At 40.7% G+C, this 121,896-nt stretch overlaps 1 protein-coding gene and 1 long non-coding RNA gene across 20 annotated transcripts; one reads left to right on the forward strand and one right to left on the reverse strand.

Moving 5' to 3' along the window:
• Positions 1–21,621: 21,621 nt before the first annotated feature.
• On the reverse strand, positions 21,622–87,210 carry LOC106732941 (uncharacterized). Of its 12 annotated transcripts, XR_012895862.1 has the most exons (8): positions 86,929–87,210; positions 76,546–76,657; positions 75,887–76,005; positions 54,112–56,175; positions 50,129–50,220; positions 40,847–40,932; positions 35,574–35,672; positions 21,622–35,462 (listed from the first exon to the last, which is right to left on the reverse strand). It is a non-coding gene; the product is annotated as an uncharacterized LOC106732941 (long non-coding RNA). The 12 variants fall into 12 exon arrangements; XR_012895860.1 differs by lacking the exon at positions 40,847–40,932; XR_012895856.1 differs by having other exon boundaries at positions 21,622–35,672.
• Positions 87,211–87,468: 258 nt separating this feature from the next.
• BNIP2 (BCL2 interacting protein 2) lies at positions 87,469–121,082 on the forward strand. 8 transcript variants are annotated; one of them, XM_075897690.1, is made up of 12 exons: positions 87,471–87,589; positions 89,627–89,659; positions 95,076–95,209; positions 97,768–97,835; positions 100,687–100,854; positions 103,527–103,703; positions 104,718–104,820; positions 105,054–105,185; positions 106,360–106,446; positions 106,579–106,677; positions 108,128–108,163; positions 113,168–121,082. In XM_075897690.1, exons 3-12 carry the CDS (start codon positions 95,160–95,162, stop codon positions 113,214–113,216), a joined length of 969 nt encoding a protein of 322 aa, XP_075753805.1. In that variant the 5' UTR covers positions 87,471–87,589; positions 89,627–89,659; positions 95,076–95,159; the 3' UTR covers positions 113,217–121,082. The 8 variants fall into 8 exon arrangements, with proteins under 8 accessions (XP_075753807.1, XP_075753805.1, XP_075753804.1 ...); XM_075897689.1 differs by having other exon boundaries at positions 87,486–87,585; XM_075897693.1 differs by having other exon boundaries at positions 87,486–87,585; positions 97,768–97,826.
• Positions 121,083–121,896: the final 814 nt, after the last annotated feature.

Consider the following 121,896-nt stretch of genomic DNA (forward strand, 5'->3'; position numbering starts at 1 on the left):
CTGGTAGCACCTTAAAAACTAACAAAATATGTAGATGGTATCATGAGCTTTCGTGGGCACAGCCCACTTCTGGTCTTCCAACACTCCTGTCCTCTGAAGAACTGGATTGTGCCCACGAAAGCTCATGATACCATCTACATGTTTTGTTAATCTTTAAGATTCTACTAGACTGTTTGTTGTTTTTTAAGTTTTTCCATTACCGTATAGGGAGGCAAATGGCATTTCCTAGTGTAGCAGTCACATGAATAGCAGAAGAGCTGAACAGATCTCTCTGATGTGTGGAGAACAACTGACGAATACTCTTCTCGGAATACCCTAACTCCATATCAAAATGTTTGTCCCTATGAAGTGTGAAACTTTTCAATCCAAACCAGTGACTGAAAGATGTGCAGTTGATGCAAAGGAAAATAACCTGAGCATTTTGTACGCTTTTGTTTCTTTCTGATGTATAAATGAGGGTTGAGCACTCCAGGGTATTTACCTGCTGCTGGTTTTTTTCTACATTAGGAAAAATCAGGAAGCCAAATCTGTCTGAGCTGCCATAACATTTTTCAATTGGTGTAAACCATATAACTCCATCAAAGTAAATGAAGCTATGATGATTGATTTGCATCAGCGGATGATTTGACTCTGGGTATTTCCAGAGGAGATGATGAAGCAAGGAGTAAACTCCCCAGGAATATTTTTCTCCCAAGCATCTGACAGGCATTTGAGTTAAATAGATATCACTAAATGAGCTCTACTGGTGGTTAAAATACTCCCTGCTCAAACTGTCCATGTTTCTATCCCCTGCAAGGTCCTAATCCCACTAGTTTTAATCCCCCTAGATTTTCCAAGCCTCCCTCTAGCAAAAACAGGGCTATCGGTCCTTAATGCTAATGTATGAAACAACCAGCAAAAGACTCCCAAGCCCTTCAACTCTTTGTAATCCTAGGAAAGCAACCAACACAGAAGTTGGGGTGAATCTGCAATTTTTCTCCTTTGCAGCTGATCTTTGTAAGGCAGGAGCAAGGTTCAGATGTGTGTTTATAAAGCTATTTCCACTACTGAAAATGAGGACTGTCAAAATTGGAATCTCTGGCCGTCAGGTAACACTTGTGTTTCAAAACTGGTTTTCTCAGCAAATTGGGACAAAGCCAAAATATCAACAACATTTTTCAAATGAATGGAAAGTTCTGAAATATGATGATGTTGTAATGTGGAAACAGCTTTTTTCAGTCAACCCTACTGGTCCCCTTTCCCCAATCATTTTAATGTAAAATTCCCAACTGGTACTACTTAAAACCTGTTACATCAGAAACTGCTGCTGTGTCTTTTTAAAAGCTTGATTCTACTCTATAGGCTTGCCCCTTATTCATTTGACAATAGTGTTGATTGAATTCTCCCCCTGGGTTCCTTCCTATTATCTTCCCCCTCTCCTCTGTATCCCTCAAATTGTGCTCACCACACAAACCACTTGCTATTTCTCATGTAAATAGGTGGAAAAAGTTGGGGCTAAACTTCTGCTTGTGGAAGACTGCTGCAAGATGCAACTGAAACAAAGGTCTGAATTAGAGATGGCTGAAAACAACTAATACCCACATTGGAATTAATTAAAAATGAAAATTTAATTTTCAAACGCATTTTTATGTTTTTTCCAAAGAGAAATTTTTGAAATGAAACAAAAAAATCCTTTTGAACACAAATTATATTTTGATGGTCAAAAATGGTTTTTGTTTTGGCGTTATAATCATGCCAAGGTACCAATTGAACACTGACAACATACACAGCTGGAATCAGTCTGGCTCATCTGTGACATTAGGATTTTTAAAATAGGTGTTGAATGTGTGTGCAGTCTCTCACCAACATTCTCATCTCTCTAATAGAATCTCTGTCCTATGTTGTGAGATACTAGAGCAGTTATGTGACCTTCTCTCTGTAAATCACCACGAGTGGTATCAACTAATATGAAATGCTGATCTTCTGTTCTACCCAACAAGAAAGGCCCATCTGCACCAGACAGACTACTGTGGAATGTTAGAGGGTAAAAAATATTTGTTGTTTTCCCTCTCCGGAGATGAGATGCAAGCAGGTTTCTCTTATCAGCTGAGCTTGCCGCTCATAGCACAAGGGAGGAAAGGAATAAATCACCCTAACAAGAAGGAACTAGATCTCTGTGCTGCGTAGACTCTGGTGGGAAAGATTTATTAGGCATAAACGAGATCCTCAGTGCTTAGCCTGAGTTAGTCCCAAGTGAAATATAGAGCTTGCTTAAAACTTCTATTACTTCGGACCTTAACACTGTAACTCACTTGTATGTATGCACATTTACTTGCTTTAATCTTGTAAATAACTCTCATTTCCTTTTCCTGCTTAATAAATCTTAAATAGTTTATCACAGGAGAGGCTATAAGCAATTTTGCCTGGTGTAAGATCAAAGGTGCAACTAACCTCTGATTGTGTTAGTGACTGGTCCTTAGAGATTGAAAGTAATCTGAGTATTGCTGTATGATTGGCTATCTATGCAAAAATACTCACCTGGGTGACAACATTTAATGGAATACTTCTCTGATTCTGTTTAGGTTGTAATAGTAACTGAGGAGTTTACACTTGGTTGGTGAACTCTATGAACTCTCAGCCAATTTGGGGATTGTGCCCTGCTTCTTAACAGTTTTCCCTGAGGATGGTACGCATGCTCTTGATCACTACATTCAGTTTCATAGACATTTCAGATCTTTGATTTTTTTTCCCCTGTCCCTATTTTCTACTGGGGTGAATAATATATAGTTGTGTTCTTCTTCTTTGACCCTCCCCCACCCCCCTGACACACCTTTTCTGCTCCATCTTTTCCAAACTTTGTCAATATAGGAAAAGTTACAGTGACATAAGGCAAAAGGATAAAAGTGGGAAAAGAGAAGAGAATGACTGGACATTAGTTCATTTTATTACACATAAGAGGAAAAAGATGAGAACGCGAGGAAAAACAGATTAGCAAAAACAATACAAAGTTTCTGTGCTGGTTAATGAGTGAGTTTGGATTTTCTTCTGGTTGTTCCATCCCTCCATCCTACTGTCCTGTTTTTAGGTGTTTATGTTAGCCCCTTTATGCTAGGGTGCATTTCAAACACTTAAAAAGGGCAGTCATCACTCCAAGTAGCTCACCAACTAAGGACAAATGTATAGGTTTCAGGGGCGGTGGAATAAGAAAGACTGTTGACTTGTGTGTATAAATTGCCTATCAACTTGATTCATTGTGGACAGCACACACAGTAGGATTTTAAGGGGGACTTGAATGTGGACAGGCCAAGAGTCTCGTGGATGAGTTTAGGTAGGCATAGCATGCATAGGAGCTGCATGAAAGAGGTCTGCCAAGTGTGTGCATGAGAATGTGTTTGGGAGCATTGACAGAGAAGAGGGAGTAGAGGGTAATGGGGAAGATTCAGCCAAAAGGGTACATAGGAAAAACCACAGTTGTGCACGGCTTTGAAGGTGGTGTCCAAAAGCTTACCTTTAGTTATGCTCAAGTATCTTACAACATGGTATATATGGTTGTGACTACTTTCTTCCACTATTTGATCTGAGGAAGTGGGTCTGGCCCATGAAAGCTCATCATCTAATAAACCATCTTGTTAGTCTTTAAAGTGCTACATTGTCCTGCATTTTGCTTCAACTACCCCAGATTAACACGGCTACATTTCTATCACTATTTTACAACATGGGATAGAGATTCTATTAGAGAGATGAGAATGTTGGTGAGAGACTGCACACACATTCAACACCTATTTTAACAATGCTCGTGTCACGGGTGAGCCAGACTGATTCCAACTGTGTATGTTGTCAGTGTTCAATTGGTACCCTGGCATGATTACAATGCCAAAACAAAAACCATTTTTGACAATCAAAATATAATTTCCTCAGCTGAGGAATGTCAAAGCAGCACAGCAGTGTCTCCAGCCCTCCCCTTGCAGTAACAGTCTGCCTGCTGCTGTGTTCCTGTTGCAGAGCAGAACAGAAGCATTCCAATGATTTGCTCTTTGTTTATTTCCCAAACAGAGCAGCTCACTCAGCTGTCAGATACTTCCTGGAGCTTTGAAAGAGGAGGGGCACATGCTTACAGAGCAGAGAGATCACAAAACACTGAGCAGAGTCATCAGAGAAGACATTGTGGGATACTGGCAGAAGCCAGTTCTCTTAACAAAACAAACATCAGTCCACACTGGTCCTTTGCCAACAATAAAGGGGGAGGGGAAAAAATGTTTCTTGCAGTTGTTACCAAAACTGGGTGTTTTTTCCAACAAAAGTCACATAGCAGTGTAGATACCATTGCTGTTTTGTCACCAAAAGACAATTTTTTGTGACAAAATGTGCCAAGTGTAGACAAGACCCAAAAGTAAAATATATTGGCTTCCTTTAAAAAGGGTCTATTGGAAAATGGAATAGTTGGCAAAAGTATTTTTTAATAAAAAAACGGAAGTAATGGAATGTATCCACACATGGATATATTAGTGAGGTCTGATTGATTTGACGAAAGGAAGTGTGGTAGGAAACATTTGATCTATTGAACAGGAAATAGAAATATTAATATTTATACCATGGCAGTAGAGATATATATAAAACCATTTTGTATTTGGTAGGTTAGAACACAGCTTCAAACCATCAACAGAAAGAAGTGAATCCTCCTTTATCTCAAATATAATTAGCCATTTAAGTGTCGTGGGTCAATTTATTAACACTTTATTCATCGGGGTGTAACTTTTATTAGGCTTTATTGCTATCAGAAATTATATCCTACACAAATACAATAGAGATTTAAATGTTCTGTAGAATGAGCTGATGCTTCCTGACTTTATTGCGTGGTATTGTAATGAACCTTGACCAGTTGTAGATATGATAACTGTAAAATATTACTGCTTGCTGCTAATTTTGTTCCTTTTTAATGACTGATAATGCATGTCGATTTAGTGTGATAGTCACAATCCAGTACTGTTTTTCTGTTGCAAATGTGACTGTAACAGGAGCTATTAAGTGTATCTGCATAATAAAATTAGTCAGGGAAGCTAGGTATAGTGTTTCCAGGTCTCTGGATTTTCATTATAGTAGTGAAATTTGTTAAACTGTAAAGCCTGATGGTTGCTAGATCAGACAAGCTCTTTGCTACTTCACTGGCAGCAAAGGGGTAATGACGCTGCACTTAAAAGTGTGTTCTTACTGTTCTGGAAAATTAATCATACATAAATATTGCGTGTGTTTTTGTGTGATGCAACAAAACAGAGAATGATGGGTTCCGGAACCTGATATTGCTTCTAAACTGACCAATGCATGGAACTATCCCAATAAATCAGAATTGCAGCAATAGTCTCCCTCCTGTCTATATCAACCTATTCAACATGTTCAGAACTATCTCCACAAAGAATTTAAATGTACATATGTAGTGCATTAGGGAATGAAATGAGTGTGTCCTTAATGCTGCAAAGGAGCTATATACTGTACATTTTAGCTGCTCAAGAAGTTCTGTGCAGCCCCTCATGGCTTGAATGCTGCTGACATTTGACATACGGGGTCTTAAAAGTTTGAAGTGTTTTGGAGCAAATTAGGGACATGCCCAGAACTACACAAGGAAATGCAGAGGAACTTTGCAATCATCTGCAAAGAATTTTCTTGAATTCTGTGAAGTTGCTGGAAAACTTTCATGTACATTTGTTTTGTGATCTCTAATGATAGATCAGTTTGAAAACTGAAATAGAAGGCTATCACCATACCAGTGGACACACAGATCACCACACAGTCAAACAAGTACACTGATGCTTGGACTCGGTCATTTAACATCTTTATTTTATAGAAATAAGGATAATTTTAGCCACTCCTCTCTCAGATCAGACCTATCTGACAAGGGTTGGGAGAATGTGTTTTGATGAATTTATATACACATTTGGAAATCACATGTTAACTAAAATTTGGGGGATTTGAGTTCAGTTTGGGTTCTGAGAAACTGAAATCCCAGAGTTGCTGCAATGGCAGTCCTCAAAAGATCTCGGTATGGAAAGGGCCGTTGATGCCATTAAAATCCTTCAGCAAATCCATGTTGGGTTCTACTGACCTCCTAAGGGGTTGAAAGCCTGATGCCATTAAAGTCAATGGGAGTTTTCCCATGATGGTTTCAGTGAGGGAACCAATGTTCCCAGTGCCCTGTAGACTTGTTATGCTGTTCTAACTGTTCCATGCTAGTTGTTAACTGGACCAGTTTGAAAATGTTGAAACTTTCAGCTGCAATGTTGTTTAGAGTAGGACAAAAGTACTTTCACCCAAGAATCATTAGTATTTGCTGAGCACAGGCTTCCAGTTAGCTAGAAATGCCCAGCTCTTTGAAAACTAATAGTTCAAAGCATTCAATTCAAAGCAGAGATAAGGATTCCCAACCCTATCAGTTAGTTATTTCCAAAATTTTCTCCACCAATGTAGAGTTATTTTTCAAGATGGCAGAAAATAAAGTTGATAAATCTGGGCAGAGAGCACTACTTTCGCCTAAGGATTGATGCAGCACCTTTGCGTTTGGGTGGCACTATGGTAAAAATGGTTGAGCTCCTATTACTTTCAATTTATGCTGGAGGGGATGTTTCAAGGTAATAACCCAGCCTCTGAATTATTCATTACAGCTATATTTGAACTATACTCTGAGCCTATAAATGTTCTCCCTGTATCCATGCAACTCTTATTAATGCTTTTAATACTTGGTATGATGGAGCAAAACCTTGCAAGTAAAGAAATTATAGTATTGGTCTTTCTCCAGGAGGCACTGTTGATGACATCATCATGCTAGCATCATGGGATGAAATTCCCCCAAAGGTGGAGGCCCTCCGTGAGAGGTCCCAGGAGTCCAGGGAGGCCTCTGTCTGCTGGACAGCACAGTACCTTGAGCAGCCAAGCTTCCAGAGGGGCTGCTGGGCTACCTCTACAGTGTAGAGGGGAAAGCTATAGGTTAATAGAGTTCCTCAGTTTAATTTTCAGATGTACTGAGTATCCACAGCTTCCACTGATTTCAACTAGCTTGCTCAGCGACTCTGCAAATTAGCCCCCTCGTGTATAGCAACATCCGCCCTGGCCTCATTTTCTGTGGGCTTTGGAGGAGAATCCAAAAAGGTCCAGTTGGTTCCCCTCCAGTTCCATGGAGAAACTTCTTGCAGGGCTGCGTTGGGGGAAGAAGGCCAAGATATACAGATAGAACTCCCCTCTCCCCATATATGTGAAAGCGAAGATGAGACCCCACGCCCTCATTGATTATTTATATTCCAAGTTATTGGCCTAAGTTCCATCTTGATGCTTTTCCAAACCAGTATGTCCCATATCTCTTTAACTCTGCTCTTTCTCTCTCACTCAGTGAGATTGCTGATACTAAAGACACTCCTTACAAATAAACACTGTGCCGTTACAAAGAAATATTGTGCAAAACCTAAGCCATTGCAAGGGCTTCAGAAAGAGGAGATCCACAGATGTGCTGACTGAAGTTGAAGAGGCAGCTTAACAGATGTACAAAGCTTCAGATCAGAGGGGATATAAAACAGTTAAACTTGCTTAAAGGCACAATGTGTCACTATCTAACGATTACATGCATTCTAAGCCCAGCAGAAGAAGGAACATACGCTCAGCTATGTGCTCTGAGCTGCAGGCATGCCAAGAAGATTATAAAAATGCCATGCTGTGATATGTTGCCCTCCTGCCTGAAAGGCTACCATTAAGCTGCTTATTTACTGCACCTATTCAGGCAGCAGTGCAGTTCAGAGTGCTACCTGTCGTCTTCTTCTTAGATAAATTAGTTGTGTGTATCGCAGGATTATTGCTGCCTATTGTTCTGTCTGCTGAAGGTGGGATGAAATGAAAGCCACTGATCTGACCTTGCAATGTTTTGTGTAAAATGTGAGATGCTTTTTCTTTATTGTTCGTGTCAAAATGGCTCTTGGTAGGACTGATTGTGTTAGTTTGGGGCCAAATTAAAGAGGGTTATGTACTAATGAAGGCAAAAAAATCATTTCATATGAAGATGAAAGATATAAAAGAAAGTGGGGGGGGGGGGGAAGCATATGGCACTAGAGGTTTGTACTCTTTTGCTCCTGCTTTTTAAACCAGCACTGTAATTTGAACTGAAATTTTCAAGACCCCATGTAGAAAGGCTTTGCTATCTCTTCAACTCAAAATATTTTTTATATTAAATTGTTTTGCCCTCATATTTTTCTGATATATGGAACTGTGAACTTTAAATTAGTGATAACAGAAATTGACAAGAACAGCATTAAAAAATAAACCATGCAGCCCTACAGGCTTAATTATGAAGTGTGCAGGAAGATAGACACTAAAATCCTGTTTCAAAATTTTACCTCACACAATATAAATAAAAGATTATATCTACCACTGGTAGCCTATAGATCAAAAGGATAATATAAAAATGACTACACTGGTATTTATAATTATTTATTTTGCCTTTATGTTGTGTGTACTCACACACTATATATTTCAGATTTGTTATATTTTGTGGATAAACACTTCTGCCTAAGTGTGTGTGTGTGTGTGTGTAACACGTTATAGTCACACATCTACATGTAGATGTGTATATTAAATAATATTATATAATGTGTGATTTTTTTTAATTAAGAAAAATGTCTGTCATAAATCTACTTCTAAAAAATGGTCATAATAAAAGAAGACAAGGCTAAATAAAAGAACTGTGCACAAGCATCGATACTAATTGTTTACTAGCACTTTCGTAAAGAAAAACAGGTAAATGAAACTAAGTATGCAAGACCCTAGAATGCTAATCTATGCCTTTGTCTTCATAGTTGTCTCTGTTTAGAAATTGAAACTAGCGTGTTGTGTGTGTCTAAGAATGAAATGTATTAAAACAAGCAAACATTTTCCCATCAGCCTATCTTGGGATGAGTTGAACTTGTTATTTTGGTTACTTCTTTTAAAAGATCCCCTAGTTCTTAAACTGGAATAAAGTGCCACAAAGCGTTTAATTCTTCACCTTGAATCTTTACCGCCTCATGCTGCTGTATGGGGCTCAGGTGTGGTAAATCAGTTGGCACAGATTGACTCTTTTATGGAAACTACAGTACACAGTTTTGGGGGATAGTTATATAAAAACACACAGTTAACACACAGCATAAGATTAATCGGTGCTAAGATGGAACACTTGACCATTACTCAATGTATGTTTACCAGTGGCAAAGAGAGCAGGAGGAAAGAGAGGCTGTAACAGGTGCAGCTCACTCCTCCTTTCCTAGGGCCCCATGTCTGATCTTTAGACTGCCAGTATAAATATTGCCCGAGTGCTAATCAATATTCAGCCAATAAAACACTGTCACTTTAAAATAAGCCATCTTGTCACAGGGACTCAGAAGGCTAACAGGAAGGATCAAGAAATACTAGCACCTTTTAATAAGGGCTTGATAAAAATAAACGTTAGTATTTTTCCTTGTTACATCTTGGAGTGTGCGGTGCCCTCAATAACAGGATCAAAAAGTGTCAAGATGTGATATAAAAGAGTGCCCTGCCGAAGTAATTATGTGTCTATACTTCTTCAATGCTGATGTAGGGCCCCCTCCTGCAAAATCCTCACTCCCAGCAGTTGCTCCATTAACATCAATGCAAGTAATGATTAAAGTAAAGCTTGCAGCATCCAGTCCTGTTGGTGTAAAATTGTAAATATTTTCAAGGGCAATGATTGGTTTTGATTATAATCAGATGGGAACTGCTCTGATCTCTTAATGTTTGGGCACTTTATAGCAGCTTACGCTTTAGCGCATGATTTCCCTTCTCTGTTATCTTGTTTCTGGATTTACAGCAAAGTACCAGATACTGGTTTACTGGGCTGCCTACTAAGATACCATCTCTTGGAAGGGTAAAAGGAGAACTTTCAGTGAGTGAATCCACCCACATTGGATTTGATGTACATGATGTTTTACAAATCCTAATAATGAGATTAAGAATTTAAAACACTGGTTTGCATTTAATCCTCTTTCAGCAGCATCTAACTGATGCCAGCCAGCCTATCTTTGCAGCATTGTGCTAATGCATGAGAGTCAGAAATAGACTAAATTGGGCTGTGCCTCATTCTAGTACAGAACCAGATGTGGAAGAGCAGTCTGTGCTCTCTGCTCCCCTCAGTAGCTGGTGTTGATCAGAAAGAAACATCTCTCCATGGCACATTACTAAGAGATCCATATCTATATCTGACCCCAGAAGAATTTGAATCCATAGCTGAGCAACAGCTGAAACATCCAAATTCTGCAAATTGCAGATTCCTCATGTGAGCTGAAATAACCTTGCCTTGATTAGCTAGCAAGATGCTTATAAGGCTTGACTGAACAACAAGTGTAGACAAAACACATTACATATGATGTACCTCTGAACATCTGTATCTTGTCAGTAGAGATTCTTACTGAATGCTCTATGAACTGTTCTGATTAACAGAGTTGACTATCTTACACAATTGTCACTCTTTTTTTTAATAGCTGCTTTAACTGGAAGGCACGTAAGAAACATAGAATATTCATAATAAAGTGTATGGGGAGGTGGTTGCGTTGTTTTAAGTTCTTTACTCTGGAGCAAGGTGTCAGATTGTAACGCCTCAAATCAGCATGGTGTTTAACTGTATTACCAATCCCAGCTATATGTAAGCCAGGCCCCAAAAATTCACAAACATAGCTTAAAAATCATGAGAATTTAAAATGATGTTTCTTTCTAAATTGCTGTCTACATTGTGGGTATTTAAGGTTCACGTTTTCAACTATACTCTGGAACTATGTGAGCTGGAAAGGTATCTTATTTTAAGAAACAGGTCTCATGCATTCACATACTTCCAGACGCAGGACTCCAAATATTCTGAGACTTGACATGCAATAATAAGAGCAATAAATAATACAAGTAAACACTAGTTTATGTACCTAATTTTAAGTATGTGACTAGTCCCTTTGAAGTATTCCCACGTTTAAAGGTAGGTGCATATTGAGACACCTTGCTGAGGGCCTCATGGGAATGCATGACTCTTTTGTGGAGTCATCCTAGGCTCAGGAGAGTGATGCTGGCAGGTTGCTTTAATTAGTTTCAACAAGGCTATGAAGACAGTGTAGGAGTGTGCCGCTGGCCTCAGGGAACTGGCAGGTTGACTACACAACAAGCAGGGTCCTGCGGTGCAAGTCTCAGAGCGTGGGGTAACAGATTCTTGCTTGAGCTATAGTGTTAACGCTAGCTGCGTAGATGTTTGGGCTCGGAGTCGAGCTGAGGCTCGGAACCCCAAGAGGGGAGTGTGCACCAGAACCCAAGCACCAATGTCCATTTTAGCTCTGTGGCGTGAGCCCTGGGTTCCTGCTTGCCGTGTAGATGTGCCCTGAAGGGTTAGCAAAGTGCGAGTCCTCTAGGGAAATCCTATGAGCAGCTAAGCCTAGGGAGCAAGGCCAGGCTGTTGCGCTACTGTTTTCTGAGTGATCAACAAAGCCGAATTCCAGGAAGGAAGGGAATTGGGAGATTAACTCCAGTTCCATGTGCTCAGCCTAGAATGAGGAACAGTCTCTGCGCGTACATTTGTCAAACACACAGGGGCATGGAAAGGTCTTGATGTTTAAAAACACTGGTGAAGGGGTGGGAAATCACTAGGTTGCTTAAAAAGGAGAAAGGGCTGGAAAGGGTAGTCAGGCATTGGGCTTCAGTAAACTACTGTTATTTTCAGGTGCACCAAACGGTCAGTCAAGTGAACATGCCAAAAATGGGATAATCTCTCTTGTGAAATGGGGAGAATTTAGTATTTAACTATGTGACAAACTCAGGTTGACAAGCAGCTGAGAAGCATTTTTTTTTATTTTTTTTTAAAGTCTGGAAATTGGTACACAGTATTCTTATTAGTATCTCTTTGCCGACACTTTTTTTTACTGCTACTACTGCTTTTACTTAAACCTAGTGATAATTGGCAAGTGCATAGAAAGTGGCGTTGTTTACTTGCTGCAACATGAAGGAAATGTTTTTCAGGATGAAGATTATGCTGAAGACTGAGAACTAGTGGAGTGGTAGGAAATAATGTTTGTCAGGAAAATTAATCCACAATTAAAAATAGTTTAATGTAGTTTTGATATATGATAATCCTACAACATTCTGTGCCTAATTCTGCTAGCACTACATGTCTAATAACTTGAGTATTGCTTTAATGTTTATGACATTTAACCCTCAGGAATATTTCTGTAGCTAATTATAGATGTTAATAAACTTTATTTTCTATACAAATTTGGAGTAATAAAAATAATGTCAATACTTTTGTGATGTAAACCTGCATATGCATGTTGATCTTGAGTTAAATTAGTTGTCACTGCTTGATGTTTCAAAAAATTATCATTTAAGTTCACTGAATGGTTACCAGTTCTGATACAGTACAAAAAACCCCAATCCCTCAGCCAGGATAAAATAATGGGCATTCTTAAAGGTGTCCAAGAAAAGATAAGATACTGTACCAAAGAATATTTCTAGATTAGGCTATGGCAGACATTCTGGTTAAAGGTAGTATAACTTTTCTACATATTGAGATGTACCGGACCTACCATTGTTACTTTGCTTGGCAAATTACCGATGACGATGAAAAGGAGACTCATAAAAGTGTCCACAAATGACATTTAAAATGTTGAGATTCTCACTTTTCCTAGGTTCTGTCACATGAGTAGACAAGTGTGTAACAGACAAAATAGATGAGTTAGTAACAATGGCAGTTATTTAAGGCAGGCCCTGCTTTGCACTGTAAATGCATGTGAAATATATTAGAATCCAATTTTTTAAAAGTTGCTCACTCCTGTTTCCATCTTTAACTAGTAAACCAATGAGCTGGTCTAGTCTCTGTTGTTGAAAGCAGTGCAGTTTTAATACAACCCACTGTAGGGCATGACTTTACCAGTCTTTACTTGAGTTCACTGGGACTATGTCTAGACTGCAAGCCTCTTTCGAAAGAGAGCGTCCAGACTGCACGTTGAACTTTCAAAAAAGCGGCTTGCTTTTTCGAAAGAAAGCACCCAGTGAGTCTGGATGCTCTCTTTCGAAGAAGCCCTATTTACATTGAAGAACGCCTTCTTTCGAAAGAGGAACTTTCGAAAGAAGGCGTTCTTCCTCGTGAAATGAGGTTTACCGCCATCGAAAGAAAAGCCGCGTTCTTTCGATTTAATTTCGAAAGAACGCGGCTTGAGTCTGAACGCAGGGGAAGTTTTTTCGGAAAAAGGCTACTTTTCCCGAAAAAACCCCTGAGTCTGGACACAGCCTGGGAGTTTTGCCTATTTGGAGATGCAGGATCAGATTGTTAGCTCTGTCATCTAAATTATAAGCAGCTGTTCAGGCTAAATTGAGGGGCTTGCTCAAGGCTGTGATGGTGACTCAGCAGAAATAAAAATGGTAACACCAGGTCAGTTTCACACCAGGGCCCAGTGATGCTTTGTCCACATTGTATCAATCCTGTTATGGTGAGAAACAAGGACATTATTTCACTCTGAAGAGACAGCAAATAGATTGTTTATTATGCTGTCTGCCATCAGTCAGTATGCAGCATAAACTCTGGTGCTGGCTGACGAAATTCCTCACAGATGCCCCCAACATCTCTTATTTTAAGTTTGATTTACATGAAATTAGCAGTAAGTTAAAAGGCATTTTAATGTGAAATAATTTAGTGGAACATTAAGTTGTTTTAAAAGCACTCGCTGTTTTAATTGTCATCATGGCAATTAAACTGACACAACAGAAATTAAAAAGATGAATGCATAGAAAAATATTGATATAGGAAAATCACAGTAAACACACATGATCAGCAATTCTGAATTTAGTGAGAAATAGAAATTGCTGAAACAAACTGATATGACATCTTTGAGAGGTTTTGTCACTGTTAAGGTCCATTCCTAACAGGTAACCTTTTCATTGTATGTACCATTCAATTAATGTTCCTTTTTTCTGTTTACAAACTATATGCAAACCAAATGTGACTTGTTTTTTGGACAAAGTTTCCCACAAATTGCTCTTTGTTTTGAAATCCAAAATTTGGGCTGTGTTGCACAATTTGCTACCAAGCAACTCACATGATATTGTTTCAATTCTTTTATGTAAGAACTCCTTTTGAATAAGGTTTCTGACATGAATGCTCATGGCAAGTAAATTGAACATTCATGTTGATTAAAACTTAATTCTGTGAACGTTTACAAAAAGTAATACAAAGAATGTGCATGCAGCTAAAATACATTCTTTAAAAAATTACAGTACCTACTATTGCTGAATATATAGGGCAATGCATAGAGTAAATTGCTAACCAAGTACCTGGAATGAACTAGTAACATTAAGAAAATATTCTGTGTGAATACATGCTTTAAAGAGAAAGACTATAGATTAAAGCAGTTCAATCTATTTAATCTATCCAAGAGCAGGTTAAGAGGTGACTTGATCATGGTCCACAAGTACTTACAGGGTGAAGAGACTTCTGATAGTAGAGGGCTCTTTAATGTAGCAGAACAAGGCATAACAGATCCAGTAGTTGCAAGCTGAAACTAGATAAATTCAGACTTAAGATAAGGTGCACATTCTAAACAACGAGGGAAATGTACCATTCAAACAACTTTCCTAGAGATGTGGTAGATTCTTTATCAGTTGGAGTATTTAAATTAAGACCATCTAAAATAGTGATTCTGAACCTTCCCAGACTACTGTACCCTTTTCAGGAGTCTAACTGGTCTTTAATACTCCCAAGTTTCACCTCACTTAAAAACTACTTGCTTATAATATCAGACATAAAAATATCAAAGCATACTATAACTGAAAAATTGCTTACTTTTTCTCATGTTTACTATATAGTTATATACAAATAATTTGAATATAAATATTGTACTTACATTTCAGAGTGTAGTGTATCGAACAGTAGAAACAAGTTGTTGTATGAAATTGTAGTTTGTACTGACTTTGCTAGAGCTTTTTATGTAGCTTGTTGTAAAACTAAGCAAATACCTAAAAAAGGGCAAGTCTATGCAGTAAATCAGCCTCCTTCCCACAATGCCTGTTCTTGCCTGGTCATCTCTTTGAATTCTACTGCTCTGCTCTCAGGTGACCAATCCTCAGATCTGGCCATTGTTCTTTTTGAAATGTGAAGGTCCTCTTCCTGTTTGCTCAGCAACGCATCGTGTGTCTGTAGTACATCTTTCCATCTGGCCATGCCTGCGCCAGGCACCAGGAGATCCCCTGATTGGAGCCGTGCCGAGGTGCTGGACCTCATTAGCGCTGGGGAGAGGAGGCTGTCCAGTCCCAGCTGTGCTTCAGCTTTAGGAATTATGAAACCCACAGGCACAGCTCAAGAGGCAGGTGCAGAGTCAAAGTGAAGGAGCTGCAAAATGCCTACCACACCCAGAAGCAAACTGCTGCTCCGGTGCTGCACTTATGACCTGCAGGTGCAACCGAGAGCTGGGTGATATACTTGGAAGTGACTTCACCTCCATTCTGAAGACCCTTGTGGATACTTTGGGGGCTCAAGTACCATCCAAAAGTGGACTGAAACAGGAGGAGGAAGTTGTGACCACATGTGCTGAGAGGGACGAGAGCCAAAGGAAGAATCTGCATCCTCAGAGGCTTGTAGTCAGGAGCTGTTTCATACCCCTGATGAGATGAGCCACTCGCAGCCCTCGGAGGCTGTGGATGATGCACCTGGTAAGAACGTTGGGTCGATCTCAGCTAGCACTCAAGTGAGCTTCGGGGAGTGGGAGGGTTACAGAAAGATGGCTCTTTGGTTTTGTGTATTGGTTCTACCAACTCAGGGGTGGACAGATGGGCCGTGTCCAGACTCAGGGGTTTTTTCGGGAAAAGTAGCCTTTTCCCGAAAAAACTTCCCCTGCGTCCAGACTCAAGCCGCGTTCTTTCGAAATTATTTTGAAAGAACGCGGCTTTTCTTTCGATGGCGGTAAACCTCAATTTACGAGGAAGAACGCCTTCTTTCGAAAGTTCCTCTTTCGAAAGAAGGCATTCTTCAATGTAAATAGGCCGTCTTCAAAAGAGAGCATCCAGACTCGCTGGGTGCTCGCTGGGTGCTCTCTTTCGAAAAAGCGGATTTCTCTTTCGAAAGATCCGCCTGCATTCTAGACGCGATCTTTCGAAAGAGGCTCTTTCGAAAGATGCTTTCGAAAGAGCCTCTTTCGAAAGAAGCCTGCAGTCTAGACATAGCCATGGTGAACCAGGTGTCTCAGTAATCTGCCTCGCGGACCTCAGCGAAAGTGCTATGCAGCTGCTGTGCCACCCATCTAAATTTGCTGGCAAAGCTAATGTGGTCTTTGAGCCCTGAATACTGACATTCCCTCGCCACTGTGCCATCAGCGGAGGGAAGGGGAACTGTCACTGCACAAAGACAAGCTGTGTGTGGTCCTGGGCAGAACCTACAGTCAAGTAAAAGACCCTCCTTTGTTCCCCTGCTCGCCCTAAGCAGTGAAATATCTTCTAGGATGAACATAGTCTGTGGAAATTGAGTGGCCATGACTAACTTTCGGTCCCCCTTGCAGTGCTCTCCCCAGGTCATGCTTGCCCAGAGTACAGTAGGCCATGCACGAATGAAAACCCCTGCTCCCCAGCACAAATGAGAATCTCTGCCCAGATGCACCATAGTGTTTCCCCTTCTCTGGTGGCAAACTGACCATCGTGGGGCTCCTGTATGTCATCTGTGTTCACTCTGCGACAGCCAGGAAGTGTGTGTGAACAATGCAAGTGTTTCAAAGCAGTTGGGGCAGTGCTGTGTCTAGTGTTAACAAGGGACCCTCTGTAACACGTTGCAATTGCGCCTTGATAGATCCAACCTTGGATGTCAACCTGAGGTCCTAACGCTACTGAGCATCTGAAAAGGGTTAGAACGCGCCCAAGAAAGACGAGCGAAGAGCTTTGCATGTCCTGAGTCACGCTGCCACTGAACACGCAGAATTGAAGGAGTGGAGGGACGGCAACAGGAGGGAGCATATGGAGTTTAACTCTGATGAACTGCAGCCTCCCCTCCCCCCATTTACACAGAACAGCTGCATATGCAACCTGGACACAGACAAACCTGGGAAACTCTCTGGCATCTGGACCTGCCTCACCTCCTGCCTGTCTCACTGCCCCCCTCCCTGTCTCCCACCCAGGCCAGACGTTTCATGCTTCACACACGTCCTATGTTTACTGTGTTCAATAATTGATATTAAAGTGTTTCAAAGCTATCTTTATTCCATGACATGTAAGCAAGTATACCCCGGCAAAGCTATGGTCACTGTAACACTAAGTGCAGCCCACGAACCAATGGTAGTAACCCCCTAGCAACTCAGCCACTCCATTCCCATGCCTGGCAACAAGTTTTATTGACTTTCAGTATCAAATTGCTATCTCAAGGCATCCCTGATCCTTACAGCCCCGCACTGTGCTCCTCTAATAGCCCTAGTCTCAGGCTGTTCTAACTCAGCCTCCAGCTGCTGTGCATCAGCAGTCCAGCCCTGAAAGAAGCTTTCATCCACTTCCGTCACAAATATTATGGCGGATACACCACGTGGTGATATCCATGGGGATGTTATTGACCCCATCCAGCGTCCCCTACAAACAACACCAGCAGGCTTTCAAATGGCCAGTATTGGAATGTGCGTCCCACTGTACTTGGGGAAATCCATCTGAGCAAAGCCTTCCACAATGTCATGCACATTGTCCAGCGTCGCGGTCTTTTGGAGCAGGATGAGATTGATGGCCCTGCACACGTCCATCAGCCTGGGTCCAATGCTCAACTTTCCCATTCCAAAGTGATTGGCAACCAAGTGAAAGCTGTCTGGAGAAGACTGTTTCTACAGTGTGATCATGCTCTTCACCATCACCAGGGCAGCTCTCATTTGCGTCTCCTTGCGCCCAGGGTGGGGGTGAGCTCAGCACACGGTCCCATGAAAGTGGCTTTCTTCATCCAAAAGTTCTGTAGCCACTGCTCATCATCTCAGGCTTGCATGACAATGTGATCCCACCAAGTGCTTGGTTCCTAACCCGCAAAACGGCATTCCACTGCGGTCAGCACAAGTGAGCTCCTGGCCCATGAACACTGCACGGAGTCTTCATTGTCACTTAGCAGCTCTGGGGATGTTAGTGAGACCTACCAGCATTGTTGTCAACAGCTGTGCATCCATTCCCACCGACCGAGGAGGCAGAGCGCACACCACAGAAGCCATTGAAAGATGGCACCAAATGCAGATGGAAACTCAGGGATTGCTGGGATGTGAAGTGAACAACCACTGGGCATTTGGACAGGATCCAAGATGTACTGCACCTCCCCTCTGCCTTCCCACAAACCTCTTCTGCCTCAGAGGTTTGTGGGAGAGTTGCCCGGTATGTGGGGCTCCAAAAGGGACTGTATGTGCCACATGTGTGCTCATGCTACTGCATGGGTAGCCAACAGCATGGACACCTACCAGCATTTTTACTGCTGAGCTCTGTGAGCGGCACAATGAGTGCCAGCGCTTTACATCTGACAGCGTAGACATGTCCTATGTTGATGTATCCTCAAATCCTTGGTGGAGAGCCATTGGTCTAAAAGATAACTTCTATTCATGCTATAGCTTATGGGCTTCACGCAGAAATTGTTGGGGGACAATTCTTTGCCCTGGGTTATGTAAAAGGTCTGGTTCCTTAAAATTCATGCAAAGCCTCACTGACTTAAATGAGCTTTGGATCAGGCTTATAGTATGTATGTATGTTTGATCAGAACATAAGCCCCAATTAATGCATCTTTTGTCCACTAACTTGCTCCAATCTGGCCCTTACAACATACTTGTTACCTGTGTATTTCTGGCATTTTACTTACATTGGTCTGACATCACTTTCATCTGACACAGAAATTTCCTTTGTGATTACAGTTCCTAAGGTAGCTTCACAAAAATAGCTGAAAATACAGATATGTGAGAATTTGCCACTTTTTTCAAAAATTGTCATCCCCCCCACACTTTTTTAGGTTGGTTTTTAGTGCTAGAGGAGAAGCACTGAAATACTGCCCAATAATAGCAGTCTTTGGCAGGGAAACATGTTGGCTGTGTCTAGACTGGCAAGTTTTTCCAGAAAATCATCTGCTTTTCCGGAAAAACTTGCCAGCTGTCTACACTGGCCACTTGAATTTCCGGAAAAGCACTGACGATCTCATGTAAAATCATCAGTGTTTTTCCGGAAAAACTATGCAGCTCCCATTCGGGCAAAAGTCTTTTTCCGAAAGACTTTTGCACAAAAGGGCCAATATAGACAGCATAGTACTGTCTTCTGCCAAAAAGCCCCGATCGTGAAAAAGGCGATTGGGGTTTTTTTGCGGAAAGCCACGTCTAGATTGGCCATGGACGCTTTTCCGCAAAAAGTGCTTTTGCGGAAAAGCATCCTGCCAATCTAGATGCGCTTTTCCGAAAATGCTTTTAACGGAAAACTTTTCCGTTAAAAGCATTTTCGTAAATTCATGCCAGTGTAGACGTAGACGTCTAGTGTAGTAGGAGGATAGACTGGAAATCAAAAGTGGAGATGGTAAAAAAAAAAAAGGAACATTTTTAGTTTTAATGGATTTTTTTATCCCACTTTTCAGTAAAAATGAGAATTTCACAAATTCACAAACAGCTCTATTCAGAACCCCTGGAGTCTGTACTCTGTTCTTGGCTATGCACTGGTTTGCTGTATAGCCCTGGGTAAATGACTTAATCTCTGTTCCCTAGTTTCCTTATAATGATAATTTCATACCTTTTTCACAGTTTTGAAATCCTGTACAAAAGGTTCTATGTGCAATAAATACAGCGTATATTGTTCTGAATGAATTAGTGTGGTTTAGTTTCATGCCACTTACACCTTGGGATCTAAATTAAGCTATCTGAAAAATGGACATCTCTTCCTTTATTGTTATTTAATATATCTGTATATGTAAGATATCGGTGCAAAAAAAATCTGTGTTTCTCTGTGTGTGGGATGCACATTGTCACGTTATTGGATTCTGAGGGGAGCAGCCGGGTCACTGCTGCACCCAGGTGGAGGTGTTCACCCAAAAGTGGTACAAAGGGGGCCATGTGAGGGGTCAAACAAAAGCTACTTTCTTCTGATTCTGTATCTGCTCTTCATAGATCTGTATAGTGTCCGTGTGTGGAGTTAGGAATCTGTAATCTGTATGGAGACTAGAAGTCTCTCTGAATGTGCTTGAGCATTGAGCAGAGCCCGGCCTATGGACATGCTAATTAGCGAGGCTTTGTGGGATAATGGCACTCAATGGGCCAAGGACACACCTCAAGAATGAGGGCTGACACCTAAGGGCTGCCAGCGGGAACACAGGGATAGGCCGCTGGCCAGGTGACCTGCTGCAGCCAAGAAGAGACCAGGAAGGAAGTATAAATATGCCATGTGGTTGACTCCATCTTGGTACTCAGCTCAACACTTCATACCAGAGGCAGCCGTGCAGGGATTGATGAGCCGGAAAGAACTGTGGACCCATCCTGACCTAGGATGCACAACAAGGTCTTTTAAGCCAGCAGCTGTAACATCTCTGATAGAGCCTACATCGAGAACTGGGAGATTCGGTGCATGTAATGTATTATCCTTTGACAACCTCACTCTCATACTTTTCTTTCTTGTAGATTGTAGATTCTAAAAGACTGACTCAGCGTGATTTGTGGGTAAGACCCAGAGGGTAAATTGACCAGGGATCTGTGGCTGGTTTCTTGGAACCGGACAGAACTTGTTCGAAGTAGGTGAGATTGGGTTCAAAGACCCCTTACCTGTGTATGAGGCCCAGTGCCATCTGGGGCATGGATATTGATGGGGTACCAAAGGGGTTTTGCTCGTGAGGCTTCAGGCAGGCAGCTGAAGCGCTCTGTGGGACTGGTTTGTGGCCTATTTGGGAAGGCCTCCAGTCTGGGGGCTAGAGAGAGCCCCGGATTTGAGCAATTCGCCCTGAGCGGATTCCCTCAGTGGTGCCCAGACCCAGCCTGGTCTGTCACACATATCTGTGGAATCATCTGCTTCTCTGCATAATTATTTTAAAATGAAATCATCATTGATGCAATTTGACTTAAATATCACTGAAAATGCATTTCTTTCTATAGTTCTGTGCATTTTCTTTGTACTGAGCCTATATCCACCAAGTCAATATACTTGAATACGTGGTCAGTTACTGGAACACTGGTAGCATAGGATATTGAAATAAGTTTCTAGACCTGTGTAGAAATTAAACACTTAACCTTCTGTATGACTCCCTGTGGTGGCACCAACTTCTGTGCTGCCAGTATTCACAATTACCTCATGCAAGGAGAGGGGGTTGAGGTGAACCCCAAACAAACCAGCTTTGGGGGCAGAGGGAGAAGTAGAGAGAAGTGGGGAAGGGAAATAGTCGTGGATTTAGGAACCTACGATTTGCCACAGTGCAAGTGAGCAGGAGCTGTACGAATCTTCCTATGTGTTGCTATTTCAGTGCCAACTCAAAAGCGTCCTCCAAAGTATTTCACTTAACAATGGATATGAAAGGTACCTTATCTATGGAGAGACTAGTGCTTCCATGCTCTAAAGATATCCACACTTCTCTGAACACGTCCCTAATTGGTATTCAATCTTAAAGAATGTCTTTCATTAAAAAATATAATTTGAAGAACTGGGTAATTGACTCACATTTGATTAAGGCAGATTCTATTGGATTAACATGATTAATAGATAAAATTATAACCAAACAGAAAGCAGTACAAAAGGTGACTTAAGTCATGGATCATATTAAGATACTAAATTTATAAAAAGATTGATACTCTGGGAATATTCATTTTGCAGTAGGTTTCACACTGTTCTCTTGCATCAGGTGATGTAATTCCACTGAAGCTTGTAGTAAGGAGCAAGAGCCTGATCAAAACCCTTCAGTGGTCACTGCGAGTGTTTCCAGTGATTTCAATGAGTTTTGGACCAGGACTTTGTGATGCTTGGGAAGTGGCTTGGCACAGCCCTAGAAAAGTCCCAGATGCCCTGATTTAGACAGCATCAAATAATTTTAGTACAACCAGGAATATTTATTTCCCAAAACAGACAAAATGTGTCACAAAAGAAGGAGATTGTCCTCAGACTGAAAAGTCCTTCAAGGCAGTTAAATATTTACAAAGACCTGAACAGAATAGTAGTCTGCTGCAGAAACTTGATGCAATACCTGTTCTAATACAGTATCTTGTTTCCAATTCTTTCCAAAACTGTGAAAGCAAAATGAAACTCCACAAGGGATGTGACATCGTAAATTCTCCCAATGACTTGTTCAAAATAACCTTACGTGCCTCAAACCTCACATAGTGAAAAATGGGAGAAAAAATAGACCTCATTTTTTGAGGAATACAGGATCTGTCGAAAAAGAGTTTATTTTCAACAGATCTGTGTCTACACTGCTGCTTTTTTTTTTTTTGAAAAAGCTCTGTTTAGAAAAAAAGCAGCGGCCATGTTTATGCTAATGAAGCATGGGATATTTAAATCCCTGCTTCATTACCAATTTCGACGTGCCTAATCTACGTCTCTCTGTCGACAGAGCGGTGTAGTCTACACACAGCCTGGGAGCAGTAGGGAAGATGCCAGTAAACTACCAACTGTAAATGAAAGTTAAAAGCAACAACTTATGGAGCAAATTTGGAGAATGCAACAGTCAGTGTCTTTAAAAGGATGTTAAGCGGAGTGGCAGAGCTAGAGAAAGGTCCCATCCCTTGCTCATAATTTCTGCTGTTAATGGTGAATCAATGATTCCAAGTGGAATAAGGAAAGAAATACTGTTCCATTCATGAAGTGCAGCTAAGCACAGAAATGCGGGGGGGAGAGGGGAGAGCCAAACAGCTTAAAGAAAGCACTGTGTACCTTCATATGTGTCAAGCTGTCCTACAGCTCAAAACCAGAAGTACAAACCTCAGAGCAGACTATTAAGAAACTTCAGAGGGGTAGCCATGTTAGTCTGTTTCATCAGAAACAAGGAGCCTGGTGGTACCTGTTAGTCTTTAAAGTGCCATGGGACTTCTGGGCACAAACTCCAAATTGGCTGTGAGTTCTATACTCTGATTTCACCAACCAAGTATTAAGTGTGAATTCATCAGGCATTATAGCAGCCAACACAGAAACAGTTCCCTAGTGTACTCCCATCTATCTAGTCATGAAGGCAAATGATTATTTGTGCTCCCTGACACCAAAAATCACAGCAATATGAAGGTTATTCCCAGTCCCAAAGGATCAATCACTTACCCCAGGTCAGTTGTACCTTAGATCTCATACCAAAGACAGCACTTGTAGCCAATCCTATAATAAACTAAAGATTTATTAACTTGGAAAAGCAAGTGGGTGTTATGGACAAGGTTAAAGCAGGTGAACATACATGCACAAATGGCTTACAGTCTCTTACCTTTCCGAAGGTAACAGAATAATATGCATGCTCTCTATGTCCCTTAGGGTACTAAGCACCTGAGGATCTCTTGCTTATGTCTAGAAATCTTGCCTTTGAGAGTCCAAGCAGCACAGAAGGACAATTTCTTCTTATCAGGAATTTTTATGCCTTTCCCCTTTCTCTGATCTACTAGCTCGGCTGATAGGAGGAATTTACTTTCAGCTTCCTTTTCGTGAGGAGGTGGAGAAGGAGTAGAAGAGCATAATCAACAAAGTTTTTTTCCTCTTTGATGTTTCACAGTAGTTTCTCTGATATTGATGAGTCTTCTCTGTGGGGCAGGTCATAACACCTTTTGTTGTAGGCCAGCATTTCACACTAATTAATGTCTCTCCACGTCTGGTGGTTTACCCAACTACAGATATGTATATATGCAAACACTCAAATATTACCTTGCAGGCAGTGACTTACAAGCATTCAGTGCTGTCTTAATACTAACCACATTTGAATAACTCTAATACCTGTTGTAACAGAGCTAGCACACAGGTGAACCAGACTAATTCTAGCTATGCATTTGTCAGTGTTTAGTTGAGATGGGGGGGAGGTTTGTATAAGCTGGATTTGGGTTTGCTAGTGTTTGCAGTAAAAACACAAGGATTGCTGATATAGTTCTAAAATGTTCAGTGTGTCCAGGGCATTGATCAGTATTAGAAGGCCCTTGACAAAATATTTTCAGTTACCATTTTGGCTTGGAAAGCAAAGACCATTCACAATTTCAAGTTTAACATGCAAATCAACTGTTTTGAACTGAGACTTCTATGAGATAAGAATAAATTAATGAAACAGGCTTTGTACGAAGAATCTATCTGCACAAGCGATAGAAGTCCTGCTCAACAGGTTTTAAATCATGATTCACAATACACTAAAACAAAATAGAAAGTTCTTTCAAAGCATAGGGATTTAAGCCCAGTTACAGAGGACAGGTGAGCTAGGTAGAACACATTTTCAAACGGTCAAGAAGACTGAACTCAAACAAAGGAGGATGATTAGAATCTTTATTTGATTGCACTTACATACACCCTAAGAAGCCAGGTTGGAATTCCATGCTCAATTACTAATGAATCAATGTCTTAAAAACTAGCTGACTTTAACCAATCACCAGAATTTTTAAGAAAACTCCTAAACAATGCAGAAAAATTATTACCAGTGGAGAGTAAAGATGTTCCCCTCTTTGAAAACTTGCATCCATATAAGAGTGTGATTAGAAGACAAATGGGAATTTGCTGAAATACTGCCTGCAAAAAAATGTTTGCAAATTCCCATTCTCTATAATAGTACAATTAAAATAGATATAAGTTCAAAACAACATGAAGAGTCCTCTTGATGGTTCCAGTAGACCCTGAAAGACATACAACTGAAATATCTGTCTACAATACAATCACTATTACTCTGCAAGGAAAAATGGTCAACATATAAGGTGACATGTTATATCAGACACTCTGCAGGAGACCAGATATAAATTGTTAGATTGTTGTATCTATCCACAGAGATCAAATAGAAGAATCAAGATCTATGGCTAGAAGGTCAAGAAAGCACTCCTATTAAGGACAAAACTTAAGAATAGCTTTTAAGTGCTGTTCTGAATTGAGATGGCCTTAAAATATCTGCTTAATTACTTTTGAGAACTAAGACCATAATAATTAATGACATGCATGGCTGCTATTGTCAAAGGGGAAGAAGTTATTGTAAACAGCATAAAACAATGCTCTGGTATTTCATTATTAAGTGTCCTTCTGGTTGCAAGAGTGTTGTTTTAAGTACTTGGAGATCTATTGTTAAAAATTACGACAAAAAAGGTAGGAATAGTTACTCATGTAATGACGGAGGTAAATAATAAAGAACAACCCAGAGTGGCTCACTCTTGAATATAATACCATGCCACCTGCTGGAATGAAAATACCGCACCTCATCTAGGAATAAATTGTTCCCTGTGAGCCAGCTGGACTTGCAGTGATTTAGTGAACTAATTAGGAGTAAGTGCCTTGGTATATAGATGCCTGTGTTTTTGGTATGCCAAAGATAATGGATTTTCTTCTTGTTATTGTGCCCGTGTGGCTGGCTGGTGGCAAGGGTGGGGTTGAGGGCTATCTGTGCACTGCAGCCACCAAGTGTTAGAATTGAAGAAAGAAATACAGTAAAAAAATCAGGGAATATGAATATTTGGAGGGCAAACTCGTGAATCTTTTGAGGAGACTGTGCATTTCAGAGTTACCTCTGAAAACTGGTTTTCAACATATAAGGATTATGTGTGTCATACATTTTCCACAGTATAGAGCTTGTCTATGTGAAGAGACAGTATGAAAGAGCAAGAGTGCACAGGGAGAAGTGAAGAAATCTAAACATAAGCAAGACACTTTATAGAGTAGATCTGGATTTACAGTTGTTGTCTTTCTATTGCCAAATTAACTTAACTGCAGGCAATGCTCTGTATCACTGAATCCAGCAGCAGTTCTGAAAGAAATTTCTATCTGAGAGTATTTTTTTTTTATTTTGAGAATAAAGTCAAATGTAGATGGATGGGCATCTTTAGAACACTGTTGCTTCATCTTTATCTCTAATTGAGATGCTACCATGGATGGTAAGGCTCTGGAGTATAATGACTTGTCAGCACAGGACACAGAGTGGACCAATTTAATACTTGCTTGGGGGTTAGAATTTTAACAGCCTTTGATCAAATCTTTTTTAGGTCAGTAACATTTAGAGGTGTAAAAAATCAAGTAATTGGAGAGAAACCAGATGGTTTGTGGCAAAGTGGAAAAGTGCAGATTATGTTGTTGTGCAGTATCTTATTCTTTAAATAAAAGGTCTATGATTTTATGGAAGGCAGATTAATATTGATATCCTGTTATGATTCACACTGTTTAGTGTGCAAACATCAGCCATCTTTTTATTTTTTCTGCACATGCTCAATATGACCACATCATTAGAACCACAAGATCAGCAATTACTGCTGAGAGCCAGCAGATGACAGCATTATATATAAACTCCTACTTTAAAATCTCCCGTTTGCAGAAAACAGAAATAGTTTGGACTGTTTTCTGAATTAGAATATTACAAAAGTAACCAAATTTAGGTTATCAAAATATCACTTGATTAAAGCATCATAAACATGAGACCTCGACCAGATAATGCATTCCTTATTATTATTCAGAACTCTATATTTTATGTCCACGTGCTCCGATTTACACCTAATATACCTTAACACACATCGACTGATTTTCTAGGTTCTGATCTCATATTCTAAGCAGATATAGTCACTTACTATGTTGTTTGCTGATCTCTAGATAAGGTGATTGAGATGTAAGTGATCAGGGTGGAATATTCTAACTCTAACTGGATAAACATTTTTTCATTATTGCATTGACTGAAAGGTATAGTCTATCTGCACTTCCAATTCATTCTCTAAAATGCCTGAGAGAGAAAATAACCAAACTTAGCCACATTTATTGTCTAAAGACAAAACAGCACAATATGAAAAGAAGACTCTCCTTCAGGGAAGCAAATTCTTGCAACATGTTCACCTTACACAAAAAGTGTGCTTCTGAAATATTCAGTTCATGTAGTAGTATTATGGGGTGATGTTACAAGTTACAGAACCCTTTACACATCACTCAAATTCAACACACAAATTCGTCCACGATTCATTTTGTTGTTGTTGTTTTGTACCTGGCTTACCTTTGTTTTGGGTACTAGAATTCCAGGTACCTTCCTATGCTTTCCCATATCTCATTTTGGATATTATAATTCCACGGGCTGATGCACCCTGAAAGTACTCCTTAATGGTACTTGCATCTCTGCTTTGGTAAGTTTCCTATTTGCCGATGCCAAAGCTGACTTCAACTTTTCAAGATTTTATGAGGTTTGAACAGAGTTGTGGGAAGAGCATAATACATTCAGTTCATACACACACACACACATACACTTACTCACTCACCATGCACCTGTTCATGTGGTGTCTACTTATCTTACTGATATGCACTTACATCAGTACATATCAAAAGGGAAGAAGAACAATCCAGGGAACTACCGACTGGTCAGCCTCACCTCAGTCCCTGGAAAAATCATGGAGGGGATCCTCAAGGAATCCATTTGGAAGAGAGGAAAGTGATCAGGAATATTCAACATGGGTTCATCAAGGGCAAGTCATGCCTGGCCAACCTGATTGCTTTCTATGACAAGGTAACTGGTTCTGTGACTATGAGGAGGGCAGTGGACATGATATAACTTGACTTGAGCAAAACTTTTGATATTCTTGCCAGCAAGGTAAGGAAGTATGGATTGGATAAATGGACTGGAAGGTGCATAGAAAGCTGCCTAGATTGTCGGGCTCAATGAGTAGTGTTCAATGGCTAAATGTTTGGTTGGCAGTCAGTATTAAGCAGAGTGCCCCAAGGGTCCGTTCTAGGCCAGTTTTGTTCAACATATTTATTGATGACCTGGATGAGGGGATGGATTGCACCCTCAGCAAGTTTGCAGATGACACGAAGCTAGGGAGAAAGGTAGACATGTTGGAGGGTAGGGATAGGGTCCAGAGTGACCTAGACAAATAGGAGGATTAGGCCAAAAGAAATCTGATGAGGTTCAGCAAAGACAAGTGTAGAGTCCTGCACTTGAGACAGAAGAATCCCAAGCATTGTCACAGGCTGGGGACCAACTGGCTAAGTAGCAGTTCTGCAGAAAAGGACCTGGGGTTTACAGTGGATGAAAAACTGAATATGGGTCAACATTGTTCCCTTGTAGTCAAGAAGGCTAATGGTATATTAGGTTGCATTAGGAGGAGCATTGCAAGCAGATCTAGAAAAGTGATTATTCCCCTTTATTCAGCTCTGGTGAGGCCACATCTGGACTACTGTGTCCAGTTCTGAGCCCCCTACTATAGAAAGGATGTGGACGCATTGGAGAGGGTTCAGTGGAGGACAACCAAAATGATTAGGGGGCTGGAGCACATGACTTATGAGATGAGACTGAGGGACTTGGCTTTGTTTAATCTGCAGAAGAGAAGAATGGGGGGGGGGGGGGTTGATAGCAGCCTTTAACTCCTGAAGGGAGGTTCCAAAGATGGAGAAAGGCTGTTCACAGATGACAGAACGAGGAGCAATGGGCTCAAGTTGCAGTGGGGGACATCTAGGTTGGATATGAAGAAAAACTATTTCACTAGGAGGGTGGTGAAGCACTCGAATGGGCTATATAAGAGGAGGCGGTAGAATTTCTATCCCTAGAGGCTTTTAAGTCCCAGCTTGACAAAGCCCTGGCTGGGATGATTTAGTTGGGGTTGGTCCTGTTTTGGGCAGGGAGTTGGACTTGATGACCTCCTGAGGTCCCTTCCAGCCGAGTGATTCTACTTATTACATTAGTATCCAGAGGCTCCATTTGCGATTGCAGATCCATTTGGCTAAATGTTGCGTAGACAGACAGTCCTTGGCCCGAAAACAGTCTAAATAGATAAGACCGAAAATTTACAAAAGGGGAAACAGGGACACGGAGCAATGACGTGATTTTCCCAGCATCACCCAACAAGTTAGTGGCAGAGCTGGGAATGGAAACCAAGCCACAGTGACTACAGCCAAGTGTTCTGACCATTAGACTTCCCTGGCCTCCAATAGAAATATGAAACATTTCTCTCTCTCCTTCTTTTATGTCTATTTTTGACTTAGAGATCTCATTCACAAATTGCCATTTCATTAGTGCATTACAATCAGTATCGTTTTCACCAGCTAAATACTAGTGGGAATTCAAAAGTATCACATCAATCTATTTAACATAATTTCCCCAGTTTAATTAACCATCTATTATTGCAAGACTGGAGTACTGCTCTACATCTTCTCTAACAAACCCTCCCAAGGTGATGTTGCATATTAGAACTGTTCCATAGGAATATGGGGAATCACCTACTGAATGGCAGAAATGTTTGGCTATAATCTCCAGGAACTGCATGTCATGGACTGATGGCCAGCTCTGAAGGGGCTCCTTGAATGAAAAGCGACCACATACAAATCAGAAACATTTTTCAGAGGGACTCTCAGAACAACATTGTTGACTTCGTATTAAATGAATACATATCAGTAAGATAATGACCTATAAGACTCCCACTGTTTCACTCTAAGCATTTTCTCGTGCAGTATCCGCAGTAAGAGACTATTAATAAGTCAGCAAAATATGTAATTGGCCAATATTTGCCAAAGACAAATAAGCATTTCATGCATAATTACAGTTCCTTGTGATTGAGTAACTCTGCTGCAGGCAAGTCCCAACATTGGATATGGCATCTGATATGAGTTGATGTGCCTGTCAGTGCTCCCTATAATTCTTTCCATCCATGTAAACATTTTTGCATCCATATGTGGAATAATTTTTTATGCACGTCATGGCATGTGTGAATGTGCACCACCAGTAGAAACAAAAAAAAAAAAAACGTAGCTGTTGGCACTCTGCTAATCAGACAGGCAGCATTTGGATACCTCCTGAGGAGTTGTACAAGCCCGTAGCTTTTATAGGAACGCTGGCCAAACAATAACATCACACACTTTTCTTCTGCTCTATTTTTCCCCTGGCATACCCCCAAACAATTTTACAGCATAATATGTCTTTATATGATTGCATAAGCAAGTAACTGATGCCTTCTGGATATCATACTATTGCCAAGGCCATTGACAATTACTTCTTTCAATAGACAATGTACTGTCTAAACATACTTTCTTTTCCCTTAAAGTTTGTTAATCTTTGCAGACTTCATCTGCCAGTCTGAAGTTTAATAATATTACTATTATTGGCAGTGTTAATAAAATGATAATGGTTTGCATTGATACAATACTGCCCACTGTTGCAGCATGTGTAACAAAAGCCAGCAATCCTGTCGCACACAGAGCAAATGACAGGATGAGGCAGGATTACATAAATAAAATGAGCCAAATCGTCTGCCAAGTGCGGCGTTCACTATCAAAGAGCAAGTGTTTCTCTGATCCCGGGGGCTGGTTTTATATCTACCTCAGTGGAGTTCAGAGCAAGCTGAGGGCTGCTTTAGAGGTCCCCAGCTGTTAACAGCTCCCAAGAGACTGGCAACCAACTGGTGATAAGCACAATGCAGTCCTCCCATCACCATCCACCCTTAACTGGTTAAGCCTGTTCAACGCTGGCTGGTGATTCCCCAGCCCAAGAAGGTGAGAGTGGCCAGTTTTCACTTCCTTTGCACTGCCAGAGCATGTACTGGAAGCAGAACAATACCCAAGATCAAGCACGAGATATTTATCAGCAGACAACTTGAGACCCACAGCCTGAAAGAAGTAGGGGGCTTCTGCTGCTGTGGGAGATCTTGTCTACATTATGAAATGTTGCCATGTTGGAAACAGAGTTGTTGGAGCTGGCTCATACATTATGTGCTATTGTTCACAGTAACCCTGATAAATCTTGACCAGCAGTCATATCAGAATAAGGTGTTTTGAGATGGATCATCTGATTTAAAACACTTTATATCTGTTCTCCCCAAAAACTTTGCTAACTTGAAAGAAGGTTGTTATGGTAAGTAACATAACCCATATACATAATATATATCTTGTATGTCTGTGTATATATAGAACACTCAAGTGTTAAATATACACATGGAATGAAGAAATGTGAATATCTTCTTGCCTTACACATTCATTAATGGCTAGCAACGTGTTGAAATTAACATCGCCAATGTCACATTTCACATTAAAAAAGGGCCAGTGATTTTTGGATGCCTCCACTTTAGGGTGTCCAGCTTGAAATATTTTAATAAAGGGAGGGGGGTGATTTTTAGAAAATTCTCAACAGAATAACTAATGCATGTACAAAGAATTCAGGAGGCATTTTTGAGCACCAAGTCCGTTATGTCACCATCATTACCTTCCGTACAAGTTCAAACAATTTGCTTTTCTGAATCAAGTGATGAAGTTAACTAAAATATTGATCTCCTAGTAAAAGAGAGATACTCTTAAGCTACATCTCTTATTCTAATGCTAATTACCTGAGGCTTGACCCTCCATTCTTTGTTTGCATACATAATCCTTACTCATGTGAACAGCATTACTGATTTCAGTGGAGCTAGTTGTGTGAACAGAGAAGGCATGGAGGATTGGGTCCCCCCATGCAGTATCCTTTCCTAATTTATGGCATCACCCGAATGTACTAGTTGATGGAGAAGGCTAACAGGAGGAATGTCTCTTTAAATATGAGATTTTGAAAACAATTATAATTCAAAATGATTTTTTTTTTCTGATGTTCCTTAGGAAAGACATATATATAGCCTTGAGCTAGAAGTCCAACTTTGCTTTTAAATGCAAATATTTTAACAAGTATAACACACAGAAGCATGAACTATCAATTATTCCTACTAGGCATTTGTAAAATATCTTGTTTACCACACAGAGACCAAATTAGGCTAAAAATGTAAAATGAAATATTGTAATTGAAATGTTGCACTTTCTCCTTTGAATCCTATCCATTGTACCTTATCCTAAATAGTTTTCAGCATCTCTCAGTAGATCTGACTGGGTCTTTCCCCAAGAACAGATGGGGAATTTCCAGTATGTGTCCTTTACCTGGCAGTTAGTGGCACCTGTGTAAGACCTTGTACTACATATGGCGGTAGAACAGTCTGTGAATCACAAGCAGCCTGTGAAATAGGACTGTGAACACTACAGTTACTTCCTTCATTCGTATATTTAAAGGTGTGACTAACATAGATTTAGATGAGGAAAATAATGTATATCACTCAGCACAGCAGATGACTGCAGTATTTAAGAGCCCAATTAGAAGTCAATGGCAATCTTGAAGTCTTTGACTTCAACAGGCTTTTGATTGTGCCCCACATTTTTTAATTAAATCATCTTTATGAGGTGGCTACGTAAGACATTCTTCACAGCAGCATTACATATCTTGAAATTATAAACCATGACCTGGCAATGGAACACTGAAAAAAGACCTTCTGAAAACTTGTCGTATTTGTTTTTTTAATTACATGTAAAAAATTATTTTGATTTAGCTTGAGGGAGAGCAATCTGTATTGCTTGACCTCATTCCTCTCCGCCAACCTTAGCAAACTGAAGCTATTGTTTTGAGACAATAACTATTCCAAGTCTCAAATGGTTCCAAGAATTTTGAATTCTGTGAGACCAAAAATTTCCAGCTGATATCCCTAATCCTTTGGAGCGGTTGAGCACTCAACTCACTCTTCAGATGAAGTTACCAGAAACGATAGCCAGGGCAGTTCTGTCAAGCATTGTTGGTGTGCCAGGGAGGGCTATCCCTACATGAGGTGTTTGTGTCTTGGTGAGGGACACATACAGAGCAGTGCTCCTTCTGCATTCATGCACAAAGAGGGCTCAGGTGGTAAGAGACGTGCAGCTAAAGCAGCACCTGCTGGAATAGGCCCCGGGACCCATGTCAGTACCGGGGTCCTCGTTTGATTGGCAGTTCCTTTTAGTCTAGTATACAAGGAAGAGATGTCCTAAAATGAATTGAGACCCATCCAATCCCTTAGCATCCAGTAAGAGCCTATTTTGTCTCTTGTTCAGGACAGTGATTCGGGGTGACCTCTCCTTCTCAGTACCCATTTGTTTTGGAACAGGCTGGCTCATTTTTACATATTCAGGACTTGCAAGATGCTAAATTCCATTGAGCCACACAGGAGGTTCCTTAGATATGTGCTGGTAAGTTGGCATCACCTTAAGACCATGCTGCCTTTCGACCTGTCTTCCACCCCCAGGGGTTTTTACTAAGTATGTGACTGATAACATTTGTACCTCAGGAACTGTGGAACTCTTATCTGTAGGACTATTTACATGAGGAGAAGTCCAGAGAGAAACTTGTCTCCTATTCACTTTACTCTGTGCCTACTCAAGGGTCTAGATCTCATCTCCTCATAACAATGGGAAGTTAGCATTGTTTCCAACTCAAAGAATGGACTTTGTATGGGACTTGCTAGATTTTGAGTTTGAGAGAGTTTTTCCACTGACCAAATGATTCCAGGTGATTTGTCACACATGTCTCAAACCCCTACCACAGCCCAGGTACACACAAGATTGCTAGACCATATGACTGCATGCACACAGGTAGTCCGATATGGCAGGCTGTGCCCCTGTGCTCTTCAGATGTGACTGAAGTCAGTCTATCATCTGATTCATCACCCCTTAGACAGTCTGGTCTGACCTGCCACTAATCCTGGACTAAGACAGCCATAGGACAGTTTAGATCAGCCACCCAGGCTCCGTGCTTTGGGGGTGCCTTTGGGGCCCAAGGGGAGAGTGCCCAGGTGGGGGGAGGGCTGGTGCTGGCAGCAGGGGTCAGGCCTGCCCCCACACTCACCAATGGTGGTGGGAGCCGTGGGAAGCCAGCCTCAGTCTGCTCTGCTCCACACTTCACTGCAGTGGTGGGAAGCAGAACACCCTGGCCCCAGCTCGCTCCACTCTCCTGAGGGACATGGTTGGGAGCCAGAACACTCTGCTTCCTACCATAGTGGTGAGTGAGGGGGCACCAGGCCTCCTCCCCACAGTAAAACCCCCGGTCACAGCACTTGGGAGGAGGCTGCAAGGGGGGCAGAGAGGGCAGAGCAGGGGCATGGCTTGGGGATGGGGTGAAGTGGGGCAGGAAAGGGGTGGAGAAGGAGAGAAAAGAGGTGGGGCAGGTGCCTGGAGCAGATGTGGAGCAGATTAGGGGTTGTCCTGGATCCCGCACTCCCTAGGGATTGTGGTGCCCAGACTCCTTACATTGCTGGATGATTCAGGACAACGGGCCTCATGGTGTTCCTTTTGCTTAGGGTCCAGGCTCAATGCGATAGTCACTGATATCTCCATAATAAGTTGGGGAGCACATGTAGGATCACTGAAAGTCTGTGAGCCAAACAGGCAGCTTTTTTGCCTATCAATGTCCTGGAGCATTGTGCCATCCGCAATGCCTTTCAGAGCCACGTCAGGGACTTAGTGCTTCTCATGCTCACAAGCATTACCACCATGGCCAGTGCATCTGGGCAGTGGGTGAACCCCTGGCTGAACCAGCCCTGCCCCTTCCTCAGGCCCCACTCCTATTGTGCCCACTGGAGTTCAGTCCCATTGTGGATGCTGGCTCCTGCCCAGCACTCCTAGATTCCCCGCACTGTGGCCACCGATCCCTGCCCCAGGCTAGCACACCCGGTCCCTGTGCCCCTTAGCCCAGGAACCCCAAGCTAGCACACCCAGCCTCCTCCCTTGGTTCCAGAAACGTTGGCAGTGCAGCCCAGGCCATCCCACCCCGGTCTCAGGCCACACGGCCCTAGCCCCCCACTCAGCCTCGGAGGCCCAGGCAGCACAGCCCCTGAGCTCTGGGTGGCACAGCCACCTGCCTCTGAAGCATGCCCTCCCTCCCCTGGCCAGCACTGGACTTCCAGCATGGTCAGAGCAGCCCCAGCACTGGGAGCATGTGGAGTAAGGGACGTGGAAGGAAGAGTGTTCTTCCTTTGACTTCCTGCTGTGTAGACAGTGCCAAAAGCTGAGTTAAGGTACTTTGACTTCAGCTACGCATTTAACATAGCTGTGTAGACATACCCAATGATACCTACTGCCCATGTCGTAATGTATTATATTAATGCGGGAGGGCTTCGGGCAGTTTGGCCACAAAGGTAATTTTTTCCCTTGCAAATCACTTAGCTGAGTTCCAGAATAACCTGGCAGATCACATCACAAGAATTTCTTCCTGGTCTCTCAACCCCAGTGTCCTGTGGACCATTTCTGCAGTCTGAGGCATCTCAGTTGACCTGTTCACCATGAAAGATAAGAAGAAATGCTGTTTATTCTGCTCTCAGTCTGGGCTCCTTAACCAATGCTTTTCTGATCAGCACTCCTGTATGTCTTTCTTCCTAATTCTGATCATCCTGCAGGTGGGTCTCAAGCAGAAATTGGACTATGCCAGGCTCATTCTTATCATTCCAGATTGTCCCAGACACTGTTGATTCTCTGACTTGCTCACGTTATCATTTCAGCCTCCCATGTCTCTTCCTCTTCATCCATTCTCCTGAGTCGGCATGATGGTCACCTCCTTCCATCTCAGCAAGGATGCACATCTAAGTAGAATGCAAAGTGGCATCACATCTCCCATAACTCCAGTTACAGATAAGTAACTATTTTTAAGCCAAATAAATACTAATTTCTACATCATTTCACATTGTAGCTACCAGTTCACCCGTTTATCATGTCTGTATTTAGTTTAGCAGCACTGGAGTTTCAGATGTCAAAGCATGAATTTCTTCCTCCTTCTTCTTGAGCGAGCCTTCCTGGAACAAAAGGGAACAGGCTGTAAGTGGGGTTGGGTGAGTAATGATGAAATGCTGTCTCCTTTTTAATACATCTTTTCCTACCTAGCCAATTTTAGCTTTGCAGCACCATTCCACTAAACAAGGTTGCTCTTGACTCCACCCATTTTTTTCATGTCATACCAGTGACTGTACATTTCCTCAGTAAATGTTTGTTATGCCAGGAAAGCACCAGAATATCTATGTTGCTATTTTATATATTTTCCAACAAGACCTATGCATTTGCCATGGGAACACTACCTGTGTAACATCTGCTCCAGTATGCGCTCTTTGCTCATGAAAACAGGGTTGGCTAGACTAAACTCAGTGTCAAGATCCTTCTGTAGCATGTCTTTGCTGATGAACATGGTTTTAGAGGGTATACATGGCTTTTCATGAGATTGGCTTTCATTGAGAGTTTCATGTGTTAACTGTAAACAAGACCTGGCGTGGTGGGAAGCCGGACCTGAACTCTCCAGCAAGAGTCTCTGGAAATTCTGAGGTACCCTCAGATAAATTCATAATATGAATCTTTTATTGGGCTGAACGTGGAAATAGCTAGTACGTTATTCCTTGTGTTAGTTTTGTCAGATATTCAATTATTTAAATGCCATTTTCAAGACATTTCAGATTTTTGCTCTGGTAATGCATAATTTTTTTTTGAGGAGTTGTCAGCGGGGAAGCGGGAAACTTGGATATTGAGACATGGGATACTGGAGCTTTTGGCATCTGAGACAGCATGGAAGGCATGTTGGGATTCTGGCATAGAAATATTAACTGGATCTTTCTGCTAAAATAATCACCAGTGAAATAGTTAAGCGTTGACAGAAGTTGCAGAGCTAAACAGTTCTACTAAGTCACACAGGACAGCCTGCACCTGTCCGAGCTCGTACTCCCAAGTGAAGATTCAGGAAGATAAGTGCTGCATTGGTTCACGCTGTTCACACTTGGGAAAGTTTTGTCAAAACCGTAAGGGCTGGAAACTTGATTGTTGTTTCAAATGGAAGCTGAGCTATTAAAGCACAACTGTGCACTATGAGAGAATTCTGTGGCAGATTCTGTGGCTTCAGAATATATGGAAAGCTCTCTAAGAACTCCACTGATAATGTTACATTCGTGTATTTCCTTGAGAGTTGTGTGGTCTCCCTTTCCCAAGATAGAAAGAGAAATATCCAGCCCAGTAATTAAAGACTGAGATTTGTATTGAAGTCCTGGGATCTACACTTCTCCTTGTTGAAGTAGACTTGCCTCCTTCCCTCCTTAGCCTCCATGCAAACTAAAATGTCAAGGGAAGCACTATGCATTTGTAGCATGTAATGTGAATGTTCAGAGGTTACCATTTTAAAAATAGCTACTCCATAGGGGCACATTACCAATCAGTTACACCTGGTGCACTTAAAAAGGCAGCTCTTACCAACTACAAAATGGGCCAATAAAAATAACACAATGCTGTTCATTGAAAAGGGCCCCAAAACATACAAATGTCTGTGTCAAAGCAAAGGGGGAAAATGAGGAATAGGAAGGCGTAAAGCAGGCATGTCCAAAGTCCGGCCCGCGGGCCAATTGCGGCCCGTGTTCTGGTTTAATACGGCCCCCCAGGTAATTTGGCAATATCTATCTTTTATGGCCCCCAACGAATCCATATGTATTGAGATGAATACATTGTAAAATCTCAGTTATTGTCAGTTGGTCTAAATCAGTTATAAATATATTTGGGAACAACATGTATACTTGGTGTTATGTTCCTGTTCATATTTTTTGAACTTAAAAGTTGACAGACAACCTTTATTACCAATAATATGTAATGTACTTTACAATGTTCCTGACATATATTTCAGCTTCCTGGATTTTTTTTTCATCTGGCCTTCAGATATGAAAGGCAGAGTGATTTAACACCTGTTTAGATTTGTCATCCATGTGAAGAAATGAAAAGTATGCCGTTTGCAATAAACTTTGCATAAAATAGTTAATTTGCATTTAATTTTAATGGTTCAAAGAATGTCAGGCAAAATGGTCGGCCCTCACGCATGTTCACTTCATCAAATCTGGCCCTCTTTGAAAAAAGTTTGGGCACCCCTGGCGTAAAGGGACAAAAGGAAGAAGAACAAGTAGTGAGAGGGTGTGCATGGAGGAAAGGTGTGGAAGAAACCAAAATCAAAGTGGGAGTGGTAAGGAGCGAGATGAATGGGAAGGAGCAAATTTAATGTTTGAAGACCATTTTTCATGCCCTGGAGTCATAAAGTGCTTCACACAGTTAACCAGTGACATGATATAGAAGGATGAGTTCATCCACCATTTAAATGCAGCAGTAACATAGCCTTGTACAGCAACATAGCACAACCATTTAAGATAGAAGGGTGTGGGACACTCATTCCAAGGGGAATTTAGGGGGCAGAATTCGTTATATAACTGGTATTTTTTAAATATTTATTATGTATTTAAAATTGTAACGACAGAATGGTGTCGGGAGACCCTGTCTGACTCTACTCACTGGAATGCTTATGCAGCAGGGCTGAGCCTTGCATCTGACATCACTAATAGCAAGCTATTGTTCACACTCTAATTGTATGTAATTTACTGATGGAACTGGCCAAGTGTGTATTCAATATGGTACATAACAAAACTGCTGCACTTGTCATAATCACTCCTTATTTCCAGTATTCAAGTAGTCTTATCTTCAGGAAATGTGTCTTGGAAGAGGTTACATTATGTTCTCCAACATGCCTATTGGTTAGTGGTTGAGTCTTCCAAACATGAAACCAGCTTCCCTCAAGTGACAGTGTATTTCTTGCATTGTTTCCTGGCCCAATTCACTCCATAAGGTCTAACAGTCTGGCTCAAGTCAATGCTAGGGAGTCACTTTAAAAAGAAGTGAATCAGCTCATCTGTCTTTTCTTCCCTGATTGAAACCCCATTTGCACTTGAGTTTGTATTTCATTGCATTGGCACCGCACAACCGGAGCTGGGCTAGTAAACTGGTTCTTAGCATTTTATTGTCTGATTTGTAATAAGTTTGGCTACTAAATCTTGCAGTTGGCTGCTAAAATCAGATGAGTTTTGTACCAAATGTTGCAGGTGAAGGGGGAATAAAAACTATTCCTGCTGCCTTCTCCAGTGGCTGGAGTTTAAAAGCTGCTGTCACACAGTACCACAGTGGAATTATTGTTTGCAAATAAAGCAAATTAAAATAAACACCTTTTACCACAAGAAAGTAATTAGAGTTGATTCGTGGCTTCATTTAGTTTTTCTTTCCTGACCTTGACTGTATTGTGATGGTTTTGTGCTTCCTTGGACAGTTTCTACTTGCATCTGCATCGATTAAACCTTGATCTCATTTATTATCTCAGGAAATGGTCTCAAGGTCACAGGGCTGGAAATTTAATTATGGTGGCAGTATATTAAGTGGCACATTTAAAGATGCTGAATCGTAGTAATTAATTTTTTGGATGGTGGTCTCTAGGGAACAGGTTTTCTTCACACTGGGTGTTTAGACATCCATCATGGCAATTCAGCTTGGCAGCTGTCTTTTAGCTTTAAACTGCATCATTATTCATCTTTTATGACTGTCTTTAAAAACACTAGACAACCATATCCTTTTCTATTGTAATATATGTCTGCTGCTTGCATTGAGCTATACTTCACCTTTGCTATAAAACATTAACTGAGGTTGCTAGTAGCTACCTGGGCTGGCCTCTAAATTGAGACAACAATTACCCTTCGCTGACATCTAGTGTCAAGACATGAGATATAGCTGGAGTGCTGAATGCACTGGCCTGGAAATCCTGCACTTCCCCAGCGATTCAGCCTGTCTCACCCAAGAAGCTGCAGCAATGGCCATAATTAGTGAGCACGAGGGATTAGCTTTGCACTCACTGTTGACTTTGTAGCGGCACTAGGTTATTGAATGAAATGCAGCACTGCCAAGGTCTTAAAAAGCTTGTAATGTTTAATGAAGGAATGGCCATTAAACTTGCTGGTTCAAATATTAGGCAAGATGGGACTGGGAAGTATTTAATAAAGAGGTATGAAAATATGAACTAAATTACATATATTCATTTAAAAAGCTGGCAGAAGTCCAAAATAATTGGAAATTGGCCATTGCTCTTCATGTAGAGAGTCTGTATTATGTGGGGACAATAGAATTTTAAGCAGCCCTTCTGTAGAACTTCGCAGAAAGTTTTAAATGTTCATTATAAGCAAAATAACTCCACAATGGGAAAGAAGTTCATAAGCAATCACTGGGAATATTGTTTTCTAAGTAGTACAGGGCTGCTATACCTCTTGTTATATAAACAATGCAGGCCATGAACAGGAGAAATTTGCATATTCTTATATCAGTTGCTGTCGTAGTAAATATTAATATTGTCGTTTTTACAGATGGGAGAATTGAGATCAAGAGAAGTGAAGTGATTTGCACATCACATTTACACATAAACTAAGTAAGGAAAAAGCTCTAAGTTCTGGGCTAGTGCAAGCTTCTCCAGACAGGGACCTTATAAGCTTCCTTCCTCCCCCTTCCCACCCCCCCGCATCCCCCTTCTGTTCTGCAATGTGATTTGTCCTTTTCATATTTGTTCATTTTTTTTAATTGTATCCTTTGGTATATATGGTTGTGACTACTTTCTTCCACTATTTGATCTGAGGAAGTGGGTCTGGCCCACGAAAGCTCATCATCTAATAAACCATCTTGTTAGTCTTTAAAGTGCTACATTGTCCTGCATTTTGCTTCAACTACCCCAGACTAACACGGCTACATTTCTATCACTGTCTTGGTAATGGGTGAGATAACAAGAATTTGAACTATCTCACCCATTACCAAGACAGTTTCCCCAATTATCACCTCTAATACCATTAACTCACAAACATCCCACTCTCCCTACCTTTAATATCATCAATTCACAGACACTTACCTTCCTTCCTCCCCCCCCCCCCCCCCCCGCATCCTCCTTCTGTTCTGCAATGTGATTTGTCCTTTTCATATTTGTTCATTTTTTTAATTGTATCCTTTGGTATATATGGTTGTGACTACTTTCTTCCACTATTTGATCTGAGGAAGTGGGTCTGGCCCACGAAAGCTCATCATCTAATAAACCATCTTGTTAGTCTTTAAAGTGCTACATTGTCCTGCATTTTGCTTATCTAGGGGACTTTCTCACCAGAATTCCACTTTCTGCTTCAATATCTGGTCTTCTGTTCAATTGCTGCCATTGTTCTGTCAAGTTCAATCTGGTTACAGATGTTTCTAGAAGGGAAATAAACCTTCCTAGAAAGAGATCAGCTAGACCTCTCTTTAACCAAGTGCTGTGCTCTTAGAACCAGCTGAATGGGACATTTAACAACAGGGTATTGTACTAATCCTCCTTATAACACTGTGACCAACTGGAGCAGGTCAGCTCCTTTTTTGAAGCATAAGGATCTTGTGCAAAAAGGGGTGTTTGCACAAAAAGGAAATCTCCACACTGCTTGTTTTTGCGCAAAAACCCCTCGTGAAAAAATGGATTGAAAAAAAATGCAAATGAGATTGTGACTTATTCTAATGAGTTCCTCATTAGCATATTTTCTGCCGCAAAAACTCATAGTGTAGACGTAGCACTGGAGAGCTCTAATATGTCTATTTCCAATTATACCATTTTCATTTGTTTGTGAATTACATTCCTCTTGCTTTTCATCTGTTATCTTAAAATAAAGATGGGAAGAAATTTCCCCAACCATTGTGATTGGTTGTGGTAACCATCTCACCACTATATACCCATTTGAATTACATAGATTGACTACACAGCCATTCAATTCACATCAAGAATGTCAGGGTATTCGCTAAATAAGCCCCTGTCCAGAGCCCCTCGCTGTGGAACAAGCTTTCAATGACTGCATAAATAGCTACAGGAGATCGGCCAAAGTAGTCAAAATGCTTCACTCTTCCTATAAGTCTCTGAGGAACACCCATCATTTGGTGTTTCTTGAATTTTATTAACAAACAGAAATTTAAAACAAATATTATGTGAGAAAAATAACTTGGAATTTTGATTTTTTAATCAGGGATCATGATAAGAGCTGAGTAAAAAGGGTTTTTACAAACTATTCATGGATATCTGTATAATAAAATTTGATGAGTTGTTTCGTGAATACTTACAATCCATTTGAATTACTTAGTCACAAACGTTTAGATGAGTGACTTCTTTTTCTCAATGATCATGGAACCAAAAGTGCCATAAATGCTCACATGAATATGACAAGCAAATACTCCCATCCGAATGTATGTACTTAGAGTAGCAGAAAAACTGGAAGTTCTTAGTAAGTTTGGGACTCATATAATCAAAGGTCACAGAAAATATGGTGCTCAAGTGATTACAGCTCAGACAGCAAATTGCCTCTAAGTATATTTGAAGTGAGTGGTTGACAAATAATTCATAAAGTAAAAACTGTTTATGCAAATGAATTGTGGAAAAATTGTGCACAGTGAATGAGTAAAAATGGCTATCCAGTAATTTGCCAACAGAAAGAGGCTCTATTTGTCAAATGAATTACTGATTGTGAATTGTTTGCCAAGCAATAGTCATGATACACGTTTTCGTTTGTGATATCTATTACTGTCAGAATAATGAATCTGAAGCATTTTTTACAAAATAAACATGGTAAATATCTTAGCGATGAAACTTATGAATGACAAAATAATGATAGGTTTCTTTCTTCTTCTGACTTTTTGTACTATGATTTTGTCCTTCTCATAACAAACCGCAACCTAAACCACAGATTTGGAGGTTAATTTGCCAAAATTACCAGTCAGGGGTGGGTTTTGAATAAAATGTTCATGATTTGTTCCATCTCTGTAAAAGGCAGATTAGTGTGTATTTGGTCATTCAGAACTTCCTCTGTTAAATTTTGGGTTTAGAAAACCAAACAAGGGGAGGTCTAGATCCAAGTCCTACTTTCAGAGCCCTCAGATTTTGTGTTTAGGTGAGTTTCCATATTTGGTTAATCTACTATCTGAGAGATCATTTCATCTGAGGAAGTGGGTTTTGCCCATGAAAGCTCATGATAAATAAATATATATGTTATTCTCTGAGGTGCCACAAGACTGCTCGTTATATATTTGAGAGTGTGTCTGTCTGTTCAAGAACTCCTCCTAAATGGAAAGAGCTAGGACCACCAAATCCAGCTTCCTCTTATCATAACTTAAAGCAATGTAAGGGGTTGGTTGTACCAGGAAAATGAGATGTATCTGGAATGGGATTGCTTCTCATAAACCATACAGAAAAGAGAAAGAATCATTAGTCAGGTGAAAGGGGCTGGCTGGGGGCACACCATCCCCGCTATCGAGGACTGCCCCAGCTCTGAGCCTCCCACCCCCCAGACACCCTTTGGGGAGGGCAGATTTGTATGGGGACATTGCTAGCTATTCCCCTTGGTCACTGTCAGGGAGCGACGGGAAAGTGCACAGTTTGCTGCATTAGTTACTCTGTGCACTTTGCTCTCGCTTCCTGACAGGATAAGAAGGGGAAGAGCAAGCAGCCCTGACATGTATCTTGGGGTGGGGGTGAGGGTTTTGGCCCTCCTGCCCTCCGCCCCACAGTCCCCAGCCCTGAGTCACTATTCATCCCCTCAGCCCTGAGTCCTGTACCCCCACATCTCTAGCCCCTTTCCCTGAGCCCCTCCTTAAGGACCTGAGCAACACTATCTAAATGTGCTAGTCTTTTATAAGAGTAAAGTGTTTTCAAAACTTAAATCTCATATAACTGGAAATTATCTAAAACTGTTCTCTAAAAACCTTGTTATTCAGTATCCACACTTGATTTTTTTTCCAGTTTTACATTTTTAAAAGTTCTCTTTCACAGGTAGTATGCAATATTTATATTTCATGTGGATTTTTGCATACTAGAACTGGCTTTCAAAGCAGTTTCTATGCAAACTCACATGACTGATATCCTCATAACCATCCACCCTGAACTACACTCAACTTTCCTAAATGAGATTTTATTGGAACTGATTATGATTAGATAAATGGGTGACTTCACTAACGTATAATACACTTTTCAATTACAAAGCATGTATGAAATTTACATTTCTTATTTGATAGTATGATATTTATGTGACACATTGCGGATGAGACCTGCTGCTGTTTACATAATGGCCTTACTTTTCTCTTAGATGAAGTGTGGTTTCCAGTTCTTTTAATATGCTTTCTGGTGGTATACTATCTACCATAACATGAAGATTGAAATTCAGCCTAAATCTATTCTTCAATTGAACAACACTAGAGAGAATTTTTTACCCTCTAAGCCTGATTTCTCCTTCTTTTAGAGCATCCTGAATGGAAAACTCTGTTTTTAATCAGGAAGAGGAGCAGGGACTTGTATGGGGGTTCTCACTTCCCAGGCCAATTCTCTGCCACCAGGATGAAGACAGAAGGACTTTGACAGACTTGCGCGCGCACACGTTTTTATCCAAAAATGGATGTTTCAGTACAAATCAATTTTTGAGAAAAGGTTAGAAAGGCTTTCTATTCATACTAGTGTGGAACAAAAACAAATTCTGAAATCCCCCAAATTGCCATGAAACAGAATTCTGTTCCTCTGGTAAGCTCTGTCACCTGCCAATCCCTCCCATTCCAGTCAGGTTTGAGAGCAGTGAAGGTATCTAACCCCTGTACAGGGAGTGTACTAATTAGAACTAGAGTAAAGAAGATATGGATTCTAGTATCTATTCTTGCTTGTGTCACCTCACACAAGTTCTGTAACTTTTGTGGGCCTCAGTTTCTTTCTCTGAAAAGAGAGAGGAGGAGGATTGTCATAGTTCAAGACAATGACACCTGTATTTGCCTCTCTGTGGTCTACCAAGGGCATCCATTCTTGTTTCCCAACTCCTTGCTCATCGCATCTCTTGAATAGAGATCTTAGTCTCTCTCCCACCTGCCCAAGGCTTTCCCAGGCTGCATTGGTATATCCCCAGCAAGGCAGACTGCCTAAACTAGCAAGGTCTGCACTTTGCATTCTCTTCAGAGTTACATGTTCCCACACAGCTCTTTCTAAGGAAACACATTTATTCTTAAAGTGATAAAAGAGCCAACATACATGATGAAAAGTGTACCAGAGCTCACCCCAACTCCAGACTGGCTCTGGTAGGCATCAGTCCTTCAAAAACCTACAATGGTTTTTCCTGTGGATACAGGTTCATAGCTGAGTGTCTCATATTGAGAATCAGAACAACCATGAATAGTTTAGTCTTTCCTTTATACAGCATGGGGCTTTGATCTTGGCCTTATGTCACAGGCAACCAGCAGATCAGGGTTCATTCCTCAGGGTGTAGCTTTGAAAGGCTGGGTTTTTGCATAACTGGAGATAGTGCATTTGAGGTCACCTATTCCTAAATATTCCCTACGAAAACCACTTCACTTTGTTTCTCCAGAAGTCCATTCTTATCTGACACATTGTTCAATACAATTCTTTGAACCTGCCATATCTGGCCCCAGAGGGATCATATGCAGTCCTGGCCCAAAATAATGCATAAACCATTCATGTAATACAATGGATCCCAAAGATTGTTAAACTTAATTCAGTAAGATCTGAATTGGAGGAACCAGCATATCTGTCACAATGATGATAACCACATTTGAAAAGCACTCTGAAATCTTCCAGTGAATAAATGCTATATATGAGGGCAGAAGTCCTAAAGACATCTGCCAAAATGGCAATTTTCCTTGGACAACATCTCGAGTGAGTTTATGCTGCCAGTTCAAAGCTGCGCCATACTGAAAATATATGGGGCAGGGTCAAATCAATTAAATTTAAAATGAAAATAATTTACATGCATGATATTGTGCTACTTATATTCTTTCTTGCCTTTTATTCCATTAAAAAATCCTCCATTGCTAGTGTGCTTTGTAAAGGATTTAGATCCAGCTTGCTGCAGAGAAGACATGGTTGTGATTAAAAGGAATTTTCAAAGAAATCTGTGAAGTATTTTTGCGTTCTCCTCTCTTTTCCCAGCCACTCCCCTTTTTGCATCCAGGCTGGAGTTTGGCCATATTTTGCCACATATTTCAACTTGGCTACAGTTTTGAATTCATTCCTGAAATAACTCCCATTAAGTTATACCACAATGAATCTAGCTTTTGTGTTATGTATTAGTATTTAATATTAAAACATGGAACACAAGAAATTTGCTAATTAAAAACAATTATGTGGCTTTGGGGGCACTATTAAAACATTTTTTAAAAGATCATGTTAGCTAACTTAATAGTTGTGTTGTTAACAAATTGCTGCTATGCGTCCACACACTATAAAAATATATAAGTTGGTGAGCAACGTGCAAAGTCTGTGCCAAGTTGGCAGGCTAAAGTAATAGTTGATGCAGCCTGATGTTTTATTAGAACAGTATTTCTAGGCTATTGACAGTTATAGTAATGAATCTGGCACATGTATAAATTGGCAGCTATAGAATGAGAAGCATTTTTTTCTCTTTATAGGAAATTCACTTTACCATGGCATTCCACAGAAAAAGATTATTAGCCATGATTAATTTAAAAGGCAACATCTTTGTGTTGCCTTTTCTTCCTTTAGGGATAAGAGCTACTTAGGACCCTTTTTTCATTGTTAGTCCGTTCACTTGATTAGCACATCTGTGAACTATTGGTAAGCAAATACATCTACATTAGAGCAGGAAGGTCCACCCATCATCTTCTTCCACTGTGTTAGGTAGAGGGGATAAAAAGCGTAGTAATTCTGACTAAAGCCCCCAAAATGTTGAAGGCATAGCATGGCACTCAAGCTTCACTGCAGACCTGCAAAAGCGCCACTTGAAGGGATCAAAACTGTTGGGGGATCCATGGATCTGTGTCTGGAGCAGGAGGTGACCAGGAGAAGGAGGGAAGAAAACAGCTGCATGCTGAGCTAGAAGGGAGAAGAGCGGAGGGAGGACAGCTATACAGTGTAACGTAGCATGGACAAACCTGTGGAATTTCTAGCAGAAGTCCAGCGGGAGTTAATGCCTCTAGCTATAGCATGAACTCTGGTTCTGAGCCTTCTAAGGAGAGGGCACAGTGGAGAGAAGGAACAGTTGTGGCAGCAAGTTTCCTTAAATAAGAGACAGTGCCTATGGGGAAGTAGCCCAGGGACAGAACAGAGACAGGGGCTTTGTATCTGTATCTGTGCCATAGGATCTGTGTCACTGGCAGAAGTTTCCTTGCAGATCTTTAAGATCAGCAGCTAGGAAGCCACCCCTGTATCATTAAGCTACCAGTTCCTCTCCCTAAGATGATGATGATTCAAACTTCTCATTGAGGCAGGTGGCTCTGGCCTGTGGTCTAAGAAGTTGTGAGAGAAGAACTTTAGTAGCAGTCTAGACTGGAGACAAGATTTCATTTGATTTTTGTAGCAAATTGCTACAGTATGGAATGTTCTAAATGGGAGCACGGAGTAATGGAAAATGTAAATAACCTCACATATCTTAGGGGAAAATCCCATAATGCTCTCCAAAAAAGTAAGACACTGAATATTCTGCTTGTGTAGACCAACAAAGGATTGATTTAGCAGAAGTTGCTCTGTAATGACTTTCTGTATTTAATTAAACCTTATGTGGTACATCATCATCTTAACACTTAGGCCTTTAATATGTGCATAGCTCCCTGTGCATCAAGAATGTGTATTCTAGTATATTGTTAAAATATATCAAGTGAAAAAAAAAGCTGAACCACGGCAAGATATGAAATGAGGAAAAGGAGATTAAAGAAAACGTCTTGATAAGGAGAGAAATAAAATCCACTAAGTAACTCTAATTCACTCGAGTTTTGGACATCAGAGGACCAGAGTGTGAATGTGTCCTCTTATCTGATGCTTTACTAATGGAATGGCAGGGGCTTACATTTCCCCCTGAACTCTAAACCTCTTCATTTCTCTGTTATATAGTTTTGTATTTGAGAGTGACTTTCCTTTCACTTACTAGGCTTAATTCATCTATAAATACGGCTTATTATTTGCTTACCAAATGAGAGCGCAAGATGAGTAAAGGCAATGGTTATATCTTGTTACATCTTGAGATTTATGGCACAGGTCTGATTTTTCTAAGGCACTTTCTTGCTTTATTGTAGCAAACAACTGAAAATGTCGGCAACATGATGAATAATTAACTGCTGTGGAAGAGGAGGATAGGTAGGCACCTCTCTCAGGCTATGTCTAGACTACAGGTTTCTTTCGGAAGAAGGTTTTTTCGGAAGAGATCTTCCAAAAAAAACTTCTTCCAAAAGAGAGCATCCACACTGCAAAAGTGCATCGAAAAAGCAATCTGCTTTTTTGAAAGAGAGCGTCCAGACTAAATGGAAGCTCTCTTGCATGTGAGCTTTGATTGCTATGAACAGAATGGCCACCGGGGCACTTGTGCTTTTTCCTCTTTCCTCTTCTTCTGAAAGAACTCCCTCTTCCCTGTCCACACACGCCTTTTTGCAAAAGGGCTCCTTCACAAAAAGGCTTCTTCCTCATAGAATGAGGATTACCAATGAAAGAAAAACCCCTCTGTTCTTTTGATTTTTCTACCGGAAGAACGCAATTGCAGTGTGGACGTTCCTCAAGTTTTGTCGGAAAAACGGCTGTTTCTCCGACAAAACTCTGTAGTGTAAACATACCCTCAGTATATAATTCCAAAGTACCCCAAGATTTACTGAGCACAACTCTGCTCCACTTTTAATAGAGGCCATTTCCTGTTAAGACAGATTTAACTATATAGATTTTATGTAATTCAGTCATTTGCAACATGTTGGTTGCACCATGACACCCTTGGAACTCAATGTGAGAAAATGCATTCCAATGCCTGAGTTGACTCTTTCCCAGATGTATATCAGGAGTAATTCCATTGATATTGATGTGATTACAGTAGGGCATACCTGGAGCAAATGAGAGGAGACTCAAGTTCTCCGTATCAGTAATATACTGGTGTACACATTCATCTGGATGCTCAGAGAATTATGCAGATAATTCCCTGAGTTTTCAAGATGATAGCTCACAAAGTAATTACAGATCACATTTCATATAGAAGTCTCTGCTCACGTATGTCATTCTTTGGCTCTGATAATATGGCTGTTTTTTAAAGTCATGATTAATTCATTTGGACAGCAGGCATCTGAAGTTAACTTTGACAAACAATCCACAAACTAGTTGTTTGGCCAAATCCTCACCGAAGCTGTAATTTCAATAATTATTGACAACCATTTTTTGCCACTCTCACTTAAACTGGTATAAAATAAACAAAAGGAAAGGAAAGGATTGAATTTCTTTTCTATCTCTTTAGATTTCCTTTCTGAAATTTTAAAGCAGAATTGTTTCCTCCCCCACCTTACCATTCTTGTTTAAACTGCAATTTCTTTTCCCAAACTTCTTTTTATGCTATATTTGATTCTCCAAGTACTTCCTAAGGAGCAGTCATAAGGAAATGTGCTTCAAATTGGAATTCTTCCGCTCGGGTACAATCATGCAAACAACCTGGCAGAATTTATTTAACCTTCAGCTAACTGCTCAACCAGCTTGAAATTTTTGATAGCCCATCAGTAATGATCAAGATGGAGAGGCTAAATGAAGAGGTGCTGCTTTTTTTTTTTTTTAACCAAGAGAACCATTGAGCTGATAACAGGACTTGAAATGCCATGTCGGCTCAGCTAGCATGGTCAAGAAGCTCAGCTGCAGGAGGGAAATAAAACTGTTAAGTTATGGCTGCCCTCCAATCAGTCACAGGGGTAATGATGTTTGGCTTTAGTCAGGTTATATGTCAGCAAATATACATCTCACAGACAGCCTCTAAGAGAGCCTTAAGATCATGTTTATTGTATTATATAGATAGGGGTCGGATGCTGATATATGGTGGTCATAGGCCACTGAAATAAATTTTGTAATGTTCAGCAGGTAAAGTTAATCTCAATACATGGGAATGTGATGGCAATTTTGATAGAATATTCGTTCCATTGACAGTGATGGCACATTTTTTTCCCCGTTATGTTTTGTGCAAATCACTTGAAGACAGATGATTTTTTTCACCCATTGATCCTAAATTTATCACTATCTTCATGGAATGTGTATTGCACCTAGCCTTTGAAATACAGCCATCGGGAGCTGGAAGTTCAAATTATGTCTTATAAACATCACTAGGCTCGTGACCCCAGACCAATTCACCTACTGAACTCATGGTGACAGATAAGTCAAAATTCCAGACACCGAGACATCAACATTTCATATTCTTCTGAAGCAGGAAATCCAGAGTGTCATGATCACTCTCTTGTGAATGTTTTATTTAGTGTTAGGGATTGCATGAATTGTAGCTGGAGAGTTAGTTACAAGGCAAGACTGCATCAGTGCAGATGCTCAAGTATTAAACCAGGGTGAAGAATTAGAATCTCTCTCATTGGAAAGAAACAGTATTGACTGAGCCCCAAGAATTTAACATTTATATCACTATATTACCTTGAATTCTCTTGAATCTTGCATCTACGGATCTCAAATCCATTTTTAAATATTACATCAGATCGTCCACTGGCAAAATCAGAGTAGCTCCACTGAAATCAATAAAGCCCAACTGAGTCTTTCAACAGCAATTTAATGGTAAATTTCATTAACCAAAACTCATTTAAGTCCCTAAAATTAATAAATGGAAAAAACCTCAAAGATACAGCCCACAAGTCCTGATACCTAGTTCTCTGCTTTAATCAAAAGTCATTACAATAGAGCTGTGGTGTCTAACATGCTAGCCACTAGTCACATGTGGCTATTGGAATGGTTGGTGTGGCTAGCTGGCTATAGCAGTAGCCACTATATTATTTACATTTTCAGAATAATGTGGCTAATTCGTTATACCAGTAACCACTATAGTGGCTGCTGCGTCAGAAGTGGTTGGACTCCACGGCCATAGAGACTTACAAAATTTTAAAAAGAGGAAACCTTCATTGTTTCCAACTAGGGGTCACCAAATGAAATAAATAGGTAGCAGGTTTAAAACAACCAAAAGGAAGTTTTTCTTCACACAGTTCATAGTTGGCCAGTGGAACTCCTTGCCAGAGGAGGTTGTGAAGACCAGGACTTTAACAGGGTTCAAGAAAGAACTCGATAAATTCATGGAGGTTAGGTCCATCAGTGGCTATTAGCCAGGATGGGTTGGAATGGTGACGTAGCCTCTGTCAGAGGCTGGGAATGGGTGACAGGAGAGGGATTACTTGATGAGTCCCTGTTCTGTTCACTACCTCTGGGGCATCTGGTATCGACCGCTGTCGTAAGACAAGATACTGGGTTAGATGGACCTTTGGTCTGACCCAGTATGGCTGTTCTTATGTTCTTATGTTTCTCTTTTCATCTATATGAATCTGAAACCTTTCCATGACATCAGTCATTACTTAGACTTGAACAAGGCTGCCCTATTCCATTTTAGCATTCTGTTTCCTGGAATGCTGCTTTTGTGTTTTTCTATAGCTTAACCTCTTTACCAGGATTAAGTTGAACTCGAGGGCCAGTAGACCACTATTTGTCTGGTTCTATATCCTTTGGTCCAGTGTGGGTATCCCTATCAAGAGTTCCTGCAAGTATACGTCTGTAGGTCACTGGACCACATGAGACTTTTAAAGAGCAGTGGCTTAATTATGACATTCTGATTCACTTGTTGCTAGTCAAACTCCAAATGACATACAAGGGAATGTGCCTGAGAACAAGAAAGGGGAAATGAGAATCACGAGAGAAAACAAGAAGTGGTGTCCAAGGTTTTGTGGCAAGATTGTGAAAATGTGAGGTTCTAACTTCAAGCTGGTGCGTTTGTATAATTAGTGCATAATTTATTTATATCGAAAGATGTCATAAGCCTCCATCGCCCAATCGGTACATTGGGCATCCTGACAACATATCCATTTCTATCTTTACTATGCATATTCCATCAAAAGATAATATCTAACTTCACAATGCTCAAATAGGAGTTTAAAAACTCCATGCTCAACAGGACCTTGCTGGAAACATGCAACTTACTCTGGTAAGCACACAAGCACATTCAGCAGTCATTACTATTATGACATTCTAGGATCCACCAGCATTTCTGAAAGTTTCCTTGTTACCACCTGCCATGTAACCTTGGGGGCCTTTATGCTGTGCAACTTCGGATCCGTTCCCTGACACCAGAAAATCTGCTCACAAGTATACGATCTCACCAACCTAGTTACTCTTTTGCAACAACCCTTCCAGTGTGGGTCTCCCCAAATATATACTCCCAGAGTTATATTTACCAGAGACTTGGATAGTTCCTCTCTAGTTTGTCACCCCTGAAGCTGTGAAACAATCCCCCAAGTTTTCAGCAAAATGCAGGACTATGTAGCACTTTAAAGACTAACAAGATGGTTTATTAGATGATGAGCTTTCATGGGCCAGACCCACTTCCTCAGATCAAATAGTGGAAGAAAATAGTCACAACCATATATACCAAAGGATACAATTAAAAAAATGAACACATATGAAAAGGACAAATTACATTTCAGAACAGAAGGAGGATGCAGGGGAGGAGGGGGGAAGGAAGGTAAATGTCTGTGAGCTAATGATATTAGAGGTGATAATTGGGGAAGCGATCTTTGTAATGGGTAAGGAAGTTGGGGTCTTTGTTCAATCCCCCCCGGAGAGTGTCGAATTTTAGCATGAATGACAGTTCAGAGAATTCCCTTTCAAGTGCAGATGTAAAAGGTCCTTGTAGCAGAATGCAGGTAGTTAAGTCGTTGAGACTGTGTCCTTTCTGGTTGAAATGACAAGAAACTTTTTTCTTTGTGATCCTGTCTAATGTCTGTTTTGTGGGCATTAATCCTTTGGCGAAGTGTCTGAGACGTTTGTCCAATGTACATAGCAGACGGACACTTTCGGCACATGATAGCATAAATTATATTTCTGGATGCGCAGGAATATGTGTTCTTGATCTTATAACTCACTTGGTTAGGTTCAATAATGGTATCAGCAGAATGAATATGTGGACAAAGCTGGCAACGGGGTTTGTTGCAAGGGAAGGTACCAGGGTTGGTATTAGTGTGGTATGTCCTGTGGTTGTTGGTAAGAATCATCTTGAGGTTAGGTGGTTGTCTATAGGAGACTATGGGTCTGTCTCCCAGAGCCTCTTGGAGTTTGGTATCCTGTTCCAGTATAGGCTGTAGTTTATTAATAATGTGTTGGACAGGTTTAAGTTGGGGGTTGTAGGTGATGACAAGTGGTGTTCTATTGTTGGTTTTCTTGGGTCTGTCTTGAAGTAGATGGTTTCTAGGTATTCGTCTGTCTCTTTCAATTTGCTTTTTTATTTCTCCGGGTGGGTAGTTGAGGTTTATAAATGCTTGGTAGAGATCCTGAAGCTTCTGGTCTCTGTCAGTGGGATTAGAGCAGATGCGGTTGTATCGAAGGGCTTGGCTATAGACGATGGATCGTATGGTGTGTTCTGGATGGGAGCTGGAAGCATGTAGGTAACTGTATGAGTCAGTGGGTTTTCTGTAGAGAGTGGTGTCTAATTTTCCATTGTTGATCTGTACTGTGGTGTCCAGGAAGTGGACCTCTCGTGTGGAATGGTCCAGGCTGAGGTTAATGGTGGGGTGTAGGTTGTTGAAATCTCTGTGGAATATCTCCAGTGTTTCTTGGCCATGCGTCCAGATCATAAAGATGTCATCGACGTAGCGTAAGTAAAGAAGAGGTAAGAGGGGACGGGAGTTGAGGAAACATTGTTCTAGGTCAGCCATAAAGACGTTAGCGTACTGTGGGGCCATGCATGTACCCATGGCTGTGCCGCTTGGCTTGGCTGTGCCAAGTTTTCAGCTCACTTTAGCATCCACACAGTTTAGGTATCAGAGACCTGCTTACAGTAAAACTAAAGCTGATTTAATAGAAAAAGCTCCAAGTAAAAAATGACATAATAAGGGGGAAGCAAATATATACAAGTGACACAGAAAACAAATATGAAGATGTAATATGAAGCTTTATACAGGGCCAGCCCACAACATTTTGGCACCTGAGGCGGGGAGCTCAAATGACGCCACCATGCCACCTTTTCTCTTGCCTGCCTGTTATGTCTCTTGTGCCTTCCTTCCTCTAGCACAGCACTCCACCATCTCTGTGTATCTAGAGCAGAGAAATACATATGCACCAGCAGCAGACGCAATTTTCTACACTCTGGGTCCTAGTGGGCCCCCCTCCCAGTCTGGCACCTGAAACGGTCGCCTCAGTTCGCCTCATGGTACGGCCAGCCCTGGCTTTATACTTTCTTATCAGATAAATCCCTTTTCTGATAGGAGTTAGCTATTGCCTTAAAACAGTTTCCCAGTGCACCAGCTACAAGAGGGACCCTATGTTCACAAGCAGTCTCCTTTCTCAAAACTCCCCTCCCCAAATTATAGACGCTCTTCAGTTTAAACCTCTTCCATTTTAAAAGGGATTGTAGGCCTTTTCCTTACTCATGATAGATACCCTCCTTTCTCAGCTGCTGTAGACTGGGATTTCCTTTTAAATTTCAAGCAGTTCCCATTTTCTTTGGTTCATCATTGTCTGGTTTTAACCTGGGTTGGGCATTAATAATGTGCTTGCTTGATTGGGGAGGTAGCACCTGCCGCCTGATTGCTTCACTGCCCTATTGTGAGGTGATGCTGAAGTCTCACACACACACGCACACCCTTCATAACCATAACAACTTGTAATGATGATTACTCTGAAAGTGTTTCAAGCTTTCCTGCAAGATCTTTCCCCTACATGCTCTCATAGTAAAATAGACATGCAGTCAGTTGGTTTAACTGTTTATTGGAGCGGGGCTTAAACTTTCTCTTTGCTACCTGCAGGGTCTAGACCCTGAGTGTGTCAACTAAAAGTCATATGCTTATAATGTATTAAAAACCTGTCCACCATCCCCACAATTTTACCCATGCCTTTGGCATTTGATGGGGTAAAATGCACCACAGCAAGCCCATGAGGGCTGCTCAGAAGCATAATCTAAAGCAGGCTCAGGGCTGGATGTGGCCCCAGCTTGCCTGGATCTGGCCCCCTGAGGCTTAGGGCCCCCCTAGCATTGGGGAGCCTGTGCTGGCACTCTAGCCCCCTTGCTGCCCCACCATGGGGCTGGATCACAGAAAATCTACTAGGTTGGGCCCCCCCAGGCTCTGATGTGTGAGGTGAATGTAGGGAGTGTCTTTCTCCTTGGGGCCACGTCAGTGAGGATGGGTGTGTGTGTGTGTGTGTGTGTGTGTGTGTGTGTGTGTGTGTGTGTGCTGCTTCTCATTTGTGTGTGGCCCTGGACTGATTTTTCTGTGGGTCAGTGTCCCCAGCTTCCTGACCCAAAATATATTCCCCATCCCTGATCTAGAGTATGCAAAATATAGCAGATCTGGCTCCCTCAGATGGTCCACCTGAGCCTAAGTTTCTGATCTTCAAGCATGGTTCAAGCACTGTAGATATACTTAGGATTGATGTAAGTGTATGTAGGGGGTGCTGCTTGTTCCATCCACTGTGGATTTGATTTAATGTGATGCTGTGTTTAATCTGCGTAATGCATCCGACAGGCGCACTCCCATCAATCACAACATTAATTAAGTAAACAAGTGCCAAAATGTCTTCCATTTTCTCTGACTGTTAAATTATTAGATTATTTCCCTAAAATCCCAGTCCTGTAGTCCTTGCTCCTGCTGACTTCTTTGTGAGAGACTTGTCTACAGAAAGGATGCAGAATCTAGTCTAATCTGTAATATGGAAACATACCAAGTCCATAAGGACAACATTCTCCTCTGACCTGTCTAGGGCATCTCTGGTTCCCAGTGTCAGTTTCTGTTGCATGTTCTGTACTCCTTCACTGCACAGACTGAAAGTTGTCTGCTTAGAATGAGCATCAAATATGCATCAGATCCACTGTAAAGGAGTAAGAGGTTAGAGGCAGATCAGAGAGGAGAATTTTGCCCTCAGCCTTTATACTATTTACCACAGGCTCCAATGGGAATTTGCCTGAAAAAAAAATGAGTAAGGACTTCAGGATTGTGCTCAACATGCACAAAAAACCTCTTGGGTGCCTTGTTTCTTTCCAATCACAAGGAAGAGTTTCTGTTGATGTTGTCTTGTCAAACAATCCCACCTGCATTGCCTAGCACCAAGGCTTTCAATCTTTCCGTTAGCTTTCTGCAATCACATAAGAATGAATACAACAGTGACAATAGATCTTACCTGTAAAACACCCTTGGGGCCAAGGGAATGGTCCTGACTTGATAGAAAGATTCATCAATTACATGGACTTGACTAAATGCTTCTTCAAGCATAACTAGAGCCCCACTGAAATGTCTATGTAAAATGAAACAAGCTACAAGATTTCATGAAGAGTAATTACCTTTCCTTCTGTGTGTTGTCTTCCCTTTATGGCATATGAATTGAATGAAAAGTTTTTACTCAGTTAGCCCTGGACTGATTTAAAGTGGACTAGGAAATTCAGCTACGCAGTAAATTCCTCTGTAGTGGTATAGGATGAATATCTCTAAACACTTCAACTAGAAGATAAAGACCAGAAATATCACAAAATACTTGTTAATTGCTTGTAGGTCAAAGTGTCTGAAAATATCTAGTTCTCCAATTTTTTAAAAAAAAGTTTACAATCTGAAGTATAAAGACATGTTGTGTAGGACTCATATATTTGATCATCACGCTGTATAAAAGCATAACCTAACAAAGCCCAGGGCAAATTTTTGTATGCATCATCATGGATCAAGGACTTAAGGAACTTACTCATGTGGTTGATAGAAGTGGACGCTAACCTTCCTACATACTGACAAAGTGCTGATATTTTTGAGGCTGTGGCCGTGCATGCTGCTCCCTAAATTATTTGTCATTTCCACGTCCTGCTCCTGAAAAATGATCACTATAATAACTTCCATCAGAAGCCTCCAGCAATATGCTGAGGTGGACAGACTGTACTGTTTTGTTGATGACATGGGGACAGATTTGCCTTTCATCTACAATGATCTGTGTCTAGGTGTATTTTATCATAGAAAGTAGCATGTTTAAATGTATCCAGTGCCATATTAAGATTTTTTAAAGTTAAATTTAAAGACACTATCTGTATCTCAGACCAAACTGCTCTTTCACTGGTCCATGAACCATGATGGTCAGCATATATCAAACTGTAATGCTCCAAAATCTTGCTATACATTGATGTTATCAGCACTGACAGATGAAATAAGCTAATTTGTTGGCCTTGCCTTTAAAAAAAAAACTTCTTATCACATCAGGAAAATAAGCTCCTTCAGCAGACTTGCAGAAGATTTTCAGTTGTGATCTAATTTGCAGACATAGCACTCAAAAATATGCATAGATGCTGACCCCACAAGCTGCTCTCTATACAGTTCCCCTAATGCCTGCACAGACCAGGAATGCTGGATCAGGGCTTTAACTATTTCTATTTATGATATGTAGATGCAAGAACAAAAATGCCATGGGTTACAATTTTCAAAAGCAGTGTCTTAGAGCCATATTTTTATAAGTATGTAGGCTCCTAAAGATGCAGACTGGCATCTGGATAAAAGTGTGTGTATCAAACTTTCCTGGATGGATCACCTTACCCACTTCTGCTGCCTCACGTTAGCTCCAAATTCCCTTTTCTCCAGGCACCAGCAGCAGCCTCAGGAAACTGGGATCTCCTGAGAGCAGGAACTGCTACAGAGATGGTTGTAAATAAGACTATAGTTGAAAAGCTGTTCAAGTCAAAGATATGTGCCCTGAAGAGCCTTTGTCCTGAAAGAGGTAGGTACTTTACAGAGCAGATATATCCCCAGAAGAGGTGGCTGCTTCAGAGCTTCTATGGCCATCCCAGGGTAAAAAGGTAGCAGAGTGAAGCTGCAAAGAGAGGGTTTCCAGCAGGAGTTCACACAGAAGGGAGAGCTCCCCAGGAAAGAGATGCTGTTGCCAGGTGAAGCAAGATGGAAGATTGTGTTTGTTTGAGAACTTTGTTAATTTAATAAACACCATAAGAAGAGTTTGTTGAAGGGGCCCTGGTGAAGGGAAAACAGGGGCAAGGCACAGCAGGCACACCTGTGGCTATGCAGGGGTGCCTAAGTGCCAGATGGCCCTGTTCCAATTGATGTAGTCAATGGATCCTGCAAACCATCTCCCATCAAGGAGGAATGATGAATGCATGGGATGGAGAAAGCTGGATGAGTGAAGGGCTGACATCTGGAAGGCAGAGCAGTAGACAGAAGACGTTGAGAGAGCCACAGCTGTCCCTACAGGTATTCAGTAGGGTTATTCACAATGTCAAGGAGGAGAAAACCAAGCTGTTTAACTCTTGGATAAAGGACATTAATTTGGAGAGAGGACTAGTCCTGACAGGTGTATGGAAACACTGAGAATGTGGAGGTACTGAAGTTACTGGATGTGAAAAGGGTGTAAACCTGCTGAATGTTAATGGTTTGCTTTCTGCAAAGGAGTGGTATGTGAAGGAACTGGCTGCTTTGGAAGAAGCTGCTAGGCAGCTGATCCTGAAGGAAAGGGGTGAGTTTGCTGAGGAATATCAGGCCACTTCAGAAGAAAGAGATCTCCAGCTCACCACTATTAGTGAGCTACAGGAAGAACTAGAGGGCTTGTGCTCTGCAAAGCAAATGGGCAAGAGCTAAAGTAAAACAAATAAAGACTGTAAAACTTGCCCTGAGGTAGACAAGGTTCTAAGGAGGGGAGCAGGATATGTAACAGGGTGGCTTCTCCTGGGCTGTAGAAATTGGGGCTAAGCCACACCTAATTACGGGCCAACCTACACCTGGGTTGGATAAGGTGATCCTAGGGTAAGAGGCAACAGGAAGCTGCTGTGAGTGGTCTGCAGAGTGAAGCAACAGGGAAAGAAGGCCTCCTGCAATGGTTCCTAAGGAAGGCACGGTTCCTCAGGAAAGAGAGACTGTTCTCAATTTAAGTCTGCATGGAAGATTGTTGTATTTGTTTGAGAATGTTGTTAATTTAATAAAAATCCCAGATCTTAAGAAGGGTTGTGATTGAAAGAGGCCATGGAGTTTGCTGAAGAGTCCAGGGAAAAACAAGGGAAGGACACAAAAAAGGAACCCCTTACCGTAAGGGGATGGTCGGGGGCAGTCAGCTCAGTTTAAATGACTGTCAGAATCCTGAACCAGAAACTTCTCAAGCCTGATAAACTGACCTTCATGCAGCATTTATACAAATAAATATATAACCAGAAAGCCCAACTCTCACAGGATTAATAATTAGTCAGGTTTTAAGAGGTTTTTAAGGCTGTTCAGTGCTCATCTATCTATTTGATAGGTATCATCCCCCAAAAAACCACTATTAAGAGGCTCTTCAAGAGTCGAGAACTACAGTATGTAGATGATACCAATTTGTAAAACCAAGAGTAGGCTGGATTTGCTTCATATTTCAGGGCACAGGAAGCATACAAATAACTACAACTCTTATGGTCTACAGCTATTTTTTCCCCACATAATGTGCCACAGACTATTTAATCTATATAGTACAGCATTTTCATTTTTAAGATTTACAATAAGCCCGGAGACTGTAATTTTCATAGTACAGCTGTTATATTAACTAAATGCTGATCCAAGTCCTAAGAGAAAATGATTATATCATCAATATAAACATAGCAAATTTTACCTTTTAAATCTGCCAGAAGAATTTTTATGAGTCTCTCTAAAATGGTGAAGAAGCTTTTTTTTTTTAGCTCAGATGGCATGATCCAGTGTATATTCACCACAAAAGGACTTGAATCTCATTTTCCAATATCCAGTTTCCATTTAACAATGAGAATTACAACATCAATTCTCTGTACTTCTACAGTACTTTTCAGACAAGAAACTCAAAGAGCTTCCCAAACATGTAATATAACATGTAACCTCCATGATGTAGGCAGATATTGTTAGTCATACTATCTGGCACAACCTTTTCTGCAGAAACAGGACTCTTGAAGAAATGTTCACTATTTGAGGTGTTCTTCTAAATCCAGCCTGCTCTTGTAAATCTACAATGAAATTACTCCTGTAACTGGGTGGTAAATTCTTGATCTTCCCTTCTGTGCATGCTGATAGCCCAGACCCCTTGACTTTCTCATCTTTATTCCTGAGTGACTACATATACTCTTGTCTGCATGGCTCAGATGCTTCTGTATGGTGATGGTTAATTATTTTGTTTGCTTGTTAGTTGTGTATTACTTGACACCAGAGGGTTGGGTCCCTTAGATGTACCAAGACTGTCAGATGATTTTCTTAATCCTTTTCAGCCAAATCTTGAGGTTTTTAGTTCAGTGTTCACTTGTCTTTAAAAGTACTGGGATTTTTCAAGTCTGATGGGAGCCTGCATTTATGAAGATTAAGAACCTCAGGATTCGGGTCCATGTCTTTTGAGGGCAGTGAATTTAGTAACTTGGTCAGCTAGCCCTTGCAGTGTGGTATCATTCAGAAGTTTTCATAATTGCATAAAATGAATATCAACTATGGCCTTACCAAATTCATAGCCATGAAAAATGCATCATGGACCATGAAATCTGAGGCCCTCCTATGTAATCTGATCTTTTGTGTACGTTCACTCTATATTATACTGATTTCATAGGGGAAATCAGAATTTCTCAAATTAGGGGTCTGACCCTACAGGAAGTTGCAGGAAATCGCAGTTATTTTAAGGGGAGTCACAGTATCGCCACCTTTACTTCTGCACTGCCTTCAGAGGTAGGCCACTGAAGAATGGTGTCTGCTAACTGAGGGCCCAGCTCTGCAGTCAGCAGTGCAGAAATAAGGGTGGCAATACCATACCTACCATCCTTACTTCTGCGCTGCTGCTGCTGGCTCTCCAACTGCCCAACTCTGAAGGCAGCACCACCAGCAGCAGCAGCAGCACATGTAGTTAGCCTGTTATACTTCAGTTTAGTCTCTAGAAAGTGTATATTGTCCTTGTTTTTATGTGTAGCATGTGTTTCCATTATCCTTATTCACTATCTCTTAAATTTTAGCCTTTGATGATAAACTTATGGTTGTTTTCACTATAAATATATCTCAGTGCTGTGATGCTATATAGGCGATATTCTTCAGTGGACTCAAATCAGTTGGTGTGTGCACTGTCCCTGGTACAAACCTGGTATTTCAGTGAATGGCAGTGATGGGATAGATATGACTCTTCAAAGGAACTTGGGGACTAGGTGCAACTCTTATTAACCTGCAAAGCAAAGTAAGAACTAGCATGGCTCTAAGGAGGTTGTTTGGGTGACTAACAGGCTGGAGGCATCTCTACACTACGGGGCTTTATTGGGAAAAGGTACACAAATCGCACTTTGCAATTTGCGTACCCTTTTCTGATAGTTTTTTTCAGAAGAGGCTTTTCCAAAATTTGGCCCATCTACACTGGGTCAAATTTTGGGAAAAAACCCTCTTTCAGAAGAGTCCTTCTTCCTTGTGGGAGGAGGAAGACAGGGCTTCCAAAAGACTGTGTCTGCTCTTCTGCAAAAAGAAGCAGAAGAGCAGACGTATTGCCTGGACGCTGCAGAGTTTTTCCCAGGATACCTCCAGTGTCCCAGAAAACCCCCATAGTCTAGACATAGATGAAGACATCAGGGAGCTGACACCCAATTAAGCACCAGCTTTTTCTCACTTTAAGCAGGAGAGTTACGAGGTGACTCTCAGATCTGGGCACTCTATGTATCATTGGTCCAAAGGACTGGCAGTCAGGTTAATGAGATGATTCACTGGGACAAAGTACAAATTTATTTTACATATTTTTCATGTCTGTAGCCACATCTATCCTCACTGGCAGTCTGCTGCAGAAATGGAAACATTTCTGGTTCCTTTCAATCAATGTACATTTTGTAGACTATTTTGGTAGAGTAAAGGACTAGACACCAACTCAGTTTAAAAATGAAAGGTGAGATACTCTTTTGCATTTCTAGCTCCCTCAAAGGTTGTGGTCTCACAACTATAGGCCCATAGGCTAGCGCTGATGTAACAATGTCTATTGTGGTTTTTTATGAAACTTTCAAACTAAATTATCTTGATGCATTGATATATATGGATCCAAATGTAGGGTGCAACGTTTACTCACATGAGTGCCAAGTTGTAGATAAGTGATCCTTCTGAATTCGGTGGGGCTACTCACACAAGTAAGACTCTGTGGGCCTAGACTCTATTTTTCTTACACTCAGTTGTGTAATTTTGTTAATTAAGACAAATTTTTCTGATATTTTTCTGTAAGTAAAATTTCGCAAAGGCAGCTATAACATTATGTTGCATGGTGTTTGTCTTGCCTTTATAAAAGGTGTTTCATCAATGTCAGAAATCTCCCTCTGTGGGTCCCAATGAAGCCGTACAAACATTTAAATCCCATTAGTGACTCCCCTACTGGAGAGGAAGTAGATTTAATTGGGAGTCAATACACATTTTAAACCTCACCACAAAAAAAATTATCTCAGGATCTGAGTATGATTAAGAGAAAAATCTTCCTACAGCACTACCAGGAATAATTAAGCTGTAAATTTAGTCTTTGTTTGCCAAATGAGAAACAATATTTTTATTGTAGGCTTCCCCGCACCCCCAACTTTATCTGTCTAGATAAATATAATTAGGTAATGGATGATGATTTGTTAGCATTTTATTATATGTGTTTGCAAGGGCATTAAGAGTAATCATAAAATGCACAACAAATATTGTAGGTATTCAGATTTTCAGCAGTCGAGAACGTGACTTTTTCAAATCAGATGGGGCTGGGACATGTATTCTTACAAATTAACTCTTCCTCTATTCAGAACAGGAACTGAGATACTTCTGGCTCAGCTGATTTACATACACTAATTGCTAGTTCCCATTAAGCGCTGGGTGGTCACCGACTCAATACAATTCATAAATTAATATTTTTACAGAGCTATTACTCACAGATAGCAAGAAACAATCATAATAACTTTACACTTGATTTTTAGCAATGGAACTGAATTATCCTTTCATTTATAAGACAGTCCAATGCTTTCCTATTCAAACAACTTGATCCAGTTAAGCTGTGTAAAATCTGGAAGTGAGAGTATATGTGTACATACATCTATCTATGTATTAGAGTAAAAGTTTCATGTAGACAGTGATGGGGATATTTAACTTGATCATGTGAGCGATTCAAAATATAAAGTTTTCTTAGCTAAAGTGATTCACTTATCTGGTTGGGAAATAATTATGTTTATATGTTGCTGCTGAATCTTTAAAGCAGATTGAATTATCTATATACAGAACCTACAGGAATAATTCATATTTATGGCTTATGCAGTTCAAAGGAAGATCTGAGATCTGTAATATTTGTAAAATTGCTTGCAGCTAAAATTCTATAAGAAGCCATTTAAGAGTTAGTTAGCTCACTAACATATGGCTTACTTGTATCTGAATCAATGCACAGCTGACAAATCAGGGCAAGAGATCAGAGGTACAATATACCATGCCAACCTGTGGCAACTAGAAGTCATTTATTGCATAGAAAAGAAAGATGACTGGAAATGGAAGTCATTGCACAATTGACATGATGTGCACATATGTTAAACCACAAAGTTAGATGTAAATTCCCATCACTGCTTTGGCAAGGTCTTTACACACTAAGGCTATGTCTACACTACAGAGTTTTTGCAGAAAAACAACCATTTTTCCGCAAAAACTCATGGAGCATTCACACCTCAAGTGTGTTTTTGCGCAAGTAAATCAAAAGATCAGAGGTGGTTTTTGCGCAATTGGTAATCCTCATTTTATGAGGAAGAACACCTTTTTGTGCAAGAGCTCTTGCGCAAAAAGGCATGTGTGGACAGGCAAGAGGGATTTTTGTGCAAGAAGAAGAAAAAGCACAGGTACCCTGGCGGCCATTCTGTCCATGCAATCACTGCTTACTTGTGAGAGAGCATCCAGGCAATCTGGACATTCTCTTTCGCAAAAGCGCATTTCTTTTTCAATGCGCTTTTGCAGTGTGGACGCTCTCTTGCACAAGAAGTTTTTGCGGAAGATCTATTCCGAAAAAAGCTTCTGGTGCAAAATGCCTGAAGTCTAGACGTAGCCTCAGTGTTAAGCAAGTGAATGTTCCAATTGGCTCACATGGATTGTTGACTTGCTTAAGGGATCTTTATGCAGAACTACTATATGCACCCTTTCTCCTGTCATTATAGACTTTATGATGTGCTTATGCAAAATAGAGGTGAAAATAATAGCCCCCACAGGTGAAAAGCCACATCTCCCATTAGCAACCTCTGATGTCTAGGTCCCTTTATCTAATTTCCTGCTTTGTCAAGACTTCAAACAAACAAGCAAAAACTGCAGAATTTCCCCACTCTCTTGATTCTTTATGATCTAATGTTTTAGAAACAGAAACATTAGCAAGTTTTGCTGGATTTCTATTTGTTTTTCACTCTTGTTTGTCCTTGTAGGAAGAGCTATGTTTATCATCTCCCCTTATGGATGAAGGGCTGTAAGTTCATGTACCTGTGCAAACATATGAGAGGAAGAAAGTGTGATTATATACTCTACCCATGAAGTCTGATCTGTCCATCTTGTCAGTTGTACATATGTACAAGTATGTCAGTTGTACATATGTAAAGTAAAGCTGTATATCTAACTGATGAATCATGAAGTGCTGTCTCTAGAATTCTAAAGGAGACCTTTGTTTAATCTTGCACCTAAAAACTGTAAAATTCAGAAACTCACCTACAATCTAAGGTCCCGATCCTGTTTCCTTAGAAGATAGTGGCAAAACTTCCATTGACTTCAATAAGAATGAAACTGAGCCCAAGAACAAACAGAAAGAAATAATAAAAATAAATAAACTCGTGAAAGGTACTTGGCGGACTTGGAATAAGCCTGAATTTTAGAGCATGGTTGTGAAGAATTTCTGCATTTTTTTTTTTGTGGAGATGACAGTCCTATGCAGAGTCAAATATTGATAGTGATTACTCAAGCTCTAAAGAACTGATGCAACTTCTCCTTTTTCACTTGAGGAGTATAAATACGGGTAGTTGTTTTGTTACCCTGATTCTTGTGGTGTTAAGGTTAATGCATGAAAGGTGTAGCATTACCCTTTTACTTTTAGATATGAGTTGTAGAAAGCTTTGTCTAGATAAGTGCAAATCTGAACATCTCTTTATTCTGAAGAGACACATAAAACTTTAAATTATCCTGCAGCCTATCCAACCTGAAAGCACTGATGCAAAAAAGTTCTGAGAATTGCTCTTCCCCTCTCCCAATACTTCAATGTTTTTAAATGACTTCAAGTTCTGAAACAGAAAAATTCTTTCATCCTATCACACAATTCTCTGCTATCATTTAGTATCTCAGGATTACTTAGGTTTTGTCTACACTAGCACTTTTGTCAGTCAGGGTTGTGAAAAAAACCAGCCTTTGATTGACATAAGTTTCCTCAACGAAAGTGCTGGTGTGGGCAAGAAAGGCTCTCCTGCTGACATTGCTAACACAGCTCTTTGGGGGTGGTTTAATTTATGCCGGAGGGAGAGTTCTGTCCCGCAGGCAAAGAGCAGCTCCATGGCAGACCTTACAGTGGCAATACTGAGTTGTTTTAGATTATTGTCAGGATGGGCAGAGAGCTGTAGTGAGTAATGCAACATATTTTCTCCTTCACAGACATGCTAGGCATCTGCCACAAAAAGCCTTACTTTGCATCAGTTCAGGATCCTGGAGTTCATGACTGAATGTTTCTGACTGACAACTGCTGAAATTCTTTCATTTCAGTGGAGTTTCATTTTGAGTTTGTTTATACCTGAATCTCCAAACAAAAATTGCCACAAGCAAATTCATATGAGTCAAACCTAAAGGAAACATTCATGAGAACCGTTTCTACTTAACTTCAGCTGTCTGGATCCCAGCAAGTTTCACACAGCTCTATTAAAATAACCATAATCATCATACTCATACAGTTAATGGACCTTCAATATTTTTAACAGAAGGTGACGATGAATATTTTATTTTAAATGACCACTTAATCTGTGAGTATGAATAGAGCTTATTGAAAACATTTGAAAAATATTGCTGATTTTCACTGAATTTTGAAGCACTTTTACACTGTTGAACTGTCTCATTTCAGCATTTTCAGAATGAAATATTTTGATTCTTCATAGAATATTAGAGCTGGAAGGAACCTCGAGAGGTCATCAAGTCCAGGACCCTACCTTCATGGCAGGGCCAAGCACCATCTAGATCAAGGGTGGGCAATAATTTTTAAAAGGGGGCCCCTTCATTTTTAAAAGGGAGCACCGGAAGGGGTGGGGCCTTGGGCAGAAAGGGCAAGGCCAGCAGACTTCTCATGCTCCCCCCCACAGACTCTGATTGGCTTGGGTGTAGAGGAGCGTGTGAAGTCTCCCTTCCCCTGAGAGAATCACCAGCTGTTTTAACACATTTAGTGGTTCTCTCTAGGAGCTGCAATGGGAAGAGACCTCGTGCACTCACCCTGACCCCAGGCCAATTAGGGTTTGGGGCCAGAGGGAACATGCAAAGTTTCTAGCCCCTCTGCCCCCATCCTGCTAGGGGTATGCAGCAGCTAGAGAAAAGACAAGTGTTTCTCTCTAGTCACCGCATGCCCTTGATGGGGGGAAAGAGACTTCATGCACTCTCCCATTCCCAGGTCTCAACTGGCCTGGGGGCAGAGGAGCAGTAGGGTGGCTGTGGGCCGGATCCACTGGCTTGGCAGGTCCCATCTGGCCCATGGAGGCCCCTTGCCCCACCCCTGATCTAGATTATCCCTAATAGATGTTTATCTAATCTGCTCTTAAACATCTCTGATGGAAATTCCACACCCTCCCTAGGCAATTTATTCCAGTGTTTAACCACCCAGACTGTTAGAAAGTTTTTCCTAATGTCCATCTTAAATCTTCCTTGCTGCAACTTAAGCCCACTGCTTTTTGTCCTATCATCAGAGGTTAAAGGAAAAGAATGTTTCTCCCTCCTCCCTGTAACACTCTTTTAGGTACTTGAAAGCTGCTATCATGTCCCCTCTCAGTCTTCTCTTTTCCAAAATGATCAAACCCAGTTCTTTCAGTCTTCCCTCATAGGTCATGTTTTCTAGACTTTTAATAGTTTTGTTGCTCTTATCTAGACCTGCTCCAATTTCTCCACATCTTTCCTGAAATGTGGAATTCAGTTCAAGATGTCTTTTTGAAATTAAATAATTTGTAATACATTTTAAGTTTTAAAAGACCAATAATTTTAAAAAGAATGTTTCACTTTTATCAAAATAGTTTTCCTAACTCCAAAGTGTATAGTGTGGTTTGGCTGGGGAACTGTGTACAGAACATAGTGCTCAGCTAGGCAAAGCTAAGTGCTTTCTAATGGGTTCCTTGCTTGTCATCCTTTTGAACCCTAATCCTGTATAGAATCCCTTGACAAGAGCAGGGCTAACTTAGGGAGAAAAGGGGTTTAAAAAACAGTCCTAGGTGTCCAAAGGAGCTAGGGAAAATCATGCAGGCAGAAATCCATCAACTGAGTGGAGAAGATGTCATATTACTCCCTTCGGCTCCCTGCACTGGCCTGACAATAAGCTAAGCACTCAGTGTTGCCCATTTTTTGGTGCCTTCCTTTGTAAAAAGAGTTTTAGCTTTCTATAGTTGTTGAAAAGATGGATATTAGTTTAAATGAACAAAATGTTTATGCAATAAACACCAGCAGAAGCTAGACTGCTCTGCATAGCATAATGGAGTTATAATGTATTCCTCCTGTCAGCATGGTGTATTTGTGTGATAATTTTATGTGACAATGTAATTAAATTGGAAAACAATTCCCATTTCCTATGTATTTTATCTATTTATCATCATTTATTTCTTTACTTTCTTGCTCTGCAATAAATATTATTGTAAGGAGAGTTAAATAAGTTAAACCAATGCAATTACTTTTACAGATTGAAATTAACTTCATGTATCAATTTATGCTAGTTTGTATAGAGCACCTACTATTTGCCCTGTACAAATAAATGCATTTGTGGCAGTATATTTATGGTGTCACTATGGTTTCCATGTTTGCATTCCTTTTGAGTAATGATCTGTGTGTTAAAACTTGACATTTTAACAGTATTTTCAAACAATTTCATTCATTATCAAATAACCATTTATTACACTGTGGCAATTTCAAACTACTTACTAGACCCTTTAGACATTGCTAAACAATGATTTATCAACCAACGTGCAAATTTTAATGCTTATCACAGCAAATATAGAAAATAACATTAAACAGTGACTTGACAACAGCTCTGACTAAATTAACATTTTTTTTATCTTGATGAGTCATATTCAGTAATAGCTAGTTTGCCAGTTTATCAGTGCACTGGAAATTGGGGGCAGTAGGCTGCATTGCTTCCTTCTGCAAGTTTTTTTTTAAAGTTAATTACAAAGTTTGTGTGTCCGTACATTTTGCTAAGTATTATTTACTTTTCTTGTTTATCCTGGATGGCCCAGTGCCGGTGTGGTTTGTTCTTTCCTAATACTGATCCGTAATGCTTTTTCAGTCTAGATTCAGTCCCAAGTTATAATGTCAGCAGTAGAAAGTTTACCCTGAGTGAGTAGCGGTGGTACAAGGTATCTGCAATGTGTATGCTGGTAGGAGCCTCACAGGCAATAAGCACCTCCTAGGTGGGTTCTAGTACAGAGGTGGCCAACCCGCGGCTCATGAGCTGCATGTGGCTCTTTGATTACAAAAATGCGGCTCCTGCAAGTACCGCTCAGCCCAGCCACTCTGCACCGGGCCGCTCTGTGCCGCATTCCAGCGCGACCTCACAGCCAGGCCACTCTGCACACACACACACCAGCCAGCACATGCTCAAGGCCAGCCACTCAGCACACGCGCCCAGCGCCTGGAGGGAAACATGCGTGGCGGTAGCAGCAGCCGCAGCTCTGACTCCAGAACCTGGGCATAAGGTTGGGGTGCAGGGGAATTGGGTTAGAGTGGGGGGAGGTGCCTGGCTCTGGGGAAGGGGAGAGAAGGGGAGGGGTATTGGGTTGGGAGGGGGTGTGCATGGCGTCCTGGCCAGCACATGCTCAAGGCCGGCTGCTCAGCATGGCCTCAGGGCCTGGAGGGAGACACGTGTGGTGGTAGCAGCAGCGGCTCCAGCTCCGGGACCCAGGCATAAGGTTGGGGGCGGAGAGGGATTGGTTAGAATTGGGAAGGGGAGGTGTCTGGCTCTGTGGATGGGGAAGGGGAGGGGAAGAAGATTGAGTTGGGAGGGGGTGCACATGGCGTCCGGGCCAGCACATGCTTAAGGCTGGCTGCTCAGCATACGTGCCCGGAGGGAGACGCGCGTGGTGGTAGCAGTGGCAGCAGCGGCTTTGGCTCTGGGACCCAGGCATAAGGTGAGGGGGGAGGTGCCTGGCACTGTGGAAGAGGAGGGGGATTAGGTTGGGGGGGGGGGTGTTCACATGGCATCCTGGCCAACACATGCTCAAGGCCAGCCGCTCAGCATACATGTCCCAGCACCTGAAGGGAGACTCGCATGGTGGCAGCAGCAGTGGCTCTGGGATCTAGGCATTAGGTTGGGGGAGGAAGAGGATTGGGTTAGAGCGGGGAGTGGGGTGTCTGTCTTTGGGGAATAGGAGGGGAGGAGGATTGGGTTAGAGTGGGGGTGTGTGCCTGGGGGAGGGGATGGGGATTGGGTTAGAGCGGGGTGGGGTGCCTGAGTCTGGAGGATGGGAGGGAGGGAGTAGGAATCCCTGTACTGCATGCCAGCTCCAATTTCCCCACAACAGCCATGTGCTTCCTGAGAGCAGAGGAAGAGCATGTGCTTCCTGAAATGTTGGAGCAGTCCATGCACTTCCTGAGACCCAGGATTCCCAGGTACTGGCTGAGTTGTCCCTGTCCCCTCCCCATGGCCAGACTCCTGCCCCCCCCCCCCCACCAGCACCCTGTCCCCACAGCACTCTGTCACCTGCTCCAGGACCCACCAGCACCCTGCCCCAGCACTCTGTCCCCTGCCCCCACCAGCACAGTTGGGGCCACATTAGTGAGGCTTTGGGGCGTTTTGGAGGGGGTTTTTTGCATCTTACTTGTGTGGCCCTGACTGACTTTTCTGTGGTCAGTGACCCCTGACTCAAACCAGGTTTCCCCACCCCTCTCTTAAATAAAGACAATGCTGAAATATGTTGTGTTTGACATCATATTTTATTTAAAAATGAAGCCTGGCCAACAAGCCCCGAATTGGGGCCAAGCCCCCATCTGGCTGCAGCATCATAACACTCCTGAACACACACACCCCAACCCCAAACCTAAGCCTATTATACACTGGAACCCCCTGTCCTGAGCCTCTAACATCCCCAAACTCTTGCACCCCCCCACATGCCCAGTCTTCTGCCACAACACTTCTGTACCATCCACACACTGCAAATGTGTCCTGAACCCATCAATCTCCCAGCCTCCCTGTCCTGTGCCCCTCATGTACCCTCACAGCCCAAACTCCTGCATCCTCACAGCCACAAGCCGGTGGCTTGCTCAGCACTGCAACTCCACCACTCTCCAGCCTGGAGCCCTCTCCCTGAGCCAGCATCCTCTTCTCTACTTTCTCCTGCACCCAAATTCCTTCCCAGTGCTTTTTTTATGATGGTATGCCCCAGGACAGCATACCGGCACCTATTTCTCGCCCCTCTCTCCCCCCGCCGGTGCGGCTTTTTTTCCCTCAACAACTTGCCCCACTCCCCCGCAGTACGTGGCTCTTCGCACTCTATCCAAAGCTATTTTGGCTCTTTGTCTCTAATGGGTTGGCCACCCCCGTTCTAGTAGATCTGTGGCCCTCTGGCTGCAAGATTCAGTGCATAATCTTCTATCCCTCACCTTTCCAAAAATCCTGGGCAACTTCAGACCCTTGAGGCTCAAGGAGAAAAGGGTATATATCCAGCAGTGATTGGTGAGTTTATGGAAGGCTGCAGGGGAATTCTAGATAGAGGACTCTCTATAAGCAGGAGCAGAGAAAACTCTCTTTTATCCTATTTGGGTTCTGGGAAATGCGCATAAGTAAACTGTAAAAGGACCCTCCCTCAGCCTTTGGGGAGGATCTACAAGGCCCAGGAACTCCACCAATTATTAGGGACAACAAATAATATAACAGGGACAGGCATGAAGGTCAAAGGGTCAAATTAAGGAAACCAGAAGGGAACACTGAGCAGAGAACTCTGGACAATACCCACTGCTCATCAAAGGTGTCAAGGGAACCAGCAGTCACCACTCAGAGGAACTCTGCCTGAATGTGTGAATGGAAAGAGAAGTGGAAATAGGCCCCACGTGCAGAAGACCCCCCCCCCCGTAGTCACCTTGTAGTCTTATAGATGGCCACTTTGGCCAGCAAAAGGAGGATGACAAAAGGCCCCACAACTTAGGCTGTGTCTAGACTGCAGGGTTTTTTCAAAAAAAGTAGCCTTTTTTCGAAAAAACTTCACCTGCGTCTGACTACAGCCGCATTCTTTCGAAATTAAATCGAAAGAATGTGGCTTTTCTTTCAACGGCGGTACTCCTCATTTCACGAGGAATAACGCCTTTTTTCGAAAGTGCTCTAAATGTAATTTATAATCTGTAAATAGAATTAAGACCAAATCAGCTATTTAGATATCAAAGAGTATCAAAAGTCTGTGTGGATTAAAAAAAACCCTTAATTTAGAAGGAAAGAAAAGGCATGTATAAAAATATATAACAAATGGAAGACAGGGAAAATTGATAGTAATGAATAAAATTAAAAAGTTAGGAATAGTTGAAAGTTAGTAAAAGAAGCAAAGAGACACAAAGAGAAACCTGTGGTCAGCAGAGTTAGGGAAAATATTGAGTTTTAAAAAGAATATTAGGAACAAAATAATCCTAACAATGCTATTTGTCCATCATTAAATGGAAATGGTAGCATTATCAATATTCGTGCAAAAAATTCAGAAATGTTCACTAAATACATCTGTTCGGTATGTGGGGGGGGGGGGGGGAGATTATATAGTCATGTCTTATATTTGATGAAACACTTTCCATTCCAACAGTAACTCTGGACAATGTTAAATGGCAGCTTCTAAAGTTAGACATTTTTAAAGATGCAGGTCTAGAAAATTTGTGTCCAAGAGTTTTAAAAGATCAGGCTGATTAACTTCCTGGACTATTAATGATTTTGAGTAAGTCTTAGAACACTGGTGAAATTCCAGGAGACTGGAAGAAAGCTAATGTTGTGTCAATATTTAAAAAGGATAAATGAAATGACCCAGTTAATTACAGGCCCCACAAGGTGCTCCAAAATAATGGAGTGGCTGATAGAGGATTTGATTAATAATTAAAAGATGGTAATATAATTAATGGCAATCCATACGTTTATGGAAAATAGATCCTTTCAAACTAACTTGATTTTTTTTTTAAGATTACAAGTTTGGCTGATAAAGGTGTTGCTGTAATACACTGAGAATTCTGTAAGGCATTTGACTTGGTACCATCTGACATTCTGATTAAAAAAGAACAATATACCATTAACATGGCACACTTTAAACGGATTAGAAACTGACTGATACATCTCAAAATGTAATTGTAAACAGGAATTAATCATGGTACTGGTATGTTTCTCGTGAATTTGCAAGGGGATCATTTCTTGGTCTTATACTATTTAACATTTTTATTAATTACCTAGAAACATAAGATCATCACTGACAAAGTCTGCAGTGGAGGGGGAATAGTGAAGAGCGCAGGTTACTGGTTCAGAGCAATCTGGATTGCTTGGTAAATTAGGCTGAGGCAAACAATATACATTTTAATAGAGCTAAACGTACTTCTATATCTCTAGGAGTAAAGAATGAAGGCCTTACTTATAAGATGAGAGACTTTATACTGGTAAGCAGTGACTCCAATAGATTTGACAATCGTTCTGGATAATCTACGGAATATGCACTTCAAGTGTAACTCTGTGTCCAAAGAGCTAATAAAATCCTTGGACACAAACTGAGGAATCTCAAGAAAAAAAAATAGAAAGGGGTTACATAACTACTGTATTTGGCACTGGTGTGTTTGCTGCTAGAACACCCTTACTAGTTCTGGTGTCCACAATTCAAGAAGGCTATTGAAAAACTGGAGAGGGTTCAGAGAAGAGCCACAAGAATGATTAAAGGATTAGAATACATGCTTTATGATTAATTCAAAGAGCAAAACCTATTTAGCCTAAAGAGATAATTGAGAGATGAGCTGATTAGTCTGTAAGTAACTACATGGGGAATAATGGACTCCAACGTAGCAGAAAACATATAACATGGTCCAACGGCTAGAAGCTGAAGCTAGACAAATTCAAACTGGAAATATGGTGTAAATATTGAACAGTGAGAGTACTTAACAAATTTATGAAGGGTCATGACAGATTTCCCATCACTGATCATTTCAAGATCAACTCTGAATGTTGTTTTAAAATATATGCTCCAGGAATTATTTTTGAGAAGTTTTTGGCCTATGTTAAACAGAAGGTCAGTTTAGATTTCACAATGGTCCCTTCTGGCTTTAGAATCTATGAATGTCTAAGTAAAGCAGGGAGACGGCCCGTTTTCTAGAGAGATCAAGTATTATCACCACAAACTACTGCTACCGTCACTGGGAAGGGTTCAAAGAGTAAATATTAAAGAATATTTCAGAGCACATTCTCAGCATGAGTGTTCCAGTAAACTTTTCAAATGTTTGTGTCACAAGATTTGTGAAGATTTTCATGCATAGATTGTGGTTCCCAAAATACTCATAAATTATGAAGGAATAAAATAATCCCCTCCAATACTTATTTTATTTGTATAATTATACCATGTACAAGCTCTAATTGTGACAGTAAGAAATAATCCTTGCCTCAAAGATGCTACATTCTAGATAGGCAAAACAAAGGATGTGTGGGGAGGGAGAGAAGTATGATAATTTTTTAAATGGGAAACTGAGTCACAGATAAACTGTGACTTCTCTTGCTCAGTGGCACACAGCATGTCTATGGGAGGATTGAGAATAGAACTCCTATCGCCTGAGTCCCAGTCTAAAGCCTTAAACACAAGCCATAAAATTCCCACCTAATTCACATTCTCAAAAGTGATTTAGGCAATCAGGGGTCTAAGTCCTGTTGATTTTTTTTTAAATTAGATTTCTAAGACTTAGGCTTTTAAGTCACTTAAATGCTTTTGAAAAGTTTACTCATTCATTCCAATCATATGTTTTATTCGTGAAAATATTCCCGAATCAAGTTTTTCATTTTAAAAAAGGTCTACCAAATCTAATTGCAGCCTGTGGGAATTTTCCTGGGGTCACAGTGCAAAATCAAGCCCATAGTACTCACAAAATGTTGTTGTATTAAAGAGGTTACACAAACAGATGCTTGACAAAAAACACATCTGAAATAATATATAATATATAATAATATATAATTGATGATTGACTTTACTCAAACTAGAAATGGCAAAACTGATTCTTTTTAAACAAAATATCCCAAGAAAAACTCATTATACAATCCTTTAGTGGACTAACTGTAAAGTCCCAATTTAGGTAAAGCTGCCACTGAAGTCAGGATCAGGCATTAATAAAGATTTATAACTAAACCAATTACTCAACCTTAATTCAGGATTTAGCACAAGTACATGAACCATGTTTATGCTAAGAAAATGTAGTCTGTTAAAAAATGAATTAACTGCACGTTAATTAAACATGTCTTAGCTCCTAATGTGGTCAAATCACGTTTAAACAAATGTTAGGTAGTCTGTTGTTAACCATAGGGTCTGCTAGTGGAAAAATGGTATTTAACATCATCCTGGGACCCAGGTGAACAATTCTTTTCTCCACTACGGAGAAGGCCAAAGAAGACTTTGTTTTAAATCCTTCAAAAGCTCCAATAGTACAGGGTATGGGTAGAAGTGGCTGGAAGACTGGCAAGAAGGTAAGATCTCTGTTCTCTTAAGAATTATACAAAACATTAAACTCAATGAGGGAATCTGTCAAAATGTAACTAGCACTGTATCTCTGCCATTACCTACCTCTCATAATGGATTCATTTGACACTAATTGCAAAAATGATTTAATTTAGCCAATCTTCACAGACTATTGTTTTAAAATTAAAATTAATGTATAGGATAAAAACTAAACATTCCTACAAGATAAAGACTTGGAAATTAAAGACCCTGAACTGATGAAAAGGGCCACAAAAGTCTCTTTCTAAAAGCAATCGTAGTAAGAGGTTTAGAGTGCAGTTTACAGATTGAGGTGCAAGAGGAATAGTCCCTGATTAGGGTGCAACCCAACTCTACAGCAACTGAGTACTGGGCTTTCTTTGTCCCAACCAAAAAGGGCAGCATAGGAGAAAGCTCTGAGGTCTGGTCTACACTAGGACCTTAGTCTGAAATTAGCTCCCCAAGGTCAATTTTCTAAGCGCTACGTCCACACTGCCAACCCTGTAATTCCAGAATAAGGGTAAGGGGCTGCAGAATTCGAACTTTGTAGTCCTATTTTTCATGAGGAGAAATGCTATTCCCAAACTTGTAAGACTGAAATAACTCTAGTATAGATGCTCCAGTGCCACTAATTTGAACTAACTGGCCTCACAGAGGCCTCTTGCAGCTCCCTCGAGTGCTTCCCAGGGTTCTCAGTCTGAGGCAGGCTCCATTAATGTGGATACCTCGGACTACATTTCCTGTAGTGAGGATACAGAACTTCTAATTTGTAAAATCAGGTGCCCAGAAGTTGAACTCAGTAAATTCTAAATAATTGCCTAGTGTAGATAATGTAAGGGGGAGCCAGTTAACTGCTTAGAGGATGTGTGAGGGACATAGTCCAATTGGTAAAGATGATTTTGCCACTGGACCAGTTTCCACTGGTCTTGTGAACTAGTGGTGAGATTTGCACCAGAGAACTAGTGCAATTTCTCTCCGACTGCCTGGTCCATTTTTCTGCCAGAAGTTGAAATTGTCTCAGGGCTTCCATCTGCCCCAACTGGCAAGAATCCCAAAGAACCATCTGAGCCCATTTCAATCACTTTTCCTTTATGCTGTCACTATGAACCCTGTGCTAAATGGTTCATGGGGATCAGCTACAGTATTTGAAAGCCCACTGAAGACCCAAAGTAGCACAAAGAAAGTGAAAAGGATCCATGAATATACCCTATATTTATACATATAGTAGTGTATGACCTGATCTACAATAGGAAATTAGATCCATATAAGTACATCACTCAGGGGTGTGAACAATCCATATAACATGTGGTGTAGTCAGCCCTAGGCTGATGTGAAAATTCTCTTGTTGACATAGCTACCTTCTCTCAAGGAAGTGAGTTATGTAGGCCAATGGAAGACTCCCTCAAGTTGGAGTAAGTGGCATCTTCACTGAAGAGATGCAGTTGTACAGCTGCAGCATTTTTAAGGTGGACAAGCCCTGAAAGACACATTGTTGCTGTAGTTGCAAACTTGCAAATGTCTTTCCAATCATCTTATTTTAGCAAAATAAATTAGGAGAGGAAAGAGCATGCTCAAACTACCTGCTTTGTGAAAAGTGAGCACCGTGTCCTTTGATGCAGGGGATGGGAAGGGCAGTACTCAGACTCAAGTGTGGGTTTTTTTCCTTATTATATTTGCATTACATTAAAAGATGGCAATTTCACAACAGCAACCCATCGCCATCAGAGACTTGCTTTGCTAACTATTACAATGGGAATCCTAATTGTTCCACCACTGCTCTTTTGCCAGCTTCTCTTGTGCTCTTTTGTGCACCAAACTAATGTAATTAGCCATGTGTTAGTATTAACACCATCCTCCTTTACAAGCCTAACATATGGCTAATTATGATATTACAGTAAGCTGGTTATTTAATAGGCTGAGTCAGGGGACCAATAATATGACATGAAATCTTTTGTCTTACGTTCAGCAGATCTCAGTCCCCCTAATTCTAAAGAAGGAATCAGTAATTCTACTCAACCTGGCACACAATGAATCAGATTCCACTTGGCCGGGTAGATGAGGTTTCCTCACTCTTCTGTCATCACAAAGGGTCACTGTCGTTGATAATTCAATTCAAAGTGCAGCTCCCACTGTTAAGAATGAACAGAGTTGATGGTTCTCTGTTTTGTTTCCCCCTCCCTGCAAACCCAAAAAGCATTCACATATCAGCAGATACAGATTAAGACTTTCAAGGTTATATGAAGGGGATCTCCATGTGATGAATGGTTCTTTAAAATGAAAGCCTAAATTGTAATGCATCTCCAAGGGGACCCTAAGTCTATGAGTTTACCTGTGTTGCAAAGAATAATTGCTTCTAGATGTCATTGTTTTGCCAAATACCCATCATACTTCCCCTGGATGCTATGCCTTAATCATGGAAGTTATGTCCCATGAATTTGCATCATTCTCATGGAAGTACAGGGTGGACCTCCCTAATCCGGCAACCTCAGGTCCTGAGTCGTCCTGAACAAGGGAGTTTGCCAGACCAGAAAAGGTCAGGCCTCCAGGGCTCCCCTCCTGGTCCATGAGCTCTGACCCCACCCACCAGCCCTGTGGGCTGCCTACCCCTTACGGGGCTCTGCTCCAGCTACTAGCCCCCTGGCCAGTTCCTGCTTATGGTCTCTGGCCTTTGGGCTGCCAATGAGGCTCCACTGCCATCCGCAGCTGCCTGCCCCCACCAGCCAGAGCTCCCTGCTCGCACCAGTGGGGGCTCCCTGCCAGTCACCACTCCCTGCCCCTGCTTGTTGGGGTTCCCTGCCAGCACCAGCTGCCCCCCGGTTAGGCTCTGTTCCGGGCTGCTGGCCAGACGCCCTGTAGGCAGCCAGCCTGCCAGTCCAACAGTGCCCAGCCGCTGGCAACCACTCTAGTTGAGGCTCTCTGGTCCAACAACATCCGTGGTTCTGCCGGAGTGCGGATGTTTCTGGACCAGAGAGTCCTAGACAAAAGAACTTCAACTTGTACAAGCTGTTGCCAGCCTCTGCGATGAAAGATCAAAAAAAATTTCCTTAATGTGTGTTTATATGAGCTATGGCATTTGTGCTGTTTTCACACTGGCTATTCCTCTCAACAGAACTCTCTTCCCTCTCAAAAAAATGTATTTTGGGATGGGATGAACAGAACAGGAGTCAGGGTAGTTTAAGCCTCCATTACAAAATACACAATGGCAACTCAGCAACACAAATGAAAACATATGCAAAAATGTGACGACTACTGTTCTTCTGTGATGTGCATATTGGAAGTTCGAGTGCGGGGGAGAGAGAATGTGTGGCTGCTGTCCCCTCAACTCTCCAGGATGTGGGGAGATGACAGACTCTCCAAGGGATGATTCCTTTGACTGCTTCATTGAGGAAAGGAAACCTGTCACAATGCCAAGAACAAAACTGCTGCTGGGCTTGGTTTTGAATTTTATCAAGTGAATAAGTGAAAAATGTATACATACTCACTTCAGACTCACGCTATGAATAATTAAAAGAATATATAATTGTATCCAGTTTTCCCCCTCAAGCTCAACCAGCAAAGATATCTTCTGTCCAAGTAACAGGGAGCTTCATGTTTTTTTCAAAAAATTGTCAGAAGTGAACTGAACCAACCATCAATGAATTTATATGCATGTAAGTAGAAATAACAGCCTGGTGATTAGAACAGATAAGAAATAGTTGCTCAACAGTTTTACTGGATGAAGGTGTAATTTTTTAATTTGACAATGCACAAGTATTTCTCCAATGTTACATGTCCTGCCTTCATGCTGGATTCTGATTAGAGATGTGTAGGTGGAGCATAATTGTATTTCTTGAACAATGTGCTACTGAAGTCATCCATTTAAGCAAAACAGCTGACTTCAAAACTCATGGAAAGATGCAATTATACGTCAGAGTGGAATTTAGGCATCTTGGGTATTTTATCACCATGCAACTAGCAGAGATCAGATATCTTTACTATATAAAATAAAATAAAATAAGGAAGTTTACCAAGTCATGAATGACTCTGCAGATATATTTTCAAAGAACAAAGAAAAATATGTCCTTTTTTGAGAAGGAAACATGTTCTGCAATCACCCAAGTTTTGCTTTTAAGTATACTGATGCAGCCCAGTTGCACAGTGATTTTATCTGGAAGGGGCACATGCAAAAGATCTTCTTTATCTTTCATTTTCCACTTTTTCCTCAGAGAGTTCTACCAATATGCTGTACTCCTTAATTTTTACCCAGGCAAAAATTAGAGTCAATAGCAGTTTTTCCTGAAGGAGCAGTGAATAAATTAAGAATGTATTTAGCACCTTGCACCTGAGGATCTCAGGGCTTTACAATACTAAGACTTGCAATTGCTTTTGAAAAATAGGTACACATTTCACAAATGAAGAAGCAAAAGTGAAGTGGCCTGTTTAAGTCATGCAGCTGGAAGCAGCAGCAGCTGGATATAAGAAACAGGTCTCCTTGCTTCCAGTCACTTAGTCTAACCCCAAATCCCAGTCTGGTTCTCTCTACTCTTGCTGTTTGCAGCCAGCAAATTGTTACCTTCTCTAGTAGGGGAAATCAGTTAGAGTGGCTGCAAATTCTCTCTCAGCCATTATTGAATGGGCTCAATAGTTTCTGTATTGAATGTGGGTAACAGTTCCTTGACAAGGCAAGGTTCAATTATTTTCTCTCATCAATTACTCTTTTTACTTCTCTAGTGTCAAGCATGTGATCTTTTCAATCATTGATGAAGTGCTGTTCCTTACTTAGGCTGATTCTTGCCTCTTCCTCTCTGCACCTATGTATCAAAAAGTGGAACTGGCATAGGTCTACCGCACCGAATGAGGCAAAATAGCAGTGAGGAGATCCAATGCTCAAATACTACAGAGATGGGTGGAGTATAGAGGTCAGCACAGAACAGAATGGCTGTGTCTAGACTGGCATGATTTTCCGGAAATGCTTTTAACGGAAAAGATTTCCGTTAAAAGAATTTTTGGAACAGAGCGTCTAGATTGGCACGGGCGCTTTTCCGCAAAAGCACTTTTTGCGGAAAAGCGTCCATGCCAATCTAGACGCGCTTTTGCGCAAAAAAGCCCCAATCGCCATTTTCGCAATCGGGGCTTTTTTGCGCAAAACAAATCTCAGCTGTCTACACTGGCCCTTTTGCGCAAAAGGACTTTTGCCTGAACGGGAGCAGAATAGTATTTCCGCAAAAAGCACTGATTTCTTACAGTAGGAAGTCAGTGCTTTTGTGGAAATTCAAGCGGCCAGTGTAGACAGCTGGCAAGTTTTTCCGGAAAAGCAGCTGATTTTCCGGAAAAACTGGCCAGTCTAGACACAGCCAATATGTTCATAACTCAAGCATGCCATGTTTCTTAGTGGTTACATCTGAAATAGCTCAGAGAGGTTTAGAATATGGTTAGGGTATGTAGAGAAACTGCAAGACCTTGTGACCAGGCACAGCCTTTCTCCTGCCTACACAAAAAGTAGATGCAATTTAAAGTAATCTGTTGTCTGGTTTAGAGGATGGAATTCCTGTAAAGAAGTTCTATGTAGCAGGATCCAAGTGAAAAAGGAAAAATAAGTGATACTCTCTCAAAGTTTGCTCATCACGAGAGCTCCATCCATAACCAACCTCCAGCACAATATAATTCCCATTCATGATGACGTGTGCCACATCTTCCTGGGATTGGGATTGGTCCTGCCTTGGGCAGGGGGCTGGACTTGATGACCTCCTGAGGTCTCTTCCAGCTCTTATGATTCTATGATTCCTGAGCCGCTGTATTTGAGATGTGGGTTTTGAAAGTCTTGTACTTCAAATACTGGCCTCAATTGCCAATCTCCTCTTAAACCCCTGCAGTTTATATTCCTCTAACCCAGATGGGGAAAAAAAAAGGATTCCAAATATAATTGTAAAAAATATTTCCCTGCTCTGAAACACCTAGCAGCATGGGCTAATCTACCGTAATCTCTGCTGCATAATACCCATTTTTTTCAACGTTGTACAGGGAAGGATGATTTAATCCCATTCAGAAATGGCAGATGTTTAGATTCATGTTTCCTATTCCAGTACAAGTACCTCTAAATCAATGTGTTCTCGTATGAATTTTGGGTAAGATTTCTCTCTGCTGATTATGTAGTAAAATGGCAGGTCTTCGATAAGGGTTGCTTCTGTGCTTTACAGAAATACTATAAGTGGTTCAGCTCATAAAGCCCTGCCCAGTTCCTACATGCCCGAAAACTGGCAAGGATATTATTTATTCCACACCACAACAGCACCTAAAACTGGAACCATATTATGCTAAAATTTAAATCAGTTACACGGTTAGCAGAGCTCCACAAGACCATGGCTCCATATGCTTCACCAGCTCCCAGCCTCCAGCTCCTATGAGATGGCAACTGCAGGCTGTGCCTCTTCCGGTCCCATGGGCTGCCAGGTTCACTGGCTCCTGGCCCCAGCCTCCAGCCCACACAGGCTGCTAGCTTCATAGGCTGCCAGCAGCATCAGCCCCACCAGCCTCTGAACACTGGAGGCTAGACTTCACCAGCTCCCAACCATACCATCCTCTGGTCCCCTTGGGCTGCTAGCCTCCAAGCCCCACTGACCTCCAGTCCCATGGCAGCCTTGAGCCCCTGTGGGGTGCCGTTTTTGCTGGCTCCCTGCCCTGCCTGTCTCCAGCCCTTGCAGACTGCTAGCAGCCTAGCAATGGTAAACAGTTAATTGGAACTGACAATCATTAACTTATCAGTTAACTGGTTAACCATTAAACTTTTACATCCCTAATTTAAAGATTAATCATAAATTACTTTACATCCATATCTGTGTAACAGTGATTTGAAAATGTGCAGGATAAATTTGTTACACAGTGTTATTCTTACAAACTAGGTCTACTTTGGTGTACCTTTCATTTGAGTATATGCTTGCTTGTATTTGCAACTTACTGAAGTTTAAAATTAGAGCTATTCAACATCTGTTATGCAGTTGGCTTTCACCCTTTCTTTTTCTTTTCTAGGTTACATTTGAACACACTGATTGATTTCCTGCTATCTTTTGCCACCTTGTGGAGAATGTGAAACACTGCATGACATAAATGGTAAACTAGAGCCCCACCTCTAATATCACAGGCATTCACCTTCCTTCCCCCCCCCCCCCCCCCCTATCCCTCTTCTGTTCTGCAATGTGATTTGTCCTTTTCATATTTGTTCATTTTTTTTAATTGTATCCTTTGGTATATATGGTTGTGACTATTTTCTTCCACTATTTGATCTGAGGAAGTGGGTCTGGCCCACAAAAGCTCATCATCTAATAAACCATCTTGTTAGTCTTTAAAGTGCTACATTGTCCTGTATTTTGTTTCAGCTGCCCCAGACTAACACGGCTACGTTTCTATCACTATTGTTTAACAGGTTAATTGATTTAAAGGGGGGGGGCTCCAGCCTGGTTGGGCTGGAGCAGCCTCCTTACCTCAGGCAGGGGGGGCTGCTCCGGCCCAGCCAGAGCAGCCCCTGCCTGCGCCTCCCCTTTCCCCTGTTGTGGACAGGCTGAACCTTCCTGGGGGGTGCTCGGGGCCCACAGCAGATAGAGGAGCAGCCCCCACTGGTTAACCTTATGAGTAAGCGTCACCCATTAAAGGTGAGGCTTACTGGTTAACCGGTTAAATATTCACATCCCTACTATTTACAGAAGTAAAAAAGACAATTCATTAGGTTGTCACATCCATCCATGAAAGTGCAGGAAACAATCTCCATAAGAGAATTTATCTGTTATTAATCTGATCTGATACCTTATCTAAGAAAAGAATAGTGACTAGGAAACCTGAAACAGATTTTGATTTGGGGGTTTGATTTTTATATTTGCCCACACATAAAGATTTTCAAACAGAAAACTACTGGACCTATAAGTAGGTCTTGAGCAGTGTTGGAATTTAGCAGCATGGATGATGGATTTCCACTTTCATTTAGTATAATGTCCCAGCATAAAAGGTATAGTGTTCCTTGAACTATGGGGTACAGCCATAGGATACTCTGACATAATTCCCATAGCATTCATGGATATTCCAGTATAGCAGAGTATATTAAGCTAAGCAGGAAGGACTCTTATGTTCCACAAATGATAGAATATTTTTTTTCAAATCAGCTCAGAGTGCCCAAGGCTGGCTGTCTTTAATATCTAACAAGTGACCCATTGAAAAAATCAGCCTACAGGCAATGCGCCCCTTCCTCCCCAGTTCTGAGGATGCTTTACGCATTGGTCCAATAGGAACTGAGCAGATAACTAAGGTGACCAGATCTTCAGTAAGGAATACTGGGATGACATGAAGAGGGAGATCTGAAGAAGTGGGCTGTGCCCACAAAAGCTCATGAGACCATCTACATTTTTTGTTAGTTTCTAAGACTGTTTCTCTCAAACTGTGGGTCCCGACCCCCTGGAGGGTCGTGAGCAACTTGGACGGGAGTCGCGGTATCACAAAGTTTGAGAACCCCTGCTCTAATGTGCTGCAAGACTATTCTTTTTTTTTTTTTTTTTTTTTAGAGAGTGAGGGATGTTTCAAAGTTGGACTGGCATTCAAGGTATATAAAGGACAGGGGGCAAAGAAAGAAAATATGGTATCCGTATGCACTTCTCAACTAAGCAATGCCCATCCCAACTTATTCTTTAATGTACTCTTCTTCCCAGAGTAAAAATGGGGATGTACCATGTACCGTCAAGGTAGGAGGTGAGTATTTACCATCTGTGTCCCTTTTGCTATATTTTTCAAATCTCAGCTTCTTGCATTTTCCATTCTGTATCTACACACCCAACTCTTCCTTATTTAAACCCTCTCTTGCCTGAATTATTTTATTATTTATTACTAAACATAGAGGCTGTGTCTAGACTGGCCAGTTTTTCTGGAAAATCAGCTGCTTTTCCAGAAAAACTTGCCAGCTGTCTACACTGGCCACTTGAATTTCCGCAAAAGCACTGACTTCCTACTGTAAGAAATCAGTGCTTTTGGCGGAAATACCATGCTGCTCCCGTTCGGGCAAAAGTCCCTTTTGCGCAAAACTTTTGCGCAAAATGGCCAGTGTAGACAGCTGAGATTTTTTTTGCGCAAAAAAAGCCCCGATCGCGAAAATGGCGATCGGGGCTTTTTTGCGGAAAAGAGCATCTAGATTGGCCACGGACGCTTTTCCGCAAAAAGTGCTTTTGCAGAAAAGTGTCCGTGCCAATCTAGATGTGCTTTTCCGAAAATGCTTTTAACGGAAAACTTTTCTGTTAAAAGCATTTCTGGAAAATCATGCCAGTCTAGCCATATATTATAGTAGTGCATGTAGGCCCCAATATATATTAGGGGCCATTGTGCTAACCTCTGCACAAACAAATAATGTAAGGTCCTGAGAGTGGTGACCTTATTATCTTATTAATTGCACTTCTTTTGTCTCTGTGCTCTGTCATATTTTTCTTCACCTTTGTCTTCTTTTTCCTTTTCTCTGCTCATTTTTCTTTTCCTCCACACCTTTAAATCTATTCCCCCTCTTATTTCCTCCATATTTCCCCCTTATTCTTACTCATGTATTGACAGTTAAGTTTTATATTGATCCTCCTCCTTCTCCTGAAACAGTCAAACTGACTTCATTTTTGTACCCTTCCACCTTTGTCTCGACAAGCTACCATAAGGTAAGTGAAGAGAAACTGGCTAGGTTAGCACCTGTCTCAATACGGTGGCAATGTACTAAGCTCTTTATAAAGCTAGCGACACTCAGAATAGGTTGAGTGAATGACTCTATGTTGATCTGAATCTCTGATTGCACCTGCCCTAGAGAAGTTTGTACCCATTTTTCAGCAACAGTTTAGATGCACTATTAGACATGATGTAAGCTTTAGTGTGTACAGTGCTGAGGAGTTTTTACTCAACATTATAAAAGCCTGCTTATGTGAAAGGTTATAGTCAGATTTTCATGATGTGATGGTAAAAATGCCTGAGTCCATTTACACTAGCATTGTATCTGTTGATTGCAGTACTTCAGATGTACTTGTGCTGGAAAAGACTATAGACAATTCTTGTTGTTGTTGCATAAACAAGATCTTTGTGGGAGGACTACCTCAAACTCTCTGATGGGAAAGATAGATGACTTCACTATTTCTGAAAGGGTAAAGGATAATGTGGTAATAGGTGAAAGTCCTAGTGATGTGTGTGGTCAGAAAAATATAATTTCTCTGCAGGTTTATGATTAATATAGTAGTGGCATAAGTGTTCTATCTAGCCATCTAAAATGGTACAACTCCAAAGGTCTCAAAGCCCTTTCTAAATGTGAAAACAACAAGGAGTCCTGTGGCACCTCAAAGACTAACGTTAATTTGGGCATAAGCTTTCATGGATAAAACCCCCTTCATCAGATGCATTCTGAATGTGAGTTAACTTACATTTTAGAGACACTGAGTGCATAAGAACATAAGAACGGCCGTACTGGGTCAGACCAAAGGTCCATCTAGCCCAGTATCCTGTCTACCGACAGTGGCCAGCACCAGGTGCCCCAGAGAGGGTGGACCGAAGACAATGATCAAGCGATTTGTCTCCTGCCATCTCTCTCCAGCCTCTGACAAACAGAGGCCAAGGACATCATTTTATCCCCTGGCTAATAGCCTTTTATGGACCTAACCTCCATGAAATTATCTAGCTTCTCTTTAAACTCTATTATAGTCCTAGCCTTCACAGCCTCCTCTGGCAAGGAGTTCCACAGGTTGACTACACGCTGTGTGAAGAAGAACTTTCTTTTATTCGTTTTAAACCTGCTACCCATTAATTTCATTTGGTGTCCTCTAGTTCTTCTATTTAGGGAACTAATAAATAACTTTTCTTTATCGGCCCTCTCCACACCACTCATGATTTTATAGACCTCTATCATATACCCCCTCAGTCTCCTCTTTTTTAAACTGAAAAGTCCCAGTCGCTTTAACCTCCCCTTCATGTTCCCTTGATTCATAAAGCATAGCAATATACAGTTAAACTCCATTGGTCCGGCATCTGACGGTCCGGCACTCCTGATGGTCCAGCACCATCAGGAACCCGGAAGTGCTCCGCAGCCGGACCATTGGAGCTGCTCTGCCCCCAGCTTCCCCTATTCAGCCGCTGCTAAAACTGACCAGTGGCTAAATCGGGGAAGCCGGAGGTAGAGCAGCTGGGGCGCTGCCCCTGGGGGCTGCGTGACCAACCCGGCAGCACCCCAAGCGTCCTGATTCAGCCGCTGCTGAAATTGACCAGAGGCTGATTCCAGGAAGCCCGAGGCAGAGCTGCTCTGCCTCAGGCTTTCTGGAGTCAGCTCTTGGTCAATTTCAGCAGCGGCTGACTTGGGGACGCCTGGGGCAGAGCAGCTGGGGTGCTGCTGGGTTGGTCCCGCACCGCCGCTCCTCGGTGCTGAAATTGACCACTGCTGAAATTGACCAGCGGCTGACTCACTCAGTATCAGCAACGTCTGACTTGGGGACGCCTGAGGCAGAGCAGCTGGGGTGCTGCCGGGTTGATCCAGTAGCGCTGAGGAGCGGCGGTGCGGGACCAACCCAGCAGCACCCCAGCTGCTCTGCCCCAGGCGTCCCCAAGTCAGCCGCTGCTGAAATTGACCAAGAGCTGACTCCATTTTAGCCATCGGGCTTTCTTGCGCAAGAAATTCATGTTGCCTGTCTACACTAGCCTCTTGCGCAAGAACAGTTGCACAAGAGGGCTTATTCCTGAGTGGGAGCATCATAGTTTTTGCGCAAGAAGCACTGATTTCACACATTAGAACATCAGTGTTCTTGCGCAAGAACTCCCCGCCAATGTAGACAGGCAGTATGTTTTTGCGCAAAAGCAGCCACTTTGGCGCAAGACTGCGCCAATGTAGAAACAGTCTGAGACTCTGCAGTTCTAAAAAATTAGGTCACTTATTTACACTTTATTTAGGTGCCTAACTTTTAGGACACACATTTGATCATTTTGACATCTGATTTGATTTGTCCAGAATAGTGAATTCCCTGACTGGCGCATGAACCACTACTCTTTTTTGCAGTGGTTTTTTTTTTTTTTTTTTTTTTTTTTTTTTTTGCAGGGGGTAGAGGGAGGCAGGGACACTTCATCCCTTGGAAATTGATTTTGTCAAGAAGTGGGTCTTGTTTGATACAGCCATATATGAACCTCCCGTGTCTAGAAGTACAAGAATTGATGTCCTGCTTTAAAAAAAAATGCTTTTTGGTAAATGTTTAGAATTTTATGATGAAATTGATGTGCCGTCGAGGGAATCATTTCTTACCAACGTAAGTATTGTATGTGACACCTACTACTTTTCAGTTACAAAATCCCCTGGGGCTTGGGTAGCCCAGGGAGATCCAGATCCTCCAAAGTACTTAAGCCCCTCATTCCCCCTGCTTTGGAGGGGAGCTGAGGCCAGACATACCTGTGACAACTGGAGCCAGTCTGACGCTAGCGTCCTACCCTGTGGCAGGCCCTGCCCAGGCCCAGGGGCAGGGGGCTGCTGCCCAGCGCTGGCGTGCAGCGGTTCAGCCCTCAGGGCCGGGCTGGTTCAGTGGCACAGGACCCGGCTCCCCCAACGGCTCCTGCGGCGCAGCCCCCACACTGCCTAGCGCGATGTCTTCGGACCGTTCGAAACTGGGTCCCCCCGCCCCGCCCCGCCCCTTCTGCCAGGCCCGCCCCGCTTCTCACTGTTCCCAGGCTGGGAGCGCTGAGGACGGGCCTTTTTCGAGGGGGCGCGCGGCTGGGAACCGGGAAGCCTGGTGCCCTCCCACCCCCAGCGCTGGGAGTTCGGTGCCTGACAGGCTGGGGCGGAGCGCGCACGCGCAGTCCCGCGCGCTGACCGCTCCGGGCAGCAGCCCTCGCTGCTCACAGCAGCTTCCCAGCGTCTCTGGGGTGGGGGGGGGGATGCCGGACGCACTACGCATGCGCCTCACTTGCAAAGCCCCTGGCGGAGTCGTGGAACGCGCGGCTCCTGCGACCCTGACTCTGGTTTCTCCCTGCCCATCCGGTTCCGGGTCAGCGCGGGGGCGGGGGTGGGAGGAGGGGGTGTCTGTCAGTTTCCTGAAGGGACCTAGTCCCGGTAGGTATGTCCCGCTGCCGGGGGGAGCTGGGGGGGCGGGGTCGGTAGTCGCTGGCTCTGTGGAGGGGGGGTGCCCCCTTGAGGGGCGTCACGGAGTCGGGGGCGCTTGGGAACCGTTGGGCGGCGGCGTTTCTTGTTCACCCCCCTCCCCGAGCTGGGCCGGGCCGTGTGTGGCGCCCGGTGTCGAACCGGCCGCTCGGTAGCCGGGGCCGGGCGGCTTTGGGCAACGTCCGCAGTGCTTTGAGCGCGCTCTGGCCGCGGTGCGTTCGGCGCTTTCTGTGGGGCGCTGTCTCGGGAAGCCAGGGCTTGGCAGGGGAAGCGGCCTTCACAGGCTCAACGCGAAACCGCCGTCTGAAGCGGCGCTATCCAACGTAAACGGGCAAGCAACGATGGGACCGCTACTGGGAGACCAGTACTTAGGTGTCGTAGCTGAGCTTTGCTCGGCAGAGTCAGGAGTCCTGCTCAGTCCCGCTCTCCTTAGCATGTGTGGCTGAAACAGGCAGGAATCGCACTCTGAAATGGCGTGGGGTGTGTTCTTTCGTACTGTCAACATCCCCTGGTCTTCCTGCTTAACGCCCTTCAGCTTTTATGACCGTAGCACCCTATCATGTGAGCAGATAAATTCCCTATTCCCAGAATGCAGATGTTGAAAGAAGAGAACAGCTTCTTGTGGTTATCCTGCAGAAGAGACCAAACTTGTTAAATGGTCATCCTCTTTTGTGGAGACTGACCAAAAAAAATTTTTTTGGTGTTGATTTCTAGTTTAAAATAAGAGAGAGATAGATAGATACAGGCAGTCCCCGGGTTACGTACAAGATAGGGACTGTAGGTTTGTTCTTAAGTTGAATTTGTATGTAAGTCGGAACTGGTACATATTGTAGGGGAAACTCTAGCCAAACATTTCTCCAGAGCTCAGTTTTATTCTCCCACACCTCACTTCCCTCAGTCCTTTATTCTCAAGCTGAGTTGTCTGCTGAGAAAAGCCGCTCCGCGTCTCCCTGGTCTGCTGGGGTGGGGGGCTAGCTTCATGTCTCCCTGGTCTGCTGGGGGGAAGCAGCTAGTGCGGGGTTGCCTCACCCCATTTGTAAGTAGGGATCCGATGTAAGTCGGATCCATGTAACCCGTGGACTGCCTGTAAGCTGCTGCAATTTTTATAGTAACTCAGATTGTAAATAGGTGGACATACCACATTAAAATACAGGAAATAAAGAACTGTTTTCAATCTAGTTGTCACCTTGAATACCAAATTCGCTGAAGTTTTCTCAAACTTCAATCAAATACTTACATTCCTGCTCTCTATGTAGTTCAATAGAAGTTGTTTAAAACTTGAAAGTTATGAACTCTAATATAGTTTCCCAATTTTTTTAGACTCTTCTGTTGGACCATCTTTTCATTCATGATTTAACGGCTTACCCCTTGCCATTGGAGATCAGATAACTGTAAAGCAGCCAGAACAATTACAGGCAGTCCCCGGGTTACACGGATCCGACTTGCATCGGATCCCTACTTACAAACGGGGTGAGGCAACCCCGCACTAGCTGCTTCCCCCCAGCAGACCAGGGAGACGTGAAGCTAGTGCCCCTCCTCCCCCAGAACACCAGGGAGATGCGGAGCGGCTTTTCTCAGCAGACACCTCAGCTTTAGAATAAAGGACTGAGGGAAGTGAGGTGTGGGAGAATAAAACTGAGCTCTGGAGAAATGTTTGGCTAGAGTTTCCCCTACAATATGTACCAGTTCCGACTTACATACAAATTCAACTTAAGAACAAACCTACAGTCCCTATCTTGTACGTAACCCGGGGACTGCCTGTAAATACATGAAAAAAAATGTGAGGAAAAGAATTTAGTGTTAACTTCTAATAAATTTAATAGTTGGAAACAAGAAGGTACGAGCACCATATTATTTATTAAGTCTTGGAAGATCATATTTGGGAACTTCTAATTGAACTCAAAATCTTCCTTTAAGTGATCATTGTTTGTATTTAGTCAAGCTATGCTATAGATGTTTGACAACTGAAACAGTAACTTAATATGTTTTTCAGTTATGCACAAGTTTCTTCAGTGGAAACTGCCAGGTAAGTCATTTACAACTCTCTTCTATGTTTTCCAAGTAAAAGTTCTTTACATTAATGATTTGATGAACACTAATGATTGTTACGTTGATTTACAGTGATTATTGCTAATCTTCTAACAACATTTTAGCATGAAAGTCATTAAAGAAATCCATCGCTTCCACTATATCCGTGTTTAATCTGGTTGCCAAATCTATTAATTGCACAACTGTTCCTGTTAGCTACTTTAAATAACTGGTTTATTAAGCAATAAGACATGCTAAACTGTGTGTTTTAAAATGTTTAACACCTTGGGCTATATTATGAGGTACAAAGCCAAAATTACTTTAACAAACCTAAAGCAATAACTGCTGTACAGTGCATTACATAGAGTTCAGTATTACATTGAATTCCATTTCATAATAATATTTTTCCTCCCCAGTAAAAGCTATTTTTAGAGCTGCAAGATGCTTCTCACGAAGCAAGTATTTTTATAACTTCATTACAATGCATTCTTATAACTTTTTGAGATGTGGGAATGACTTGCAACTTTGCAGGTAGCTAGTACTTGATGAAGATGAGTAGTTATTTCAATTTTTGAACCTCATGATACAAATTTAGAAACAAAAGAGTTTTGCTCAGGTACAGTAAAACGTGACAGTGCTTTTAATCTGGGTAAGTTTCTAACCATTTGGTTGAATTAGGAAATATGCCATTTTTAGATTTCATATATTAACTGTGACTAGAAAGCAAAATTGTCATCATTATGAAATTTTTCTATTTTTTAAATGACAATTTCAATTGAAATGTCATGCTTAGCTGGTAAGATAACTACACTCTTATGTAAATACTGTGAGGGAAATATAAAGCAGTGTTTTTTCTTGTTAGTATCAAAAGCTAAAGTTTCGAGGCTGGATTTGGCTCAACAAAGCTTGGGAGCTGTCCCACCACAATAGTTTGGGCTGCCAATATCCCACAACCCAGCAAGAACCTTGGACAGCCTCCTCTATTATGCATCGACTATTCAGTTAGTCGATAGGGTGCCTCCACCTAGGGCTGTTGCTACACTTCAAAGGTGAAAGCACTGCAAGGAGCACGGGGTCATCCTGGGCTCCATGTGGCGCTGCTGCTTTGAAATACCCCCTTTTGTCCCTGTCCCCCCCCCCTCTTGCTGCCTCTATCTGATAGTTGACTAGTCCTTCACATCCCTAGTCTGAGCTCCCCACAGATGGGCTGCTGCTGCAGGCCAGCCATTGACTGTGGGGAGCTCAGACCCCAGTGGACAGGGCTACTGCCACCTTGCACTTAACAGGCAGCTGGCCTGTGTGGGGAACTGATTTTTAGACTTGCTCCCTGGGTGGACTGGTTCCCGCATGCCACCCTACGCTGCTGTCTCTCTTACAGAGCTAGCAGCACAGGGTGGCAGAGGGCTCCCCTGGAGTGAGTCTGTGAGTGCACTGGCTGCTGCTTCCCCCTCCCCTCCTCCAGGGACTATAAAATAGTGTAATGGCTAAGATTTCATGTGGTTACACCACCATTCAATTACACAATATCTAACTTCCCTAGCTATCGTAGAAAAGTTTGGCTGGACGCTATTGGTTGACCAACTTTGTGAGACTTAACAAAGTGTTTCCCTACAAGGTTCAGCCTGGGAGAGAATCTCTTGAAATTTTTTAAGGAAATGTGTTGCTGCTTGTTAGTAAACTGTAATATCCAAAATCTACATCAGATCGAAAAAGCAGATGTCCTAATAATAGGTGGCAAAGCAGTAGATGGTTGAACCGTTTGCAAGTGGGAACCTTATGAGAGATGCTGATATGACTCTCTCTCACTTTTAGTTCTTGCAGAACTAAAAAAAAAAGTGCACCTGCACTCACTTACGCAGGTAAAGAAATGTTTTACCTTTGTATTGATAGTATTTTATCTCCCTGATCTAAATTGTGGAATGACTTTTGTCCAAATATTGATCCTACAAAAATGCTACAAGTTTATGAAAGCTTCAATCAGCTGATGTTAATTAAAAAATACACAGGTGATTTTTTTTCCCCCCATTGAAGCAATGTTTGCATTCCTCTTGAGGGTTCCAAAACACGATCAGTGAATGTGCAAGAGGAGATGTAATTTATAAAGATAAGAAAATATTCACAGACATGTTAAATAATTTAAATAACTCTAGTCTACAGTTCATCAACATAGTCAAATAATGGTTATAAAGTTATAATAAATTATGTATTAGATATGAAGGATAAAAGCTTCAACAGTCAATATGTCATATACGTAAATCACCTTTGACAAAATCACAGACCTCAAAGGTGAATACAAATCCTGGTGGGGGGAGGGGGGAAACGTAATTTAGTTTCTCTTTTTCTCTCTCTCTCTCTCTAGCATGTGAGAGGAGATAAGATGAATGTGTTTTAGTACTGAGGTCTTTTTTTTTCCTTTTAACTATCAAGGATACACTTCCTTGAATGCTTACTTTTTAATAAATAAAAAACTAGTAGTTTCTTCAGGTAAGACTGTATCTTCAACATTCTGATTAACTTATGAAATCAGAATGACAAGAAATCTTTAGATGAGATGTACAAGAACCTCCTGTCTTTCTTAACTAGCATTGATGTTAGCAAGAAACAAAGATGTATGAAAATCTAATGTAAAATTAAATTATATATCAATTTTCTTACGAATATGTGAGAAGTATAGAACATCAAAAATGTTGCCATGAGTTTTTAAATATGACTTAAGATTTATTTACAATTGTAGATTCTAAAGAAACAATAGCAAAATCATAAAGATGGTCTAATGGGAGTTCATAAGAAGCTTAGAAATATTACCAGGATGACTTAAATTAGTATTTGAATTCACTTGCCTAGAAACCTTATTTAGTGAAATTTGACTTCTATTATCAGGAAGGTCCAAATCTGCTCAAGATAGTTAAGTTCAAAGCACACAGTGAAGAGCTTCAAAAGGATCTCACAAAACTAGGTGATTGGGCAACATAATTGTAGACTAATTTTAATGTTGATAAATGCAAATAATTCATACTGGGAAACAATCTCAACTATATATATATCAAATGATGGGGAAATTTATCTGTTACCACTAAATTATCTGTTACCACTCGAGAGAGATCTTGGAGTCATTGCGGATAGTTCTTTAAAAACATCCAGTCTGTGCAGCAGTAGTCAAAAAAGCAAACCATGTTAGCAGTTATTAAGAAAGGGATAAATAGAGAGTAAGACATAGAATATCTTAATGCCCCTATACAAATCCATGACCTGTTCATCTTGAATACAGCATGCAGATGTGATCACTTCATCTCAAAGAAGACATCTTGGCCATTGGAAAGCTCAGAAAGGGTCAACAAAAAATTAAGGATACGGAATGGCTATCATGAAGCCTGGGACTTTTTTCAGTTTTAAAAAAGACATAAAATCATGACTGGTGAGGAGAAAGGGAATAAAGAAGAGTTTACTCCTTCCCATAACACAAGACCCAGGGGTCACCAACTGAAATTAATAGGTAGTAGGTTTAAAACAAACAAAAGGAAGTACTTCTTCACACAATGCAGTCAACTTGTGGAATTCCTTGCCATAGGATGTTGTGAAGTCCAAGACTATAACAGGGTTTAAAAAAAAGCTAAATAAATTAATGGAGGATATGTGCATCAATGACTGTTAGGCAGGATGGGTAGGAATAGTGTCCTTAAGTTTCTGTTTGTGAGAAGCTGGGAATACATAAAGAGTGGATTAATGATTACTTTGTCTGTTTCATTCCTTCTGGGGCACCAGCATTGGCCACGGTCAGAGGACAGAACGTTAGACTAGATGGACCTTTGGTCAGACCCAGTATGGCCGTTGTTATACAATATGTTGTATGGCTTTGCAAAATTATCAGGAGTCTCAAGTTTTCAATGTAACATTTTTCCTCAATACTCATTTTAGCAATTCATGCTCCTGATCAGTTTTATCTGTAAAATTGAAGTGTATTGCATTAGTAATTTTTGATGAAATAGCATTTAAACTTGAATCATGTGATGTAAATGCTGTTTTCAATTATAGAAAGGCTGTAATGATTCTAGACTAGTCTTAAAACCATCAGTAGTTAGAGATTTTGAGTTGATTATACCACCTCTAACCGATGAAATGAAAGGGACTGCAAAGACTGAGAATAATTCTGTTCTGTTTCTAGCTATTGAATAAGTAGTTTTAAAATCTTCTATATAATGCTTCCCTCCTTTACACTATTGTTGCTGTCCAGGGGGGTATCTTAGGGGAAAAGGTGGTGAAAGTTTGTCTTGTAAAGTAAGATGTTGAGATAAAACTGCAATGATGGCAATAAGGGGAGAAGGAGGAACAAAAAGAGCAATATGAAATTTTTCAGTTGGCTTTGCTGAACTAATTCCAAGAAATCACCACCATCACAGAAGGAGATTTTGTATTTGGTATCACTTATTTACTGAATTAAATCAATAGCAAGAAGAACAGGGAAAAGAGCAAGGGAACTGACATGATTAAGAAAGTTGTCTCCAGATTCCCCATGCAGTGCTAGTGTCAGGTATCTTTCCCAGGAGCATATATATGACCAATTGCAAGTAGCTCATTCTTTCATCTCCCTTTTAATGTCTCCATTCTGTAGGCTAAACTCTGCTCTTCTGTCTGAGCCAGGTTCAATAAGGAAAGCAAGGTGTGACCTGAGGGCTGGACTGTGGCTGTGGGAGAAGAATTTTATTGTTAAACACAAGGATAACTTTCGATGTGTTAGAATCTTCTGTAGAACACCAGAAATTGGCATGCACCTTTGGTGCTTCAGAAATATAGCTGTTACAACTTCACATTAAAACTGACAGATCAAAAATGTTTAAATATATTCTTCTGATATACTGTGCACCTTTCAGGATTGGGACATGGCATCATGGGCAGCCACATAGAAAAGAACTGACTTTATCTAGCAAAAGCATAATGGTCCCCAGGTCAAATGTCCCCCTCTACTTCATATCATTCTTCTCTGGCTTTCCTTCATCTACCAACTCAGTTTTGATGCTCTCATCTTTTCTTGAGTTCTCTGTATAAAGTAGGAATGTAATATCACGTTTACTTGGTTAACTGGTTAAATTTAAATTTAACCAGTTACGCAATTAAAGGGGGGCAGGTGGCTTGGCTAGAGTGTCCCTGCCCACAGCTTACCCTGCAGGGTTGGAACTGCCTGAAGAAGGCAGGGAACTGCTCCATCCCCCACCGTATAACCATTCATGTCCCTCGTTGATTAGTCAATTATCCGATGAGCATATGCTTATTGAGTAGTCAAGTAGTGACTCGACTAGTCGCACCCACACCCCCTTGCTTCCTCTGTCAGAGAGATGGGGGCACTGCATTGAGGACCACTGATCTAGTGCTTTGTCAGTATGTGTTTTCTCAAATGTTTTAAAATGTCTTGTCCACAGCTCTTCTCATCTAATCCCCTATATCAAAGATAGAAGGTTCTGGCTCACCAGGAGTCCATATTAGCTATTGAGACCCGATTGAGGATGGAAGGTGTTGAATTTAAGGAAGAGTGGCAAGATGAAGATTTTCCAAGGTGAGAGACTGTTTGTCATTTCAATCACTCCCCTCCAGAAACAAAGGCTATCAACTGCAATATGCTTTGCACTTCAACCTGGGTCAGCAAGGCATTCATCTAGCCTCCTACAGCATATAAACACAAATATGTTTCTTGGGAAATATAGTCCACTCGCCCCTATGTCTGATGTTAATCTCTAATGTGAACTATTCACTCTGACTAGCAACATATTTTTTTTAGAACTGATTCTACTATAGTGTGGCTTAAAGGGTTTCAGAACTTAGGTCATGTATACACTCTAGGAAAAATAGACACTGCCAGCTTGATTTACCAGGTCTAATTAAGACTTATTAAATCAAACTCAAAGGGCACCCCCATCAACTGCTGCTGCTCCTGCGAGGAGTAAGGGAAGCTGACAAGTGCATTTGTCCCTTCGCTCTCCTTCTGTAGAGATGGCAGGGATACTCAAATCAAGGTACATTGACTCTAGATATGTAACTAGCATAGCTAGAGTTGCATATTTTGATTTGACCTTCCCCTTTAGTATAGTCCTAGCCTTAATGTATGAACTTGTCTCTTAGTGAGTATGGAAGGGCTCTTAGCCTTAGCAACTTGTAAGTAAGGAGAAATGTTAGTCTGTGAACTTCGCACACTCATGCAATGAGAACTATAACTAAAAGCTTTAAGGTAACTTTGCATAATTCTGAAGTGTTACATATTCTTACTAATGCTTTCAAAGATGAAAATGCCCAGTTCAAATGCATTGGTTGACAATTAAGTTGAAAATCAATTTTGGGATATTTATACTTTCAAGCTTTTGAAAATTCATTAAACGCTTCCAAAACACCCCAGAAAAACACCTGCATAAATTGTGCAGGAAGGAAGAAAGACTTCAGTATAAATCAGGTCAAACTTTGAGTTTGATCCTGGATATGGTAATAGAACTTCATTTGAAGCTTTCAGCTGTGCTTCAGAGTAAGTCAGTACATTTTTGTGAAATGTGTACTGTAAATATTTAAAGCTGCCAAGAAGGAAAAATGTATGCAGTGTTTGTTATAAACCTGTTATCTAAACTTCATCCAATTTGGCTCCTTTCCCTTTAATTGCTTTAGTACAGACTTGGCCTAAGACTTAAGGAAATCTTGTATTTCACTGAAGCTTCCAATTTTGTGTCTCATGTTTTTAGTAGTTGTGATTCAACTATTAAGTTAACACTTTCTGCATTATCTTAGTGTATTTTTTAAATTGCTTTTATGGAAACTAGAACTTTATGCAGTTTTAACAGGATATAAGATTTATAAAGCACCATCTACCTAAACTATTTGGCTCTGAGACACCTTTTGTGCTTTATAATAAAACTAGCAGATGTACTCGTTGTTGCTTGAGTCTTTAATTTAAATAATTTGGGGGAGAAGAGGAATAAATGAAAAATAATACATTTCAATCTTTGAATTTTTAGAAATGAAGGCTGGAGTGAAGTTTTGGGGTGAGGCAGGGCAGGAGTGGGTGTTTTAGAGCAGAAAGAGGGGGTGCAGATGTTAAGGCAGGTTGGAGGTGCAGGACTTAGCGCAGGGGGCTCAGGACAGAGGGCTGGGAGGTGGAGGGGGAGTTTACCGGGGCCACCCATGATGGTGAGGGTGGCGTTGCAAGGGTAGGGTTTTCTCCCAGGTAGCCAGGGCAGCACTTACCTGATAGCGAGGTCTCCCGAATTGCTCCCCCACCCTCCATGGCCTGCAGGCTGTCTAGAGAGGAGCCAGGCTCCAGGAGCTGCTCCTCTGTAACCCTGCCTCTCCCTTCTCCCCCTTCCCCCATGGCCTGTGGGCTCTTCATGGGATGCGGGGGAGAGCAGGCTCCAGGTTTGGGGCAGGGGGGCAACTTACTCAGTCTGGAGACAGGCAAGATGGAGGAGCCCCAGCCCTGCTGGCCCCTCTTTTGGTACCACAGGTACCCCCAGTAGCCATTCTCAGTATTGCATCCCTATTCTGTGCCCCTCCCTTTTTGCATTCCTCCTCTTCCTGCCCCCTCCATTTCCATTTTATGGAAAACAGTCCGATTCCTAGCACTTCCTGTTTTCTGAGCACAACCATACCTTGGCCTTGGTTTAAGTTAGGGTAAGAAGAACTGCATACCAAATTTGGTGATCCTAGCTCTTACAGTTTAGGAGATCTTGAACAAACCAACTCACAGACAGACAGATGCACTCAGATAGGTAGATAGAAGTTATGTTTACTTTTCTGATTTTGCTTAACTTCTAAAACATCATATTTTAATTATAAGAATATGAACAATTCAGGGCTTACATTAATAACAGGCAGTAACTACTGGTTTGGGATTTTATGTCTGTTAAGGCTCATGTGAAAACTGCAAATCACTGTTCAGCCATGGTAATGCTCTGCTTGACTGATAGCTTGGATTAGACCACAAACATGTTCAATCCGATTCTAAACCCACAAGTTTGTTTGTTTGTTTATATAAAGTATATCTGTATGTGTGTTGGTCTAAACTTTATAAATTCGGGATGTTTCACTGAATTCTTTGCAAGTGTTTCTTGCAATAAGTGTCTCTTTCTGGACCAGGCCCCTACCAGAGGATGATAATGTTGAAGCAGATATACTAGCTGCAACTGGACATCAAGGTCAGCATGGTAAGAATCTCTTAACAGAGTAGAAAGTCTTGCGTAAGCAGTGCTTGAACTCTCATATTTGTGTTTGATGAATAAAATCTAAGTTTTTAGTCTAGATCAGGGTTTCCCAGCCTGTGGGTCGGGATCCAAATATGGGTCGCCATTACATTTCAAAAGGGTCGCCAAGTGGCTCCGCCGGTGGCTCTGCCCCTCCGCCTCCCCCTGTTTTTGAATTGCCTTGGGTCACCAAGTCTTCTTGAATTGTCAAAATGGATCCCCGTCTGGAAAATATGGGAACTGCTGGAGATGTCTGGGTTTACTATAATACATATTGGGCCTAGAAGGTGTTGTCTTCACTTCCACGGTAAACTCAGAGCTCAGTTAATACCCACTGAAAATGAATTATTCCATTCAGATCAGTGGTGGGCAACCTGCAGGCCACATATATGGCCCATTCTGCCTGCAGCCCGTGCACCTCCACTCCGCCCTCTTCCCCTGTGCCTCTTGCAAACTGGAGCCCTGCATGTACTTACTCCTTCCCCCTTCCTCCCAGCACTTTTGGAGCACCATGAATCATTTGATTCGCTCTCCATCCCTGCTCCTTTCCCACCCTCCCTGAGCTTGAGTGTCACAGATCAGCTGATTCACAGGGTTCAAGCCAAGGAGGGAGGAGGAGGAGCAGGGACAGAGCATGAATCAGGTGATTCATGGTGCTCCAAAAGTGCTGGGAGGGAAAGAGGAATGTCCCATCTCTTCTCCTTCCTCTTCTTCTTAGCACTTTTGGAGTCTGTGAATCTGTTGATTAGTTGTGTACAAGCTCTAGGAGGGAAAGAGAAGTGTGAATCAGCCAATGTATGGCACTTCAAAAGTTCTGGGAGGGAGAAGAGTGAATGAGTGCAGGGCTACAGTGCCCCCAATGACCAAGAGGCTTAGGGACAGGGGGCAGAGAGGGGATAAGTGGGATGCCCACAAGTGGAATCCCAGTGGGCCACATGAAGTTTGCCGCCTACTGGATTTCAATCTTGTGGTCCACTGAGATGAGGGCCACTTAGCTGTTCATGATGGCCCACCATTCTTAAATTTGTAGTAGACCAATAAAGATGAACTACTCTGTCAATTTTAAATTCTAATCAGGTTCTACTGCACAATGTAGCTGTTCTTCCTCTTAGTCTCATTTCAATGTTGACTTCACTGGATGCTAAATTTGAAGATGTCGGAGGAGAGCGGGAATACAGCTACTTAAAAAACCACACATTGATTTGCATTGCTTATTTCTTAACATTTTCCTGCTTACATTGAGGTTTCCTGGACTATGACAGTCTGCTTTAGTATTGACATTTCTAGTGCTGGATCAGTTATTTTATTTCATTCCCTGCTTTCAACGGATGTCAGTTATGCAAGTATTTTTCTTGACTTTTTGAAGCAAGTTAAGCATTCATCTGCCTAGTCTCTAACCTTCCATCTTTCTTTAATCTGTGAGCTATTAGCCATTGTATTATGTTCATATGAAGATTTTTCAAAGGTGAAAATGTATTTAACTATTAATATAGTAACCGTTTTGTTACATATAATAGAAGAAAATAGCAGTTAATACAACAGATCACATTAAACTAGTCTTTCACATATGCAGTTTCAGTACTGTTGTACACTTATGTCATGTATTATGTAAACACAGTTTATTATATACATTCTCTTAAGTATCCTGTATTCCTTGGCCAATTAAGAATTTAGGAGTGTTAGTGAGCAGTATCGACGACTCGCTTCCCCCCTTGCTGCTTCTATGAGAGGCAGTGGGGGAAGGGCGGACAGGAGCCGGTGCTGGGGGGAGCCTACTTAAAAGCTAGTTTCCCCCAGCACCGTCTCTGTGGTGCCGCCCTGCTCCTCCCTCCTCCCCCCTCCTGCTGCATCTATCAGAGGCAACGGAGAGGGGGATAAGGGAGGCTGCTGCTGCCAAGCTTTGTGGGGAGCTGCTCCTCCTCCCTCCAACCCCCCGCTCACAGCACTCCCTGTTGTGGTGGATAGGGCTTTCCACCACATACAGGCTGCTGGACTCCGTACGAGCTTGGACCAAGCAGTCCTGGATCGTGCTGGTCCGAGATGCTGCGGCTCTGCATTTGAAATGCAGAGCTGCAGCGTGGGTGGCTCCCAGAGCCAGCATGACCCAGGAGTGAGTTTATGGCTCCAGCCAGCTCTGCAGAGGAGTCCTTATTGACTAATTCTGTAGAGTAGTCTATACAAATTGCATCGATTACACGATTAGCCAGATAACTGCAATTAACACCCCTAGTGTTGAGTACTGTTGTTTTTCTGTCTGTGGTTGTGGCTTTAAAAAAGAGGTGGGGGGGGGGGGAAGAAGTATTGTAATATGAGAAATATTATGATTATATTATCAGAGTAGATGAGGTTATCTCTTTTATTGGCTGGTGGAAAGTACAAGCTTTGATCTACACAGAGCTCATTAGGCTTGCTTCTTTCCTCAGACCTACAGAAGAGCTCTATGTAGCTCAAAAGTTTGTACCTTCCACCAACAGAAGTTGCACCAATAAAAGATATTGCCTGATATACCTTATCTCTCTCATGTCAACAGCTGCAGCATCACTGCATATACTGAAAGACTTATGTGTACACTAGTAGGCATAGTTAAGGAACTTTCTATAACCTTAGCATATGAAATTCTAGACTTCCAAACATTGAATTTTGTAATCTTAAAGTTCTGTTGATGATTAATTTTTGGGAGAGGTATTTGGAATGTTGTTTGTGAGGTGATGAGCATTAATAAGACTTCTTTTGTCTAAGCAGCAACTGTTTTTTCAAATAGTCATAATCTACAAATTAAGTAACCTGGCTTTTCTTTTACTCCCAAATGCATTAGAAGTGAATGGAAACAAAGTTAGGAAGAAATTAATGGCTCCAGATATTAGCTTAACACTGGATCACAGCGAGGAATCTGTGTTGTCTGATGACTTAGATGAGAGTGGGGAGATCGATTTGGATGATGTAGAGACTCCTTCCGAGAACAGTAATGAATTTGAATGGGAAGGTAAGCCTTTATTTCTTCCTTCTCATATTTCAGTAGATGTTGTCTGTTATGCTCAGGTCCGTAGTATTTCATTTGGGTGAGAGGCTGAGCTAGAAGACTAAAAGAATCAAATGTGCAGAATGAGAATTAGTAGATTACAAGAATCAGAAGTTCAGAGATGGAAAGCGGGCTACTAAAAATCATTAGACACTTAAAGCAGGGGTGGCCAACCCGTGGCTCTCGAGCCACATGCGGCTCTTTGCTCAAAACAATGCAGGTCTTGATAGTTCTGAGCCGTATGCCCAGACTGCTCACAGCCAGCTGCTCTGTGCCCACATCCCAGTGCCTGGATGGAGACACACGTGGCGACGGTTCTAGTGAGACCCAGGCATTAAGTTGGGAGAGGGTGGGGATGCCTGGCTCTGGGGGCAGGGAGGAGGATTGGGTTAGAGCAGGAAGGCTAGGAATGCCTGGCTTTGGGGGAGAGGAGGGGCCATTGGGTTAGAGCAGGGGGCTGGGGGTGCCTCGTTCTGGGCGAGAGGAGAAGGATTGGGTTAGAGCAGGGGGTGCTGAAGCACCTTAAAGTCTTCATGTATTCAGAATAAGGAAGCCACCACAGATGTCATATTTAAATTCCAGGGCAAAAAAGAATCAGCAACTACCTGGTTTACAATGTTTCTTCAAAAAAAAATCAAAGGCTATTGTTTGCCAGGCTGAAGCAATTAGTCTGAGTTATAAGTCTCTTCCTTATTGTTTTTGAACCTCTCATATTTGCAGTCTGGGACAGACCTGAATTTTTAGAACTATTAAAAAAAGCCAAAAACTTCATAAGTTTTTTTTAAAAAAAACAAAGAAACAAGGAAACCTTACCAGAGATCAACAAGATGGAGTGAAACAGGAACTTGAAATTGTGCTAATTTACTACTTAGTTCAGTTTAATTTTAAAAAACTTACAGGACATATTAGGGCAGTAGCGTTAAATTTAAAATACATGGTGGGGATGCTTTTTTTAGTGAGAGAATATTACTGTATTTTTAAAGGGTTTGTTTGTTTGTTTTCATTTGATGTTTGTTCCTTGTCAAGTTCTCTGAAGATCTATGGACTGGCTGTGAATTTTTTAAATGACTAGAGACTTTTTTTATTGGTTTTTGTCTGAAATGTTCTGTATTGTTGTTTTTATCACTACATTTTGTGTACTATATCTATAGATATATAAAAATAAATATATAATGTGAGGCTTTGTGCTCCATCCACAGCTATTTTGGTTCTTCGTCTCTAACTGGTTGGCCACCCCTGACTTAAAGGAAAAAAAATGAATTGTGAAAAATGGGCACTATGGATTTATAAAGACTGTTGGCCAGAATAGCAAAAAATTAATTTCCTGATCCTAGTCTGATTCCTGTAGGTGAAACTTTATGCCTGTACTAATCTCCATTAATTCAGTGGGGCTTTGCATTGGTGCAGAAATCCACATGTAAACATCAGACTGTAGGAATGAGACCTTATGGATAAATTAAAGAGTATCTGTCTAGAATCCTTCCGACATTGGGACTCTCTTACAATTTATACCAAAGTTGACAACTATATTTCAGTATTCTGAAAATGTTTCTTCTTTCTATAAGCATGTACTTCACATTTTAAATACATAATTCTTGAAAGGAAGCGTGCTGCTATTCTAATAGATATGTCGTAGATGTACAATTACATATTGTACTGTAAGAAATCAGTTCATTCTTACTTTAATTCAGAAGCATTCTTAATACGCAACAGAGTAGAGGAGGAAGGAAAGACTAGGAAATATTTTAAACAACCTTTTACATAAATAAATTAAGCTAAATGTATTAGAAGTGAGTGAATAGAGAAAATATAAATGTAAGTATGAGGTGGGCTTGCCATATTTTACTGTCTTAGGGAATATGGTTTGGTATTTATGGATAATTTTAAAACATGATTCAGGAAATATTCCAGTTAAATTGTTACAAAAAGATGCTGAAAAGGGTTTCTGTCTTTTCTTTCTTTAATGCGGCTGTCTTCATTTTCCTGGAAGGATAGTTTCCATTAACAGCTTTGTCTTGGAAACAGACAACTAACATGCAGTAGGTTTTTCTCACCTTTGGTAAGGTCTGTGCAACTAAAATTCAAAGAATCATGATTTTATTTAAGAAATCTTTTTGAAGATTGCGCTTAGCATACATTTCAATTATTTTGAACATCTGCATTAGCTTTAATTTCTACCAGCTTTATCTGCATGTCTGCTTACCAGCTATTATCATTGTATTAAATTATGCTTCACCATGTAAATCTCTGATCAAACAAAACATGATCATTGAAGTTAACCACTTCATATCTAATTTGGCAGCATTTATGGTAACAAATGTTTAAAAGTGTATGTACTTTCCCAGAAAGGCCCTCTACATACCCAAAAATGTAAATGGTCAGTCACTTCCATATAAAATACAGCCAAGAGGACAGGTTTCTTCATGTAAATGTCAAATCTAATATTTATCAGCATACTGTATAGACTGACTTCTAATATGGTGTCTTCTAGTGATTAAAACTAAGTCATCTATTTCTGGCTGGTGAAATAGAAAATTATAATAATCCAAACTGAGTGAAGTGGTTAATTTGCAATCTGATTAGGATTGTGATACTGAACATTAGCATGCATAATAGGTATATTTTACTGTTGACAGATGATCTTCCAAAACCAAAAACTACTGAAGTCATTAGAAAAGGTTCGCTTCCTGAATACACTGCTGCAGAAGAGAGAGATGATGGGCGACGCTGGCGTATGTTCAGGATTGGAGAACAGGATCACAGGGTGGACATGAAGGCAATTGAACCCTATAAAAAAGTTATCAGTCATGGAGGTAAGGATTAATGACCTGAGCTGAGAGAGGGGCCCTACAAATTGATACTCAACAGAGTCGGGAGGCGGGGACAGACAAAAGTAGTAAGGTTTAAAAATTGAGGAACCTCCATATCTTCCACATCATGAATTGCAGTTTTATTTTGGGGTGTTGGCTTAAAAGAAAGCAATCATAGTCTTGATAAAGATAATTCTGTACCTTTTTTTAGCTAGTGAAAACTAAAACGGTACAACAAATGAGTGGTAAATGTTAAAATAAATTAAAAACATCAGGACACAAGGAAAATGTTTAACTGTTCTGGATTGAACATATGCTCTAGTTACAGACTAGTTACTAGCGTTTCAGTATGTAGATTGCCAATTGTATTACAGTAGTTTTAAAAAAAATAAATATAGGTTTGGGTGCTACAGCAGCCTTTGTAAACTTCCTAACAACTTTTGGGGGGGGGGGAGGAATAGCTCAGTGGTTTGAGCATCAGCCTGCTAAATCCAAAGTTGTGAGTTCAGTCCTTGAGGGGGCCATCTAGGGATCTGAGGCAAATCTGTCAGGATCAGTATTTCATACTGCCACAAGGGCAGGGAACTAGGTTCAATGACTTGTCAAGGTTCCTTCAAGCTCTATGAGATAGGTATATAGCTCCATAAACTTTGGTTTTATAGTCATGGTCTTCCGCTGTTATATATATGTAAAAATCCATTAGAAGGGAAACTGACTACTTCCAAATGCTGTCAAATACATAAATTAAACATACCAATAGAAGTTATAGAACATCTTTCATTATAGTAATTTTTAGCTATCCAAGTAACGGTAAGTAAAATACTCAAAATTATTTAAAACCAGTGGTGTCTTTTTAGCCTTTCTGCACCTCCATTATTTCGTCTGTAAAGCATTTTGAAGTAGATGATGGAGAAAGCACAGTAAGTGCAGTGTTTACTACTTTAAGATTTGATTAATATAATTAGACGTCTTCATTATTTTTACTGTATTGGTATTAATCGTTTTGCTTCCTTCTAGGTTATTATGGTGATGGGTTAAATGCCATTGTTGTGTTTACTGTTTGCTTTATGCCTGAAAGCAGTCAGCCTAACTACAGATATTTAATGGATAATCTGTTTAAGTAAGTATTCTTTTTGCCATTAAGAACTGTCCATAAATGAAGTAGATGATCAAGGGCTACTGGTGTCTCTGCTTTTTACATGAAATTTTATGTTGAGGAAACACCAAAATAATCTAGTTGTGACTTTTTTTCCTGTAGACTTCAAGCCTTTATCAAAATATTTTTTCATTTGCACATTAACCATCTCTCTATAGTTTTTCATTTTAAAGCTTTCTCCTTACTTGTTGTTACAGATACGTTATTGGCACTTTAGAACTGTTAGTAGCAGAGAACTATATTATAGTTTACTTAAATGGTGCTACGACACGGAGAAAAATGCCAAGTTTAGGCTGGCTCAGGAAATGTTACCAGCAAATTGATAGAAGGTAAGATTAAATTTTACTACAGCATCTAGACATCTTTTTACATCACCTTTCTTTCATTATTTGTAATTTGTGGAAATTGCTAATTAGCATATTGTGAATTGAATCCTGAAACAATTGTCCTGTTTCGTTTTTGAGTGATTTAGGCTCTGAAACCCCAATGCAGAAATACTGCTGGAAAGTGTTGTTTAATTTCAAATGAAATGCTTGTCAGTATTCTTTCCACTAATCATAAAATTGCCCTGTGAATTACTATTGAATAAGGGCTTCACAGTGTATTGTATGGTCTTATTTAAAGTTACCTTCCTGAATAGTCTTGCAGGAAAGTTGTGACATCACTTGAACAGGTCAGTATCAACTGTAAAAGAAAAGCTGATTTAGAATGAAAAAGTACTTGCAATCTCTTGCACAGCTGTAAAAAGAGCCAGTAAAAAAAGCTTCTTTCCAGCTCTACTTTTCCTATGAGTGTCTACAGTAAAAGTCTAAAGAGATCCCATTAGTGGAGCTTGCAGTTAGATTGCATTTATCCCGTGGAGGCTGCACAAGTGGGGTGGAGGAGAATTCTATGGATCTGAAATTTCTTATTTAACTTATCTGAAAGGTAGATATGCAACTCTGTAATACTGGGTGGGTATAAGATGCAAAAATATTGAGGCAGCTGCTGTTAGCAGTCCATTTCCCCCAAAACACATTGGCAATGGTCTCAGATAAGTTATAACAGTCCTTTTTTCCACTATCTTCCCTTTATTTTCCTTTATCTCATTTACTATCCAGACACCTATTTCCCAATAGGACTTCACTCTTACCTCTCTTGGAGAAAGGTTGTTAAAATGTGTGGAAGAATGAGTTAGCCATATTGATCCTTGAGACATACCAGTAACACTTGGCAAAAATCTCTTAATTGGGTAACTTATTTTTAGTTCTGTCTCCTCACAATCTGATTCTCAAATGATCTATTCATGACAAATATTACCAAAACCAGGTTACGTTGCTTTAGTCAACTCTAGTAGACAAGGAGTTGACAATAGAGACTCTTTTAACTGGAGTTTATTCATTAGCTTATGACACAGAGAAATAGCACTTGTACAATAATTGAACCATTGTACTTTTATATTAAAAATGCATTTTTTATTCATTTTGTTCCTTAACACTGGTGTTCAATACTTGAATTCTTTAGGTTAAGGAAAAACCTGAAATCGTTAATAATAGTTCATCCTTCTTGGTTTATCAGAACACTTCTGGCCGTCACAAAACCTTTTATTAGGTAATATTCTGGAAATTACTTCATTTAAAGAAAGTAAAAATGTATTAGCACTTTACATTTCTGAAAGTAATACTAAATATTTAAAGATGTACTCAACAATTACGTAATTATTCTTTGTTTGTTCTTCTGCAGCTCAAAATTCAGCCAAAAAATTAGATATGTCTTTACTCTGGCAGAACTCACTGAACTCATCCCCATGGAATACGTTGGCATACCAGAATGCATAAAACAGTATGTTTTATTATTCTTCCATGCTAAGGTGTGATTGGTGCAGAGCACAATTGAGAACTTGTCAGTTTTTCAACATGTCTGTAAATCAGCATTAATCAAAACAGTGGTACTCTTGCCCTGACTTTCCCTTAGAGTTGTGATTGTGTTGACTTCTGCTTCTCATGGTGCCCAGCATAATGGTACTCAAAACATTGCGGTGAAACAATACTTAGCTCTGGTTTATATAATTGCTCAATTATACTTATGATTCCACAAGATTAGTTCATGCTCCGATCATAATGAAAGATTAGTTGATACTCAGGCCTCTCTGAAATTATTAAAATTCACTTGCTAGTGTGAGAAATGCTCATCTTGCAGGTACTTCAATGTAGCACTCACACCAAAGTATTTGAGAAGTTGCAGACAGAACAAAAACAAAATAGGTTAAGCAATCAAATAGATCACAAACAAATAAGGAATCCCTTTGACTATAAATGTAAGCCTAAAAGTCCTTAGAGAGGAGCAGATTTAAGAGCTTTTTTTTAAAAGTGGGGATAGATGAAATAAGAGATGTTAAAGAGGATGCATTCTAAACCATATGGTTCATTACACCAAGAGCACATCTGCCTTCAAGCTTGAGGTATGACGGTAGAATTTTTTTTAAACTAGGCTATATGTTACTTTGTGAGCCTCAACAGTACAAGGCTCACAAAGTAGAGCTGATGCATGTGGAGCAACAGTTTAGGATCCAAAGAATCAATAGTGACCTTTTGAAGTTGATCTACTACTTCATAGGCAATTGGCTTACAGAATCCATAGTAGTAAGGTTATGATGTTGGTCACAAGGCATGTGTTGGTGTTGAAAGGCTGACATGAGGATAAATGTCCAGCTGGTTCAAATTGCAAAACAGAACATCTTGTAACATGCAGAATGTGGCTTTTTGTTGAATATGCACAATTGGCACAAGCCTGTATATCTGGCATACTCTATAGGGCCTGTTCCCTTCAAAGCACGGGATTTGGAGGTGGTAGGTAGAGATTGTGACATGAACAGTCTTATGTTATCCCAAGGTTGAAAAGACACCCTTGATGCAGCCTGCTGCAATATTGATCAAGCATTGATCTTCTGCAGAGACCAAGCTCAGGGCAAAAGTATATGCCAGAACATTTTGGCGCATTGCTGTGTTGGAGAATATGGCATTTTGAGTTGTACTTCAAAAATAGGGGTGTCAGTTTCTGGATTTTGAGATGAGACCAAAATGGACTAAATTTACTATGGTTACCACATAGCAACCAAATCTCTGAAAGCTCTGCATTTTAATTTAAGCTAATATTATAAGGTATATATTAACGTTATGCTCTAAATAACTGTACTAGTTTCAAGACTTGATATTCTATTTCCATGAAGAACTTTGAGTTTGATTGTCCTTCATATCTTGTACTTACTGAAATCAAACTTTTCCCCACTAAGGTATGAAGAAGAAAAGTTTAGAAAGAAACACAGAAGGTATATATATACACACAGACACACCTTATTTAAGGATGCATCTAAACAAGTCCATTTGCACTGCACATACTAACTCTTTTCAGATTGGTTGGCTTGCAGACAGGAACAAGCATTTGTAAATATAAACATGCACTAATCATTTATCTTGAGTTTTGATGTTATGGTAAATGTAACTTGTAAGAGTTCCACATAGAAATGTACCCAAGGATGGGTTTGTAATCTGTCAATATTTCATTACGTCAGAGGTGTTTTTATTAAGGGGATGTGTTGACTTTGAGCTACATAGTCAAAAAGTCATATGCATTTTTGAACCAGCTTGAACAAATTAAGTTTATTATTAAAAATATGTACTGTAATTTCTAGATGCTTCTTACAAATTTCAGGATTTAGCATTACTATCTTGCTTTGTTCAGTTTTCACTAATTTCAAGATACCTAACTTGCACAGCCCATAAATTAGTTTATATTTTGCTCAATGCTGTTTGTATTTGCAATGCCTAGATTCCTTGCTAATAAATATTGGATTTTCTGTATGCTGAAACTTAATGGCTTATAACAATTCAAGCAATTCCTATATCTGATAAAAATACTTAAAACATATCAGTAATCACCATTCAGTCTTTCTACCAATAACCTCACTAAAACTCTGTTTCTAACTTTAAACTTTATTCTGAGCATTCCTACTGCTATATGCATAACAAACTGTTTAGGGAGAAGTCACTTTCTATAAAACATGTCATTATATAGGAAGATAGAAAAAATAAAATGCATTGAGAATTAACTTGTCAGAAATAACTTTTCCCATATGGCTTTTACTAGCTCTTATAAAAACTGAAGCAAAAAGCTAGTGGAAAAGTTTAAAACTGTTAGCCTGTACAAATAAGCTTTAATTCTGCAATAAGGTAGCTGAGGTTTAAAAAAAAAAAAAAAAAAAACAGTACCAACTCCCAGAAAATTCAGTTACAGTTCTCACAGCAACTCTGACTTGTTACACCTTGTTAATGTCTCATATTTTGACTGTGTTTGGACTCCAAGGAAACATTTGTTATGGGTTGCAGTGGATATAGAATTGAGCATTGAGAAGGAATATATCCACTTGAAATTTCAAATCTTAGGTACAACAAACAGAGTACTTTCCCTTTCTAGTGTTGCTATGTGAAAATCTGATTATAGTGGGGTATAATTGGGGGAAAAAACAGATCTTAGTTACTTTATTGACAACATAGGTGCTTTCCTATATAGTGTCATAATATTCTTAGGAGTTAACTGTAAAAACAGTAATTAACAATACTTTAGACATCATTGTAGAGCCTTGTGGTTTAAGTTGCCATATCCCTTGATACTTGATGTACAGTGATTTTTTTCCTTTGGGAATTACTCAACTCATTAAAATACAATCCGAGATCATATATACATGCTTTACTCTGCTATTGCCTTGAGAAGTGGTGTGACATACTGCACAGATACTGCTGTGTAGCTTCTAAACCATATATTCTTCAGATTTCAGTGTTTTAGATACTTAAACAGCCAAACCAAACTTTAACTGAAGTGACTTTTTCCCAAAAAAATCATTTTTGGCACAGAATAATCAGCTGAAATAGTAACTTAAAATATGAAATGCATGCAAATATGGCTGACTTAGATATTATTGGTATTACTGCCATAGCATTGGAGCTGTGGACCTTTTTTACTGAATTCACCATGAACTATATCAACACCAGAGAACAGTCTTAGTCAGTTAAACCATTTGTGATGCAAAAGCTAAAGAGAGGGAACTGTCTTCCTCCTTACTCAGTTTATTAAGTTCAATAAATATATACAATAAAAGCCCTCGTGAAAAAGTAATTGATTATGTAAAATGAGGGGATGTGCCCGGTGCTGCTTGGGTCCATAATTCAGGAATTCCATCAAGTGTGTTTTTCTTCATCCCTATAAACTTTTATCATTTTTTACTGTTTTAACAAAAAAAAGTCTATAGTCAGTTTGGTTTCCAATAACATTTTCTTCTATATTTCAAACTTTAAGCTTTGGTTTAGTTCTGCTAAAACAGAGTACTACTCCAGATTTCTCAGTTTCTCTTTTCTGTAAGGTTTATTGAGTAGCAATCCTATTTTTCTGGCTCATTTTGGATCCATCTGTTTCAACATTTGCTCAGTTGCCTCAATTTTGAGTACTGTGCTTGTTTTGGTGATTGTCTCATTTGTATAATTTTATGAGAAGCAAATCCCATTCTAGGCATATCCCATTTTCCTGGCACAACCAAACCCTTAACTGCTTTAAGTTATAAGGGGAAGCTATAACCCCAAATTTGGTGATCCTAGTTCTTACTGTTTAGGAGTAGTTGATCAGACAGGCAATCTCTAAAATATATACTAAAGTAAAATATATACTTGAAAGTAGGAATAAGAGATCCTCCGGAATAGGGCTTTATTCCGGAGGATCGCGCCAGTCTGGACGCTCTTTTCCGGCTTTTCCCCAAGCCGGAAAAAAAGCGACGGCCATGTTTATTTAAATCCCGCGGGGGATATTTAAATCCCCCGCAGATTTCCCTATTCCAAAGTTCTAAAATAGCATGCCTCTTCTGAAGAAGGGGCCAGTGTAGACCTAGCCAAACTGAAGCAATTGAGCCATTAGATTAAGCCAAAAGTTGTGTTCCATGTCTTTGGGTATTTTAGGCAATGCATACATCATTTCTTATATGTTGGTTTATTTCTGGAATCTCTACCTTTATTGCAATAATTTTAGCATACAGTTTAGTACAGGTAAATTAACTTTGGAGAGGTGATTGTTGCAACAGAAGTTACCAAAAAAGGTTTGATACTATTTAGCTACTAGTCTGCAGAGATGGAAAAACACATGCATCTCAGAAGTGTTGAGCAGCCATCTTTAGGCACACACACATTTGACTTTTGGTTTGAGTATTTGAAGTTCAGATTTGGTTTTAACCTGTTCCCCATTTGTCAACATCCTGATGAATTTTGCCTGGTTGACACGGAGTCCCAGAATTGGCTACAAGCCAGATTGGATTCCAGCCCTGCAAACAATTTTTTGCACAGAAGTAGTCTCACTGAAGAGTTGAGTTGATATGTGAAGTTAAGCATGTGTTTGCAGTATTTGGGTCTAGAATTCTAAATCAATTGGTAGGTTCTTCTTAAACTAGCTAGGAATGTTGTAAATGCAAGCATAAATACTGACACTAACCACATATATCCAAAAACTAAATTAGAAGGAATAATATTTGTTCATAGTACAGGATTTTAATTTTGCTTGTAATAAGTGTAAAGCATTTAGTGCCTACATGGCATTTTTACTCCATAGACAGGGCAGTGATGGAGCAGGATTGGACTTGATGACCTCTCGAGGTCCCTTCTAATTCTATGATTCTATAAAGCTCAAAGGAAAGCTGTGTCTGGACTAGAAAAAGTATTAGGTATTTACTAGCCAGAGAACTAAGTGTACTAAGCTCAGGCAACATGAAGGATGAATGCCTCCGTGCACCAAACATGTCGGTAGACTGGCCTGATGAGATGCCAATAACTCTGTCCTATTTTGGGGAACAGAGAGGACATTATGGTTCTCTTTTGTGGGTCTCTGGCTGATGGATTTAAAAACTGTTGTCCTTTTTAGCTGCTTGGAAGGAACTTTCTCATCCTCCAACTTCAGAGCCTCTTGGCTGATGGAGAGTAAGAAGGGTGTTTTTGCTACTCTACTTTTTCCCAAGCCTTTTTTAGTCACTTTCCTGTAAGTACTTTCACTGTTCCTATCTTTCCCTAGCTACAGCATAGTGAAACTGACAGTTTTCTTGTCAGTTTCTCAACTGCTGTTTAGAATCCTCTAGGCAGAAACTTACCTGAGTTCTGTTTATCCTCATTCTGCTTTTTGGGAATGTCATGAGAAACAGTAAACTGAAGCTGTCCGCATGCTTAGCAGGACAGCATGTGTATCAGTTAACATTTAAGAGGTTCTCCTATCAGCCATAAAAGCCAGAAATTTCTTTAAAAATAAATCTTAAATCATTGACTTAATCAACTGGTGACTGCAGAAATCTAAGCAAGAGGATGCATAGTAGGTCAGGAGCATTTCCCTTCGCCCTTTCCCACACAAAACAACAAACAAAAACCACATAACTAATCATTATCTTCATCTTGCATAGTGAAAGCTAACAGGAATGGAAATTAAATGTTTTACCCAAAGAATCAGTGCTCAGAGCCAGGACTAGAATCTGTACAGAACCATGTTCAGTGCACTGACTAAACCATACTCATCCTAGCTGAACAGCATGCATTTTACTTGAGTGACTCTAAAGTGGCATGTGATACTGTACATATGCACAGACTAAATTAAAAATATGGAATGCATTGTTTGCATCTAACTCTATATAGTAACTAATTGAATACAATATTTCAAAATAGCAAGGATCTGTATACAGTGCAAGTTATTTCTACTAATTGTTTAGAAAACAATTCAGTTCAACTTTAGAAATATATGTGGTAATGGAAATGGTGAGTTCTGTTACATTCACGCTGTTCTTTCAGCTTAATATTTAATACAGATGTTCCAAAAAATTGTTTATGGTTTATTTTTCCAAAATAAACTGCATTCTGTTCTTAAAATGGCCTTTTTTTATTCCATGCCTTACAGGCTTACATGTTAGTGACACTTTGAATAAATGAAAGAGCAATCTGCTTTTCTTGCAATATGCGAAATTTTGTTTCATTTTCCTAATATTTCTTCCAAATACCAGATCTGTTTCTGCTTGAAAACACTTTTTGAACACCTTTAAAATCTATATTTTTAGGTTGCAATAATAAGGTGGATCTTTAACATTTTGCTTTGACTGAACTACTTCACTGATGTTTGTTTTTAACAGTTGAATGATATTTACTAAAAACTTTTGCGATATAAAACCTTTAATTCTCCTATTAAGATCAGCTTTTTATCTAATATAGAAAGTAAATGATTACTCAATTTGTGGTTTATATGCTAACTTTTTTTTATTACACAGAATTGACCAAGAGCTTAATGGAAAACAAGAACAGAAAAGTGAACAGTAAGACTGAAGACTCTGCTGGTGGAATGATGCATTTTTTTCATTTACAATGCATTCATTAGTCTTTATTATATAATGTTATAAAAGGTGCCTTGATATATCTCTGAACTTGTACACAGGGGACTGTTGTCTACTGTATTGGTTTGAAATTCTTGACTCTAATAGCTCCTTTACCATGTAATCATTTTCTACTGCTAAAGTCAAAGAACCTTATGTTTATAAGGAGGTATTCTTGCAATTATCTAAATGATGCATGTTCAGTACAATATTTATATACCTAAATGTTAAAGGAAAGAGATAATATATTTTTATGACTTTTTGAACAATGTTTTATTATGTGTCCCTGCAGAATGAATTCTTTTGCAGGTAGACAAGGCCATAAATGCTGTCATTGTTTTGTAAAGTGCATGACTGTTTTTTGCTGTAAATAGTTAAATACATTTCCTGAAAGATTTCAAAACCTAATGTTTTTAGATGGCAGTGTTCATGTAGTGCACATTTGAGACAACTGAAGATAACCATTTTTGTTCATGTGTCTAATACAAGTAGAACTCATTTTCACTCGTAGAATGAGCTTGAGCTTTGGTTTCTTCCATATTTTTGGGGAAAAAAAGAATTGTAGCTCTGAACTTTCACTTCTTGTTCACCACCTTTTAACCTAGTTAAGCCACACTGGAGACTAACTAGTTCACGTTACTAATAACAAACTTTTCACCATTAGATGATTAGTTTAAATTCTGCTCAGGTGCTTAGTAGATAATCGCTGTCTAGTGAGTGATCAGTGTGAAATTACATCAATCCAGTTACTTTTGGGTGAGTGTCAGTTGGCACTAACTGTAACTCTGTTCAGTCTCAGCAGATGCATAAAGAATTGCATGGGCATAGATCTTTCAGCCATAAAAGTTGCCCATTCAGGTCAAGATCGAAGTACCCTAGAAAGGAGGTGTGGATAGTCTTGCACTGCCTTTACTTTGTAGATGGAGATGTTCTATCTCCAGTGCTATTGGGCGCTTCTCACAAGCACTAAATTCACTTTAAAGAATGCAATGAGTCTTTTTCCACATGTGGTTATTCAAGACGTAGCCACAAGTTTTCACTTGGTGTTCTTGGGCACAAAAATTGATTTTTTCTATTAGCATAGCTAAATTATACTATGTTCTGGGCATATCATGTAAGGAAATATGTAAGTCTTTTAAAATTTACTATTTGGTAATCGTCTATTTTGCCAGGTGTGTGAAATAAATCCAGGTTGGAAGTATAAACATTTAAATGACATTGAAACAAATATTTTCACTTCTGTTTTTACTGCAGTGTTCACTGCTTTTGTCGTAATTAGGGTTGCCAGATACTTTCACAAAAAATCCTGAACATGAAGGAAAAAAGTTGAGCAAAAAAAAAGGGGGGGAGGGTTAACCAAAGTTGTTGAGCTCCTCCTGCCCCTCCCCAAAAAAGTCACTGCATCTTTAAATCAACACGCTTACTTGCTCCACCCGCCCCTGCCAGACATGGCAGGGAAAGAATGTCTGGTATTTTACATGTCCAGTATTTTCTGGTTTTTTGTTGTTGTTGTTTTTTAACGGACAGAGGCCACAAATACCGGACTGTCCAGGCGAAAACCGGACACCTGGCAACCCTAGTCATAATCACAAAACCAAAAATCCTCATCTGATATTCTTTCTAAATAGTATATTTTTGGAAATATCAGTAGTATCTCTCAGTTCTTACACACAATCAAAATAAATCCAGTTTACTTACAAAAGGTAGGTTTCAACAAGATGGTTACACCTCAGTTAGGTATAGCACTCATAGGCTAATCATACAACTGTGATTACTATCCTTTCAATCCTTTCAGACTCCTCACTATGTCTAATCAACTATGATAGGTGCAGTATCAGCTAATTCTGATGTCAAGATCAGGGCTGTCTGCCTCTGAACTGCAGGGATCTGTTTAACACATGCTTCAAGGAATCCTTCTCAAGGCCTGCTGTCCTAATCAAAATATGTATCTGACTCCATCATCAGTTTGTGTAGATTTAATGTGCTGTGTCTTCTGTCTAAATAGGCAACCTTATCTTCAAGTTGCCCTATATGCATTTTTGTAAGGCTCCTGTCTTGGTCCGAAAGCAAAGAACATATATGAAGATACTTTCTTCTGAAGCTAGGATCTGATGGGTGACCTTGAGCTAGTCACTTCAACTTACCTCCATTTCCCCACTTGTAAAATGGATAAGATATTGACCTTTGTTGTAAAGGACTTTGGTATCTACAAACACTGCTACATAAATGCTTGGTGCTGTCACTTCTATTCCTCATTCTATGTATCAAATAATGTCAACTTCATCTTATTGGCTGAAACCTGTGTACTTCTCTAGCCTAGCAAAACAAATGAGTAAAATTCCAATACTGGCCAAGTGCAAAGTCTGTATAGGCATGCAGATCTGGAAATCTTTTGATTTCATTTTTCTAGCCTTTAAGCTGAATATATTCTGCTCTACCTGAAGAAGTAGAGGTCATCCTCTCATTTCAAGTATTTTTCTTCAGATAAAGATGCTCTCTACCAAAAGAAATTTCTTTTAGAAGTGGGATCCAACAGTTGACTTGGATTGATGCATTGTGATGACACAATTAAATCAATCTCAGATTATTGAAAGATGTCATTTGTTATAAGTAGTGAACACAATAGCTAAAGATTGTTCTATTTAAAGCAAGTTGGTAGAATTTTTACGAGACATTTTATTCCATTCTTTCTCCATCTTCTTCATTGCTTCCTTTTTTTCCCCCCACACTTGCTTCTCCTTTACTCTTACCTCCTACAAGTTGATGACAATAATCTTAAACAGAACGTGTTTTGTGGAATTCTAGGTTCTACTGTATTTTGTAGTCGACATGCTCAGTAATTGCAAAAGGTGGGACTTCTGCTTCTTGATGATTAAAGGAAGTGTGTGGAGCTTTTTTTTTTTTGCTTGCTTTTTGACATTTAAAAAGGTTTCATCTTTGCTATTTTTCTGACAGATTCTCTAAACTGGAGCATTAATTGGTTTGTGATAGCAGAGATGCAAAGAAAGTGAAATTTGAGTAGATGCTGAAAAAGGGTCTTTTTATACAACCCAAATAAAATAATTTTCTCACAGTAACTTAAATGTAGGCATGTAAATGCTTAACCACTTAACTGGTAAGCTTCACCCGTTAACAGTTCCGGGGGGCTAAAACAGCTCCCTGCCTACCCTAGCCAGGGGGATGTTTCAGCCCTGGCAGGGCCTGCTAGAGCAGCCCCTGTCAGTGGCTGGCCCAGCCTCCTCCCCTCGTCCCCCACCACTGGCTCCCCAGGAGCGGGATCAGAGACCGCTCCAGAGCCCCATAGCGAAACCTCCCACCTGGGAGCGGGGCTGGCAGCAACAGGCTCTGCAGTGCATATAGCTGTGTAACTGCTATATGTTACTTCTTTTAAAATAAATTTTTACATCCCTACTTAAATGCCTTATAAATGCCATGAGAAACTTTTAAGACTCAGATCTCCCATACCCAACACACGTAAGGATTTCAAAGCTAAAAACGTCTGTTTAATTTGAACTGCCAAATTTCATTTAAAAGGAAAGACTTTACTAATCAGTACTTAGAGACGGGGGAGTTGTATCATGCATTTTAGTGGTAAGCTATAAATATTACTATATTGATCAATGTTCCCTCTAATATTGATCAATGTTCCCTCTAATTATTTCCATCCATGTGAGGATTTTTTTCCACATGTGTGGAATAAATGATGTGCACTAAGGCATGTATAAAAGTTCACCACCTGTAGAAACTAAAAACCTAGACGTGGGCGCACTGATAAACTGCTGGACAGCATTTGAATCACTTCTGTGTAGATGCAGAAGCGCACTGCTTACAGGGAACACTACTCTTGATTTAATCACAGTTAACTCATGCGATTAAATAAAATTAATCATGATTAAAATTGTGATTAATCATGTCTTTAATCTTACTGTTATGCTATAATAGAATACAAATTGAAGTGTATTAAATAATTTAGAGGTTTTCTACCTTTTCAAATACATGGATTTCAATTATACAATACAAAGCTTTGTATTGTTAAAAATGATTGCACTGTAAAAATGATTAAAAACAGTATTTTTCAGTTCACCTAACATGCATACTGTAGTGCAATCTTTCTGTAATTTAAAAATTTAATTGAACATACCTGCATTTGAAAGGAAAAGAAAACTTAAGACCCTACAAGTCCACTCAGGTTTTACTTGTGCTGCCAGTTGCTAAGACAAACCATTTGTTCACAAGGAAGCATGCTCCCTGCTTCTTATTTGTAATTTCACCTGAAAGTGAACAGGCATTCATGTAACACTTTTGTACCTGTCATTATGAGCCAGATATACTAAACATATGTATGCCCCTTCATGCTTCAGCCATGATTCCAGAGGATATGCTTTGATGATGATGATGCTTGTTTAAAAAAAATAGGGAGTACTTCAAAGCTGTAGTGCTGCACAAGTGACCCTGGCTCAGATGTGCGGTGCTTCCCCTTTGAACATCGCGTGGAGCCCAGGTTCAGCTGGAGACTCCCCAGCTGATCCCAGGCTTCACGCAGCATTTCCACGGAATCCACGATCAACTGGAGAGACCCAAGCTGACCAAAGAGGAATGTTGAAGTGCCTATCGACCAGTTGATGGAAATTCTGTCGACTACTCGACTAGTAAACTAACTGATATTTAACATCCTTAGTCTGCACAGGGAGCAGTTTTTAAACTGGCTCCCCTTGTAGACCAGCTCCCACCTGCCACCCAGTGCTGCTGCCTGTGATACAGAGGCAGCAGCGTGGGGTATCGGGGCTCTCCGGGAGTGGGGGTTGGGAGCACACTGGCTGGCTGTCATGTAACAGATAAGATTTCATGCGGTTACATGGCTATTCAGTTACACTGTATCTAACATCCCTGATGCAAACACGCCTGTTCTCGCTTTCAGGTGATATTGTAAACAAGAGGCAGGCAACATTATCTCCCCTAACTTCAACTTTAATGATCAAAAGATTGCACAAAAGTACTTGTATGAGGTGAATTGAAAAATATTATTTCTTTTGTTTTTACAATGTGAGTATTTGTAATCGCAAATATAAATGAGCACTGTACACTTTGAAGTTTGATTTGAAATTGATATATTTGAAACTACAGAAAGCATTCCAAAATATTTAAATGGTGGCAGTCTCATAGTTTGAAAGCATGATTGTGTGATTAATCATGATTAATAGGCTGTCAGTTAAAAATTAAACACTAGTCTCAACTCATTTTCCAGCAGCTGGCTCTGTCTGTATCAACAAAACACCAATATTTGCTGAGAACAGCAAGCTGATGTCAAATAATTCTGATGGTTTAAACTTTTAGTAATTCTTAACTTTTCAAGACTATATAAGTCATTTATCAGTGATGGAATTAAAAGATGACAAACTTTATTGAAAATTATAATAGGAAAGATGTAGAACTAAGACTTCAACTTTTTGAACCAGCATTCCCACCCACTTGCTTCATGTCTGATGATTTACTGATAGACTTGGATGTGTGTTGTCTTGTAATGTGAATTTTTCCTTCAGCAGGAGATGGAGGAATACTTTTCTATGATGTGGTTTCTGTGCTCTGTTAAGAGGCATATAGGCATTGAAAGTATCTTCGACATTGGATAACTTGGGATGCCATGCTCAATGAATGTCTAGAATATAAACAAGTGATGGTGAAATGTCAGCAACTTTATTTTGCTGTCAATGTGGTTGAAGTATAGGTGGTCTCTTGGGCAGATGACCAATTGTGATGGATGCATAAAGTGACTTCAGCTCCTAAATTGTTGAGTAATTGAAAATCAATGGGATTTTAGGTTCCTATGTCATCTGGGCACTTATAAAAATTTTATCTATATAGTAAGGAAAAGTTTGTAGCTGATTTTCCATTGGAAGAGTGGTAGTAATGTATTGAATGGTGGTGAGGTATGAAGATGTTGAGTAGACTGTTTAGCACTGACACACAATCAACATTTGAAATCTTGATCATGAAGCACCAGGGTTTATAAAAAGTTCCTTTTTTAAACTTGGAACTTAACTGGTCCAAACTCTTACCTGCAGTGTTAATTAAAAAATAATGTATCTTGTATTCACTAGGGATGTGAACATGTAGCTTGGGCTCATTGGTTAATCCTAAAGGTTACACACGCTTCTCCCTGCCCCTGCTGTCTCTGTATCCAAAGTAGCAGGGGCAGGGAAGTGGCAGCCAGCTTTTAAATTGGCTCCCCCAAGCACCAGCTCCCGTGAAGCTGCCTGACCCCTTTCTTCCCCCTGCTGCCAGAGCGGTCAGCAGTCAGCGCACATGGGGAGCTGACTTTTAAGCTGGCACCCCACATGAACCAGCTCCTGTGGAGCCATCTGCTCCCCAGGCTGGCTCTGATTCAAAGGCCATGGGAGGCGCATGCCACCTCCTGCAGAGCTGCCTATGCTCCCCCCCCCCCCCCCACATACACACACACACACGCTGCTGCCTCTGACACAGAAGCAGGGGGAAGAGGCAGGAAACTTCACAAGAGCTAGCTCCCGCAAGCTGCCCCATGTGTCAATGTATAATTGCTGTAAATTTCAGTGGTTACACATTTACAAAATTAAATGCATTTTAACATCCCTAGTATTCACAGCCTTAAACTCCTTCCTGACATTTTTGGCCTGTGATTTCCCTTTGTTTTCAGTGATCAAGGGAAAGAGATGTTACCTTGTTTTGAGGAATTCTGTATGGCAGACTATACATTCTAGACAGCTAATTAGTAAATCCCTGATGCTTACTACAATTGAACAAGTGTCAGCAAACCCATCTGTGCCAACTGAGTGTTAGACTTTACAAGATTAGTGATGTTAGCAAATTTCAAAATTTGCTACAGATTTCTGAAACTTTTTAAAGGTTTCATTTTCACTAAGACTAGATCAGACAAATTTGGCTGTGTGTGTGTGTGTGTGTGTGTGTGTGTGTGTGTGTGTGTGTGTGTGTGTGTGTGTGTGTGTGTGTGTTTATATAATCATGTCAAAGGTTCTGGCTCCCCAAATTAGGAAAGCTCACATTTAGCCATTTTGGCCAGTTAACTTCCAGTTTGCTGGAAAACCTAGTAAGAAATAGCATATGAGTTTTGAATGGGATTTCTAGGAAACTAAAAGGAGAGGGGAGAATGTGATTTTTAAACTGATTCTCTTTACGCTTTATAGAGTCACAACAGCAGATTCATACTCAAGGATATAACTCTTCCTCAATTTCAGATTAATATCTCTTTCATTCTTTGGGAGTTTTGTTTAGCATTTATTCCGCTTTTTGAAAATGTCTTAAAGTAGTGACCACATGTTTTAAAAAACCCCACACTTTAACATCCCCATTGGGCACTACTGCTCTATAATCCTTAAAGAATGGTCACCTTTCCAAAGCCATATGTGACAAGCTTCTGACACTTGAAAATTTATGCTGTAACTTTGCCTAAAGTACTGAGTCACCTATATTTAATCCTAACTTTGTAGTTTCTCAATTAATTACTAAAGCAACATCTTCATCTGGAGTACCATTCCTAGTCCCAGAAGTAGCTGCATTATTTCTCTTCTGCCCCGTTAATTTCAACTGGTTTCAGGAAAGTACTCCTTTCACCTACCCTTAGACTGTCCCCTTTTCAAGTGAAGCAATGTTCTTCCCTCTTTTCTTTAACTTTACAATTTGTTGTCATGAAGGAATGGGCAAACAGCTTGTATTTCTGAATGTCACCTAGCTCTTGTTGGAATCTCCGAATCCTTGTTTTTATTTTGATAAAATAACAGGATAAATGGGAAAATTCAATAAATGTTTTTGAAATATACTTGTCAGAAAGTTCTCTTGATTTAACCCCCTTGATTAGCACAGTGTTAGCTCGATGTTTTCACGTCCTGTCTGCAAAGCAGAAGTCCCTACACCAAACAGCTTATTATCTAAAACAGTGTTTCTCAACCTTTTTTATAAAGTACCTCTTTAAAAAAATAAGTACCCCCAGTACCTACAGTTTTCAGACACACACCCTTTTTTTCTACCATTGCAACACATTTGTTTAAACAACTTAATTGTAGCTGGGTGGGCAATGAAATTTTTGGGTGTAAAAAGTACAAAAATAAAACAACGCTATAAAACTTAAACCAAAAATTCAGCTTTCTCCAAATGTCAGTTGTGTTGATGTGTCCCCCAGACTTCTCTTGAGTATCCCTAAGGGTACTCGCATGACTGGTTGAGAAACACTGATCTAAAGCAGTGATACTCAGACTGAGGTGCTCTAGCCACAGGGAGCTCTTCAGTATGTCTTTTGCAGGACATAATTAAATCGGTGTTTTTAATTAACAATCAGGATGCTTTTGTTATGTTAATCAATTGTAGTTGATAAAAATGTGGTTAATCATTTTGCTATGAGAATATATATATATATATATATATATATATATATATATATATATATATATACACTATCTTTCATCATACTATTTAATTTACTATCCATTCATAATTAAACAGATTGACACTACTGTGGTGCTTTTGGGTAACTTTGATTGCTAATTTGGTTCCATGATTCACTGAAGTCTGCTTATCACAGATCTCAAGGTAGTATATAACTGATGGAGACCAATATTGAGTCGTGCTGATTTTTA

Source organism: Pelodiscus sinensis, chromosome 14, assembly GCF_049634645.1.
Source record: "Pelodiscus sinensis isolate JC-2024 chromosome 14, ASM4963464v1, whole genome shotgun sequence".
Taxonomy (NCBI): Eukaryota; Metazoa; Chordata; order Testudines; family Trionychidae; genus Pelodiscus; species Pelodiscus sinensis.

What these genes read in the sequence shown, in the direction of transcription:
- BNIP2 (XM_075897692.1), top strand. Translation starts at nt 95,160, where the DNA reads ATGGAAGGTGTTGAATTTAAGGAAGAGTGGCAAGATGAAGATTTTCCA. An exon ending in GTCACAAAACCTTTTATTAG is followed by an intron (nt 106,447 to 106,578) that starts GTAATATTCTGG and finishes GTTCTTCTGCAG; the next exon opens with CTCAAAATTCAGCCAAAAAA. An exon ending in TTTAGAAAGAAACACAGAAG is followed by an intron (nt 108,164 to 113,167) that starts GTATATATATAC and finishes TTTATTACACAG; the next exon opens with AATTGACCAAGAGCTTAATG.